The following is a 143,534-nucleotide window of genomic DNA, read 5'->3' on the forward strand; positions in this document are numbered from 1 at the left end:
ATAAGCTTTATTTACAGTTCTTGTTTCAGTTTTTGGGTAATATTATTAAATTCTCATAATTCAAATAAACTTAGGCTAGCTTGATGTAACTCAGTCTAGTTTTTAATCACTTAGATTTGTTTTTTTTTATTTTCTTAAATTATCAAAATTCATAAGTTACATTTTTTTCTTATATTGTAAACATTATAATGTAACATTTCCTGTAAATTTGAAGAAGATTGCTTGAAAAATAAAGAAGGAGATAGATTTTTAGTAATTTTTAAAATTTCCAAGAAAGTTGACCCTGAAAAGTTTGCAATCCATACATTTGTATCGGAAACTTTTTACAAAAATTAAAATATCTCAAAAGTTAAATGATATTTTGAATTCTATAAAAACTGGCTTATAGTTTTTAATTAAAGCTTTCATATAAAAGCCAAAGTTAATTTTTGTAAAAAAAGTGTTTTACCCCCCCCCTATGGCCTTAACTTTGATATATACTTAATTTTGTAAAATTTTTGTATATTAGATTATTGAACAACAAAAAAAGTGCTCATAATAATTAGTTCTAGGACCAGGTGTACAAAAAGACCTTCTGGTTATGAGTTGTACACTTTATGGATACAGTTTAACCTCCTATCCAGGACATTTTATGGTTACAAACTTTTGGACTTTTTTACCCTTCATAGAAACAGACTGACTTATCATCATTTAATCCCTTATATTTTAAAATTGTTTTGGTTTCTGAATAATAAATAATAAACTGATAATTAATTCTAATTATCTGTGAATAATTCTGTGAATAAAATAATAAAAATTTCTTATGATAGATAAGAAATAATTTACAAAATAAAACCAAGTTGAAAAAAAATTAAGGTTGATTTTTATAAATATTTTAATAAATTTTAAACAAATCAAATATTATTTTGAAATATTTCATATTGGTTAGCTTAAAAGTCCTAATTGTAATAGGTTTGGAATTGGTTTTAAAATTTTAACAAAGTTGAATATGAAAACATTTTTTGTAATAAGAATAGTATTATAAAATGACAATGTCTTGAAAACTGATAAAAGTTTTTTTAGTTTGAGTGTAAAATAAGATTTAGTTTGTATCTGAAGCATTTTATTTTTCTAATAGCATATAAATCCTTCTATTGTCTTAGTTTTATTTATATTTCAATTTGTGAATAAAGAGTAGTTTTTTTACGGCAAATGTAATGAGTACAACCATGTATAAATTTAGACTACCTTACATTTTGATAGTTTTTTAATATTAATAAGCTAATTATATTTGTTTTTGATAAGCTTATTCTCTGTATTTTTTAACACTAATGTATTTTAAAATTGATATCAGGTATTTAAATATCTAAGCTTAATTAACAGTTTTGTTTTCAGTTTTAATCTTAAAAAGCTTTTTCTATTTTCTTATAAGTTGATGCTATTTTGATGTAATTCAAGCTTCACAAAGTCTTAGCATTAAAGTATTTAGGCGTTTTAGTTTCAAAAAGTGGTAAGCCTGTTTAGAGGTAGAGTTTTACAAAGCTGTTACATACTACTTTTATTTAGAATTAATTCACATTCTTTATGCGCGTTTAAGTTAAGGTATTTTGTCAACTCTTTGTAATTAAACCCTTTAACTAAGTTATTACTTAAAACTTTTTAAATATGTATGCTGTCAAGTCATTTCAACTTGATAAAAATTTATGCTTTGAAGTATGTTTTATAAAGTCACAGGTACATAAAATTGAATTTATACTTTATTTCTTTAAAAGCTTTTCCTAGTCTGCAAAACATAAAGTTGCACATGCATATCTACAGATAGAGAATAAAATTAATTATACATATAAAGTACATATTGACTAAACAAACTACAAAAATTGGCCTGGTTTATTTCATGTAATAAAACATAATCATATTGGTTGTATTATAAGTTAACAAACTTTCACTTGTAAAATCTTATAAACAGCTATAGTAGTAAACTTAAATAAGGAAATATATTGTTGTAGCTTAACAGAAAACCAAAATTAATCAATTCATACAATTTTTCAGAAAAATATTTTATTTTGTTTTTGTGAAAATGTATCAATTTACTTTTTGAAAATTTGTGCTCAAATACTAAGCTAAGCATATGCTTTTATCTTCCAATAGCATAAAATTTTTTTTACTAAAAATTATAATATTTTACATTAACTGTATTTGTTTTAGAGTTTACTTGTCTTATACGTGTTTTAAATATACTCAATCCTCATTTTCAGACTAGTTAATTTTTTTATATTAAATAGCAACCATGGCAGCAATGTACAAGGCACCCCAAATTAACAATTTGAACGCAAATGAAGTAGTTTTGTGCAAAAACATGTACAAAATGCCAAATGTAATGAGTTTTGAAACTTCAAAGGTAAATACTTTGTTTAATATTTATATCAAATTTTAAAATTAAATACTATATAAAAGTTTAGTCATGGACTTAATTTTTGTTTTAAAGTTGACGTTTGTTTCTTAAGGTAAACTAAAAAATTACAAAATCTCAGTTTTTAACAAAGTTAAAATAAAATTCAAAACTAACAACGTAATTTGTACTATCTGTAAAAAGAAGGAAAAAATTCCACCAATGTACAAAGTAGCTCCTGTAAATTTGCTCAACCCAAATGATGTTGTTTTGTGCAAAAATATGTACAAAATGCCAAATATCATGACTTCAGAGTTACCTAGTTTTGATGATTCAGAGGTAAAAAATAATAAGTTGTACCAAACTAAAAATATAAGTTTAAAGGTTCATTTTAACTATGTTTGAAACTGAAAACAAGATAAACAAAAAAATCCTCACAAAGAGTTGAAATGTGGACAAGTGTTAAATTTTTAAAATATGTATATTTGTTTGTACAAAAGTATATTTAACCTTATTACTACATTCTTTTGTTGAACAAAATATAATTATGACCTCCTAGTTAACTAAATAATATAACTCTGTATACTTCAGTATACAACTCTTAATATATTTATATTTAAAATGTTTTGTAATATGTTCAATATTTAATTGCAATGCTTACTAAAAAATTCAGTAAAATTCAAGTTTCAAATCTTTAATTAATGAGCTTAATAATAGTTCTTGATTTAACAAATTAATATTTATTTATTGCTAACCTAATTTTAATGCTCAACAAAAGGCTACAAAATCTAAAAAATATCTATTTTTTTAGTTTATAATAAAAAGAAATAAACAATTTTTAAAAATTAAAACTAACAACATATTTTGTACTATCTGTAAAAAAGAAGGAAAAAGTTGCACCAATGTACAAAGTAGCTCCTGTAAATTTGCTCAACCCAAATGATTCGGTTTTGTGCAAAAATATGTACAACATTCCAAAAATCAAGATTTCAGAGTTACCCAATAAGAATGCTTTAGAGGTAAAAAAAATAACTTACTTTTGTAAGACATCAAACTGAAAAAAAGTTTTTAGTTCGTATTTAAAGTTGCATTTTAACTATTAAACAAAACCAAAAACAAATCCTTTCAAAATAATTGAGTGTTATAAATTAGTAACTTTGTTTATTTGTGCAAAGGTATAATTAACCTTATTGCTTAATTCTTGTGTTCAACAAAATAGAACTATGCTTCCTAGTTGGCTAAATAGTCATTAATATATTTTTAGTAAACCACATATTTTTTAGTATAAAACTCCAAGTATATCTATATTTAAAAAGTATTTTAATGTTGAAATTGAAATGACTACTTAAAATTTTCATAAATATTATAGTTAAAATATATCAATCAGTATTTAAAAAATAGAATTCATGGAGTTTTCATTTATTACTCACTTATTTTTAAAGCTGAACAAAAGGATACAAAAAATTACTTTGAGTATACACGTTATAAAAACCAATAAGCAATTTTTAAAATTTAAAACTAAAAACGTATTTTGTACTATCTGTAAAAAAGAAGGAAAAAGTTGCACCAATGTACAAAGTAGCTCCTGTAAATTTGCTCAACCCTGATGATGTGGTATTGTGCAAAAATATGTACAAAATGCCAAATATCATGACTTCAGAGCTACCTAGTTTTGATGCTTCACAGGTAAAAAGTAATAAGTTGTACCAAACTAAAAATATGAGTTTAAAGGTTTGTTTATACCATCTTCAAAAAGTAATTACGAGATTAAACAAAAAATCCTCTCAAAAAGTTAAAATGTGATTATATATTTAATTTTTAATATTTGTGTCTGTTTGTACAAAAGTATAGTTAACGTATTGCTACATTCTTTTGTTGACAGGGTTGCCACTTTACCTGGAAAAACCTGGAATTTGACAATTTAGGCAAAAAGAAACCTGGAAAAACTTGGAATTTTTTTCATAATCACTAATTAATCCTGCAATTTTAACAACTTTCACATTTTCAGTAGTAATGGCAAAAAATCTTGAAATGTTTAACAAAATCACTAAAAAAACCTGGAGTTTTAACAATTTTCACATGTTTATTAGTAAAATTTCAGTTTGCCTCAGTAAATTTATCATATAAATAAGAAAATTTTGTCATCATCAAATTTTTTTTTAATAAAATACATACTTCAAGTAGCTTTACAGTATCTTTTCAATGTTTTTTACTATTTTCCACATTTTCTTACCTTTAACTTAGCTTTAAACTAAAAATAGACCCAAAATTGTGTACTTTTAAAAACCTGGAAAAAATTTGGTTTAAACAAGCGGCAACCCTGTGTTGAACAAAATATAATTAAGACCTCCTAGTTACATAAATAATATAAGTAGTTCAGTTTACAACTCTAGATATATTTTTAATTAAAGTGTTTGTAATATATTTAATTGAAATACCTATTTGAAAAATTCTGTAAATTCTAGTTTTAAGTTTTAAATTAACAAATTAATAATAGTTCTTGGCAAACAATTTAACACTTATTCAGGGTTGCCACTTGGTCAGGAATAGTCAGGAAAAATTTTTTAAAATGACAAAAGTCAGGAAAAAATGGGGGGTTTTGAAAAAAAAGTCAGGAAATTTGATAAAGTTGAGAAAAAAGTCAGATTTTGTCAGTTTAAATTTACAAAATTCCTTGTTTTCCAAAGCCTTCAAATGGTAAAAATTAATTAAAAGTCCTTTAAAGGAAAAAAATTTCAAAATTTTCCAAGAAATTTACAAAAATATTTAATTTTATTTCCAATGCCTTCATCTGGTATAAATTAGTAAAATATCTTTTATAAAACTGCAAATTTTTCTATTAACATATTGAACAAGTACCCTACTTTAACAAGCAGATTTTGTAAGCTTTTTAGTATTGATGATCTGTAGCAACGACACTTTCATAGTGAAACTGTGAAATATACACAAAAGTTTTATCTTGCATAATTTTAGAAACAAAGTGTTTTTTGTTTAAGTAAATAATTGAGTTCTTTATAACTAAGCAGTTAGTTTAGTATTTTATGTAACAATTTAATGTGTATTCTTTACCTCTTTATATTTTTTTCAAGTTTGTTTAAATTTATAAAGAGAGGTATATGCCAAGATTAAGTTTACTTATTATTTGTATTTTTCGTTGAGTAACTTAAGTTTTAAAAGTAAATAATAGTATACTTATTTGTTAAAAATTTTATACTAAATGATAAGAGGAAATATTTTATACAACATATACATAGTTTACTTTATGTCTTTTTTTTACAGTTACTTAACTATATTCTTTTTTAATTAATTTTTAATTTAAGGATTTTAAATTAAATAGTTTGGGTAGTATTTTATTAAACTAAGTGAACAATTTATATAAGTAAAACATGATTTTAGTAAATACTTTTCATTATTAAATGTTTTAACTTCTAGGTTGTTTTACAACTTATATGCTAAGTCTGACTAAAGTTTATTTTTTAGTTAGATAAATGGCTTATTACTGGTAGAGAGTAAATTTACTTTTTGTATTAAGGTGTTAAGTTAGAATTATTTGTACAGAAAACTATTACTTAATGTATTGGGTTTTCAAACTTAGACTATCCATTGTAATTTTTTTCAGATCAGTATTTAATTGTTTTTTTATGTTTTATTTATGCTAAAGTTTACATATTTCAAGAATTCTTGGTTTTCTGAAAAAGATTTTTTTGAATAATATTTTGTTTGTTTATCTAGATACATTTATGCTAGGAAATGCTAAAAAGTTGTGTCTTTTTTCAGGCAAGCTATGTTTATAAGGTAATAATACAAGTATTTTACTGATAGAGCTGTTTATTACAAACATCAATCATACACAGATGGTTGAAGTGATGTACTGGAAGTTTGATGATAGAATTCAGCAAAAAACTGTTGTTCTTAACCTGTATTAAAATTAGATTGAAAGCTTTATATAGTTTCAAGTGTTAGATTATGTATTTTAGAATAAGTTTAATTTAAGAGTTTGTTTTAGAAAAGTCAGGAAAATTTTAATAAAAAGTCAGGAAAAGTCAAGAAATTTTTCTCAGCTTGAGCAGTGGCAACCATGTTTATTGCTAATTTGATTTAATGTTAAACATACTACAAAATAAATTGATTGATTTTTCCTAAAGAAATCATAAACATTATTAATAGTTTGTTAAATTTAAAACTAATCATGTATTTTGTACATTCTGTAAAAAAGAAGGAAAAAATTCCACCAATGTACAAAGTAGCTCCTGTAAATTTGCTCAACCCAAATGATTCGGTTTTGTGCAAAAATATGTACAACATTCCAAAAATCAAGATTTCAGAGTTACCCAATAATAATGCTTTAGAGGTAAAAAAAATAACTTAGTTTTGTGAGACATCAAACTTAAAAAAAGTTTTTAGTTCGTATTTAAAGTTGCATTTTAAGTATTAAACAAAACCAAAAACAGATCCTTTCAAAATAATTTAGTATTATAAATTAGTAACTTTGTTTATTTGTGCTAAGGTATAATTAACCTATTGCTAAATTGTTGTGTTCAACAAAATAGAACTATGCTTCCTAGTTGGCCAAAGAGTCATTATTATAGTTTTAGTAAACCACATATTTTTTAGTATAAAACTCTTTAAGTATATATACATTTAAAAAGTATTATAATGTTAAAAATACTTAAAATTTTCATAAATATTGTAGTCAAAATACATCAATCAGTATTTAAAAAATAAAATTCATCGAGTTTTCATATATAACTCACTTATTTTTAAAGCTAAATAAAGGATACAAAAAGTTACTTTGCCTAAATACATTATAAAAACTAATAAACAATTTTTGAAATTTAAAACTAACAACATAATTTGTACTATCTGTAAAAAAGAAGGAAACAATTGCACCAATGTACAAAGTAGCTCCTGTAAATTTGCTCAACCCAAATGATGTGGTTTTGTGCAAAAATATGTACAAAATGCCAAATATCATGACTTCAAAGTTACCTAGTTTTGATGATTCAGAGGTAAAAAATGATAAGTTAATGTTGTAATCTATCAAACTGATAAAAAAGATAAAAAAAGCATTTTTACCATTATTGAAAAATAAGGTAAATAAATGTTACTCCTAAAAAATTCACTGTAAAAAACTATTTAACTTTCTTAAACATATTTTAGTAATGAAGTACCTTATACTAAAATTTCATTTCCTTTTGTTTTTTCTTTTCATTTTGTGTAATTTGCCAAATGTAATTATTATCTAATTTAAAATTCTAAGATTGCATTTTTTGTATAAGCACCCTATCTGTCCACAGAAACGTTTTTTTATGGACTGGTAGTTTTTGTTTTACCATTTCACAGCATATTTTAAAGTGTTGTGCTGAATTTGTATAGTTTTTGTCCATCTCATCAAAAAGTTTTTTATTTTTACTCAGCCCCAGTCGAAAGAGGAAGAATTGATGTGCAAGCAAGAAAAACTGATGAACACGCTAGACCAGTTCTTGGCGGAAAACTCTCCAAAGCAATCAGAGGCAACTGATTGAAATCATTAAAAAAAAAAACATAAAATCAATAAGTGCCTTCAAAACTTTTTTAAATTGGCTTAAATTCTGCATTATTTGGTCATGAGATAACTGCCACATAAATGTATTTCAACCTAAAAACTCTAAGGAAGCAATTTTTTTGGTACTGCACAGTTTACAAAAAAAAAAATCAAAACTGTCTTTTTGAAATTCAGCTAAAATTTTGCAACATGTGTTTTTAAGATATTTTCCAAATGTAAAACTTTTCTACCTTAAAACTCAAAGGTTTAAATTTTGCATAAGCACCCTATCTGTACACAGACGCATTCTTTTATCATGTGGAATATTTTTTACCATTTAAGGGCATGGGGGGGTCCAACATTATTTTTAACTAAAAATAACATTGTATCTTATATGAAAGTTTAAAGTACAAACTACAAGCCAGTTTTTACAGAATTTAAAAATCTTATTTAACTTTTTTGATATTGTAATTTTTATAAAAAGTTTCTGATACAAACGTATTGACTGCAAATTTTTCAACGTCAAATTTCTCAGAAAGTTAAAAAATCACTAAAAATCTATCTTCTTCATTTTTTGAGCTAAAGACCTCAAACTTTCAGGAAACAATCCTTTTGTAATTTAGAAGACTTTGAATGTTGGAATTTTGAAAATATTAAAAATATAAATTTTAGATAAAAAAACCAAAAAAAGTAGGTGGTTTTTTTTTATAAAAATTTATTTTTCAAAAATAAAAAAATTAATCCATTCAATCTTTTAAAAATTTTATAATACACTTTCTGTAAAAATTTGAAGAAAATTGCTTAAAAAATGGAAGAGGAGATAGTTTTTTAGTGAAATGGTCTTTTTTTGCATTTTTAGTTTTTGCCTTCCGTTAGGAACCTATTGAGGTCACCGACTTTGATCGCTTATATCTCAAAAAATATTTTGATTTTTTCAAGCGGTTAAAATGTCTTATAGCTCAGACAAAGCTCTTAAAACAAGATCAATTTGTAAAAATCGATGTGGACCCCCTATAGCCTTAACAGCCTGTTTTAAAGCTTTGTGCTAAATTCGTATGTTTTTTGTGCATCTCATCATAAAACATTTATTTTTACACAGCCCCAGTCAGAAGAGGAACAACTGATGTGCAGGCAAGAAAAGTTGATGAACACGCTAGACCAGTTCTTGGCGGAAAATTCTCCAAAGCAATCAGAGGCAACAAAGCCCACAAAGACAGAAAAGGTCAGCTTCATAAACTGCTGTTGATATATAAGTTTATACACATTACTATTAAAAGCTAGGAGTTTCAAATATAAAAACATATATTGATAACAAAATTTCTGTAAACAAGTAACAAAAAAAAAGCTTTAAATACAGAGAAACATTTAAATAAACTGTAAATAACACATTTCGAAATAAAAAAATAAATCTATACTATCTTATTTTTACTAGTTTTCATTTGTTTAAATTTCTTAATTAAATAAAGAGTTTTATTAAGAACAAGCTGAATCTAAAGAACTTAAATAAAACTGTCAAGTTAAGTTATTGCTACTAAATTAAATATATTATTATCCTCAAAATACCAATGTTTCAGTAGAATTTTTCTACTATAGAGAAAAATAAGAAGCTCTAGAAGCCAATAAAAACAGTTGGGGTTATATGATTTTTTTTCAGTCAACAAAACGTATACAGATTTTAAAAGTTTAATATATTTTTTTGTAATGGTGAATAATATCAATTTTCACAGAAAGAAGTTAAAAGCAGCCCACCCGTTGCTACCAATTCAGACTTCTTGAAGCAGTTTGAAACTTACAGACCTACCATGCCAGCTAAAGTTAGTTTTATCATAAAACAACAAATAAATAATAAACACAAACTATTTTTTGAAATAGTATTAAAATTTGTTAACTTCAAATTATTAATGTAATAAAATTTTGTAAAATCATATTCTTAAAATAAATATTTGTATTCTTAAACTTAGTTTATGTAATTCATTTTATTCTATTTGGTGTACACTTTTTCAAAGACTTTTTTGTATTTGTCTAGTATCTCACATTGCAAAAAATATATATTTTACCAATAAATTGAATTTATAAGGTTTTTAAAAATAAACATGTACAATTGAAATTACCATCTACAAGTGTTTAATATATACAAGTTGTATTACCATTAGATGCACATTTATTTTGATTTAATAAAGAATTAGATATCTTCTGATGGTTAATTCACTTATTTTATCTTAAAGTTTTCAAAAATTATTTAATTAATGCATTTGATAACTTTACAGCTAAATACTTGTCATTTTCTACTTATTTAATATTTCAATCTATTTAAATAAGTTTATATTACTGAAAAACTAACCAGTGTAATTAAAGTTACCATCTACAAGAGTTCTAAAAATACTTATGTTCTATGATTTTTTTTCCTTCGTTATAGGTTAAAAAAATGTTTTAAACCTTCTACCAATGAATGTATTCTTTTTTTTTTGGATTTTCAATTCTATTTGCATCCATTACTTAATTTTAGAGCTAAAACAGATTTATTTTTAGTTATCCATTCTGTTAAAATGTTTGTATATTTCAATAATTATAAATTTATTTTTTCCATTGAAACTTTAGCTTTGGCTTAAATAAACACATGCATTGTGGCTAATTTTAGAGATGAAAACTAATTTAAGTATCAGCTCTTTTGTTTCTACTTATTTATTATTTATTCTATTTATAATTTTTTTTTACTTCTACAGCTCACAGACGTAGTTATCTGGGTAGACACTTTATATATATTTCAACAGATCAGACTAATGAACTTCTATTTTCTCATTTTAAATTCTGTTTGTATATATTACTTAATTTAAACTAAATTTTTTTAAACTTATTTAAGTACTAGCTTTTTTGTTTATTAAACTTGTATATCCTATTAAATATATATATATCTTTACAGCTCACAGACGTAGTTATCTGGGCGGACACTGCCGACCCCCCTCTGTCTCTCAACTTCATCAAGACACTTCTTGATACCCACGTTAGTTATTGTTATTAAAATTATTAATAACTAAATTAAATATATTATTAAAATATTAAATTGTTAATAAAATATTTATCACGTTAGTAATTGTTAAATAAATTACTAATAGACTAAAATTAATTAATTAATATTATTAATGAAATAAATGTTCATAATGTTAAAATTATTAAAAAAATATTTATCACGTTATTTATTGTTGAACTATTAATGAGGAACATCAAAATACTTGAATATATCACTAGAAGTTCATGAAAGTAGGAAAATATTAGTATATTTATTGATAAGCAACATACACTTAAAAGTACTGGTTGATGTTTACTTAATTAAAAAGTAATATGAGCAACAAATTGTACTTAAATGTACTATTAGTTCTCAACTTTTATTATAAAGCTGTATATTTTCGTTTTGTCCAAAGTACTACATATATATATATATATAAGATGTAACGTTATAAGGCGTTAAATCCTGGAGATCCTGATAAGCTAAGCTTATCGGAATGTATAACCACAGATGTTCTTGTGCTAAAACTTTATTTTAACTAACGGCGTTTCACTGCTCTCAAATAAATTTAAGAACAGATCTACGGAGTCTATAAAATGTTAACACACATTAGAAAAAAAGCAGAAAAAAGCATGTATAATTATGTATAGTATTTATCTAGGTAGTAACTATAAATGGACTTTATGGTTTAAAAACAAAGTTTGGGATAAAAGCATAAAATTATAAAATTGTCTACAAAAAAAAAAAAAATTAATAAAAGTAAGCACTAACCTCAAAAAGCTCTAAGAATAGGCAAATTTTAAAAATGAAAATTAAATTGAGTTGTGCAGAAATGTTACGTCATAATAATTATAACAAATTGTTCAATAATTTATACAGCTTAAAAACATGAAGTATTAAACTTGCAAGTATATGTGAGTTTTGTGAAATAAATTAGTACATAAATAGACATTAAGTACATAATTCTACTTTAAATAACTCTGTCTATTTATGTACTAATTTATTTCACAAAACTCACATATACTTGCAAGTTTAATACTTCATGTTTTTAAGCTGTATAAATTATTGAACAATTTGTTATAATTATTATGACGTAACATTTCTGCACAACTCAATTTAATTTTCATTTTTAAAATTTGCCTATTCTTAGAGCTTTTTGAGGTTAGTGCTTACTTTTATTAAATTTTTTTTTTGTAGACAATTTTATAATTTTATGCTTTTATCCCAAACTTTGTTTTTAAACCATAAAGTCCATTTATAGTTACTACCTAGATAAATACTATACATAATTATACATGCTTTTTTCTGCTTTTTTTCTAATGTGTGTTAACATTTTATAGACTCCGTAGATCTGTCCTTAAATTTATTTGAGAGCAGTGAAACGCCGTTAGTTGAAATAAAGTTTTAGCACAAGAACATCTGTGGTTATATATATATATATAATTTATTCAAATGGCGATTTTAAAAATTCTGGAACATATGTTTCACAAAGCTTTAATTTTTCATAAAACTTTGATCATCAGCCAGTTAAATTCAAAATACAAAGATACAATGTTCCAGAATTTTTAAAATCGCCATTTGAATAAATTACTTAAAAGCCCTTCAAGTGGGCTCAGTTGAAAGTGTTTACGTTTAAACATTAACCTTATTTTATATATATATATATATATTAAGATCTAAATTAAGTTAACTTGACTTAAAATATGTTCCTGTATAATATTGATGCAGTGCCTTTTTTAAATTTTATCTAGAATATTGACAAGCTTAAGTTTTATTCCACCCTTTGTTTATAAAATAAAAAAATAATCAAAATGTAATTTTTAATCTGTTTAAAGTTAGTCAGAATCAAAACCTTCAGTACGTAAAAAATACTCTAGTGAAAATCGTCTTTTTTTTTAATTAATAAACTTAGCTTACTTTGTATCAAGTATATACGAAAGTTTTTGTATACCTTCCAATAAGTAAATGGATATATTTTATTTAAAAAATGAATTATACAATAACCAGGGTTCGTGCGCGTCAGGCTAAATCAGTTTTTTTGAAAAAAGTTGAAAAACGTCACGCTAAATCAGTTTTTTTATTTAAAAATTTGAGAGTCTCAGTTTTTCTCATTTCAAATGCTTGCAAAACTTTTGATGAAAAAAAATTGAGAAATCTTTTTAAGACCAAATTGAGATGTGAGTTTATTTCTAAATAAAACTTAGTTATTAAAGACAATCAGTCAGTATTTGTTAAAATAAATGCTTAAAACCTTTTGTTAAATGTTAAAAAAAAATTTAAGAATCTTAATTATTTTGTTTTGAGTAGATTATATATGTTATGATTATGAAAATTCATAAAAAAATACAGTTTAAACATTACAGTTTAGTTCAACAACTTAGCTGTTTGTCTGAATTTGTTTACATCAGCTATGTTTTCCAGAGCTTAGTTGGTTGAACTGTTTTAATATCTAATTTAAAGGCTTTATACCAAATAGTTTTTAGATTAAAATTCATAGCAGTTAATTCATATATTTTACTGTTTGTTTAAAGTTATTAGTGATATTCACTACACTAAAACTTAGCTTTAAGATATAAAACTATGTTTTGTGGGAGTACAAATTTTAGGTACAATACATTTTTCTTTACAAAAACAAAATATAAAGGTTTTTTTTTAAATTTAAGTGTAAGCTTTTTAAATCTGATATGACAACAACAATCACTGTATTTATTTAGATTTTAGGATTTAAAATTATGTATCAATTTTAAGTATTAGTCAAAATACTACAACAAACATTTTTACTTATTTTAATACTCGTGTAAGCGTTTCATTTAAATTTTAATAAAACAAGACAATGCATGCACGTCGTTTTGTTATAAGTCTCCTGTTTAAAATGTTTTTACTTAATGCTTATTTAAATTGAACTATTGTGTTTAGTAATTTATACTAAATCTATACTTTAGTAATAGATTAGATATAATACTTATTTTAAAGTTTATCACTGAATTTGTTATGTTAAGGGCATAGGGGGGTCAATCACCTTTTTGACAATTTAGTATTATTTTATTGAGTTGTAACTCAACTATGAGTTGCTTTTTGCAGATTCAAAGCTCAAAATATTTTTGAGATAAAGCTGGTTGAAGTCGGAGACTACAAAAGTACTAAACAAGAACCCCAACACCTAAAATGACTTCTAAAGGGGATTTTCTGTACTTTGAAAAAATGTCAGGCTAAATTCGTCTCAGTCAGGCTAAATGGAAAAAAAAATTGCGCACAAACCCTGAATAACTTATGTTTATAAAAGTTGTACAATCTCCAGCAGCTGTTTGTAAGCATAAGTATATGAAATTTAGTAATTAGTTAACATATTTCATGACTAGTGCTAAGTGGGCGTCTAATTTTAGTTGTTTGTAAATATAAAAACAAAACAGAATTATTTTGGTTTGAATAAGGCTGTTGTGAAATTTAAATGTATGTATTTGTTATTATTAAATTTAAAAAAGATTCCAAAAATAAAAAGTAAGTATTAAGATTTCAAATCTTTCTGGCCTATGAGCTGAATAAATAAAGTTTATTGTTCGCGATGTAGTCAAGTTTAAGTAATTCTATACAGCTTGTATTTAGTTTCCCATAGCTCGGTATAATTTCACAAAGCCAGTATTTTAAACTTAAAGTAGATTATTAAGTTTTTTAATTTGTTTCAACATTAAACTGAAAATTTGTAACACTTAAAAAAAACGTTCTAAGTTGATTTCAAATAATTTAAAGTATTTGATTTTCTTTCCAGTAAAATATTGGCTTTAAAAAAGATCGCTTTAATAAACTGTAAGCAATGAGAACTAAACCGAGCTCACTCTTAAAAGAAAAATTAATTGATTGTTACAAATGAGTTGGAAAGTAAATAGTTTCCAAACTAATTTAAAACACTCTGCAAAACAGAATTCAGGGTTGCCACATGGTCAGGAAATCAGGAAAAGTCAGGAAAATTTTTTAAAAATGACAAAAGTTAGGAAAAAATGGGGGGTTTTGAAAAAGTCAGGAAATTTGTTTAAAAAAAAGTCAGATTTGTCAGTTTAAGTTTACAAATTTCCTTATTTTTTAAAGCCTTCAAATGATAAAAATCAATTAAAAGTCCTTTAAAGTCAGAAAAAATTCCAAAATTTTCCTAGAAATTTACAAAATTATTCAATTTCCAATGCCTTCATCTGGTATAAATTAGTAAAATATTCTTTATAAAACTGCAAAATTTTTCTATTAACATATTGAACAAGTACCCTACTTGATCAAGCAGTTTTTGTAAGCTTTTTAGTATTGATGATCTGTAGCAAAGGACATTTCCATAGTGAAACTGTGATTTATACACAAAAGTTTAAATGCAAGTTTTGTTTATGTACTCTGTAGCTGTCAAATATGGGAAGAAAAGCACTCACTATACATATGAATGGAGCTGGACATAGAAATAAAAGGCCAGGATTTTAACAAATGCAATAATTTTTCTATAGTGCTAGATCAAGCTCCAGTGGGGTAAGTGGTGAGAGCAGCGGCAGAGTAGCAAGTTGTGAGAGCAGTGGTGTAGGCCCATCAATAGGTTTGGTAAGTAAGTCACAAACCACAAACGCTGAAATTTTATGGGCATCGCACACTGTCAAGCACAATTACTCAGCTAGTTCGTGTTACAAACTGGCGGAGCTGAACAAAAAAATGTTTTCTGACAGTGCAATAGCACAGTCATGTCAGATGGCCCAAACAAAATTATCATACATGATAAATTTTGGCCTTGTACCACAATTCAAAACCATCTTGCTGGAATAATGATGAACAAGCTGTGTTTATAAGGTAATAATAAAAGTATTTTGCTGATAGAGCTGTTTATTGCAAATACATTAATTATACACAGATGGTTCAAGTGATGTAATGGAAGTTTGATTATTGAATTCAGCAAAAAAACTGTTGTTTTAAACTAACAAAATTAGACTGAAAGCTTTATATAATTTCAAGTGTTAGATTATGTTTTTTAGAATAAGTTTAAATAAGAGTTTGACTTAGAAAAGTCGGGAAATTTTTCTCAGCTTAATCTGTGGCAACCATGAGTATTGTACATTGACGCAGAGTTGTTAAATAAAAAAAATACAATTATTTATTTATAATTTAAATACATATAAGTTACAAATTTGAAGATTACAAATAATGTCCGAATTAATACTAAAAATAAAATAAAAACAGTTCAACGTGTTGTGGAAAATCCACAAGCATTCCTCGCTAGATTTGAATGGCAGGAAAAACGCGGACCAGAAAAACTTGGTTTGGAAAAACAACCCTTCTTCTGACAGGAACGACTACGACTTCGTTGTGACACTCGTGTGGAAATCAAGTTCGTTTGATTTTTGTTTTGCATGTTCACTTACAAAATGTTATGTGTAATAAAAAATCAAGTTTGTATTTGTTTATTGAATAAGATACTTTAGTGTTTGTTTTGATTGTTTATTTCTTAATTCGTCAATAAAAATGTCTTACTTTAAATTTATAACCAATGTAAAACCAACTTTTTTTATTTGAAATATTTAGCCATATTCGCAAGTAAGTTACTTAATTCATTTTAGGATCGTCAAATGAGCAAAAATACAAAAAATGCTTTTAAAATTTTATAGTTAACTTAAATTAGTTTTGCCAATAAACGCCTTCTTTTAGTGTTTTTAAAACACTGATTAATATGCTGAAATAGGAACAGCTAAACCTGTTCACATAAAAACTCGTTTTTTTTTATGTTTTAAGTATTACCCCCAGTGTCCATTAAAAATAAATGTGTATCTTAATGTTATATATTTTTAATAAATTAATTTTATTGCATTTAATTTTTTAGTTTATTCTTTCAGAATGGAATTCTCAATACAGTGCTCATTTACTTATCTTGACATGTTGGGCAAGATTTTTCTGTTAACATGTCCGGATAAGAGTTTTTCAAGATAATTACAAAAAATGTAATGTTTGTATCACACAAAAATGTTTGTGTAAAACATTGAAATTTTTTATAAAATTTTTTCTCGACTTAAACTGTCCGGATAGGCGAGCGTTCGGATTAGTAAATGACCACTGTATTTTGTTTATTTTAAAAACGTTCATAAACGCGTACATAGCGGCCGCTAAACTAATCACCTAGTATCCATATTTTCAGTATTCAAAAAGTATATACAATTAATTTCCGAAATACAATAAATTCATATATTTTAATAACTTATGTATACTCGGTTTAAAAGCTTATTCCTAAACACTTATAATGTTATACAAAAGATCTTTGTGTCTGTTTTTTGTTTTTTAAAACAGTTGAGACAGTTTTTTATACGGTTTTTTAAATCAATACTGTCACATGTGATTGATTTCCAAAACTGTCCGGATAAGTGAATAAACACTGTATTTTGTTTACTTTAAAAACGTTCACAAATGCGTTCATAGCGGCCGCTAAACTAATTATCTAAAATATGTATTTTTCAGTTTTCTCAACTTTAAAAGTTAATGCATAATGAACTTTTGAATTAATATCAATTAATTATAAACAATTTATTAATTTTCTTCAAAATATATTATGTGTTATGTACAGAAATACAATTTCAATGAGAAGCCAAGTTTCAAGAAATTATTTCATTAATTAAACTTTAAGCAACTCATTTGAGTAATTTTTTTTTTAATTTTTAACTCATAATTTTTAGAAAATATTAGTTAAATTTTCCTAACAAATAATAATAATTATTATTAATTAATTATTAATTTTTCTTCAGTGCCCGAACCCGAGCTGTGGCTGTCCCCCTCCTGCCCCCCGGTAACCGGCGAGGCCGACATCCTGCGCTACTTCGGCCGCCTCCTCGGCGCCTATGACGTCACACTGGACGCCACCACGCGGATCGACTCGGTGCTGTCGCAGCTGGAGAGCAACAAGGTCAGCAGGGCCTCCTCCCACAACTCCGAGTCGACGGCGAGTTGCAGGGAACTGGAGAAGTTCATCAACGGTCTGGTGAGCGGTGATGCAGGTGAGTGTTACTAAATTTAAGTTTTTTTTAAATAAAATGAAAAAAGTAATTTATTGTTTAAGTAGGAAGATTAAGGTAAATGTATTTTATTACTCCTTTTTTTTTGGTTAATTAAACCGGTTGATGTTACTTTTTTTTTAATCAAAGTTGAACTAACTAAGTTGGATGATTAAGATAAGTGGCGGTGAGTGTTTTGGATTTAGTTAAAAAATTTTTTTTTAAGTAAATGTTACTTTTTTTGAATTTAAAGTGAAAATTATAAGTAGGATGATTAAGAAAAATAGATTTAATTACTCTTTTTTTTAGGAGTATTTTGTTTTTTTGGTTAATTAAACCGGTTAATGTTACTTTTTTAAATTTAGTTACAGTAGAATAATTAATAGATTTTATTACATTTTATTCTTTTGGAGTACTTTAATATTTTCATCTTGTGGCTGGTTAATGTTACTTTTATTTTGTTTAAATGAGAAAATATTAAAGTAGGAAGATTAATAGTTGGATATTAATTTTTTTATTTAAAATTGAACTAATTAAATAGGATGATTAATTGTTTGTGAGCGGCGATGCAGGTGAGTGATTTTTAAATTAAAATAAAAGTAATTTGATGTTTAAGTAGGGAGATTAAGGTGATGTATTTGATTACTCTCCTTTTTTTTTGGTAAATTAAACCGGTTAATGTTACTTGTTTTAAATTTAGTTACAGTAGAATAATTAATAGATTTTATTACATTTTATTCTTTTGGAGTACTTTAATATTTTCATGCCGGTGAGTGTTTACAATTTTTTTTCTTTTTTTCAAAGTCTTTTTTAAGTTTGAGTGAAAATAATAAAGTATAAAGTTAATAAACTAAATAGATTTAATTACATTTCATTCTTTTGGAGTACTTTGATATTTTCATCTTGTGACTGGTAAATGTTACTTTTATTTTATCTAAATGAGAAAATATTTAAGTAAGAAGATTAACAGTTGAATATTACTTGTTTTATTTAAAATTGAACTAATTAAATAGGATGATTGAGATAATTAAATAAATCCTTTTTTTTGGTTAATTAACGTTGAACTAATTAAGTAGGATAATTAATAGTTTGTGAGCGGGCTGGTGAGCGGTGATGCAGGTGAGTGTTACTTTAAATAATTTAAAAAAAGTAATTTAATGTTTAAGTAGGAAGATTAAGGTAAATATATTTAAACGCTCCTTTTTTTTTTGGTTAATTAAACCGGTTAATGTTACTTTTTTTTGTTTAAAGTTGAACTAACTAAGTTGGGTGATTAAGATAAGTGCCGGTGAGTGTTTTAAATTTAATTTAATTTTTTTTTTAAGTAAATGTTTTTTTTTTTTGAATTTAAAGTGAAAATTATAAGTAGGATGATTAAGAAAAATGGATTTAATTACTCCTTTTTTTGGAGTATTATTATTTTTTTGGTTGATTAAACCGGTTAATGTTACTTGTTTTAAATTTAGTTATAGTAGAATAATTGATAGATTTAATTACATTTCATTCTTTTGGAGTACTTCAATATTTTCATCTTGTGACTGGTGAATGTTACTTTTTTTTTGTTTAAATTTGGATAATTAATAGTTTAATTTTATTTAAACTACTTTTTATTCTTAATGTCGGTTTGTTTTTAATTAATTTATTTTATTATTTAATTATATTTATTTAATTAATTAAATTATTTAACACAAAATTGGTATATCTGGTAGTTAACTGGTGATAACTGGTAGTTTTATATGGTATAAATAAAGTTTACGAAGAAATGATATTAAAAACTCTATAAAAAATTATGTTTTGATATTGATCAAGTATTTATTTTATCTGGAAAGAAATTAATTAAATACAATTTTTAATATTTTTCATATAACTTACGAACTAGAAATTCTTGTAGGTTAAAACGGTTAGAATATTACAAATAAATAATTAATAAGTTACCATAATAGATTAACTTTACCATTTATTTCGTCGTTGTTCACTTGCTTGATACAAAATTTTACAATTAATTTCTCAACAACTTCGTCTCCTCACAACTCTGTTTAATCCGGATCAAAACTTATTTATGTTTTAGGTTGGAAATGCGGAGACAAATGCACGATCGCCGACGCATACGCGATTTCGATGGCCGCGAAGAGCTCCATGATCTTCCAAAAACCCAAGCTCTTCAAGTGGTTCGCTTCCAGGGGATTCCTCGCCAACTAATTTGCATGTTAGGGGCTTCCCCGGCAAGTAACTTGCGTATTGCTAGGGTGAACTGTTGCGGAAAATTTTATACAAATTAAATTTTGAATCTATAATGCACTTGTACAAAAATAGTTAAATGGTATATTTATATGAATTTTTTATAAAACTTATTTATTAAATGACTTCACAACTATATTTTTATGTTTTTTTTTTGATTGTAAGCGCTTCCTCCTTTAGACTAATGTACTTTTATATAATAACAATTTTAGACTAATATGTTTCCTTTTATTTCGCTCTTTAGTTATAAGTAGCGTTTGCAAAATTAATAAACAATTATAGCAATATATATATAGTGTAAAATATTTATATAAATTCAATAGTCCTGTACTTATTAGTATAAGGTATGAAAATGACTTTTTAAGTTTTCATACTTTTACAGGTGTAAGTCCCTTTAGCTAGTTAATAGTTTCAGAGAAACTCCAGCTAATTTGGATTTTTTTGCTAAACCTCCGGCTACTAGTTTTAATGACTTGAATTTAATTTATAATTCGAAGTCAATTTGTTCTTAGACTTTAAGTCTTTCTGTGTTATTTTAGATTTAGTTGAACTTGATCAACTGTTAGTTTTCCAACTTTTTAGTTGTACCACTTATGCTAACTTGATTCAGTTTTTAGTAGCTCAGGCTGGCTGTTTTGATTCAAATAGTGGCAACCCTGTTTTTTGGTATAGTTTGTTCCTTAATCGGGTTTGTTCAAAACAAAAATATTTTATTTGTAATGTAACAGAGTTTATACTTGACAGGTTACCAGTTTATCGGCAAAACGTCCATTTAAATCAGGGTTTCCCAATGATGAAGAAAAAATTTTTAAATGCTACTCTTGTTGGAGGGAGCAATAGCCTTTTTAATTTTTTTAAATGGGGCGATTTGAAAACAAAATTTGGGAAGCCCTCATTTAAATGCTTGAAAGTTTTGTGAATTTATAACTTATTTTAATTACCAGTCTTTTTGAATAGATAATTGATTTAGAAATTTAATTTATTAATAAATTGTTTTTTTAGTTGGATCAAGTTTGTTTAAATTTAAGGAATTCTTGGCAAAATGTCAGGATTTATAAATACAAAGGCGTGAACATTTCTGAGATAATAAAATAATTAGACTTATAAAAAAAATAACTATTTTTCAAAAACTTTTATCTTATTCCATAAATGCTGAATTTATCAAAACTGATTTTATTTTACGCAATATAAATATGTGTATTATAAGAAATTAAATTAATTTATTATAAACTTTAGTATTAAGCCGTACATAAATATTTCAAAGATTTTCTCCTCTTTAATTGTTACAAAAACATCAATATATTTACATCGATAAAAATGAAAAGACGCATTTCATACTTTTTATAAAAACAAGAACATTTTAAATAACGACTACTATTTATAAACGATGCATACTTAAGTTTCGCTGCCTTTTGAAGCTTAATCAATATAAAAATTAATATATTTTGCTTTGGAAAAGATGCAAAAAGCATTGAAAATAATTATTTTCGTTTAAAATAGTAATTTAGCTTTCTAAGGTTTTAGTTGCAAAGAAGTATTTTGAAAATTTTCTCTCTAAAAATCTATACAAAAAGTTGTGAATCTATACAAAATTAAAGCCATATCTAGTACTTCTATTGTCTCCAAGAATCTTAGACCAACACTTCTTGATTCAAAAATAGTTTGTTGCCATTTTAAGGTTTTAGTTCGAATGACATGCTAGACAAACAAACTTATTATATACTCAAAAATTGGAATGTATTGTTTAATTTCTACCTTAAATAACTTGAACACTTTAATAACTTGTCTAAAGTGTGATGTGATCCTAATTTTTTTTTTACTTATTTTTTTGTTAACTTATGTGTCTCGTTTTAACATAAGTTAGCTTTGTTACCAACAGAAACTTTGATAAAAAATTTCTACCAAAAAATCACCACTAATAGCTATGTTATTTGGGAACGGGTCAAAAATGCACGAAAACAATTTTGCACCAAGGGTCATTTTTGCACGAGAGTGAAAAAAAAACAGAAAAAAATATATAAAAAAAAACAAAGAGTTAAAAAAAGTTACTGACCAAGGGTTAGGGGTAACAGTGATAACAAAAAAAAGTTATAAAAACTGGGAACGGGTCTAAACTGCATGAAGACGAACTTGCAGGAAGGGACTAAATTGCACGAGAACAAAACTGCACGAGTGCACAAAGCCAAAGTTGCACGAAGACGATTTTGGACGAGAGTAAAAAATATTAAAGAAAAAATAAATAAGTTACTGACCGAGGGTATGGGTTAGGGGTGATAGTAAAAATAACTTATAAAAATTACTATTATAAAATTATTTAAAAAAAAAGCTACCGACCGAGTTTAAGGGGTAACAGTGATAGTAAAAATAACTAATAAAAATTAAGATAAAAAAAAAGCTACCGACCGAGGGTAAGGGTTAGGGGTAACAGTGATAGTAAAAAACTTAAAAAAATAACAAACTACCGACCAATGTTTAGGGGTAACAGTGATACAAAATTCAAATTTATACACAAATTGAAAAAAAATAACTTGTGCAAAATTGTCTGCTCGTGAAAAAGTGACCCTTCGGCCAAAAGTATCTTAGTGAAATTTTATCCTCGTGCAAAAGTATCTTCGTGCAATTTTGTCCCCTCGTAGAATTTTGTACGCTTGTGCAAATTAGACAGCTACATGAAAACTATTATTAAAAAAAAAAACAAACATAAAAAAAAACTACCACCCGAGGGTTAGGGGTAACAGGCATAGTAAAAAAGATTAGTATAATTCAACCCGTGTTAATTTGTCCCCTCGTGCAGAAGTTTCTTCGTGCAATTTTTTTCCTCAAAAGCTCATGCAAATTTGACAGCTACTCATTTTACTTACAGCGAGTTTACTATTACTAGCGTTTCCTAGAATATATTCATTCATTTCAGAGTTTAAATGCAACCTCATATTTTACGGCTAAAAAAGTTTGATAAAATGCAATTTTCATGAGTTGCTAAACTAAATGTATAGATATTAATTTTGGATAGCTGCAGTTGGTTTGAAGAAGAAAATAGTATACTAAACTACGTGGTTTTACATTAAGTCAGGATATTATTTATGACCATCTTTAAATAAAGATTCAGACCTTTTCCTAGGAATTAATTTGAATTAGTTGAGCTTTAAAAGATAAAGTCATTTTTAGTTTGTGCATCTTTTTATTTAACATCTTTTCAACTGTTCCGTTTTCTAAAAAAAAATTGGCTACTTTATTTTAAAGTAAGCTTACAAAAGTTTTAAAAAGATTCGATCTTAGCTCATAGGTAGCAAAACTGCGGCCCTCGAACATGTATGTTTTATAAGTTCTTGAATCTTGCACTAGATATTCTCCGATTTTAATGAAGAGTAAAAAATAAGTCTTAGGCACAATTCACGGAAGATTTAAAACTTACACTTAATATTCTAGGGTTTGCTACAACCGCGGCACTCGAAGATTTTTTCTTTGAAATTTGGCCCACGATTACAAAATGCCTGCCTTAGTTGTTGCCCAAAATGTTTATGGTCATAACTGGGTAAGATATAAAAGCTGTTATAAATGTTTAAAGCTCCTTCAAATAAACAAATTAATCTATTTGAGGAATAAACAAAAGAATACATTTGAAGACATCTACTAGTCAATTCAAAAGCTTTAATTAAAAGAAACATGAACCAAGATTAAAAATATTTAAAACTTACTACTTTCTGCTATAAATATAATTATCAATTGTTTTTAAAAACACTATTTTTGTACTTAATGAACCTAGCTAGTTTGTGCTACTTGGAGGTTGCCAGATTATATTTAGTACTTTTAATGAAATTATTTGTAGGTTAATATGATGCTATAAGAGTGTTAATTCATTCTGCTTATGATGTGTACAGATAAAATGTTGCAAATTTATAAAAAAAAAAGAATTAAATATTTACTTCGTTAACTTATTTTATATTATTTTTTTCATTAACTGATGCTTTTTTAAAGTTAACTTTTAAAATTTAGAACTAATTACCTTATGTGTTAAGTACTTTCATGAAGAAAATGCTTTATATTGTTTTAAACATCAATTTTTTTGGTAATTTTATGTTCAATTTCAAGACTTTATAAATGTGTTTGATTTAAAATAGAATTAAAATAAAATTACATATTTAATTTAATAAAATTTAATTAGCCCAACGATTCTTAATATTAATAAAAAAATAAAGTAAGCCAAATTTAGGAATAAAAATATTTTTTCAAAAGTTATCGAATTAAACTAAAGTTAAAAACTTATTTTTTATACAAGCTATACTTTTTACAATGGTTAGTTTAGTTAATAACTTCTCGAAAAAAGGTAAAATATTTTTTAACTTAAACTATATAAATCCTACAAAAAATATTTAACTTAGACATGAGAATGTAGACATGACATAAATAAGGTGCAAAAATTAGTTCATATCGAAAAAACTAAATAAACTTTATTTTATCTAATTCCTTTTTTTTTTATATATAAATGCAAAGACGACCTGTAACAAAATAAAAGTATTGTGAAACTTACAATCTAGAAATAATAATTTGAGCCTTTGAGTAGTATACTTAAAATTAAAGTTTAACAATAAAATAAATACATACATGTAAAACTATAAAGTACATGCTAGTTTTTGAATTAAATACATACACACATACTTTAAATATAAACCTTAGAATATTATTTAGAAGTTAGTTTTCAATAAAAACATTTTTTTGATTTTTAAAATTAATTTCTATAACTAAATGTTATAAATCCTCGCGGACCGTATATTTAGGCCTCTGGTCTAAACAATAAGACTATGGTTATAAAAATATAAAAATAAAAGAATACTGAAAGATATAAACAAAAACAAATAAGAACAACGTAAAAAAAAGACGTATTTTTGTTAGTCGCACTTTTTTTAATAAACAAAAAGGCTTGTAGATTGTCAATATAAAAGCTATAACATTTTAGAACTTTTTACAATACAATAAAGTTTTTTTAGTTTGTATTGGTTGTTTTTAACAAAAGCATCACTGTTATAGATATCTATAGGTAAATTTACCTAAGTGCTGAGAAGAATAAGGAATTTGTTACAACAGTGTCCATTTGTTTTATTTTTAAGTGTGCAAAACTATAGGTGAATAAAAATAGCAGTATATTTTTTATTTACTAGACAAGACGTTAAAAGGTATCCATATACAGCAATAAAGGCAAATCGAAAACCAAAAGGTTCCTTCGTACACCAAGTCCCAGGACCAAATATATTGAGCGTTTTTTTTTGTTTGACAACTTTAGCAAAGGCATAGAGAGGAGTACTTAACTTTTCTTCAACAAAGTATTTGTAAGTATTGTTTTGCGAAAACTGGAAAGCATTTTTCAAGCACTACTTTATTTTAATAACTGTATTGTCAGATTTTACACTTGTTTTTTTGAAATCTCTTCGTTTTGTTGTAAATGAAAATTATTAGATTGTTAATTTAAATATTTAGTTTTTTGCGCAGATTAAATTAAAACCAATCTTTTAAACTACCATTAAAAAAAAACTTACAAAACAAAACGTGTCTTATATAAATATAAATGTAATAAAATATCTGTTATTAATTTGACCTTAAAAAGATTTAATTTCTTTTACTAAAGTTTTTTTTTTCAATATACAAAAAAAATATATGCTTGCAAAAAATGTAAGTTTAAATTCAGTTGTTTATGTTTTTATATTTTTTAACGAAAGCTCTTTTAATAATCATACTTTTTTAATATTTATCAGTAGCATAGGCAACATTTTGATTTTTTTATGCAGAATACATTGTATACGTTTCGACACAATCAGTGATTTGCCCATTTAAAAAAGTTTTTACAATAAAGTACTGTGTTTAGCGTTGTTTAAAAAAAATTCAAATATTATATACTTTTAGCTAGTAGGTTGGTTTCTTAAATTTTAAGCTTGTGTAGGTTTTTTAGTCTAAACAACTCTTATTATAATGATACAGTATAATTTCAATGGGTAGGGGTCTAATATGCACCAAGGGACACTTTTGCACGAAGACACTTTGGAACCAAAGGTCATTTTTTCACTGAGACACTTTTGCACGGGTTGTAAAAAAGTTATTATTTTTAGTTTCATTTACTTTAGTTTTTACTATTTTTTTTACTATCACTATTATCCCTAACACTATTATTCTCTGTCATGCAAAAATTTCCCTTCGTGCAAAAAAGTCTTCATGAAAAAGTGTCCCTTCGTGCATATTTGACCCGTTCTTGTCTTTTATACCCAGCTTTACTGTAACAATTGATTGATTTTTAAACTTTTTTTACGTGGTACACATTTACTAATTGTTTCTTTATCTAAATTATAAGGACTGGTGGCGTAAGGGTCCTAATAACGGCGTTGAAAATTTTTTAAGATCAAAACTCAGTTGCCTAAATTCGTATATAACGTTTTACTAACTTTTAAGTTGATAACTTTTTGCAGAATAAAGTTATAAATATATTTTTTAAGCAGTTCATATGCTCCTAATCTCTGATTCAATTTCAAATAAGTATCATTCTGCTTTTCAAAAGTGTAAGGTTTTTGTTTGTAAGCTGGTTATTTTTTTGAACTTAAACAGCTGTTTTGTTTGTAGAATCATTTAAAACGCTTATAAATTTCCATGATTCTATTTTAATTAGTCTATCTAAAGCTAGTTTATTTTTTATTTACTTACAACACATTCACATATTGTTTAGTTTTAATATAAGTGCAGATTTTTTAACAATCGGTTACATCAATTTTAGATGAAAAGTAAGTTTAAATGACGTTCTAGTTTATTATTCTATAAAATTTAATACTGGTACAAGATTAAAAATTAACTTTTATATGGGTTTGAATTAAGCTTTGGTAGACTAAATTATATTTTTAAATCATTTTATAATATTAGGTGTCGTATGTTATCATCAGACTACTTATTAATAATAGTCTTTAAAAGGAATAATAATAAAAAATAAATAATCTCTAAACTTCATAAATAAATAAATAAACTTCAAAACACTCGTTTCAGTATGAAATTTTATTTATACATGCACGCACACTTAAATATATTTTCAAAAAACTTTTCAAAGAGCATCAAGTGCTCTTTTAAAAAACTGATTTTTATAATCTACTATATTATATAGTTTAAAATTGCAGTAAAGTATTTTTGTAATTGAGTATATCAATACCATTTATTACCACGTAAATCAGCCAAATAACCGAAATGATATATAACAAATCGACCTTACATTTTGAAAATATCAACAACTGTTTAAACTTTATTTCAGTCGTCTTGGTCAATGGATAAGAAAGTTGATGAAGCAATCAGAGCCGAGCTTGAATTCGTCAGTTGTCACCCAAAAACAACAATTTCGTATCACGAGCTGCCCAGAAAAATTTTTTGCTGATAACAAACTCAGCTCTGACGTTGCTAATGGAGACGATTGTTTTTGAAGCGAGAAGGTTTGTTTGTGAAAAGGTCAGTTGTGAAGAAACAGGAATAAAAACCTGGAGTCATTGTGGCGTCCTTGTGCGATATGGTTGGTTGATGAAAATTAAAATACAATAATTCTAACAGGAGAACCACGTGACGATTATTAGCACTGAAGCTGTTGTCATTTAAACTTTGTTAGTGTAGCTATTGCAGCGGGCCCCGACAATATGGTCAAAATTCGTTTAAATGAGAACTGCTTCGAATAATTAAACCCTGAATACCTTTAATGATATATTTGAAATAAAAACTAGCGATGTTAGTTGTTTTGTAAAAAATTAACTTTTTCTTTGTTTTTAATTGAACTTGTAGTGTTTAATTTTAGATTTTGTTTTTCGGAAAGTTATTTTGCATTTGTCTGAGTTGTTGTTTAAATATTTAGATTTGGTTTACTTATATACGAATGTTCTTTGTAATTTGTATAAAAATAATATTTGCTCAAGAGAAACTTAAAAACAACTAGCGATAAATTTTACAGTTCTCTTTTTTTTTATTAAAATTTAAAGAAGCTTGTAGATGGAGCATTTATTTAGTTTTATAAAAAACATCCAAAACCCTATAATGTTAAGTGTTGAATATACCTTTCAAAAAAGAAGTAAAATGTTAACTATTGAGTTGTGCAATACTATTTAGAACCTAGAATATTTTTTGTCAGAAATTAATTTAGTTTAGTGTTACTACTTAATTATAAACTTTGTTTGAAATGCAAGGCTTGAACTTATGTTTAAAAAGTATGAATTTCTAACGCACTAAAACAGGGTTGGCAGCCTTTTATAAATCGAAAGCCAATTTTCACAAAAAAATGTCAAGAAACGTTCTAAATTTAAGGTTTGACTTCTAAATTTTCCTTATAAGTTATAGTTTGATCAGCAATTTTTGATTGTATACACCAACCATGTGTATATTTACTGCTGGAAAATAGAGGTTATGTCATATTTTTATAAACTTATAAAAGCAATAAATATCGACAAACCTTAAAAGCTAAAATTAATAACAATTTTTAATCTTCAACTGTTTTGTTATTAGCACTCAAGGACCTTGAAATGTTTTTTAAATACTTTTTTATTAAATACTCACCATATTTTATTTGCATGATGCTTTTTTTAGTACTCCTATTTAAATAAGTGAGTTTAAACTAGTTGATTTTTAAATGTATAATATATGTGCTTTATATTCGAAATAGTAGGTAGATTTAATAAGACATAGTTTGATTAATAAAATATTAATGAATAAACATTAACAATAGCACTTATGTAACATAAAAATAACGAAGACTGGCTGACAAAAATATCAAGAGCTAAAAATTTATATTTATTTGAAATAGAATGACTAGTAAATCGTTTAAAATTTTTATGTATTAAAACAAAATATTTAAGGAATTTCAAATACAATTATTTAAATAAGATGTTGTACAAAACAAAATCTTTATTTCAAAAGATTCGAATGAAATAAAAAATGGTCAAACAGCTTGTTCAAGATTCAATGCATAATTTACAAAAGTTACATAAGATAAAATAATGCAAAATTACAGGCTTCTAATAAAGTAATGATACTTGCTTAAATTAAAATTAACATCATTACACAACTATCATAATTAATTAGTATTGTTAGACTCAATTTTAAGGTTAATGTTATTTTTTAAATAACTGCTTTAGCAAACCTTAGAATGATACAGAAACGTAAATAATTTGAAATAAATTTACTAGTGAACTTACAAATTACATCTTCTGAATAATAGTTTATTATTTGTAATAAACCTCAATCGGCATCAAAATTTTAATGAACACTAAGAAGTTATAGTTTAAAATCAACACCAAGTGTAAAACTACTTAATTATTCAAAGGGTCAAGAAACAAAAAGTAGTAAAATAAATTAAGAAGCCACAAAAATTATAAAAAGACAGTTATAAAATTAATAAATACTAAAATTATTACACTATTGGTATATTTATAACTAATTAACATTTAAAAAAAAAGTTTTATAAGACAATAAAAACAACTGTGATTCAGATTTTATTAACAAAGTAAAAAAAAAAAACTTTCTCGAAAACGTTCTACAATCAAACGTTTGGTCATAGTTTAAAATGATAGTCAACAAAACTAAATTTTGTTTTCAAAGCTATAAAGATTGTCGTAGTTAATATTTCTGTTGCCAAACCGAAGCCAACTTCAGTCTTAGAACATGTTTTTGTCTGTTGTAGACCCAATTATTTCTCGTTTAAATATAAAAAAAATTTTCAACGTCCGAAAACGTCAAAATTAGAAAAATTCAAGAAATGGGTATTGATATAACGACTGAGAGCAATATTAGTATAACAACTTGTATACTTCATGAGATTTCTAATAGGATTAGGTTTAATGATTTAAAAACTTAATATAACAAACTTTATTAAACTATTTCGTTGTCATCGCTCAAAAATATATGTATATACAACTTTTTATTTAAATATACTCACAAACTAAAAATACACATGTAATATAAAAACCTAAAATAAAAAGCGTGAACTTGATTCTGTTGTATTAAGTAAATAAGAAGTAGTTGAAAAAATTGTTTGATGATCTACAAATTTTTTTGTTGTTTGTAAAATTCATTCTGGCTTTTCGGTCGGCATATTTTAGTCTCAGGCTTATTTTCCTAAAAATATTTGCTCGCGGGTCGCACTGTATAGAAAAAATCTTCAGCGGGCCGCAGTTATTTAAAACATATATAGTAATGAATAAAACATACTAGTTTAAACCATGTGATATGAGCAAAAAACACTGTTAATTACTCGAGATTTTATACCACGGAAACATTCGTATTAAAACAAAGTATGTTTTATATGAAAAATAACATCGCGGGCCGCAGTTTTCTGACTATTGTTAGGGGTGGACAAGGTACGTCATGGTTTACATAACTTAAGTGGAATCCGGTCTGCAAGCATGTAAGTCACTTAACTAAATTTGAAACTCGCACTGGATATTCTTGCTGATACTTTTACGGCTATTCTTAAAGTATTGTATATATTTTTGTAGTTGTAAGTCGAACAAAGTCATTTTAATACTAACAATTTAAGATTTGATTAAATAGATAAAAATTTATATTTTTTGTAATTATAATATTAGTGCTCATCAAGTGTATTAATATTTGTACAACGTTCTGAGACGTCTAAATTGTCAGATTAATTTATAGATTCAAAATAACAACAAAGTTAGAGAGATTGTATGAAGAAAACTTTTGATAAAATTTAACAGATAGCTAATTTCTAATTATTTAGTTAGATTTTTGTTGGCGAGCCGGATCCGATGTTTATGAAAAACATACTGTTAATTGTAGTTTTAAATAGTGCTCTATTAATGTATTAATATTTGTACTAACTCTTGAGACGTCCAAATTATAAAAGCTGTCATTCACATATGCAACGATTGGAGTGTAAATTACAGCTATATATGTAACAACTTGTACATTTCAACTCTTGAAATATAGATTTTACGTCAGGATTTTAGAGATTCGAAATAACAATAGAACTTGAAAGATTGTTAGTCGGAACTTTATAACAAACAGATTTTTTTCAACTGTTTAGCTGTTATTTCTTAACATCTTTTATTTTTATTTTCTTAAAAGCTTTTACCAATCGTTAAATGTTATAAAACAGTGTTTGGCAGCTTTTAGGGGCTATATAAACTAAGAATTTTAATTGCGGGAAAATGTGTTTTAGTTTTAAATAATATTTAGAGTAAAAAACATACAAGACTAATGTGAAGTTAAATCTACATATAACAGGCTGCAGTTTACTCCTAAACAAAAAGTCCTCATTTAAACTTTACTATAAAAAAAAACTATCTTTAACTAAGTTAGCTTAAAACTTACGGCCAAAAATTGTTGCTTGGCGAGTCGAAGTTTTGATACACTTTGACGTACAAAAATTTGTTTCTTTCTCACAGGCCAGAGTTATATAAAACATTTGTGGCAATCAACAGAAATATACTGTTCAATACCAGAAATGTGAAAAAACTACCAATAATAAAACACTGTAAGTGCCTAAAGTTTTTATCGCATTTGTTTTAAAAAGCACGTGTTTAGCTGAAAATTATTTCGCGGGTCACAGCGGGTTAACTTATTGAAATTTAATATGGCTTTTATACGTCCGGACACGTTTAAAGTGGTGTTTTATTTATCAAGGTAAGCTTTAATGCAACTTTAAAGTTATAAATATTACAACATGTGTATTTCAGTTGTTGGAAAACAAATGCTACGTCATAGTTTTTAGATTGTTAACATGAAAATATTTGAGAAATTTTAAATACACAACTTTTTACATTACTTCATAGCTAATACTCAAAGACCTTATAATTACTCAAGTATCTTTTTACCAAAATCAAGTCAACTACTACAAGTTTTAACATTTACAATAAGTGTTGATCGTGGTTATTAAGTAAATTTAGGATAGAAGTAACATTAGATAAAAATAAATAACAAGTAGTAAAAAATAAAACTAAACATTTTTCATAAATTTTGTAAGTGAAAAATTAAAAAGTAGCTTTTTATTTTCAAATTTTGTAACAAAAATACCTAAATAATATGATCAAATGTCATAAAATGGCAGATGATTTAAATTATTACTTGTAAATTTTATTATTGGTAAATTGCAAATTTTATTGTGTTGCTGTTTATAGAAGATGTTCTATATTTTTGTATTTGATGGTTCAATCAACTAATTAAACATAATTCAATAAATTAAGATGTGACTAAATAAACAGAAACTTTTTTTGTAACAATGTGAAGGTTTTGTATAAACATGGACAATTATTGAACGAAGTCAAAAATATAAATAAGTTATTGTTATACGTTTATTGTTACTTTATTATCACCTAAATAAGCAAATATTTTTTCCCAAAAATTTTGGGTCTTAGAGAGGATAAATTGAGTGGTAAAATTATAAACTTTTTTGTGGTAAAATCTAAAATTAGTACGATTAGAGTAAAGAAAAGGCCTAAATTGAGCTAAAATAATTTAGAAATAACTTGAATTTATTTGTAGAGATTTTGTTTAAAAATATAAAATCTAAGTTTACCTAACAAACGAGTATTTATAGATATACTGTTTATTTACACAAAAATCATTTTATCAAAAGAAAATCACTTCCAAATTAATTAAGTAATTTCAAAATGTAATATGCACATGAAAATAAAATTACATTTGAGCATTTGTTTTACTACTTTTTTTTTTACAAAATGTATTGTACAACTTTAATATTTAAAGATATACACCTAAATTAAAAAATTTAACCTTCGAATATTAACAAAACATTTCTTTTATATGTACAACTATGTTAGTACAAATGCGAAAAACTTAATTACACAAACAAAAAATAATCATGTGTATAATATTTAGTATGCTTTTTTTCAAGTTATTAATCAAGTTAGCTTCTATATTATTAAATTGATATGTTTCTAGAAAAACGTAGAGCATAAATAATTTAGACATTTCTTATAGAACTTTAAGCTGTAACATGTTAGCAATATACATGGATTTTTTTTTCTTGATAGCGTTTCAACTTAAAATGTTTAACCATATGAACTATCAACTCTTAAAGGTGGAATTAATTTAACAAAACGCGAAATTCACTCGTATAAAAACAACAATACTTCAATGTAAAGAAAAAAAAGAAATTATGCAAAGTAATCATAGTCGGAAAGTAAAAACTGAATAAAATCGAACATATAAAGTATTGTAAATAAACATCATATTAAAACGGATTATACTATCAGAGAAAACTGTTCATTCTAAAGATTTAATTGTAAATTTTATTCTAAGAATTTCTATTAAACAAATAAATTTATTCGTATATAGACAAACAATAAATTCCGATTTTTCAAAACACGCGGCCACCTATTGCGAAAAATCAACAAGTAACAAAACCTACCTTCTAATCTGTACAACTCAGCGCTGATCGGAAAACTTTCAAATTTTCTTCTCTCGAGCGCCAGCTAGCGGTGACAAATTTTACGCGACCTGGTTTCCGCACACGAGGTCGAACTTGGGCCCCTTCTTGATGTAGACGTCGCCGAAGACGTCCGACTGGGAGAGGTGGGTGGCTTCCTGCTTGGCCAGCACCAACAAGGAGTAGAACTTTGAAACCGCCTGCTTGCGCTTGATGCCGTCGGATAATCGGAAGAAGGAAACCTCGCTTTCCGACTTGAACTTTTTCTGGATAATTTATGTTACTTTTAATAAAAAACTAAGCTACTTCCTTTAGTTTAATGAAGCTTTTTTTGTATTAATTTTTTATAGATAGTATTTGCGTTGAAATAATGAATAAACATTTAAACATTTTAATAAAAAAATATCTTTTTTAATTCTTAACTGAGAAAAACGAAATAAATCGAGATTAAAAGTATAAAATATGTAACTGATTAATTTATATTTTCCACTTGAAATTTTTCTGGATAATATTTGTGTGTTATTTAATCAAGTACATTATAAATAAAGATTAGGGTTTTTATATTTTTTTGTACAAGCTTTTTATTAATTAACTATTCATTGCTCAAGATGTTAAGGAAGAAAACTTATAGAAGAAAAACAAAACTTGCTTTCCGACTTTAATCTTTTTTAAATAATATATATGAAAATTTTAGGTTTCTTTTTTTTTGAATTATGATTCTTATTGACATGTGTTTACAAACATGCAGAACTTTAAAATTTAGTGAAACTTATTTTCAATGAACTAAGAGTTTACTTTAAGAGAAGTAACTTAACGAACTATTGTTTTTTAATTGTGCATTTTTCTGGGTAAAACAAATAAAGTTTTTGAGTCATACCAATTTTATTCTCATTTTTGTGACATTCTGAAGATAATAACATGTAATTATCAAATTGTTGTTTTTTACTTTAAATTATTTTAATTATGTTTATCTGTTAAACTTATAGACTTTAAAAAACTTCAATTAAGTTCTTCTAAAAATAAGAGTATCAACTGAGTAGCTGGTTCAAATCAAAACTAACGTCGAGATCTTTGATCAAGTATTGAGTTCTTTTGTTGTGCTTCAAATCTTCCAAATCATCTGCGTAAGCAACTCCTTCTAAATAATGATAAAGTTTAAAAATAATAATCAAGTTTAATTTCAAAAAAATCAAAACATATAAGAATAGCTAAACCCTTCATTATCTTACTGTTTTCTCTAACTCTCAATTTAAACCGCTTAGAAGCCGTAAACTAACCTTTAATATCCTTTTTATCTGCTAGTTAATCCTATTGTCTAACTATATAAACTAAAACCAAGTAGTAGTGATTTTAAATATACATGCCTTAAATTATATTTCAAATGCACAAATCTAATATTTTGAGTGAAAAACTAGAACTTGTTATTTTCATTAACTCCCTTTAGCTAATGGGGCAACTTAAGCATCTCAAACAGCCTAAATGTTTCAAACTTACACTTTCTTATGCTGTACTGCATTATTAAAGTAAACAAGATTGTAAACGTTTCAACGATTTTAAACATTCATTTCATCACTAAAAATGCGTTTTGCACATAAATAACAAACAAGATTCAACTACTCTAATTATTTATATGTATAAAACAAATTTAGCACTGAAACATTTTCTAAAAATATTTTTACCAAACCTTCTTGTTCCTGTTCAACGTTCTGCTGATTGTCGTCGCCCCCGAACCTGCCCATTGTGACGTCATCGTTGTTGTTGTGTGACGTCACAACCGGGTCGACGTTGATGTCGAACAGCTGGCTGTTGTCCGTGGGAGGGATCATCATGGGGGAGTTCCCTCCACCAAAAGAACTGGCGCCCACCGAGGGGGGACCCCCCATGCTGTTGGCATCGTAATCGTCGTCACTGACAACCTGTATAAAAACCAATAGTATAAAAACATGAAAAGATACTGTAAAGCTATACTTCATGTTTAAAAAAAACTGCTGATGACAAAAATGTTTATCCATATGGTATATTTTTTGTGTCAAATCAAAATTATTCTACTTAACATGTAAAAACTGTTAAAAATTCAAGGTTTTCTCAGGTTTTCTAGTGTTTTTGTTCGAAATTCTAGGTTTTTTTATTAAAAATTTCTCGAATTCCAGATTTTTGGCAGCCCTACTATTACAAATATGAATTAACTTAAAGAAAAAATAGCTACAAAACTAGAAGATTGAAAATATGAAGACTTTAAATTAAAGACAGATACTTGACAAATAACTGGCAAATTATTTGATAGAGTCTGATCATTTTAATCTTATAAAATTTAAGTACTCCTTCGAAAACTTTTGTACACTAATTTAAAATTTCTGCTTGTTTTATAAGAAATATTGCTTAAATTTATTTTAATTAACATTGAAATGTGTATTTTTGCATTAATCTATACAAAATTGAAATTTTCATTATTGTAAAAATAATGAATTTTATATTTAAAATATGTGCTTTTCAATTTGTTTAGTACAATTCCTAAAATTATTAACAACTCAATAAAGCTTTTATTACTTCTGTAATAAGACAATTAGTTTGTTAAGGTAAAATAAACATCAAAAACCTAAATAGGTCTTTATTCATATTGCTTTTTATTATAACACATAAACAACCTATAGAAGCTTGCGTGGGTTTTTATAATGAAAAGTTTGATTTATTTCATAAACAAAACAAATTTATAATTGTTAACAAAAACTTTGTTGCAAGAGTAAGTTTAATATTGTTGTTAAAAAATACAAAATTTTAATAACGAAAAATATACCATTAATTTTTTTTACAACTATAGTTAATATTTAACTTCTAAATTTAATTATAAAACCTCAAGTTTTTTCTTAGTCTACTAATTAAAATAAAAAATAAAACTTTGTGTATTTAACAGTAGAAAAAGTGAACAACTTTGTTCGGATCAACTTGTATATAACAGTTCCTATATTTTTCTACTTTTTACAAACTGACAAAAACAAAGTGTATTGAAATTAATCGTTGGACGAGAACAACTTAAGTCAAATTTATAACAGTTTTATTTATATTCAAAGTTAACACACATGTAAAAAGTATTACATGTTTGTTTTTTTCGAATCTACAACTTTATAGTATTTGTATAAGATATGTACATTATCTTAAATTAATTAAGTTAAATAAAGATAAAAACTTGTGGAAACAAAAACTAACAACGTTTATGGTGTTCATCTAACAATCAATAAAAATCTGAAAGCCCTTTACATGTTGTACAAATACTTTCGTATTTCCTTTCATTGATAAGACTTTAAAACTAAATTAAAAACTAAACTAAAATTAAACTATAATAAAAAACAAATATTAACAGCGTTAATTGTGTTAGTGTGATATTACCCTATTTCTATAAAATTAATTCAATACAGCAAAAACTTGTAAGGAAAAACTCGATAAAAGAAAATTAAAAAATAAAAACTAAACATTTAAAAAAATATTATTTAATACAAAACAAAATACTAACAGCGTTTATGGTGTTCATGCACGGACCGCTGTCCTGCTGGCTGCTGAAAACCGAGCTCCTTCCGAACTCGTCCGGGGGATTTCCCACGATCGAAGACGTTTCCAGCTTCTGCTGACCGGGTCCTCCCCCGACAATGGAGGACTGGTCGAGCAGCCTCTGGTGCGACCTCTCGGCGTCCAACGCGTTCTGGATGGTCGAGTCCATGCCCATGGTAGAGTTCTTGCCCTGGTAACAAAATTTATCATTATTTATAAAAAATTACTAACGTTACTCATTATCTTATGCAAATTCTTACATAGTGTTTTAGTTTTTTTCTTGTAAAACATTAAAAATGCAAGAGAAAATGTTAGTTGATAATTAATAAATTTTGGTTTTAAAGCTATTATATTTTCTAGTAGTAATAACAAGTTGATAATGTTTAAAATTTAGTAAAACAGTTTATGAGCTAAATTTTTGAAAGTTAATTTGTTAGAATTTAGTGAAATTGTTTTAATGATTAAAAAATTATACTCAAAAAGCTAATCGTACAGTTTCAAAGTAATAATTAAAATTAAAAAAAAGTAAGCTTTTTTATCAAGAGCTTCAATTGTTTTCTTTTTAAATTCGTCTGAGATATAAAAAAATTCCAAAACAAGTAACATATCTGTTAAAAAATTTTAATTTAGCAATACTGATTTAACAATTAAAATTTCAACTCCATTAGCTAATCATTCAATTTTTTATTTTAGTTTCTTTTACAGAAACAAAAAACAAACCTGCTGAATGGACGAATCTTGCGGGATGACCTCGTCTTCCTGCGCCGTCCCGTAGATTCTGTCCAGTTGTTCGCTCGACACGTTCCTGAACTCGTCAGGTACCCGGTTGTGCAGGTTGTACTTGAAGTTCTGTTGTGACGTCATAATTACAAAACTCTACAACTTGTGTTCTGTTGTCGTAGTTTAAAATATTAACTACAAAAATTTAATTATAAATATAATGTAAAGTATGCGAATGATGAGATATGTAAAAAAGTGCCTCTGTGTTTTACTCAGACAAATACGATAAGTAAAAAAAGTAATTTATTCTGAAAAATCTTTTAACGATGTGTTTTTCAAACAGATCTCAGCAAGACCAAAATTGTGATTGGTCGAACGTTTATGTTTATATTAAAGTATTAACAAAGGTTTAGTTATTTATAGTACAAAAATATTCAGAGAAGTAGTGGATTTTTTACATTCAAACTTAGAATTCTTTTTCTAACTGTAGTATGCCTATGGAAGCTCTTATTTAAATTGTTAGATATTTTTCAACATTCAAACAAAATATGCAAAAGTGCATACGCATAAAAAAAACCGCTAACTCAAAGTTTTCAACATTCACAAACCTTTTTTTAACTAAATACATCCTAATTATGATCTTATCTTAATCTTAAATATTCGTAAAACATTCCAAACAAACATTGGTTTGTACAAAATCTTTTAGTTTTTAAACATTTCAATCTCTTTTTTTTTTTCAACTAAACAATGCCTAATATTAGCTCTTGTTTTAAAGGTTCAACTTTAAACCTCTTCAACTAAAATGTAACTGTGTCATCACAGTTATTTTCTAACTCTAGTTATTTTTAAAAATAACAACCAACAAACCTCGGTGAGTACGGAATCGGAGGTCCTGCTAGCCAGGCAACTCCTCTTTTCTATGCCAATGCAAGTATTTTATTTATTCTTAAACAATTCTCATCGTTTATAGACTATTTTAACTAAAAAACCTCATTTCTTCGATAAAACTTAAGTACTCACATATATTTTTACTGAATTTTTTTTAATCGAGTTTTCAACAAACTAGTGTGAGGACAGAGTCGAACCTAACAAATAAACTCATACAAAACCTTTAAGTTTTTCACATTCACAAAACTTTTTCAACTAAGCATAAACTTAAATATGATCTTGTTTTAATGTTTAATATTTGTGAAACATTCCCAACAAACCTCGGTGAGTACGGAATCGGAGGTCCTGGCGGGCAGCGAGAACAACTTCTCGCTCGTTCCCATCTCCTTCCACTGCATCAGCCTCTTGGTGGGCGGGGCCATGTCCAGCTGGGTGACGATGTCGTCCACCGACCTCAGCTGGTCCCGCATCGTCTGACCGTCCAGCTCGATCAGCTGGTCCACGACCAGCTTGCGCTTGCGCCTGATCCGCACGTCACGGACGTCTGAGAGGGGGAAAATAACTTGTAAACGAAATTACAATATACTAATAAAGTTACACGTAAAAATTTTAACGAAAACCTTAGTTCAGCGTCACGGACGTCTGAGGGAGAAAATTGTTTGGTAATTTAAATGTTACGACATTGGAGAAAGTTATTGGTGGCTTTACTAAAAATAAATAATAATAGTTAATTATTTTCAGGTATTCGAGTTTCAACAATTAAAAAAACAGGCATTTCCTAAAACTGACAAAACTTTAATTGATTAATGTTTTTCGACTAAAAAATATCAATAGTTTTTATTACAAAAAAAAAAGCATCGTAACTGATAAAATAAGAAGTAGAAAATTATAGAGGTTTAACATAAGAATAGCAAAGGGTTGCCTTCGAGAAACGTAATAGTTCTTTAAGACTGGAAAATGCAACCTAGTCAATTTTTTTAAGCAAACAGAAATAAAACAAATAGTTGTAAAAGTCAATAGCCTTCTGTCAATGGAAATAACAATTTTCTCAAATACTTCTTAGAACCTGTTAAGCTTTTACCCATTAAAGCAGGGGTCGGCAGGTCAAAAAAGGAGCGGTTTTTTTTGTTCTTTAGAAAACGTAGTCAAGGATAATTTTTTTGAACAAAAAAAAAATAGCGATAGGTTATTCTTTAAAGATAACACTAAAACTTCATTTTTGTTTATGAGAATACTAATATATCAAACTAATTGAAAAATAAAATTAATGCAACCCGCGGGCCGCAGTTTGCCGACCCCTTCATTAGAGCAAGGTAGGGCTGATCATGTTCTTTTTTTTATGAAAAACTGACCTGACTGAATAACAGGCCCGAGGGCGAAAGTGGTTTCCTGTTGCTGTGGCGGTTGTTGGGGCGACAGCTGCGGTGGCTGAGGGGTCGCTGTGGAGGGGTTTACCCTTACGGGAGACTTGATGGGTTTCGAAACTGGGGGCAGGTTCTCCTTGGATGTGGAAGGTTGCTGGTTGGATTCCTGCTGATCGACAGAAGTTGCCTGCTCGTCAATTTCCATTTGTTCCTGGGTGAAGATCATTTTTATTGTTTATTTTTAATTATTTTCCGGTTTAAATAACTATCAAGTAATTCTCGTCTACTCCCATTTGTTCCTGTTTATTTTATTATTTGTTATGCTATCAAATCTTCTACAAGTATGAGATATATTTTTTAAATTTGTTATTTTATATTTGATTTAAGATTTACTTAAATAAATTTATTATTTTATTTTTATAGAGCATTGTGCTATAATTTTGTTTTGATTAAAAACTTTTTATTTTAATGTTAATAATTTCTTGAGAAAAATGTTCAGTACTGATTATTGAATCATTAACGTTTTCTAATTTAAATAAATGTTAAATTTCATATCTTAATTTATTTCTCTTGGATGAAAAAATATATATGATTTTTTTAATTTCTATGTTTTTATAGTATATGATATATCTTTGATGATAGAAGCTGATGATTAACAAGGTATATACAAATTAATTTAAAAAATTTAATGTTTCTTACTAAAACTGTAAGTTTCTTCGACAACTATTTCAAACTAAAATTTGTAAGGTTAAAAATAAAATACAACTAATAACTGAAGAAACTACTTTATCGCTTTAATTTACTTGACCACGAATATTTCTGAAAATCCTCACAGTGGGTAATCTACACATGATTAAAATTATTAAATAATAAAAATAATCTCACAGTTGGTTGTTCAGTTTGTTGGGGTTGGGGTGAACTTTGCTGCTGGTTTTCCGCGGGTCCGTCGTCTTGAATAACTGCGAAAATAATATTCAATCAACTTCACAAAACTTTAATTTATCATGGTTTTCAAACTCAAGAATGTTGTTAATAGATAACTTATTATTAAAGTTAAGTTCAGATCTATTGAAAAATATAAATTTGAAAGCATACTGAGTTCGGATAAAACAGAAAAAGTTAGTTGTTAACTATTGTTTTTTTGAAGTATAATAATTTTTTTAATTGTAAAAAAAAGATAAACTGGATTAATGTGCAACATATTAATAATTCTTCTTAAATATATGAATTAGTTATCAATAAAAACAAACTGTTATCTTCTCCTTGCTGAGGTGTTTCCTTGTTGAAATCATCACCAAATAATCCAGTGTTTTCTCCAAACAGTCCACCATCGCCTACAAATAAAAAATCTAACTTACATTGAGTGTATGACAACTTATTGGTGTTCTTTTATTGATTTCTTTTTTATTTAAATCTTTATTATGTTTTTTAAATAATCAATCATAGTTTTAAGATTTGACAATTTTGAACAAAAAATTACTTTCCACAACTAAAAACTATACTTAATACTTGTATAATTTATTATTTACATATTTAAGCACATATTTTAAACTAACCTTTTGAGAAAATTTTTTATACAAATACTTCTTATAATAAGTTAGCCTTTTTATATTTTCAAAATTTTAATATTTAACAACCTTCGAAAGCTTCAGTTTATTAAATCAAAACCTATGAATAAAAATCAATTGTTTGAATTTAAAAATACTAACCAATCAAACCAGAATCTTCAATTCCAAAACCACTGATGCCTTGATCTGTTACAAAATTTAAAAAGAATAAAAAACTTAGTTGTAGACTTTTTATTTGAAGTGAATTTTATCAATTTTCAGGTATGCCTAATTTTAACCAACAATTCACTTTAACTGTAATAATAAACGTTTATAAAAATTGAAATTAATAATAAATAGAAAACTGTTTGTTACGGACTGTTTTTAAGAACAAAGTAAACTTAACAGACAATTTAGGACTTTATTTGTTACACGTGAATTATAAATAGTTTTTGGAAAAATTTAATAAATAGTTCATATAACCTCCTTCTTTATTGAAAAATCCAAACTGAGCTTCCATATCATCGTCCATACCCACTATAAAAAATAATATAAATTTAAAAAAAATTAATTATAAATTAATTACTTATGTAAAAAGTAATTAAATTAGTTAGTTAAAACTATGTAACATAAATATCTAAAAAAAATCACCTCATATCAAGAAGGTTCGTATATTAAAATAGTAAAAAAAAATTGATCTTATTTAAATGAACCATAAAGTGTATTTAATTCCTTGTATAAAATAATACTCACAATTTAATTACTCAAATCTTATTTTACTTAAACCTGACATCAAAAGTATTTATTTTCTTATATCATTTAAACTTAGCATTATAGGTCCTACATATATTTTATAAAATTTATTCAATTTGACATTTTAGGTATCATCATTTTTAAATATGTATTTATTTAAACTTGAGAAAGTAGAAACGTTTTATACTTTTAATATTACTCTATTCAAACCTGACATAGTATGTACTTCTTATATTTTAATTTTATTCAAACCTGACATAGTTGGAACTTCTTCTGGAATAGTGATTTCTTCCAAGCGAGATTGATGAATGGTCAGGTTTTGATCCACATCAAAATTACTGCAACATTAATAAATATAAACAACAAAACAAAACTTTTAATAAAATCAAAACCTTTAAAATAAAGGTATACAACAAAAAATCATAAAAAAAAACTCTTATTAATTTTGTGCTTTTTTTACTGTTTTAAAAATCTATTACAACAACTATTTTTGAATAAATTGGTGTTATCAAAGAAAATTTAGGCAAGCAAAATGTTCACAATAATTAAAAAAAATATACTAAATTTAGTGGTCTTTGTATTATAATGTAACAAATAATATTATATTAGTAAATCGTAACCCACCCAATCTCAGGCAATGGAGTGTCAAAACTTGGGTATTCTTCAACTGCGATGTAAATTTCCTTGTGTTTCGCCTCACGGCTCTCCATGGGCAAGTCAACTACCCCAGATCTGAATTTTTATGAAGTTCAAATGTTAATTAAACTACTACTTTAGATCTGTAGTCATTGAATACTTATTGGTTGATTAAAAAATAGTTAAAAGTTTTTTTTAAATCGATTAATAGTTCATTAATAATAACTTTTTATGTTATAAAATATTTAAAATTTATGTGATTTTGATCTATCTAGTTTTTAAAAAATTGTCTAATATACAAAAAAGTATTGAAAAATTGATATAACAGTTTTTCTGTAGAGATAATTGATAAAATTAAACAAAATATGTAAAGTACCTAAAAGCACTTTTAATTTTGATGAAAGCCTCATTACAGTCGGCGAGCAAATATTTAGATTTTCTGTTGTAAATGCGAACGACTCCCAGCAACAAGTGACCTGAAGTTCTCAATGCCATTTTAACCTAGATAATAATAGAAAATAATCAATTAAACAAGTATTTTAATTCAAACTTAACACCAATAGTACTATGGAAAAAGTTTCAAAAAATTGGCATGCATGCATTAGTAAGATAGTATTTTGCTGCTTAAATCATCTATTATGAATAAATGTTTTTGCTTTGGTAGTTATTCAAAACTATTAATCATATGACACTAGCATAGATATTTTATACATCAAGACAGTAGTAAATAAAAAATAAGAATTAGTATTTATATGTAGTTTAATTAAGTTTAAAATGCACATTAACTTAATTAATTACAAACTTTAGTTATAAAACACTATTAAAAGTTGTTATTCTATAATATATATTTCCAACATGTGGACTGATAATAGAGTCAAAACTGTCCTCACAAATATATTTTTATTAGGTTTTAATGCACAGCAATTCAAAGAATTGAAAGTGTTTATGTGACAACATTATTGAAAACTAGTTTTACAACTAAATATTAAGTCAAATTAATAACAATTTTAAACAAAAACATAAGTTTTATATAACCAACCTGTGGACTGATAAAAGAGTAATTCAAAAAATTTGTAAAAATTTCAAACTTTGTTTAACTACAAAATATATTAATAAAAATATTATATAAAATAAGGTATACTTTTTATAACCGACCTGCGGACTGATGATGGAATCAACGCTGTCTTCCAGGTTGACTTCGAACACGTGGGTCTTGGTTATCTTCTTGTCCCAGTGGGCGGCAAGCCAGATCCTGGCCAGAGGACCTCGCTTGGACAGCACGTAATGCGCGTAAAACATCTGGTTGCCTTGTGCTTTTCAATTTCAGTTTTACAAAAATCTGACGAGTATAATGTGTCTTGAATGTCTGAATATATTGTTGTTTGAAAACAACAGTCATGCATTTAAGATAATTTAACATTAAGTGAAGTTTTGATTTTTTTTTACTGTTAAATAGTTTTATTAAATACAGTTGTATTTAAATCTTGAACAATATGTTAAATTTAAAGATGTCAATAAAATTCAAGTAAAAGTCAGAAACATAAAGTTGCATTAGAAGTTTGTATAAAATGTATCTAAAGTTAATTAACTACAGCAGAAATACTTGCACTTATTAATAAATTCTGCTTAAAATCTATGCATCAGTTAAATAAACATAAGTTTAAATAAACAAGTTTCACAATGCTACACTCTTATGATTAAAATAAAAGAAAATTGTTTCAGAAAAATCTATAACTAGAAGTTGTACAAAAACTAGGGTGTTATCTTTCTTATTCAAATTGAATAAATCAAATCTAAAAATAAGATTCAGTGTAATTTGTACTCTACAAAAGACTAATTAAATAGAGTAAAACAAAAGGTTTAATAAACAAATATAAATAGATTTTTTAAACAAAACATAAACCTATTGATATTAATCATAGTTTCCTAACAATTTTATAATGTTATAAACATTAAAGAATTTACAAAACTACTGCAGCAAAAATAGTTATACAATATATTTATCTTAAATTCATTTAAAAAACAAGCATGTGTCAGATTTTTTTATTTATTGTAGTAGCTAAGAAAAAATATTTGTTTTCATAAATAATTAAAAGAATTATAAGTAGAACTATATGGCAAGTAAATTATAAAAACTATAGAAAACATATATTATTTATAAAAAAAAACTAGTATTAATATTTAAAACTTATAAAACGACTAAGTTGTCAAAACAAAAAACTCAACAAAAATTAGTTTGCAAGCTCTTATCAATGTAATAATTTCTCTAAATATAACTGTTTGCTTTAATTTAAATATTACTTTGTTTTTAGTTTTGTTCAGTTTGACTAAACTCTTAATGTTCATAAAAAACCTGACCTCAAAAACTGATATTTCAAATATTATAAAACTAACTAGTAAATTACACATAATTTGAGTTATAAGTGTTTTACTTTATTAAAAATCTTTAATATCAAATCTTAATACTTTTACATCAATATATTTTTGCAACTTTTCTTTCCTTGAAATTCACAACGCAGTTCAACACCGACCCTGCACAAAACCCGAGCAGTGAACCGAATACCAACGGGACGGGCCACTGCTGCCAGGGTCTGTCCCAGTCCAGCGGTATGGTGAAGCATGAAGCCCATGCCCCGATGGCCAGCCCGTAAGTCTGGAAGAACACCAGCCTCTGGCAGGGCTGGTCCTTGTGCAGTCCGCACAGCATCACTCTCAGCCAGGTGTCCGTGTCCGGCTCTAAAAGGCACAAGATTGACGGGGAGATGAGAGAAGAGACTAAAGCGCTCCACACAAAAGTCTCAAAGATCTGCTCTGTCAACGGGGCTCCCATCAAAACCGCCAAGACGTGGCTGAACACGGAAACAAACGCCACAAGAAGAAGCTTCATGACAATGGAGCTTTTTTCCAAGGGGAGCTTTTTGGACTGGGCAAACTGGTTGTAGGCTAGGGTGTAGGCGAACATCTGCCATGTGAACATGAGAGCAGAGAATATTGGTATGACGAGCATTGTTTGGGTGACAATCAAGTCTCCAAATAGTTGTGATGCGATGATGAATGTTAGAATGGGGCAGACAACAAGAGTCAGCTCTGCAAACTTGACCATTTTGATATTAAATTAACATAAATATCTGTAAATGTATGGTATGCTTACTATCAAAATTTTTAAGTTTTTCATCTTTTTCCATCTAAGTAAAATTATGTATTTATATGTATGTATACACAACTTAACAGTGACAACTTTTTGATTTTAATTTAATTTTACAATCTTCAGTTTTAACAAATTCTTACTAAACCTAGGTTTGTTCATTATTGCAACAACAATCATCTATCTATACATGCTTTTTAGTTATAATAAATCACTTATACAACTTTCTAACATACTTATAAATTAAATAATTTATTAATTTTATTCTATTATGCTAAACTATTTGTTATCAAAAATAAACTTGTATAAATAAACAAAAATAAAGACTAGTGAGACTTTGTTAATAATAACTAATTTCATTAAAGTATTTTTTTATTTCTTTATTTATACAGTAAATTTTCTAACTATTAAGTCAATACTTTTAAAATTTACATTTTAAAAACGATTTAAATTTATTTTCTATTGGTCATTTTTGTTTTATATTAAATTATATTTTTTAGTTTTAAAATACTTTTATTATTATACTTTTTTATAAATATGTTTTCTCAAATTACCTAATGTATACTTATTTATGATAGTCTTCCATAAAAAAGCATAATTAAAGTAACTGACAATTGTTTTAATAAAGACAACTTGTTTGTAATAGGTTTCCAATATATAGAAATATATGTGTTACTAGCTTTATTAACACAATTAAGTTTTTATTTTTAAATAATTTGAGGCCACAAGGAGGTAAGCACCTTTTTTACATGTTGATCTTATTTCAAAAATCTTTAAAACTTAGCTAGAAGTTGCTTTTTACTGTTTTGTAAAATTCAAATTAGTTTTAGAGATATGACAGTACAAAGATAACAAGCTCAATTGGTTTTATATTGAAGGTCCAAATTAAATAGGAAAACTTTATTAAAAATCCATCTTCTACTACAACAATTTTTAAGCAATAATTATGAGACTTTCTCAGTTTAACCTTAACTAAAAAATAAACATTGTTATTGAAGGAATTTATTTTATTTCATGATTGCCAAATGTTTTTGGTTATTTTTTTCTAGGTTTTTAAAAGTGCACACTTTTAGGTCTATTTTTAGTTTAAAGTTAAGTTTAAGGTGAAAAACTGTGTTAAATAGTACAAAAACATTGAATGTATACTGTAAGCTTCTTTAAATGTGTTTTTTAATAAATAAATATCTTTAATTTTAATAATCTATAACCATATCTATATGATAAACTTTTGTGTCAAATCAAAATTCTACCCTTTAACCTGTAATAATTGTTTAAAATTCCAATTTTTTTTAATTAATCAAACTCCAGATTTTTCTAGGTCTTTTAGTCTAAATTGTCAAATTCCAGGTTTTTTCGTAACCCTTTTATTTCAAGTTACTTAATAAATATATATATATATATATTGACATTTTTCTATTTGGGTTATAATTTTTTTAATTTTTATGAATTTGAAAATGTTACAACTTGATTTTTTTTATAAATTCAAGAAATTTATATCAAAAATTTAAACTAATTGACAAAAAATGCTAGACTTTTAGTATATTTATTTTTAATTCAGATAAAATCAGTAATGATAAATTTTTAATTCATATGTTTGTATGGGAAATTTTTAAGCAACTGACGATACCTGAAATTTAATAAATAACTTTTTCCTCAATGACATGTATAATGTTAAATAAATGAGAGTATAATGTTATATATAACTATAGCTTTTAAATAAGGTCTAATTTTAATTGTTGTAATAAAAAAACGATAAACCCCCTATAGCCTTAATCTTAAAAGATTCAATTTATTGGTGAGAATTGTTAGTTTTATTTTCAAAATACAGCCTTTAGATTGCGTTATTACAAAACAAAAAAATCTATATTTTAAATATTAAAATTTTACTTGAAGCTAATACATTAAAGGTTGGGGGTAAAATCATTTGTTATTAATTTAACTATCACTCATAAAACTAAGATACCAGTTATTTTCAATAAGAATTTTTAGTTACACTTTTTTTCACTTTTTATATTTTTAAAATATAAGTAATCAATTTTTGATAAACTTGGCTGCAGTTGTAAGTTTTTGAAAGTGTTTTCATTCATAACATTATGCAAACTTATTCAAATGAGGTTATAAAGTTTAATTAATTTAATAAGCAAATTGATAATACAGCAGGTATTGAGAACATTTAGGTTTTCCATACCCAAATATATTAAAAAAAACTAAAAAAAAGTTATATGACTTAAAATAAAAATAACTAAAGCATTTGTCAATCAGAAGCAACGTTAAAACTGCAGCCAACACGTAATTGAAGGTGAAAACAACTTAAAATCTTTATTTGGTATACTATCAAAATCCACCCTTGTTCAAAATCCACCCGACTTGTTTTTATATTTTCTTTATTTATTTATTTTATATTTTTTTTGCATTTTATCTATTTATTTTTTATTTATTTTTCACTATCACTGTTACCCCTAACCCTTAATTGGTAAGCGGTTCTCGAATTTGATCAGGTGGATTTTGAACATGTCCCTCTTGTTCTCATATATTTATTAAGTGGTCTATTTAAAACTTCCGCAGTTTAATCTTAATATAATTTCTTTTAACTGTTCAAAATATAGATTTAATCGTTTGCTAACAAAAGATCCTAGTGAAACAAGTTCACTGGAATATAAATAAAAACAAATTATACAGTAATCTTCCATTAAAAACCCAGTTGAAGTGTGTTGATTTGTTAAGACACAGAAACATATGTAGGTATAATAAAGGAAGATTACTGTATAACTTGTTTTATATAATTTCCTTTATCTATTTGAAGGAATTTTTGAATTCCAAAAATAATTTTTTTAATAATTTAAACCAAAAAATAACTTTTTTTTTTGGTTATAAACTTCAACTTTTACATTTCTTTTAATTTTTTTTTTGGAAAATAATTGTCTAGATAATGCAAGAAAGAATAGATCTATAGCTCACAAAAAAGAAAAGGTGATAGATTTTGATTGAAAGCTTCTAAGAAGATTCAATGAAAAAGTTTCAGTCCATAAGTAGGGGTAGGGAGTACTTGGGTGATGTTTGCTAGACACATGAGGAGTCTTGATTTGGATGTGGTTTGGTCTAATTAAGAAAAATTTTTTTAAAAAATTGAAAAAATTCCTAAAAAACAAAATTGCACCCCAAAAAACTGATCTGGACCCCAAAAATCACATAATTTTTGATTTTTCGACTTAAATAGTAATAAAGTCACTCATACATGTCCTAGACTTATATATTATATCTTAAATGAAAGCTAATAATTATAGGCATACCTTTAATGACATTTCAACTGCTTTTGATATATTATGACGTCATAATTGCACAAAATATGCAAATTTTGTCTGGTTTAACTGTTTCTTCCCAAGAATCAGTTAAACCTGTTCAGCTTTGACAAAATACAACTTCGATCATGACAGATTCTGTTAGCAAAAACTTAACCATTGGGGAGGAAGTTTCTAAAGTTTTTAAATCAACTGTTCCACCACCAACTCATTTGTTGTGCAAATCCCATCCAGTGGAGGCCTTTGATGGTTCTAACTTGACAGTATTGGCTGAAATAGAATCAAAGTTAGATTTTCGAAAAAAAGCTTCAAGCTTTAAATCCATCGGTTAAACCATTTTTGCGAGGAAAAAAAAGTATAACTGAGTGTGCAATTTCATCAATATTAAGTTTGGTCAGTCATGAAAAGTCAGCGCACAGTACAAATCAAGCAGATCTCTTTGACTACATTTTAAACAGAGAAAACCAAGTTAATCGCCTTGCAATCTATCACGAACGCAGGTTTACCAAACTTGGGTATTCTGCCTCATCTATTTTGCAAAGCCTTCCGTTTATTCGCATGCTTATAAATGAAACGCACCTAAGCAACCAGCATGTGGAAATCGTCAAACGACTGCTTGACTCTGAATTTCTAATGACTGAAATTGAGGCACTTTCTTACTTTACTCACAAGGTAACACTACCATTTTTACACTTTGTTGAGGTTAGCTCTTAAGAAGACCTTCTCAAAGTATTTCCTAAACTATACGAAGATCTCAGCAATGGAATAATGAATACTTTGGATGCCTATGTTGTACATTATCCACATATTAAAGTGTTAAACCCAACTTCTGAGATATGTTGTAAAATTCTTAAGAAGATGTGTCTCCATGCCGCTCAAGTTTTTGATCGCCAAACAGGTAGAGAATATGGTTTTGGAAACTTTTGTTTGTCAAATCCACCACGCGCTACTGAGCTCAACCTATTAAGTAATGAAGAACTGGTTGGACACCCAACAAACAACTTGGAATCTGAAAGACACCTTGCTGGTTTTGGAAGGCGAGCAGCAGTGGCAAAGTTTAGAAACCAACAATTCACAGCAAAAGGGATAAGAAATGACTGTACATAACTTATATCCGATTCTTTTCAAACTTTAAATGAAAAAAAAATTAATAAAGTTGTTAGATTTCTGAATGAGATGGAGCAAAGGTGGGTAGCAGATCAAAAAAATTTAAAGCTCAAACAGATAAATGAAAAAATTGAAAAAGGGAAAAAAAGGGATCAATATGTGCAGAAACGTCTCAAACTGTGTAAAAGTTGGGGTGGGCCTGTAGTGAGCGTGGAAGAGCTGCGTTCTATTTTAAAATCTCATCCTGATCGAAATGAAGTTATTGTTCGTAATGAGTTAATTTACTTTAGAGAGTCTCACAAATCTGAAGTGTTATACAATCCTGAACTTTTTAAAGTTAATGGTAATACTCACGAAGAAAGACTTCTAAACTTATGTGCTCTTGTTGCAGAAATGATGAGTGCTCTCTATGTTCTTTACCAACAAACACTGATGCATTATTAAATGTAGGGGGTTCTTCCCCCAATATACAGAAATAAAAAAATGAAGATATTATGGGAGGGAATTTTTATGTCACATTAATTAGTGAAGGGTCATCAGACACATGGTATATTGCTATGTGTGAAGGTAAAAATGATGATGGGACTTATAAGATGGACCACCTCATGAGAGTTCAAGACAGAAGAAATTCGAAGTGGAAACACCCACCTAAACGTGATTTGCTAAACTTGCATTTAGATTCTATTCTTGATTATAAAGTTGATGGGAAATGTGATGTTTCTAATGAAAGATCTATTACTTTTTCACTGAGAAACCATGTCCAAATAGATTTAATAGTAGAACAGATGTCTTTTACATAAAGTTAAAAAGTAGTTTTTTGTATTTTTATGAGTATTATGTACATATAGTCAGTTAGATTTTTATCAATCATTTGACAGTTATTTTATACTAGTATTTTTAAAAGTATCAGTCATTTTGCAGTAATCTTAAGTGTTAATACTAAATGATACAGTGCAATGTTCATTTTATTATGCAATGTTCTTTATTTCTTTATTATACTAGTCTCTATTTGTTTTGCAATCATTAACTTAATGTTTAATGCCATACAACATTATGTTGCCTATAATAAATTATAACTTTTTTGTAATTTGTTATGTTGTTGTAATGCAAATTGAATAACATTCTTAGGTTATTTTTAAATACTTATAGCTAAATGAATTATGACATCAATATCCCATTAATATACATACAACATCACCTAAATTTTAAACGTAAGTAAGTATATCTACAAAGTTTTATTTTAAAATATTTTATTTTAATTAGATTAGACAACCAGCTATGCTTCTTAATTTTTCAAAACGCACCATTTTACAGATAAAATTTACATATTTTGTGTGATTATGACGTCATAATATTCCAAAAGCAGTTAAAATGTCATTAAGTGTATGCCTATAATTATTAGCTTTCGTTTAAGATATAAAATATAAGTCTAGGACGTGTATGAGTGACTTTATTACTATTAAAGTCAAAAAATCAAAAATTATGTGATTTTTGGGGTCCAGATCAGTTTTTTGGGGTGCAATTTTGTTTTTTAGAAATTTTTTCAATTTTTTTTTTTAATTCTTCTTAATGATACCAAAACACATCCAAATCAAGACTCCTCATATAGATTTTACAACATGACCAAAAAAATGTGCTGTACTCCCTACCCCTACCATAAGTTTCGATAATAATTTGTATTTTATAATTAAAGAGATTTTTTGTATATCGCTTATGTTAAGAGATCCATATTGAATTATCCATTGTATCTTCAAAACTGCAAGTGGAATTTAAAATGTTATAAAAATAATTAGTGCATCATTAAAAATAAGCTCATTTAAGTTTTATATAGCCTAAAATTATTGTTAACTTTTTCTCAGGCATTATAATGTTTATAGTTTTAGTTCTAGATTAAATATATTAAACATTTTTGTTAAGTACTATGTACTGTTTGTTTTTTATGACAACAACTTCAAATTTGGCTGAAGTATGGTAAAAGTTAATGATTTCCAAAAAATTAAACTATTTTCAAAACTGTTTGGCACATTCTAGTAGCTTTAATTAGATAGGTTTATAATTCCAAAAACCTAAATCTGTAGTAATATTAAATTTTTTATGTAAACTTAGAGAATTATGTGGAGTATTGGTTTTTACTAAAAGACACAACTTTGTGAAACTTAGGCCACTAGAATATTGCAAAATTACTATACTATGTTTTAAGTGTCAGATTGATAAAAAATTTAGTTTTAAAACTGTTTATTTTAGAGTTGTGTTTTAGTTTTCTCTTTACATAGGGAACCTGTTGTACTCTCTGAATTTGACCGGCTATATCTCAAAAGTTGTTTTGAATTTTACAAATTTGTAAAAATAAACTTGTACCTTAGTTAAAACTCAACATAATTAGATTTAAAAAAATAATTAACCCCTCCCATGTTCTTAAATTAAACTTTAGCACAGAACTTTTGTTTTGAAAATTGGTTCAAGTATCATGATACTTAGAATAAACTTGTCAGGGCCTGACAGTTATGTATTTACATATAAGTCAATAATTAAAGTAAGTTTAAAATTCTAGAAATCAAATATATTTATTTCAAATTTTAATGAAATTTATATCAATTTAACGTATACTAATGACATAGGGGTCTTAAAGATGGCTTTAAAAAATCTTTGGCATTAACGTTGCAAGTATTACTCATGGCCAAAAATCATACAAATATAATTAAATTTAAAAAAAACTTAAATTTGATTCAAAAACAATTATTATTATTAATTAAATATATTTTTCATTCATAATATGGAATTATTTAGTAATTTCATTTGAGTTTAATAATGTGTTTTTTTTAATTAAAAACAATCCTTTTTTTATTAAGTACTTAGCCTATTTATTTCTTGGATACAGAAATGATGTTTTGTTGTTCTACCGCCCAGTCTGAACTAGTAAGGTTCAAAATTTAAAAATTCGCTTAAAAACAAAAGTTAATCAAATCATTTCTACAATACAATTTGGTAGTAAAGTTGATTAATCGACATTAATTGAAAAAATTGGTTGACTGTAAAAGTTAATTTTAATTGCTAATTAAGTTAAAACATCTAAATATTTTTTTTATTAAAGTGTTTTTTTACCATGCTTAAAAAAATCTTCTCTATAAGTGAAAAAATCGAATTTTTGAAAACTTTGTACTCATTTTTTATGTACTCATTTCTTTGTATAAAAATAAACTTTTTATTTCTTGAATTTATAATTAACTGTTACTTTATTATTATCTTAAATTAAATCATTTGTGTAGTTTATATAATAATTACAAAATAACAATGGAAATATCAGCTCAAATAACAAATAAAGATTCAAATTAAAACATTAAATATTTACACTTATTTAAAAGTTTATTAAGACAAATGATGCTATTAGTATTTTTTACAATTAAATTAATTTTATTAAAATATACCATACTTTAGTTTAGCTATCTATAGCAACTAGTAGTAAAACATAACTTTATATCACTAACATTTAACAAAGATAAACAAAGCTAATAGTTGCTTTTTAAAGTTTATTTCTTTTTAGCTTTATCTAAATGTTTAATTGAATACACTTTTTTTCTTTAGTGTTTATTAATTTTACTTAAAAACAAAAAATATTGTTTAACACAAGATGTATCTCTAATTTATTACGTACTATAACTTTAGATAAAAATATTTGTGTTTAAATTAGATTATTATACATCGCACGTTAGATTTTTTCAAGAAAAAATATAATTTAGTTAGCATTTTATTACAAAGTATGTTTATTGCTTTTTAGCAAACTTAAATTTCACGGAGCATCGTTTCGTTACTTTGTCTGCCTAATTCGTCAAGACGTTAAAAGGTATCTTTGGTGTGCGAATCGATAATCGAAACTTTCTTCGTACACCAGGTCCTAGGATTAAACGTTTTGAGCATCATTTTTTTCGTTCAATAAACTAGAATATCAATTAGTCTTTATTAGGAAAAAGCAGGTCCGAGAATGTCACATTCACCGTTGTTAGTGGTTGTGTAGTGGATTCTATGGTAGCAGTGTAAAGTGTCTCAAACTTTTCAAATAATTTTTTCTAACTGTTATGTATTTTTAATCAGTAGTATTGTTTTTTGAACGACAAAAAATATGCTCAAAAAGTTTAGTCCAAGGAGCTGGTGTACAAAAAAACCTTTTACAGGTTTTTACAATAATTTAAAACTGTTTAATTTTAATTTAAAGGAATGTTTTTTTTTTAATTATCAATTATTATAAAAAAGCTGATAAACTAATTAAATATTTTTAAGACTTCGGAACAAAAATAAAGCGCTAGTTATTTTAGAGTTTGTTGAAAGCATTTTTTTTAAACATTTCTTTGAATATAAATAGCTAATTACAAATTTATGCCGAAGTTTATGGAGATGGTTAATTTTGAAAGCTAGTAGGCTTTAAAATTTATTAATAAATAAAACAATAAAATTTTACTTCTAAACAACAAATAAAATATAATGTTATACATTCAGCCACATTTTAGATTACAAAAAATAAATAAAATAAGAGTAGGAATAAAAAACATCTTGTAAGAACACTTTTTTTTCTGTATCATAATTTTCAATTTATGTGGTCTTTATATTCATTTTTCATCTGTATATTTCTAAAAAGCTTTCCAAAACGTAATTAAACTTATCAACAAAAAAAATTCTTGATTTTATTTGGAAAAGTACCTGACAAGTAAGGTTAAGAAATTTAAATGCAGTTCTAATAATTTTGTAAACTGATATGTAGGAAATGTTAGTAGTAATATAATCCAAGGGCCTGTTTTGACTGGTTTCCTGTTTCCTGTGCAACCCCGAAAAAACTGGAATAAACGTTAAAAACATTGAATGTGGTTTATCTCAAAATACTTGCTAGAATTTTATATCTCTTCTATGTTAGTTTTTTGATATTAAGCAAAGTTTAGTTCATGTTTTTGTCGTTCGATAAACATAATTTTTATAGAAGTATGTCGAGAATGACATCGTTTTATAATTTTATTTTGTAGAAAAAAAAAGTTAATTTCATTCAAGTTTAGACAGTCAAAAATGTTCTAAAAAACTATTCTTAAACGATGTAATAACTCGAAGGGTTTTATTTTTAACTTTAAAGACTTTTGACCAAATCACATATTTTTTTTTTCTACAACATTAAAAAAAATGTAGTTTTACAGTTTATTTTTTTATCAAATTGTGAAATAACTGTTAATGTCTGCTAATAGTTTGTTTTCCAAATTTAAATTTTTGCTTAATACTCTTAATTAGATTCGTTAGACTAAGTAGTTTCTTTACATATTATTGAATGTGTTTTTGTATTTAAGAAAAAATTAAAATATAATGTAGATTTTTACATACTTTTTAGGTTCTAATGTATAATATATTTATTTTTAATGTTAGCTTAACAATAATAGGAAAAATTTTTACATAGTCAATAAAAAACAAACTTAGATTTTATTTTAATTATTTTACTGAAAGTAAAAAAAACTTGATTACTTATAAAGAATTTGCATTCTGCTTTACTGACATTACCAAATTGTTTAAAAAGTGAACATTTTTATGTACCTGAGAAGTTTTAAAAAGCTAAGTAACAGGCAGATGTGTAATTATTACCAAGATATACTGCACAAAATACTCTACCGTTGAAAAAAATTGTGCAACCCCACTAAACAAAGTCTAGTCACGCCCCTGATATGAATTAACCTTTATGCACAAGTTCTATGTAATTTTATTTTTTTTTAAATATTTATTTACACAATAAAAAAAAAACTCTATCACCGAAGTGAAGATAAATTAGAAAAATGATGCTTCCGCTATATATCAAAACGGATGACTTCATTTTACTAAAACTAAACTATTTTTAAATAATATTTTCGATACAAAACTAATTTCAATGACTTTTAACATTTCTTAGATTTTTTTCGTTTTACTTAGACATTTGGTTTACTTAGAAGTTGAAAATGTTTTAAAAGCTAATTTCAGACCTTTTAAACTTGAAAAAAAGCTAATGTTTCAAGAGAAAACTACTTATTCTTGAACAGACTAAAGCAACTACAGTTTTAGATAAGTAACTTTATAATGAACTTTGAAAAATTCAGACTCACCGCTATTTCAAAGCATGATTATTCAAATATAAAGCATGATGTTTTCTAGTCTGTTCGCTGAGCAAATTAAGCTAAAAATGCAGTTTTTTAGCTTAAAATTTAGATTCTTTTTTAGCATTGTTATTAAAAAACTTTTGAAACGCTTTAAAACTTGTTTGTTATAGTTTTCTTTACACTTTCTTAAAATCATTTTTAGTTTTTAAAAACTTCTGAGTTTAAGAAATGAAGTTAAATATAACCTACAGTAAGAAATACAAATAAACCAATTTTAGTAAAAGTTCTTGTAAGCAGTATTACTCATAAAAAACTTTGTGTTATACACCCGGGTACAAAATTTTTCAAAAAGTAAAACTTCCCTGTAAGATGTTTTTCAAACGATAATATGCTTCATATCAATGAACACTAAGTAAACACAAATATTTTGTACTTAAACGAACTTACGTAAGTAAAAAACACGCCACGTCTGAGAAAATATACACGTGTTTTGTTAAGTAAAACTTCTGACACTTTATTAAAGGCTTTGTAAGTTCAAAGTTTTAAGAAACTAACTAGTTCACCAATGGTTAGAATAGCTAAAAAGTGTCAAGTAAAGAAGATCATTTTTTAAACAAACTTTCACTAACAACGTTCATGACTTAGTTCTGTTGTTTTTGTTAAATTATTCTGTTATTAAGCTTCAGTTCATGAGCTAAAACTATTTTTTAAACTAAAATTTGTATTTGAGCTAAAGTTTACGTACCCAACTACAAAAAAAATATTTTCTTAAACTAGAATTTTGTCTGAAATATAAAAAATAAAAGAACACCAATTGATTTTTTAGTGTTAAGTTTAAAGAAGCTTTTTTTTGTACAAATTTTTACTAATAACGTTTATTAAATGCTATGTTTTTTTTTGTTAACTTATTTTGTAATCATGTTTCATTGTAAGCTTAAAATATTTTTTGTTTGTGTTTAAATTAAAGTTTACGTACCAAACTACGAAAAGAAAACAAGCTTCTTTAAAACTTACTATGGCTCAAATTTTGTTCAAATTAAAAAAACACCAATTGAGTGAACTTTTTTATTGTTTGAGTTTCTATGGAAGAGCTTTCAATTATTAGAAAAAGAAGTTAAAAATCACTTAGTTCTAATCTTCTATTTTTTAAATAGAAAGTTCTTTTTTTTTGGTTAATTAAAGTGTATATTGAAATGTTATTCTTTTTCCTCAATTTTTCGATAGTTTTGATATATGTATTATTTGTTCACAATTACCAAATTTAGAAACATTTAAAAATATGAACAATTTAGTTATTTTCCTGCTTACTACCACCCTCGCGTGGTCATGCAACGGCCAAATCGTGTACAAGAACTGCAAGAACGCGTCACCAGTCGGCGCCATAAACTCGATCAGTGTGAGCGAGTGCACCAAGATACCCTGTCAGGTGCGCAAAGGCAACAACTACACCGTGACCGTCAACTTCACAACTTCGCAAAGCGCCGATAACGCGGTTGCTGACGTCCACGGAATTGTAGCGGGTAATTTGAACTTTGCTTGCTTTTTATAACTTTTCAGTACAAAAATAACTAGTTTTGTTTTAGATTTTTTTTAATGAATAAATTTTTGCAAGTTTTAAGCTTTTTTTTAAAAGCTTGATGTGAACATTCTTTGTAGTTGTTTGAAAATAGCTTCCTTAAGTGTGCAGCTTTGTATTAATTTGTTTTACTGTACATACATATAGTATAAATAATATAATATAAAGTTTCTAGTTAAGTTGCTAAAGTATAAGTACAAGATCTAACACTTCGTTTATTTCTAATGAGTTTAAACGTATTTGTCATAGAAATTGATTTTTAAAGTTAATAACAATGTCGTAATCTAGTGTTTTCTTGAAATGTCTACTGTTTATGATTTTTAAAAATTTAAGAACAAATGAAAATCGACTCAAAAATACATATGAAGAATTTTTCTTAAATTTAAGAATTTGAATTATTATATTTTTTGAATTGAAATTTATTTTTTAATGTAACTAGAGAGCATTGGTTTAAAAAACAACTTACAAAATCCAACAATCTTTTTGCTCATAAAATTCAACTTTACTAACAAAAGTTTCAGGGATCAACTTTTAAAAAACTGACAAAGTAAATATTTTGTCATAATCATTTAACTTCAAGTGATCTTTAAACTTTTAAAGTAAATAAAAAATTTTTCAGGGGTCCCCGTAGAGTTTCCGCTCCCCGAAAGAAACGCGTGTGAGAGCGGTCTCACTTGCCCCCTGAAACCCAACCAGGTCTACTTGTACGAGGCGACCCTTCCAATATTAGGGGCTTACCCTGATATAGAAGTGATAGTCGAGTGGGCTTTGAACGATGCTCCATCTGGCGGAAACAATATTTTCTGTTTCGAAATTCCAATAAAGGTCGTCGACTAAATTTTTTGTTTAATAAAATATTTGAAACTGAAAAAACTTCTTTAGTATGATTTATCCTCGAAAATAAATAGTATGTTTGTCTCAATAAAAGACTCTTTTAACTTTTCATAAATACGCTTTTTAACATAACTATTACTGCTAATTTACATTATTTTTGACGATTTAAAGTATTTGACACAGTCTATCACATTAAGATCAAAGTTTAATCTACAACTTTATCTTTTTGATTGAGTGGTTAATGAATTTAATTTTAATGAGGTAACCTATTACTTAAAATTTTAGTTTCATAAAAATACTTTTAATTTTAACTCATTTAAAAACGTGCAATCATTTTCAAACGAATATAACAAATTTCAGAAAACAAAAAACTTAAAAAAAAAAGCTTAATGACTTAATACGAAATTTATACGCTTTAATATCATTTTTCAACTAGTTATTACAGAAGAAGTATATTTAGCAATGCTATATATTTTTTTAATTATTTTGAATTACCTTAAATATTTCAAAAAAGCTACTTAAAATTAAGATACCCTATTTTTTAACTATAAAAAGGTTAACCTATATGTTAGTTTTGATAAACATAAACGAATAAAAAATCTATCAACTTGTGAGTATATAACACCTTTTAAATATATTTGTACAAAAGTTTTGATATTTTGAAAGCAAGAAGTAAACTTTAAAAATGTATTTATAATGTCAGCTAGATACGAAACTCTATAATCTTAACTATAAATAGAAAAATTAAAAGAGTATTTATGTGTAAAAATTAAAGTTAAGAGAAAGTTTGTTTTAGGTTTGATAGAATTAATTCTATTATAGATATCTATTTTTAATATCTATTGATTATAGAATAAACAAAAACAATAAAAACTAAAATAAATTTTGCTTAAAGTATTTCATAATGTTTGAGCAATTGTTATTATTTTAATGGTAAGTACACTACATTTAGTTAAACAGTTGTTTTATTAAGATGAAATTTTATAAATATATTTTTAAGCCAGCGTATCTTATTCAGTAATTTTAGTTGCTTTAGTTTTTTTATTTCATATTACAAACGTATGAGTAACATAAAAGTAATTAGTAATTAGTTTTAATAGAAATACGTAGATTTAAAGTTTGTATTAGTTCTAACACGTAATAAGCTGTGCTCCTATATGAAATTTAATATACTCTTTTCTTTAAGTGTATATATTATAACTTTATTTTTTTTAAATAAAGTTAAGAGTCTTATTTGCTGAGTAACAATTAGTAGTTTGTTTTGAAGAAGTTGAGATTGTTTTTGTTAGATTATATAAACAAATGGTCATATAGTTATTGAACAAAAACGTTATGTTCTTCCTATACTTTAGTTTAGACAACTTTTAAGTATGGCCGTATGTTTTGTCGTAAGCTTAAGTACTTTTTTTATTTTTTGTAAACAAACAATGTGTTTACTACTTTTTGAGAGAGACTTTTTTATACGTTCAAAGACTCAATTTTTACTAACTGTTAGTAGTCTTCAATTCAATTAAATTTTTTGAATGAGCATTGAAATTTAATACTGTAAAACCAAGATGTTTTATAAATCTATGAGAAAAACAGTTACTAAAATAATGAAATTAAAAAGCATATTGATTTTCCAAACTTTGCGTTCTTTAGCTAATTAATTAGTTTTTTACATGCTTTCAAAGATATAACAATAAAAAATGTTTTCAAGCTGTAATAAAATCTATAAACTAGTCAAATTTATCTTAAAGTATTGTGAACTTTTAAAAAAATAAAAAAAAATATAATGAAAAGGTTATAAAAATAAGTTGATTACTGATTGTTATTGTTTTAGAAAAGCTTTACAAGTAATTAATAAACTAATCAAAAAAAAATGCAGATAGTTTTTGTTTAACAGTCACTCGAGTTGTTTTCCAATTAATTCAGTTTTTGGTTTTATTTAATATGCTTTTAAAGCAAAATAACTTAGTGACTATAAATAAATCAAAATAAATAAACTATTAAACACTAATTTAAAAATTTGATTTTAGCTAAACAAGTTTTCAATAGTTTGGAAACGTTGTACATACATACTATTTTTTTATTTTATTTTGGAACTTTGTTTTACTTGTATCGTTTTAAAACCAACTTAAACTGTATAAAATATTTATAAAAAAAGATTTTTGCTTCTATTAGCTAGCATAGAGTACTTCCCAAGTGAAAACTTTATAGCTATTTTTAAACATGTTACTGTTTTTTAGTCAATGAAATTAAAAAAAAACAAAAATACCCTCTTTTAATACTTTCACTACATAAACACTTATGCTAATAAAAAGACCATCTAAGCTCTCACTAACACCTCGTTTGTACAAGTCTAACCAGTATGACACGAAACAGCTGTAGTTAAAAGTTAAAATGTCAGTTAATGATCACGATGCTGTTGTCGACATCGTGAGCTCCACGTCCGTAGTGCAAAGGAGAAAGTCCTCCTCCTCCAGCAGGAGACCCTCCAGGGACGCAAACTTTGCCAAGCAAGTTTTTGTAAAAAGCTACAGCCTTTTGATTGCTTTACCGGCAAGGTTAATTTTCGGTGAACTTTTCGTCTCTCAACAACTTGTGAGCATGCAATAAAAATCGTAGCGGCTTTATAAAAAGGCTTTTGTAAAGTTATCGTTTTTATGTTTGTGCATGAACAGAAAAATCATAACTTTACGAAAGCTTTTTGCACTCGAAAAGCTGTTATGATTTTTTTAGCGTGTGGATTTTCAAAATGATTATTTTTTGTATCATTTTTGAAAATGCAAAGTTTGTTGAGGTTTGAGTTCTTTTCGAAAATTAACTTGTTTTAAATCAAAAGTTTAATTTTATCTTTTTTATATTAAGTTTTACTAAAAATGTACGTAAATTGATTTGTTGTAACAAATAATTTTAGGTTATTTTACTGTTTACAAAATAATCTTATCTATTATTGTACAGAAAATAACAAGATTTTTATTTGCAACGATATTTAAACTTTGATACTAAAAAAATTTTTGTCCTTACGACTAAACAAAACTTAAATAAAGTATTTTAACTTTTATTCATTGCTCTTAACAACTTAAATAAGAATTAAAAAACAAACGTACTAGCTATTTAAAAGCATATTTAATCAAAAAATTTAAAGTTCTGATATTAAGAACAAAGTGTTTTTTGAAAATTAAATATTCCGTCATTTGAATAGTTTAGTCAAAAATTAATTAATAAACTGCTAACTAGAAAATCCTTTTACTCAGAACTTTCAAGTTCTTACTATAGTTTTTTTTTCATGAAAAATTAAATGCTTTCTAAAGTGTAGAAATCTCAAAACTTTAAAATTTTATCACCAAAAACAAAGTGTTTCATGGAAAATTTATTGCTCCATCTTTCCAAAGGGAGAGGACGCGTAGGAAGAGCGAAACTGAACAGATGAGGGCGCTAAACAACGACCTGGCCGACTACGTTACGAACGTTCACGAACTGGAGCACACGGTGGAGTCGCTGAGGACGGAGAACGCCGTACTGTGGAAGAAATACAAGCAGTCGGAACCGAAAGTTGACGTCAAAGCCATCTTCGAAAGCCACATGAAGGTTAGAAGACTTTTTTTGCTGATTTTAATTGTTTTTCAGTAACATATAATTTATGGTTTGTTTAATACTTATAAATTTTCAAGTTTAAAAATACAAAATTTTAAATGAACTTAATTGTCTATGAAGACCATCGATGAAAGCCGCATGAAGTTTTGGATTTGTTAAATATTTTTTTATAAAATTAAGGTATTTCAGATCAAACTGAAACAACCACTAAAGTAAAGTTTAAGTACAAAGTTTACAGTCTTTTCACCCTAATAAATAGAAAACTTAAAACAAACTAACTTTGATAACTAAATATTTTTTAATTCAGAAACTAGCTTCCGAGGTTGACAAAAGGGTAGTTCTCAACAAGCAGCTAGCGATAGAGCACTTGAACATAAAACAAGATCTTGGAAACACATTAACAAAGTTACTATTTTAACTTATTGTAAGCTTTTTGTTAGTTTTTTAAGGTTGTAAACACATTGGGCTATGGAAAAATTATTTCAATATTTTTATGTGAAGTTTGTCTTTTTTAATTTATATTCTACGTAAAAAAAAAAAAATAACTATATTATTACATTTTAAAGAATTGGAAACGTCACGGATAAAAAAGATGTCCTTTCCAATGACATAAAAATATTAAGAAAGGTAATCAATTTTATTTCTTAAACATATTTTTGCTGTTATTTCCAAGTATGCTAAAACTAAGTTAGACGTATTGGCTAATGTTATGACGTGTTTAAATACGTCATCAACAACTATCGATTAGTAATAACGAACAAAACAACTAATAGCTTTGAAAAGCTACGCAGTAAACGTTTAAGATGAAACATAGCAAAATGTTTTACATTGCTCATTATATTTTCAATACTTTTCTTTTATGTTGGAAGTAAGTTTATTTAAAGTCTTACTACCATTGTTAGCGTTTTATGTATTTCACTTACAATTAAGCCGTTCTGCATAAATACTTTATTTTTTTAGGAAATTGACAATTTATCAGTAGACAATGAGGAGCTCAAGGCTAAAGTTTACGTTCTGGAAAAACAACTTGTTCTCGAAAACACTGTTCACAAAGCTGTAAGTTTTAAAACAAGTTGATAAAGTTTTAAAAGCAGAAGCTTTTATGCGCGATTAAAACATTTTATATTAACTATAATTGTTATATTTGTTTTACTAAAATTCTTAATTTTAAATTTTATTAACGATACAATGTTTTACTAATTTGAACTAAACCAAACGAGATCATCAGTTGAATAAAATCTTTGCAAATATTTATTTGTTTTACTGTAAACTAACTTTGTACCTTTTAAATAAAGTTGTAAATTCATTTGACAGAGTAAAATAATGTTCATACGCGTTTGACGATTAAAAAAATTTAAACTTACTACAAAAAAGCTTTAGAAGGATTGCGAAAATCAAACTCGCACTAATTTACATTTTAGAACATCGAAAACCTGTCGAAAGTCGTCAGCGCCGGCCGGAACGACCTGTATGATGTCATAAAGGTGGGTTCGATCGCAAACCCTGACGTCAGCGGTCTTGTCGCTGAATCGAGGAGCCAGTTTGTGGAGCTGAGCACGAAATCCACCGGCGAACTAGTTGGATATTACAAAGGAAAGGTACGTTTTTTTTTAATAAATTTGTATATTAATTGTTATTGGTGATTGTAAACCTTTAAAACTATAAATAATCAGATACTTTATATGTTTCAGTATAAATAAACATTAAAAAAAAAGTATATAATTTTACATTTAAAAACTCTTCGATTTAACGATTTATTCGCAAAAGAATGCTTCACTCCATAATTTTTTGTGTTTTACAAAGTATTCAAGTGACTAACTTGACTAAATTGAGATTTTTTATTAATTCAAACAACTAACAACAGATATTTAATACTTACATTAGTACTTTGCACACAGCTCGACGCACTCAACACCCAGATAGCGTTCGCCCAGAAAAACATGCTGGAAGCGAAGAAGGAAAAGGTTGAGAACATCCGCCACTTGGACGGCATCAGTTACCAAGTCAACCCGCTGAAGAGACAGGTGAAAAATTGTTTAGAAAATAATCAAAAAAAAAAAAAGAAGTTTTTCAAGCTAGACTTGGTCATTTCAAATTCTTTAATGTAATTACCGGTAAGATTTTCTCGTAAAAGTTTTAAAATTTTAAGTTTATAACATAATTCAGTAACTTTTGTGCATTTTAAGTGTTTTTTTTGTAGTTACTTTTGGAACATTTTCATTTAACTATTAAGCATTAAACTTACATGTTTGACTTTATAAAAAAAAAATATTTTTGTTTAAATAGCCAAACTTAAGCAAATATAAAAACATTTCTCGATTGTCAGTAGATTAAACCTTTTTTTTATAAAAAGTAAAACCCACGGTTAAACATTTCTTTTGTTTTGTTTTTGTTTCGTAGACTTAATGTTTTTTTTTCATAACTACTTATAAACATTGACTGCTAAATTTTTGGTTCTTTCTAAAATTCATTATTTTTAAAATTTATGACACTTATATCCTTAATCCGGAAACAAAGTAAATTTTCATCAAACTTGAAACTAAAAACAAAAATCGAAAACAGACAGCGTATTTGGAAGAGATCAGAGCGGAGCTAGAATATAAGTTGGCGGCGGCGTCTGAAGAAATCGAGGGCGAAATAGAAGACTTGAGGAGGAAACTGAGGGACACCAAACAGGACGTGGGCGGGTACCTGAAGCAGTACCAGGACCTGATGGTGGTCAAGTTGGGGCTGGACCAGGAAATAGAAATTTACAGCAAATTGGTTGCTTCGAAGCAAGTAAACTTAACTGTTGATACGAAAATTGTTGGCGGCTAGTTTGATGTTAGTTTTTAACATGGTTTTCAAAAAAAATATTTTATTTTTTATATATTTGATTGAGCCTGAAGTTCTTTATATATAAAAAGCTTTTTGTTACACATTCAAATTGTAAATCATGTAATTATACTTTAATTTCAAGTAACAAAAATATTTCTTGTAACTAGTATTATTGAATAACTTTTTATCTATTATGCTGTTTGTTTTGTAATGTTATAAACTTTCTTTATTGTTTTTTGAATAAACGCTGTTATGTCAAACTTGGTATTAATTCTGTTCAACAAATCGTAATTTTTTTTTGCAACAGTGTATAAATAAATTAATAAGTATAACTTTTTTTTAATTAAAGCAAGTTTTATAAAATTTAAATATCAACAAGATTAAAATATATTAATATTATTTGACTTTAGTTTTAGTCGATACAAATATGGAGATTAGTCTATTTTGCACGAAGCTTCACTTTTGCACGGGGTCACTTTTGCACGAGTGACAGTTTTGCACGGGGTCACTTTTGCACAAGTGACAGTTTTGCACGGAGTCACTTTTGCACCAGTGACATTTTTGCACGAAAAGCTATTTTTGTGTAACTACATAAAATTAAGTTAATGAAAATAACTATCAAAAAGTACAACTAAACAGAAACTTTCATATAAACAAAAAACCTAATTGACGTATAAACGTGTGTTAAAGTAAATCTTAGCTCAGGTTAAAATTAAAAATGTAAAAAAACTAAGAATCTTCAGTATAAAACTAAAGTAAGTTTAAAATATAACAAAATTGTATCAAATATTTTTAAAAATTCAAGAAAGCAAAATTTACGCCGTGCAAAAGTGATCCCCCGTACATTTCTGACCAGTTTGTACTTACACTTTTTTATCTTTAATTTGTTCATTTTTTATTACATAATTTGTTTTGAACCTTATTTAAAACAAAACTAATTGGAACTCCCACGTTACCTTAATTAATATTTACTTTGAACCATCAACTATTAAACCTTAAAAAATATTAACCAAATAGCTTTAAAATCATAAATTTCAGAATTCTGGTAACAAATAAAAATTTTAGGGTTTGTTTGATTGAAACATAAAACAAGGTATAAAGTTGCCATTACATGATAAACTTCAAGTAAAAAGTAGTTTTTTAAATTAAATTAGCAAAAAATAACTAAGCAAATACTACAAATGAAATTATTTTCGAACCAATAACTTGACCGTTTAACAAATTTCTATAAAACAGTACATCAAAAAAATCTTTTAAAAAAGAATATAAAAATTAAATCTTTATTCACGTTTCTCTTTTTAAAACTTAAAAAAGGTTTAATAGTTACAATGTATTTTTGGACTTAAACAACTTTCATGTTGATTCAATGTTGAGTTAAACAACTACAGCAGATTTTTTGTTAAAAATACCCATTTAGTGGCCTGTTTGTTAATAATTTCTATTAGCAAACAGACTAATAAATGTATAATTAAAACAAATAGTTTATAATGTTATTTCCTCAAAAATTTGACATAAAATACTTTAATTGTTTTATTTAATTTTCATATAGTTCATTAAACGATTAAAAAATACGATCAAAATATTTGGTCCAAGGACCTGGTGCAAGTAAACTTTCGGTTATCGAGTCGCATACTTCACGGATACCTTTTAAAGTCTTGTCCAGGGCAGATACACCTTTGAATAATTTCTTAGTTTCTTTTTAATTGAACAACTTCAGCAGATTTTTTGTTAAAAATACCCATTTCATGGCCTGTTTGTTAAATTATTTTATTAGCAAACATACCAATAAATGCGTAATTGAAACAAAGTAGTTATGAAAACAGTTTATTCATCAAATGGTGAATATTTTTCTTTTGTTTGTTTTTTTTTGAAGAGGGTTACTTATTAAAATAACCTAAATAAAAAACAAAGGTGTACATTTAAAGGAATATTTGTATCAATATCATACTTGAGGGTCTGTTTGATAATTTATACAAAACAGAAAATCAAATAAATTATTAATACATATTAATTAAATAATATTAGACAATTTTACTAAATACTAATTAAAAAATATATCAGATGAAGTTTTGTTAAAATTACACATTTATTGGCCTGTTTGTTAATAATAGTTCATAGCAAACAGACTGATAAATGTATAATTAAAAAAAAGTTTTTAAGCTGGTTTCTTGTTTGATTTGACTTAAAATAAAAAACTTAAAGATCAACAAAACTTACACTAACACGTTTTCTTTTTACTCAAATTTCTTGTTACCCTGACAAATAAAAAACATTTATTTAGCATCTTGTGTTCTAGATAGTTGACAAAATTATTAAGTAAACAAAATTTACTGCAATATATTCATTTCTTGTTATACGTTTCCGCAACAAAAAATCGACTAATTTGCAACAAAATCATTGTAAATTTGTTTTCTTTCTTGTACTTAAAATTTACACTTTCTTCACATAGTTAAGCAAGTTAATACATACATAAAGTAGAGTACAAGTTTAAAATAAAATGTGCCTAAGATTTTTAAACATTTCACTTTTATAAATAACAGACATTTTAAAGCTGACCTAAGAAAAGTATTTTTAAAAGAAAGTACTCTTTTTCATGGCAGTATACACTTCATTATTAAAACAAAACGTTAAGGTTTAAACCTATAATGTATCAAAGTGTTAGTACAGTCAAAAAAAATTACGTTTGGAAAAAATAAAAATAATCATACTCACTTTAAAAAAAAAAACAAAAAAAAACAGAATATTTAGAAGAATATTTGTACTAACAACATACTTAAGGGCCTGTTTGATAATTTTTATATAAAACAGAACGTCAAGTAAATTGTTAATACATAGATTACTTAAATATAGCTAATAAATTAAGAAAATTTTACTAAATACTAATTAAACAATTTATCAGCTGAAGTTTTGTTGAAAATTACACATTTACTGGCCTGTTTGTTAATAATAGTTAATAGCAAACAGACCAATAAATGTATAATTCAAACAACTATTTTTTACATAATTTCTCAACCAATTAATATAAAAATAAACTTTTTTTTGTTTATTGAAGCTGATATATGTTAACTTAATCAAAACAAACAAGCAATCAACTAGAGAAGAATATTTGTACTAACAATATACTTAAGGGCCTGTTTGATAAATTTCATATAAAACAGAACATCAAGTAAATTATTATTACATAGATTAATAAAATTTTCACCATTGCTCTTACTTCTAACAACTCAAAAAGCTTTTGAAAGTAAAGCTTTGGACTAGTGCTTTTAAACTGAAACAAAAATAATCGAGTAACTTCTATTGTTAGCACTAATTCAACTAAAATGAAGATTAAAAATGAAGAAATTAGCTTCAAACACATTTTAATTAGCTTTAACTGTTTAAAAAATAACTTCTTATCATTACTAAATTTAGTTTTAACTATTGGTGTAATTAGCTAATTCAAATTTGTATTTGAGTACTTGTTACTATATAATGAAAGATAAAATCTTTTCTTCAAGTGAGTATCACTAATTAAAAATGATCATGAAATTATTGTTTTAACAGTATAAACCATACTTTAAATAAACTTTTAAGCACTAATTAAAACTTTTTTAACCTTCTTTTTTCTGAATATTTTGTGTTCTACCCAAAATTTATTTAAAGCTACTCTGAATAAAACAAAATGAAAAGTACATTACTAACTTATGGTTCATAAAGCTTAAATTGATTTTTGAACAAGTTTGTTTTTAAAGTTACCAAAACTTTTATATTCAATTTCAACTGACTCAATTTTCACTAATAATACTGTACTTATAGCACAAGAAAACAAAAGCTTTTTCTCTACAAGATTAATTTTAAAACAACAATTCACAATTAACTTTCTCTTTTGCTGATAAAGCTTTATTTCAGCAGTCGCATTATTTTAAAACAAAAACAAAATGTCTCGTTTCCTTATATTTATTTCCCGGTTTGCTTTTTACACAAAGTTCAATTCAGCTTTTGTGTGTAGTTTTTCATGGGTAATTTACAAAACTGTTTTTATACAGTTTTTAAGGATAATAAAGTTGACATTTCTCTTTTTTAACTGAGTAACATAAAGAGCGTCATATAAGTATCAAGTTTTTTACAACAAATTTGGACTATACATTTCTATAAATTTTAAGCGATTTTCTTTTAAGTACAAACAACTTATCTGTCAAAATTCGTAAACTTTTAAAATTTAACCAAAATCAAATATAAATTTGAATAAAAAACTTACAAGAGAGTATATGAAGTAGAATAATTGTACTAATAGTATACTTAAGGGCCTGTTTGATAATTTTCATATAAAACAGAACATCAAGTAAATTATTAATACATAGATTACTTAAATATACGAAAAAAAATTCACATAACTAAAAAGCTTTAAGCTATTTAGAAAATTTTTGGTTATAAACTGAAAATAATTATGGGAGTGATTTTATAAATCACCTTATTTTGCAGTTAGAACTATTTCATTAAATTAAAGCTTAAACATAATTTCAGCAGATTTTTTGTTAAAAAAACGCATTTAATGGCCTGTTTGTTAGTAATTAAATGTATAGCAAACAGATCACTAAATGTGTAATTAAAACAAACAAAATATGAAAATATTTATCTAAATGTTTAAAATAATAAAAACAATTTTTAACTAATACATTTAAAGTGAATAAAAAACACTAATGCATATTTTTTGATAAAATTTTCTGCTGTATTGTACAAATTGTAAATAAATTTAAGCCTGTGCGAGAAAATATTATAATAATTTTTTGTGAGGTTCTACCCAAGTCAAAAACATTTGATTGGAAAAAGTTTAAACTTTTAGCAACAAAATAATTGAAAATTTATAATAAGTATTTTTTTACTACAAATTTGTTATAAAGAAAATGTTCAGAAAGCTGTTGTAAACACTTTCAATTGAAAGGAATCTTTGTACGTTTTATATTAATATATAAGAAACTGTTAATAGTTTACTGAAACAAATTTTGTAAACAAAAAACTACTTTTTGTTACTAAAGCAACCTACCTTAAAATTTTAAAATTTTATACCAAAACTTAACTTATGGTTGAATATATTTAACACTCACACAAACCTAATAAAAATAATCAAAGTTTTTATTTATTACTACACCACAAGCTAAACATGCCATCATATTTAGAAGGATGTTTGTACTAATAATATACTTGAGGATCTGTTTAATAATTTTTATGTAAAACAGAACGTCAAGTAAGTTATTAATACATAGATCAAATTAACCCAATACTTTTCTACCAAAGCTCTTACTTCGAGTCAACTCAAACGTTTTTGAAAGTAAAGCATTGGACCAGCGCTTTTAAGCTGAAACAAAAATGTTCTAGTAAGATCTATTTTCACTAATTTTGCTAAGATAAAGCTTATACAGTGCCATAGTTATCTAATTATTGTTAAGTTTAACAAACAAGCACTTAAAATGGAGATTTTAATTAGTTTTGAGAGCTGTTAATTAAGTAGTTTTACTTTAAAAAGTACTAATTGTTATCAAAAAGTGGTTTGCTAATTTAGTTTCTAATAAAGTGATTATTTTCTAATCTTGAAGCTTATGTTATTAACCAAAAAAGTATCACAAATTAATAATAATTAAAAAACCAGGATTGTCATAATCCATAACAATGTTGTTGAAAATCAAGAATTTTAACAACTTTTTATTAAAATCATTACAAATACTTGAAGGTATAAAACTATTTAAATACTTTTTAAACCAAAAGTTTTAAATTAATTGTTAAAAAAATACTTAAAAACAAGTTTACTTATGGAGCAATAACTTTATACATTATAAGCATGCAATTTTTTTAGTTATTCACTAACCGACATTAAAAACATTAGAGTTGTTTTATATTTCACTTTTCATTTTTACCGTTAGAAAACTTCTCAAGTGTGTTATCATAAACCAAAAAGTTAAAATTAGAACAACAAAAGTTGTTCAGCTATGTTTAAAATAAACATAATTTTATTATAAAACTAGTTACTTTCCTTTTAACTTATTTACTTTTTAACCTTTTAATCTTTTGTAAAAAGTTTTTATTCTTACTGAAAAGATTTTAAACACCCAAACATTTGTACTTAACTTTAATAATTATAATTTTTCTTTTACTAAAATGAACTAATATTTTTACTCTATTGCGTTCTATGGTACTATTCTAGATTAAAAGAAAATTTTTCTAGTATACTAAAATACTATTTTTATAAATAGATCACAAAATTAATTATAATGTCATAATTATATTTGTTCAAAACAAAAGACGTACTTATCTACTAAATGTTTTTTTTTTAATTTAAAAACTATATACACTCTTCTAATATCAATATATAGATATAAAGTTGCTTTATTCCAAAACTATTTGTTGCTCCTCATTTTTAATTTATATTATGAAAAGAAGATAAAAGTAATTAACAAGAAGATAAAAGTAAGTAACATAAAGTTTATACCGGATATGGTTAAATTTAAACACTTTATTGCTTGTATATGTATATTAAGTTGGCTTAAAATGATACCAATACAAATGTAGTAATACAGATTATATAACTAAATACAACAAATTTTTATGTTTAAAGTTGATTTTTTATCCAGTCACTTGTTCATTGTAACTAGTTTAGGATTTTTTTTGTCAGCAGAACAGATCTATCGAAAAAAAGTTTTTGCGGGCTGCAAAATTTTTAAAAATTATAACATAACTTTCTAATGCAAAACTGTAATAAAACAACAAACTGATATTCAGTGCTGCTTTCTTAGGATACAGTTTAGAACACACACATAAAAAAAGTTTTTTAAAGTTTAGTTTTTTTTTCTTTGCGCTGACTACAATCTATAAAAGACGTTAAGGCTAAGCGGTTTAGGCTTTATGTAGCCCAACCAAACTTAAAAAATATGTAAAAAATTAATATTTGGTCTGCAAGCTGTCATATTAATTATTTCGTGACATTTTTAACGCGAAGTGAGATCAGAAAAGTAGTCTTAGTCAGTGCAAACTTTAATTTTGCATAAAATCCAGCTGTATTTTGCCCTTACGTTTTTTAAAAAATGTTCGGAAAATTTTCGGCCTTTCAGCTAGATGTAACAAATATGGAGTCAGTTATGTACACTCTGATAAAACCTTTTTAAATGTTTGGACAACTGTTGTATTGTTTTAAATAAGTATTTGATCGTGTATCTTAAATCATATGTTCTGTACCCACTGTGCAGTAGAATGGCCATAACTTGAGTTTTCGCTGACCTAGAAGTAACATGGCGTTCCAAACTTAAGTTTTTATGCGTCTAGAGTTGATCAATTTAACGAAAAAACATGCAAAACTTAGTAGCATTAGATTTAATGAAGCCTAGTTTGTATTGGCTCAGCATTAAAACCAAGTTTTATTTAAACCGGAGAGTTAAAGTAAAAGTTAAAACTGTGCTCTGCGGTAAGACCAAACTACGCCCTCTAACGAGCAAACCAACATGAAAGTGGGTCACTTAAATACAAACTTACAAGGTTACTTGCATGGTTATAGTATATAATACAACTACACAAATAAACATAATTAATTTTAAACTTCACTTATATTTAAATAATACTGAATAAATACTGTATAAGAAACTATTTTGCAAGTTAGGCACAACAAATGATTGGTTTGGTTGTTGTTACAAAACATGAAATTATACTCCACTGACGATATAAAGAACCATGACAAGATATTAGTATAAAATACTTTATTTAAGCATGTATTTGTAAGTCAAACTTTTAAACACAATTAAGTATAACAGAATATAATTTAAGAAGGTATAAATTAAACTGAGAACTAACTATATTAAATTCAAATAAAAAATCACTTATATAGGAAATAAACAGTATTTAAATAATATTGTTACTTAAACAATAAAAATGCTAATAATTAAGTTCAGTTCTAAACTACTTATGAGACTGGCACTGACTTTAAGGTGGTCGTTGCTAGTCTACCTCTCAAGTTATTACATTTCCTTGTTGAGAAAATATTACCGCTCGATGTCGCTACTGCTAATCTATTAATGATATAGATTATTCAAAGACAAAAAATGCGCTCAAAATGTTTGGTCCTGGGACCTGATGCAAGAAAAAACCTTTCGGTCCCACACCACATACACCTTTTAACGTCTTGTCCAGCACAGTATTATAAACTGATTTAAATGTATTAAAGGATTATAAATTGGTTTCGTTCGTGTGAATACTGCAAACAGCGCTTTAATTTGCTTGTTTTCACTAAAGCTCAAATAAACTCTACTAATTTATCGTCAAATAAAAATGGGTTAAATCTAATTCTGTAACCACATTGACAAAAGTGAAAGTTTGAACTTTCGTGTGCCGTAAGAGAACCTCAAGTTAACATAAAGTTTACCTTTAAACAAACTTGTTCTAATCAAAAAACTTCAAAAATTAAAACCGCTTTTTTTTTTTATGCAAATGCATTATTCGACTTACTAATTTTCACTGAAAAATGTTAATGACCAAGTTTAAAGTGCTTTCTAATCGATATTTATATAAAAAGTTAGTATTTTATAGTCAGCGAAACGTCGTAAATAGAATATAGCTCTTTGATTTTTCAGACCGGATTTAAGATTTTTGTCTTGTTTTTACGACATTACGAATTAAAAATATATTTTGTTTCACTTTATAAAAGTTTTTAAGATACTTGAAATTTAACATCACAATGTTACGGTTTTTTAGTTTGTTAAGTATTGACTTAACGCTTAAATTAAAAAAACTTTTATAAAATAAAACAAATAGTTTGTGTAATTTACAGGTTTCTTTAGTTTTAAACAACTAGAATTAAAGTAGTACTTTTTAAATCAAAATATTAAGTGTAATGCACAATATTTGTGACTTTTGTTTTCGAGAGTGTTTAATACAATTTATTAGAAATTTATTGAATTGTTAGAATATCTAAAATTTGCAATGAATTAATTATCGATTAAAACAATAACAACTAGCTAGCAACGCCTAGATAACAAATGCGTTTACGTGGCATGAAACTTACCAAAAGTTAATCATTAAATTTCAGCGGATATAAATCGTCAAATTTTGTTTGCTAAGTGAATGACCTTCATTTGTATGTGAGCACCTTCATATTAACTTCAGTATTTGATTATCTTGATTTAAAGCTTGCAGTTTTATTTCTAACTTTAAGTAATTGTTTTTCTAGAAAATAATACAAGTTTAGTTTTATTGTATAACTAAAAATCACTAATTATTGAACTTAAAAGGTGTTTTAGTTTATCCTTGATAGTTTATAAAGTTAAAACTTCTTTTTTAACTCACTTTTCAGTTCACGTTAATCTTTTTAATTTAAACTAACTTTGTGTATAAGTTTAGACGTTACAAATAAGTTTAGTAATTTCAAATAAAAAAAAGATTAAAAATGGCTACAAGTACAAACGACGTCACTCTCGGCTGGTTAGTTTACAAAAAAAAATTATTTTTTATTACTTTTTATTAAAAGAAAATGTTAACATTAAATCAAATAGCATTTAATTTAAAGCTGTTAAATATTTTTTTGTGAAAGTGTTTAAAAACTCGGTAAATTATAGTTAGCAGTTAGTGTATTCGGAAAATATTTCAAAAAAATGTTGGTTTCTTTCTAACAGCTTATTTAAATTAAGCAATGAAAATAGTGTACGTTGGTTTTTATAAACAACCGGTCGAAATTGAAACGAAAACAAAACATTTTACGCGAAACACATTTCTCCACTTTTGGCGCGCGAGAGCGACCGTCGCAACACGATTTCGGCGAAAACGGTCGGACCGCGTCGAAACAGCGGCAAGTGAGGCCGATGACAGGCACGTGGGAAAGATCAAAAAGAGGTGTGGATACGCGGGCGCTTCGGACGAGCTTCAGACGATCGTTCGGTGAGGGGAAATCCCCTAACGTGAACTAAAGTGAAGCCGCGAAATTGGAAGTCACGCGGTTTATCGGATGTTCGCGTTACGTTGGAGCCAAAAGGATACCCGAACGGATCGCGACAAATTTAAATATGTGTAAATAATCAATATTCGATCTTCAAGTTGTCATATTAACTATACGTCACAATTTACATGCGGAATGAGTTTTGTAAAACGTGATTTCTTTTAAAAGTAATCATAGTCAGTGTAAACCTTAGTTTTGCATAAACTCCAGCTGTATTTTCCCTTGCATTTTTTTATAATATTTGGCAATTACCGGCCTTTCAGCTGGATGTAAAAGAATTTTATTCAGCTAAACACACTGACAAAACCTTTTGAAATGTAGGGACAACTTTTGTATTGTTTTGAAAAATGCTTGATTTCAGGAAACTATGTGTTCTGTACCCTCTATGCAGTAGAGTGGGCGTAACTTGAGTTTTCGTTGATTGAGAACAAACTTAAGTATTTTGCGTCTAGTATTGATCAATTAAACGTAAACACATGAAAAAATTTGGTAGCTCTCTATATTTAATCAAACCTCATTTGTATTGGCTTAGCACGAAAATTAAATCTTATTTAACCTCAAAATTTAAAGTAAAAGTTAAAACTGTGCTCTGCGGTAAGACCAAACTACGCCCTCTGGTGAGCAAACCAACATGAAAGTGGGTTACTTAAATACAAACTTACAAGGTTACTTGCATGGTTATAGTATATAATACAACTACACAAACAACTATAAATTACTTTAAACTTGATTTATATTTAAATAATATTAAATAAATACTGTATAAGCAACTACTTTACAAGTTAGGCACAACAAATGAGTGGTTTGGTTGTTGTTAAAAACATGAAAGTTCAGTTCTGAACTACATACGAGACTGGCACTGACTTTAAGGTGGTTGTTGCTAGTCTGACTCTCAAGTAATTACATTTCCTTGTTGAGAAAGTATTACCGCTCGATGTCGCTACTGATAATCTATTACTTTTATATTTTATTCATAGACAAAAAATGCGCTCAAAATGTTTGGTCCTGGGACCTGCTGCACGAAAAAACTTTTCGATCCCACACAAGGGACTTTTTTTTTCAGGGGGTTCCTAGGAAACAGGAAACCAGTCAAAACACGCCCCTGTCTCACACCACATACACCTTTTAACGTCTTGCCCGGGACAGAATTATAAACTGATTAAAATATAATAAAGGATTATAAACTGATTTTGTTCGAGTAAAATCTGCAAACAGCGCTTTAATTTTGCTTGTTTTCACTAAAGCTCAAGTGAACTCTACCTCTACTAATTTTTCATCAAATTAAACTGGGTTAAATTTAGTTCTGTAACCACATCGACAAAATTCAAAGTTTGAACTTTCATGTTATGTGAAAGAACCTCAAGTTAACATAAAGTTTACCTTTAAACAAACTTGTTCTAATCAAAGAACTTCGAAAATTAAAACCGCTGTTTTTTCTATGCAAATGCATTATTCGACTTACTAATTTCCACTGAAAAATGTTAATGACCAAATTTAAAGTGTTATTTCATCGATATTTATATAAAAAGTTTGTATTTTATTTTCAGCGAAACGTCGTAAGTAGAATATAGCTCTTTGATTTTCTAGACCGGATTTGGGAATCTTGTTTTTTTAATGTTTTTATTTATATTGCTGATGGTTTAAAACTTTTTTTTTTCATTTTATATTTTTCTTAAGATACTTGAATATTAAGATTACAATTTTAGGTCGTTTTAGTTTGTTAAGTAATGATTAAACGCTTGATTCAAAACGCTGTTATAAAATAAAACAAACAGTTTGTGTAATTTACAGGTTTCTTTAGTTTTAAACAACTAGAATTAAAGTAGTACTTTTTAAATCACAATATTAAGTATAATTCACAATATTTGTGACTTTTGTTTTTGAGAGTGTTTAATAAAATTTATTAGAAATTTAATGAACTTTTAGAATATCTAAAGTTTGCAATGAATTAATTATCGATTAAAACAATAACAAGTAGATAACAACGCCTAGATAACAAATGCGCTTACGTGGCATAAAATTTACCAAAAGTTAATCATTAAATTTCAGCAGATATAAATCGTCAAATTTTGTTTGCTAAGTGAATGACTTTCATTTGAATGTGAACATCTTTGTATTAACTTCAGTATTTATATATTTTGTTTCAAAGCTTTCAGTTGTTTCTAACTTTAAGTATTTTTTCTAGAAAATAATAAAAGTTTAGTTTTATTGTATAGCTAAAAATTAACTATTTACTTAACCCAAAATGTGTTTTAGTTTATCCTTGATAAATTATTAACTTAAAACTTCTTTTATAATAAATTTTTGAATTCACAAAAAAATTAATTTAAACTAACTATGTGTATAAGTTTAGACGTTACAAATAAGTTTAGTAATTTCAAATAAATAAAAAAAAATTAAAAATGGCTACAAGTACAAACGACGTCACTCTCGCCTGGTTAGTTTACAAAAAAATATTTTTTATTACTTTTCATTAAAAAAAATGTTAAGATTAAAATCAAATAGCATTTAATTTAAAGCTGTTAAATATTTTTTGTGAAAGTGTTTAAGAACTCGGTAAATTATAGTTAAAAGTTAGTCTATTTGATAAAAATTTCAAAAAATGTTGGTTTCTTTAGAACAGCTTGTTAAAATTATGCAATGAAAATAATGCAACAAAATTAATGCATCAAATTTTATCATAAATTGCATCAAAACAAGATAAAATATTAACTTAATTTGTTTTTACACTACAAAACACTTTAAAAACTTTTAAAGCATAATTAGTTTGTTTCAGCAATTATACCAAAGTGTAAAACTTTATCAAAACATTTTCAAAGGTCCAATGCTGAACATGATGATATATTCATCTTCAAGATCACGTCTTCGCAAGATCTCAACAATAAATTCTGCGAAGACTATTTCTTGTTCGAGCACAATGTGCCAATAGGAATGCCTCAGGATGTCTATGTGAGTTTATGTGTTCGTTTATTTAATTTTTACTGTTTAGTTTTTTGTTATTTAGGATTTTTTTAATACCTACATTTTTTGAACATACGACTAGTAATTAAAATATTTAACAATAACTTTTTTTTCAAAACAGTATTGTACTGAATGTACAAGTATGCTGATACTTAAAACAAATAATAACTATATACAATAAAGTTAATTTAAAAGAAAATTTTCTCAAGTTAAATCCTTAAATTTAAGCTTTATATAAATCACATTATTTTTTTTAATGCTTATCTTAAATGTATGTGACGTCACATAACTGTTTTATTACGTCACAAAGGTGGAGCTTTACACCAAGTACGAGGGAGAGTCGACGATGCGCGCCAATCAGGACTTTTTGTGGAAAGCAATGGCGGGAAGTTTGGACGAAGGGTGGTCCAAAATGGTTTTGGCGGCTATGGCTTCAAACAACCAGGGACACCTTTACGACCTTCTCAAGCCAAGTTAGAATGTTATTTCTAATTACTGAATCTAATACCTTTTTAAAATGTTCATACTAAATTAATGGATTATGTAAGCTTGTTTTAAAGAATCAAGTACGCGAAATATAAAAAGTTATTTTTTAATGAAGTCAAATAGAATCTTATGTTGAAGTTATTAAAGTTAAAAACTTAACAACCAAAAGATTGATCTTTCATGTTCTATTTGTCGTCTCAGCTTACTAAAATAAATTTATTTAGTTTTATTTAGTTCTCTATACTCAAAAGATAAGAATGAAACGTTCGAGTCTTTAAAATACTATTCAAGGTTTCAAAAGAAATAATCTTAAGATGTTTACAGATTAAAACTTTGACTTTAAACTTAGTAAAAAAAATAAAGTAAGGTAGGTCTTCACATGATCGATAATTAAGGTTTAAATTAAATAATCTTGGTATAAAAATCTCCTTTTATAACATAAATATTTTTAATAAAAAAAATAAATAATCTTCAAATTTGTCGTAGAATTATAAGTTACAGTACTTAATTTCCTTATTTCAAACTTAATTGATTATTTATAAAAAATTGCAACTTAATTGGTAGCAAAAAATATAAAAACGATTTTCAAACTATGTCATTAGTTTTTCGTAGCTCATATCTTAGCTGGTTTATAGGATTATTATTGTTTGAAAACTTAAAAAAAAATTCCCTCCGATAAAGCCCTTCACTTTAGAACTTAAATTCATAAAAAAAAATTTCTGGTTTTAGACTTTCTGTTATGTTCTTTTTATCTTATCTGTCTTACAAATAGACAAATAAACCATTTTTTGTAACTGTTACATCTGTAAGCCTTTTTATTGTTATATGCACTTGACATTGAGAGTTTTATTAGGTTAAATTATAAAAACTTTTGTAAGTTTTAAACTTATCCTAAATGCCCCCACATTCAAACTTACTGTTTTTATTAACAAAATGATTTTAATAAATTGTATTCAAAGCGTTTTTTTATAGTTTGTAATGAGATACTTTTTTGCTTAAGTAATGAAATACAAGTAGGAAAAATATGATGCTTTGTTTATATTATGGTAGCTTATCACTTGAATTACAAAGTAAACTATAAAGTAAAAGTTTAAAAAATAAATTGGTTTTTAATAGCTGAGGAAGACCGTAAAAATTTTCTGGAAAAAAGAAAGAAGCAAGACGAAGCAGAAAAACGAAGAAAAAACAAAATGGCAAAGAAAAAGTTAGTTAGAATAATATTATTGAAATATTTATGTTGCTTGTAGATGTATTACATTTTTAAAGATAACGCAATAAAAGGTTAATGCTTATTTCCACTACTTTTTCACTCAATGTAAAATCACGTAAACAGTCTTAAGCTTAACATATTCCGAAAGTTTTTATCTAAACTCTGCTTTGCTAACACAAAGTTTTATATTAAAGAAAAATTTAAGTTGTTCTAGTTTTCTATTAACTAACAAATATAACTAGATCAAAAACAAGTGATAATTATGATTCACAGAAATATGTAACCATTAAATTTCTTAGTGGCAGATACAATAAAATTACTTAGAAGTCTACTTTATAAGTTCTAAACCGTCGATAAATTTCAAAAAGATTTCTTAATTTTGTTTATTAGTTTATTAACTAACTAAGGTAGTAAACTTTTTTTTGATAGTTTGTTAGAAGTTGCTAAAAAATTTTTTTTTATTCTAAACGACCAAATTATTAAATAAATCTAGATACTAAGCGCTATCTTTTTATGATGCTTAAAAAAGTAATAAAAGCTTCAAGTGTAAACATTACGTGGCATATTTTTATTTATTTTTTACTACCACTTTACTTCTTTGTCAGACTTTGAATTAAAAATCGTAAAATGTTTACCAATGTGTAAATTTTGAAATAATCAAACAAAGAAAATAAACAAATTCAAGGCTGATTAACTTCTGTTTTGTTTACTGTCAATATTTGTAGCATTATAATTAGTTTTATATTAACTTTACAAATAAATGTTTTGTATACAGTTTTGAATATTTTTTTACAGTGTTGACGAAAATAAAAAAGGGGAACAAGTGTCAAATATCGAGGTTTGTTTTTTATTTTAAAACAAAAATTTGAAAACTTAAAGCAGTGTATTTTTTATTAAACCATTATAAATACAGCTTTAATTTCGTCAAAAGCTAAATGTAAAACTAAAATCTAAATTAAACTTGCTTACTTTTCGTTATCAAGATTAAAAAATTAGTAATAATAATAATTAAGACTTTATACGAAACTTTATTGTTGTTATATTATTTACTACAATTTATATACACATTAGAAATGTGTCGATAAATAACTTTTCCAGAATTACTAACACAAATTCTCAATACTGTCTGTAACTCAAAGCCTCGTTTTTGTTCTGAAAAAGTATTTTTTCAATCAGCTAAATATAAGAACTGTTCTAAATAAAAACGTAGAAAAAAAAAATTGCATTAAATATAAAAGTAATTTTATAAAAACATACACAACTTTTAAAGTAATCGTTATAGTTTAAAAGTGTAAAAAAAAACTTAATTGGAATAATTAAAAACCATGCTTGTTTTTAAGTTTTAAACAAAATAAATAGAGTAATATGTAGCCCAATTCGCTTTCGCACAGTTTCACTGACTGCATGTTTTTGCAACTTAAAAAAAAATTTCGATTCAAAAATTATTTCTTTTAGCTATTTTTCAATAAATTTATCGTTTAAAAACTTAGTGAAAAACAATAATCAATCCTTTAATTTAAAGCATTAATCAATTTACTTAATTTAACAAAAATACAAAATGAAAAATATTCTTTTATTTTAATTATTATATAAATTATTGTACTACATATTAAGCTTAAAAAGTTTTTGAAGTTTTTAAAACGCCCCCTTGGACTAATTAATATACTAAATATACAAAGCTATACATTTTGATAGTATTGCTATATTTTTAAATTTTACATATGTTTTAAAGTATAATTTGTAAGATGTTTTACAACAAATTGCTTTAATCCATTAGAACTTTTCATTAAACATAAATATCAATAAATCTGAACATACAACTAATGCAAATTATGCAAATAAAATATCAGTTTATATGCTTATGTTAAAACCTGTAACTATTTTTGCACCTTCGGTCAAAATACAAAGTTTTGCTGTTGATCAATTTTATAGGTAACTTATTCTACTTATACAAAAGTATTTACTTTCAGAAAGTGAAAGGCAACATTGTCCAGAATTTTGTCAAAGTACAAGATGGTGCAACTGTTCATTTCGGAGGACAAAGTTCCAGTGAAGTTGCAAGAAGCTCAAGTAGAAGTGAAGAAACTGTCGAAACTGAAAGTGAAGTTAGTTTTTATTTAATTGTTTTTATTTTTACAAAAGATATAATGGTACGTTTTTGTCGTAAGTATGTTCTATCTCAATTACACCAGTGTTTAGGTTTTTATTTTTAAAGCCTTACTTATGGTAAAGTTCTAATGTAACTTTGGCGCTAAAAAATCAGAAAAATTTAAAACAAAAGAAACAATTTTAATTTTTTGTGCTTTGCGTCAACTTTCATAACACTGTTTCTCTAAGTTAAAGTTATATTATTAATGAGATTTAATTCATGTCTTGGTCTTTAAATGTTATTAAATTAGTAGTTTCAAAATTCTTATTTCTGTTATTGTGTTATGCAATATGGTCAAAAAATAATAACAGTTAATTTAAATATAACAAACCCGTTTAAAAAATAAGAAATTTTTCATTGAAGATTTAAAAGATTTTTTTTTAAACTCTAAACATATAGCTATTAGCTATTAATTAAATACATAACAAGTGTAAAACACTCTAAATATTTTTGTGACAGTTTAATATGTATTTCTCTACTTTTCATCTGAAACTTACAGTATAAAAGAGCATAAAATTATAAAAAGATTTTCTCTAAAAACAAAATACGTTAAAACTAACAAAGTAATTAGCGCAATAAATAATCAGCGTAAAGTAATCATCAATTAAACTAAAATACTATTAACGCAAACAAAACGGATAATTTAAATAAATAGAGAAACTTTGTAATCAATTTATACTTCCATGTCTTGCAAGATTATGTATCTTTAAAAATAGAGAGATAGCCTCTAACTTAACGAGATCAGTAACACTATTACAATGATGAATTGTTTTATGTTTATGATAACAATGATATCTGGATTTAAAATAATTCATCATTTTAATAGTGTTTTTGATCTATAGTTTTAAATATTTCTAGTAGGACATGAATTTATTGGTGTACTTTTAGAAAGGTGTTAGCTATCATAACTATTTTGAAAAAAAAAATGTACAAAACTTACATTGAAAAAAAAAAAAAATAAAGAAACGAAACTATTTCTACATTTTTACTACTTTTTTAACTAAGGTTATGCTATAAAATTTAAATGGTCTAGGAAAAAGTTGTCATTTAAAATTTAGACACAGGAAATAATTTAAAAACATTTATTTGTAAACTATTATAACTTACAACACCAAAAAAACCATAGACAAATTTTTTTCAGTAAAATAGTTAGAACTACATATCTACAGTAGCAATAAACTTAAAACAAACTATAGTTTTAAAATCCTATAATTTAATCGTTTTTTTTTTGTTTATCGAGTATTAAAAAAGTATTTTTTGCAGATAAACTCATAACAAATCTTTTTAAACATCTTTGCATTAAAACATTAACTGTATTTTTTAATTCTAAAAATAAAATAACATCTTTATAAAATGTTTTCGACTCTTTTTAGGATGTAGTATCTGCTATCCGAAACTTGCTGCGAAATTATGAAAATAAGCAGAGAAGATCATCTAGTTCCGTTGAAGAACTCGCAATTACACTTAAAAATCTAATTTTTGAAAGTAGGTTAAAAAAACAGTTTGTTTGTTTTTAGTAAAAATATACTTTTTTTTTTCAAATATCTCAATGAACCACATTAAATAATTTTTTTTATTTTGTTCTAGCTATGAATATAATTATTTCATACATATTCTTAAATAAATAAACACACTTTTTTGTAATACAGATCGCGATAAACACTTAATATTTATGCTTTAAAACCATATTAACTTCGATTTAAAAAAAATTTCATATTTATTCTTTAGTTTTCATAACAACTGTCTCATTTTGTAGCTGTACATATTTTAGTTAAACTTTAATAATTATTTGATTATTTTTGGATTATTAATAAATCATTAAAAACTTTTAATATAACCTACCTAAACATATAGAGAAAATTTAGTCCCATTTAAATTATAACTTTTACTTTATTTTATTTTATATATGTTTTAAAAACAAAACTGTTATTAGTGCTTACTTTAAACTTCAAAACAAAAAAAAAACTTTTTTTGTAAAAAGTTTTACTACATTAAAAAAAAAGTCTACAGTTATATACGTGCACAAAAATATTAACTATTGAAACAATTCAGGTTCAACAAGAAACCACCAAGAAAGCAATACAGTAATGCAATTATTGAAGAATAACAACAATTTAGTTACTGAAAACACCAACTTAAAAATACAGTTGAACATACTTCAGGAAAATCTTAATAAAGGTATTGATAAAAGAATTATAGTTAATATTTTTGTAATAAATAATATATAAGTTTATAACTACATAAACGAGTCATTTTACTTGTTGTTAATCTACTTATAAATGCATTTTATTTTAATTTTTTTTTTTTTCAAATTTTAGTTTAGTTTTTTAATATATTTATAGTAAGTAAACGAAATTAAAATCGTTACTACAAAGTTTTGTAGCGGTTTTTTACACTTAAAAATGTTCAAGATCAATTTATTGGAGTAGTTCTAACTAACAACAACTATTTCTTATACAAAGTTAACTTTTACATGTGATTAGCTACTGTTAGTACATTCTTATTTGATCAAAACTTTTAAACTAGAGTATTAAAATTTTTTTTTGACTAGTTAATATAAAGTTTTTTTACTAAATTGAAAAAGATATATTTATTTGAAAGCAATAATTTAGAATATTTTTTTTGAATTTTATGTATTTTTTTATAGCTATATTTTTCATACTAAATAAAAATGTTAATTTCTTTACGCAACAAATTAGGAAAATTTTTTTTGATAACTGATATAATTAAAAAGTTATGAATTTTAGAAAAATATTTCAACTATCTTTAGTAAAGTAATTTTTTGAGAAAAAATTAAACGTTAATTAAGTTTAATTTTGTTTAAGTAACTTAAATCTAAAAGTAAACGTTTATTGCAAGCAAAGTTATAAGTTCATAAATTTACTTTTTGATTGTGTTCACTAAATATTGACATTTTTGAAAAGTGAAATTTAGTAGTAAAACTCCAAAAAAACTTTAGTTTAGTTTAGTTGACATAGTTTTATACAAATTAGTGTAAGAAATAAATACTTTCATTTTAAACTTAAAACTATCAGATTTAAACGTTTAAAATATAAAAGTTTTTCTTTGTTTAACCGAATCAGATTGACATCTAGTCTATTGAAACAACTGCTGTTTATTGAAATTAAAATTGCACCTACTTTGTTTTAAAATACATAATAGAGTAAGAAAATATTCATAATTTTTAAGATGCTGTGAAGAATCTAGAAGTAACAGAATCATTAAAAAAGCAAAATGTCGAACTTTCTGAGAAAACAAAACTTTTGACTTCAAAATTAAATGAATGTAAACTGGACTACAGTAGAGGTTAGGGAAACTCGTTTTTATTAAGTTTCATTGTTTTAGCTGGTTTGAAGTTAAAGAAAAATTAATCAGCAAGCTTTGAATTATATGTTTAAAAAGACAGTTATCTAAATTTTCTAACAACATACAAATAGTATGGTCAGAACTTTTCTTAATAAGTTTTGGTCATTATATCGAAACTCAAGTTTGTTAAGTAACATACAGAAACGAAACAAGAATTTGAAAATATTTGAAATATTTTATAGATGCTGAGAAAAACGTAGAAAAGGCAGAATCATTACAAAAGAAAATAGATGAGCTTTGTAAAGAAAATAAACTTCTAACTTCAAAATTGAAAGAAAGTAAACTGGCTTGCAGTAAAGGTTAGAAAACTTATTTTTCAAGTATCTACACAAAAGAAAAAAAATATATAAATATCCATTATTTTAGCTTGTCTTAGTAACAAAAACAGCCTGGTAGATATAGTTTTGTAATGCTAGAAAGTTGTATAAAAAACCTAAAAGTTTATTTGTCAGTTTAAATACTGTAAAACATACAATTTTAACTGCTACGATTATCATATTGTTAAAAAGATTTTAGCTTGAAAATGCTTTTAAAGTATTTAAAAAAAATACATGCTAAAAAAATAAACTGTTAGCAACCATTTAAAAACTATACGAACTGCCCGAATGTAATACATTAGACTTTATAACTTACAAAAATAACTCTAAGATACAATTTTATATGTTTTGTGATTTGTTTACGTTTAAAAAAATTTAAAAACGCTACATGCTTAAAGCTAATTATAACTTAGAAAAATTCAACCATATCATGAAAACATTTTGTGAAACCATTTATGCAGTGTTGAAATATAAAATCACACATATTACTATAAAAGTTTCAAACAAATTCAAAAATAACACAGATACAGAAAATTTGAAGAAAGTCATTGATGATCTAACGAAAGAAAACAAAACATTGAAAAATAATTTTGATGAGCTTAAAAATGGTAATTATTAAATGAATAATTTATTATATAACTTATTACTTGTAAATTATGTTCTAAACTGTTTCTTTATTAATTCATACACATTTAGTTTTAAATTATCACTATTTAATGTGTGTTTTTATGTTTAGATATGTTTTTAAGTTATACTTCGCTATATAAAAGAATAAGTAGCAAAAAAAAGTGCAAAATTTGTTGACCAAAATGCTTTTTAAAACAAAACTTCTAAAAAAGTTCTTTTTATTCTTTATCTTACTTTTTTAATTCATTTCAAATAAAATTCTAAGCAAAAAAAATTTCTAGCTTTGAAAATTAACAAATTTAGTACTTTTATCGGTTTCGTTAATTAAAAGCAATGAGTTTGCAATAAAGATTTTTTAATTTTTAATACCTTTTTATTTAAAAAAAGTCTAGCAAATTAGAGCGTTAGCAAAAAGTTTTATAAAAAAATGATTTCTTTTTATTCGTTTATTTTTCTATTAGAAAGTTTATAAATACATACTTGATAACTTTTAAATTAAATACATTGCTACAAGTACAATGTAAAATTTATTGAAACATACAAGTGAGTATTCCAAAAAAAGTAATGAGTTCTTAAAATAATTTAGGTACAACAAGAAGTATCCAAGAAAACAATGAATTTATGCAGATTTTAAAAAACAGCAACAAGTTGTTAACAGCCGAAAACACTAGTTTGAAATTAAATTTGAACACACTTCAAGAAAAAATCAATAAAGGTATTACAAATTCTAACTTTAATTTAGTTTCAATCTTGTAATACCATTTATATTTGAAACAATAGTTTTGTTTTATTAATTTAAAAGACATTGTTTGTTATAAAATCACGAAATCAATATTCAAAATTGTTCTTAAATTTACTAGAAGATGAAAGCATATATAAAACCTTGCATTTTTTTTTTAATTTTCTGATTCTTTATAATCTCTTTAATTTTATAATATTTTTCTGTGTGAAACTTTATTGATCATTCATTACAAAAATATTCCAAGACATACTCAATTTTAAAAGTATACATTTTGATTCGAGTTAAGTTTTATTATAACTACAGGACAGAAATATTTAAACAAGGTTTTTAGTTGTTAATGGATTTTTTATTATTACGAAAAAAAACAATCAAAAAAATATCATATGTATTTTTATGATTCCAATTTCAGCATATCCTTATCTGTTAATAAACAACTTATTTTCGTTTTATCGAGCAAAAAATTAAAATAAGTTTTATACAAGTTTGAATACATTGCAATGTTTTAAAGACTTTAACACAATGTATTTAACATAAAGTTTATAAATTTCAATGGATCTCATTTTAAACTATACAAGCTATTTTAGAAAGAGCATTTGAAACTAATTAAAATATCTAATAGATGATCAAAAGAACCTAGCTACCGCAGAATTATTACAAAAGAAAATAGCCGAGTTATCTGAAGAAAATAAACTTCTAACTTCACAACTAAATGAAACTAAATTGGCTTACAGTGAAGGTTGGAAAACTTGATTTGTTAAAATATATTGTTTTAAATTGTTTAGAAGTAAGGTAGCTAAGTTACTGAATATATTAAAATTTCATATAAAAACTTAAAGAGTTTATGATAGTTAAAAGCTATAAAATGTTATTTTAGTTGTAACAATTATCAAATTGTAAAATAGTGTTGTATAGTAGTAGTGATTATAAGCTTTTTAACAAATATGATAAAATTATAAAATTATTTTCATAATAAAGCAACAATTTAAATACTATAGGAAGTGTTCGAAACGTAATTTTAATTTTTTTTTTTAGTAACTAAATCTTTAAAGTTACAGTTTAGTATGTTTTATAAATTGTTTACTTTTCAAAAGATAATAAATGCTACAAATTTTCAAATAGTTATAAATTAGAAATAGTCTACTAAAGTATAAAACTTTTTGTTTAACCATTTATTTACGTTAGAATGTAAATTATTTTAAAGAAAGTAAGTACTTTAGTTTTTAACACAAATACTAAATTTTAAAAGTTTTAAACAAACTCAAAAACAACACAGATACAGAAAAGTTCAAACAAATCATCGATGATCTACGGGAAGAAAACAAAGCATTGAAAAATAATGTTGATGAGCTCGATAAAGGTAATAATTAAATATTTCATTAGCTTTATAATTTATTACTTGTAAAGTGAGTTTTAATTTGTTTTTTATTTGTACTAAATATTTAATCTATTATATTTCAAAATAATCGACAAAGTTGTCACTTTATACCCATCATATTGTTTAAAAACTTTCAGATTTGTAACAGTTAGCTTAGACATTGTATACTTGGGTTTTTTATACTTTGTTGAGTCATAAATTTTGTTTAAATTTATTACAAATTTCAAATAACTATATTTCAAAATATTATTGTTGTTTTTGGGTGACGCTGAGTAAAATAAACATTTATATTGTTTAAAATTAAAGTTTATCTCATTTTAAATAACTTAAATATATATTGCAATAGAAACAATTTTATAGAAAACAGAAAATTGGTTGCTGAAAACAAACAGTTAACAGATGATTTAGAAAAAGTGGAAGAAGATCCAAAAGCAGGTTAATTTTAAATAAAAATACTTTTTTACATATAACGCGCACTAAAAATTCTATATAAAAGTTCCTGTTAGTTTTGTTAACAATAGAAACTTGGTAAACAAAAAATAAAAAATGAACAGTAAAATTTATTTCATTGTAAAATTATCACCGCAAAAAATAAACGTAATGTCTATCAAAATGTTTGAAATCTGTTTAACAATTTTAATATTTTTAAAGTAAGAAATATGCTACTTAATAACTCAAACATGCTGATTATTTTTAACCGTTTTTAAAATGATTAAGTATTAGGTCTTTTAGAATTAAAGTATTTTAGAAACATAATTTTTCGTAGACGAGTGTAGCTTAGTTTTACTAAAAACTTTAAAATTTAAGTTCCTTTGAAATTGTTGCGGGTATTTTTTACCTATTAACTTTAACTTTTAATTTTTTAAAGAAATTTTCTGCTTATGGTATTAAATAGAAGGCTTTTTTCTTACTAATTTCTAAAACAAAAGAAAATTTCTAGTTAGTTTAGTTAATAAAATAAACAATAAAAATTAAATTTCAAAAATATCAACGCAAATTTAAATTTAATGTAAGTCAAACATTTTAAATTCTATTTGATGAGTTTTTATTGTTTTAATATAAGTATAAAACTTTATAATAATTCAACCGGGTAAATAATTTTCGACTTATTTTTCTAAAAACAATAACTTGTTTTTGAAACTTGAAATTAGTTTACAAACATTATTCGTTTCCATAAAAAACAAGCTCAGCTATATTAATAACTTAGAAATTTTAGATTGTTTCATCTTCATCTTGTTTTACTCGTAAAATTTAGTTTTTAGTTTGTATTAAGAATTAAAAACTTATTTTAATAATATAGTTAACTTAATTATTATCATTGACTTAAAACATATCATAAATGCAGCTTTATCAATTGGTTTCGTTTCAAACATATCAGTTCTATCTTTAACGTACTATAAAGTTATCAAGTATTTAAAGCTTTATATGTTTAAAATAAAAGTTACTGCAACATACAATTACAAACTTAATAAATTTATAAAAAGTTAATTTTGTTTAGCTTTAAGCATTTCAAAAACGACATCAAACTTTAAAAATTATAAAGTAAAATAGAACAACTATTTACAGAATTGTTGTTGTTCGGAGGTTTTTATAACCCAACATCGTGCTACTCATTCAACCTTTCTAGTCAGCAGTGGACAAAATTGCCAGATCTTCCGAGCAGGAGGTGTTATCACGGGTCGTTAGTCGTCAACAACTCTATTTTCATAGTTGGAGGTTATGATAACAAGACTATAGATGAATTTGATAATTCTACAAAGTCCTTCAAAACAGTCGCCACAATGAAGAAATCTCGATATTTTTTTGCTTCTTGTCTGTACAAAAGCGATTCGTTGTTAGTTGCAGGAGGCCGTGATGAGAAATTACAGGAAACTAATAATTGCTTTCTGTTTAACACAAGTACTAAAACCTTCAAGGAATTCGCAAGTTTGAATGTTAAGAGACTCGGGCACGTTCTAGTGAATTTCAACGGGGCGGTGTACTCGATCGGTGGCGCGAACGAAAAATATGAAGTTTTAGGTTCCATCGAGACGTATGACGAAGTAAGTAAGCGGTGGAAGATGTGTGACTTTAAACTCAACATTGCAAGGACTTACCATCAAGCTGTAGTTCACAAAAAACACATCTACATTGTAAGTGGTGAGTATGCAGAATACAAATACACCAACACGATTGAAAGAATTAATGTAAGTAATGGCAAAGTCGACCTACTTGACGTGAAACTTCATGTGGCTAGAAGAAACTTTTCCGCGTGCAAATTCAAATCTAATCTGTACATCTTCGGAGGTCGAACTGAAAATGGAAGGACCAACAGTGTTGAAATTTTGAACCTAGACACGATGAAAGTACAAGAAGGAGTAGATGTGCCGATTTCAGATGCAATGTATACCGTTTGTGCTGTGTGAAACTGCTTACCACGTGATGACAGAAGTACACTAGTTGGCTTTAGTTTGAGTTACCACAATATTAATTAATGGTAGATGGAGAACAAAAAAGCAAAGTTGATGTAAAGTAAACACAAATATAAATTAAAAGTTGACAATTTTATTTTTTACTCTTCTTATTAATAATTATATATAAGAATTAAAATATTAATTCTTTGTTTCCTCATGTTCTGTGCTTTTATGAAACTCTTTTCTCTGACTGACGCGGTCATCAGAACTCTGCACTCGTCAGTTGTCGACGTTTAACTTCTTCACGTCACGCTTCAAATACTTTTATGACGTAATGTTGTTCGACTTTCATGACGTAATGTTGTTGGAATTTTATGACGTAATATTGTTGGAATTTTATGACGCAATATTAATCGAACAACTGCCAACAATAAATTTAATCCAAAGCAGAAAGTTTGAAATTAAGTTTAGTGATTGCCCTCACAACGGGACATCAAGCCGAAATGTTCTCCCAAGCCAGCGAAGCGTATAAAGTGGTGAAGTCACCAAGTACGATTTTACTTTGTCACCTGATTCTGTGAACACGAATGCGCTACTTTGGGTTGATGCCTCCTGAATGTTTTGCAAGGTATCGTCGACAGGCTATTTGGAATCAACCAACTAACAACTTTGTACCGACTTTGAGGCTTTACTAAACTAGTTTAGACGTTCAAGATAAAGTGCTTGAAGCTCTAATGATGCGATTGATGGTAGTTGATTGATCTCACTGTCTATTGATGCGTTTGACGCAACGCTTAAAACAATGTGAAGTTATATCCTTAGTGTCTTAGATTTAAATTGCTTTTGTGAACACTCGTTTCCTGGCAACAAATATTTTTTTAAAGAGGATAATGAGACAACACTCTTAGTATGCTGATATATAAGTTCTGCTAAAAATATGTTTCTGAAAATTTCTAACATTGTGAACTAAAATTGCAGCGCATTAATAAAAAAAAGACTTTATTGCAAATATAAAGCTTTTACTTTTCGCTATCCATTCAAACACTAAAGGCTTTGTTTACTTACGGCTAGGCCATATACGCTGACCAAGTTACATAGTTTCACGATGTCATTAATACATAGATAGCAGAAAATATTTAATATTACCGCAAAGTTTCGTAACTTGATTACTAGGTCGAAAGCGTGAGAAAAGTCGATGAAAGACGTTGTGTTACTTGCACTTGTCTGCAGTTGTCACTCAGAAATCATTCGGGTGAAACAAAGACGCCTGGATCGGAGTCTTGAGTCTTTTGAGAAGTTCTATTGGCGAGAAAAGATCTGGTTTGCTTCTGAAGGGTAGGAATGAAGGTTTTTCGCCGGGAAGCAAGTAGGGAAATTCCCTATGTTGTTAATGAGGTTATTCATCCTTGGTATTACAAAAGATGATATTCTTAGTATCACGCATGTCTCGCAGCAACTTTTATTTCAACTTTTGACTGAAATGTTAGCTAATATACACCAATTATTTTTTTATTTTAAAAAGTTGATATGTTTGTCCGTTTCGAAAATATATTACTCAGTTGTTCGTTGCGTGATATTTTATATTTAAAAACTAATATTATCTATTTGCTTTCAATCAATTTGTTTTTTGTTTCATTCATCAAATCACTTTTTTAATGCATTGTTTTAATTTTAAACACTGTTATGTCTGTGTTAAAAATTTTTGTTTTATAAAATTGTTAGATGTTTAATGCATAAAAAGCATAGTTTTTTTTGTATATTAGTTATTTAACAACTAGATTTTAGCTACTTTTATTAAACTTTTTTTCTTCTTAGCAATCAAATACTTTACTAAACTTTTTTTAAGATAAGTCTTAATGTATTTCATTTGATAAATTTGTACAACGCCGATATTTTTATTAAAACAGAATAATTTATATAATCGATTTCTGCTTAAATGTCAACTATTTTCTAAAGTTTATTGTCTTTATGTGATACTTTTATTTTTAAACTTAACTTAAGATATATCACAACTTCAAATATAAGTTCATCTACCTGATAATTTAAAAATTAATTTATAGAAAAAAAATCTAAAACTATTAATCATTATTTAGTTAATTTAGTTTTTTCTACTAATATGAATTTTATACATCAAGTATGTATCAGAAATAATAAACTTACTGTTGACTAACCCTAGCGGATATACTTAAAAAATATAAATGAATATCAAAGTTTTCACGAGCTAACTTACGTTCACTTTCAAAGTTACTCTTAACAACATTTATTGTTTGTAAGGTTACTTATTCATTATTAAATATTGAGTAAAGTAAATCTAAGAAAAAGTTACGATAAACGAAAAAAGTTTGTTCTTTGCAAACTTAGGGTATAAAAATATTTAAAGTTATATAGAACTGTAAAATAGTTATACGAAAATTCCAAACTTAGTTATGAAATTAAGCTAACTTATCGAAAACATTAAACTATAGTTAAATACCAAACTAAAGCAAAAACATTGTAAAGGATCAAAATATTTTTCTACCAAAACTTATTATCTACCATAGACAATTTTTGCATAATGTTTTATCACATAACATTTGCATTTAGAAGGAATAAAATTTAAGTTGAACGAAAATCATTTACCGAACTGTTTTATCAATTTGAGAAGAGTACAAGTGCTTGAGTTGTTTTGAATTCATTAATATAAGACAAACAAAAAACAACCACTAAAGTAATTAAAATTATTTTTTTTAGAAAAAAAAATCTAAAGATATTTTTCCGCCATTGTCAAAAGCAGTTGAAGTTTTATGTATTTTTTGTAAATAATTGGCCAAAGATAAAGTGTTAAAACACCGGGCTGACAGGATTATATCTGTAGAGGCGCTACAAAAAACATTGGCGAAAGTCAGCAGAGCATAAGTCCGGACTTTCGTTTGCCGTGAGACCAGCTCAAGTTTAACAAAAGGGTTGATCATGCCAATTCGATCATCAGACCACAAGTTTCGGTAGACTGAGACCGGTTTCGTCCTTGTTAAAACTCATCAGTCCCAAAAAAGGTTCAACCCTTTTGTAGAGGCTCTAAAAAATAAAATTTTAAGGTCCGATCTCGTTGGATCAAATGTCTAACTAACCACCGTATTTGCACACATAAAGTAAACATTTAAAGCTAACTAAAATAAAAAGTGACCAAAATAAAAAACTTTGCCGTTGCCATGAGTTTCAATTCAGGTGAATTCCGTTTAAAAAATCAAGCTACAGAACGAATTAGTTCAACTCGAACGCTTGGTTGCTCTGCTTGCACTCTTGCACGCTTTTTATATATAAACACAAAATAAACTTACTAAATAATCATTGAAAATTGTTATTTTTAACTTGTATAGTTATTATTTTTTGGTTCTAACTAGTGTAGCTCGATCTAACTACTTTACTAGCTTAATAGACGTTTTTTTAATTTCTGAATTCATTAACTCATAATGCAAACATTTAAACTGAAATAGAAATATTTTTAAATTAAGTTGGCATTTTAAGAAGATTAAACAACATACTTTGTTGAAATTTTTTTTTAATCCTATTCCTTTTCATTCGTTTAAAAAATATTTAGATTGTTTAGCTAAATAGGATAAGCATTAAATAATGTATTGAAGTTTATGTATATTCATAAATTTTCTTATCAATTTCAGGATGTTTAGATATTTAGCTTTTAACATTTGCAATAACTTAAGATGCAAAATATAATATACGTAGAAGTTTTAGTACGTTTGTTATTTGTTAAAAAACCGTTCTGTAAATAGCTATAACAGTATTAAAATCACTAAAACTTTAGCAAACATGCCTACAGTTATTGACGAGATCAGTTACAACATTGGGTTGTAACCAATCACCATCAAAAAAACTTACATTATTTTGCATTTTCGAAAAATACTTGTGGAGAAGAAAAAGTTTTGAGCTAACATTAAATTATTGTAATGAAAGTTAACACAGAAACAAAAAAGGCATCAGATTGGCTTATGCGAAACAAACTTAAACTAAACCTTAAAGAAGCATGATTCTACATCAATCAAAAAACTGTTTTTGGAAAAATGTAGAACTTAATGTTGAAATAGGTAAAACAGTTATTACAAACACAGGTAGCTATAAGTATTTGGGAATAATTTTAGACAAAAAATTTAAAATGGACAAAACACATAGAGGCTACTAAAACAATATTACAAAAAAGATTCGGAGTTATATATAAAACCAGACACTTCTTAAATAAAAAGCATTATATATAATCTTTAATTCTTTCTTTATGAGCAATGTTAGATATGGCTTGTAGGGCTTGGGAAGAGCAAATGAAAAAATGTATAAATTACATCAATGTTCTCATAAACAGAGCACTTAGATGCATACATTATAAGAAACATGATGATAGTGTAAGCGAATTAAAAACCTAGAAAAATATTAGATACTAAAAGTCTGTATCAATATGAAATAAGACTGTTTATGTTTAAGTTTAACAATAATTGTTACCAGATAACTTAAAAAAATACTATAAAAGTGTAAAAATTATCCATAATTATCATACGAGGTCTTCAGAAACAAATTTTTTCCTACCTAAATTCAACAGCAAAATAGGTCATAAATCGTTATCCTACCAGGGAAGTTTGGATTAAGCTACCATTGCGTTTATAAAATATAACTCATTTCGGAAAGTTCCAGGATGAACTTAAAAGTTATCTTTTAAGTAGTGATTCTCGAGGTCATTAGTGATCATTCCTACTCGTTTATTTACTTTTGTTTAAGTAGTAAATAGTATTTGTCATTTAGTATCCCAATTTTTGTTTATTTTGTTTTTGTTCAAAAGTTGATTTGTTTGGTTACTAAACATTGGTTTAGTCTAGGTTTTAGCATTTTCTATTTAGTTATTTTTTAGGATTATTATTTTAATAATGACTATTTTGAAATAAGTTCAGAATACTTACAAACTTTGTTTTTCTTACGCTTACAAATATTTTTTTTAGCATGCAAATGTAAAAAATAGTTGTAGATCTTTTTATTTTAGCAGAAAATAAAGTATTTAAATAGTAAGCTAAGATAACTGTTTCAAGCAAACTTAAGTTAAAAAAACTCTTTTTTTTGGGGATGAAATCAAAGAAAAAAATCTTATTTTTTATGTTTGCAAAAGTTGCTTGCTTTCTATTATTACAGTTTTAGACTAGACTTGGACAAGTATTCAAAAAAAGTTTATTTCATAATAGAAGGAAATTTGTTGTTGTTAATATCATTATTACTAAAATTGTTATTGTTTTTTTTCTTATTTAAAGCGTAAATTTTACAGTACTTATCTTCATATTTTCATTTATAAAAGTTAAGTTCAATTTTTGTAAAAATCACTTCTTTAAAATTCATTAAAAAATTTTTAAAAAGTTTTTTTAACTATTCAAGTGCAAATTTTTTTTTTCAAGTTAAATTATTAAATAAAAAAAATTACCTTTTTAGCACAAAATACTTATAAAAATAAATTCGTAAAAATATTTCAGCGCATTACATGTTAATTTCTTTAAAGAAGTTGTAACCTATAATTCAAGTATTCACACGTTTGTTAATAGTGTTTTTTATCTTCTTTTAAAAGTTAATTTAAAGTTATATATTTTTTTTAGTTCTAATGTTACTAAACAAGATTCATAGTACATTATTAAACACAAAATTCAGTTAATTTTCGTTTAGTTTTATTTTCTTTCATTTTTTTTCGTTTAACTGATTGTTTTATTGCTAAATTATTAAATGATAAAAACAACTATGTGTAATAGCTATTACGAAACTTTATAAGCATGTGGTGTACGACTCGATAACCTAAAGGTTCCTTTGTACACCAGGTCCTTAGACCAAACTTTTTGAGCGCTTTTTTTATCGTTCAATAAACTGAATAAGTAAAATCTAAACATCTAAATCCATTTTTTAAAACACTTCGACCATTTTTTGTTTAAAAACTTATTTATCTACTTGACCATTGATTAAAAAAAATTAAGTAAATCAAAAGTTACCTTAATTAAAGTTACACTCACTATAAATTTTAAAGAAGTTTTAGAGCTTTGAAGTAATTTTCAGGTCTTTTAAATCTTAAATATATATCTATAAAAAATGAACCCTTTAACTGTTAACTAAGTTTTTAAACTTTATCACTAACGGCTAAAAACTTGATTAAAAATTCATAAAGTTTATTTAAGGTTTCTTATTGGCTTTAGTACTTGAGTCTAGTATTATTTTCGAGAAAATTTACTAACAGCGAAGCTTATTAGGTAATTTTTTCCGTTTTTTAGGATATTTCACAAGTTTATTAGAATAATTTTAGGAACTTTTTCTTCTCAAAAAACTAGCAAAATTATAAAAATTCTTATAAAAAACAAGAATCTACCTTATCCTTCTACACTGAACAAAACAATTACAGTTAGTTATAGAAATCGTTTTGCTATAAGTTATAACTAGAAACGTTTAAGTAAAACAAGCTGTTATTTTCTAATATAATATAGTATAGCAAAAGCTAAAAAAACATAAAACAAATAAACTATTTGTAGAAAATCAAAATCAATTTTTCGCAGTTCATATTTGGTAAAGTATTTTGTGATTCTTTAGGAAAAAAAAACTGAGTACAAAAAAATTACACAGTAATAAGTATTGTTCTCTTTATAAAAGAACAGTAATAGACTACAGTAATAAGTAAAAACAGTGAATGGATAAATTTGAAAAATTTTAAACTTTTTATTAAACTTTGAAAAATATAAAAATTAATACATAAAAGTTTACACATCCATAAATAAAAGTAGTGAGTGTATAAAATATAAAAGTGTTTATTTTTATATTTTTATTCAACAACTTTACGCAGTTCTTACTTGAAAAAGTTTTTTTTCCGCATAAAAAAATAAACATAAAAGTTTACACGCTAAAACAGCGAATAGAAAAAACACTATTTCTTTCCCTTCCCCTTTTTCTTCTTGCCTTTGCCCTTATTTTTGTTTTTCTTCGCGGCCTTCTTGGTCGCCTCCGCTTTGAACACCTTCTTCAGTTTGAAAGCTCGGAAGTGTGCTTGTATGAGTGTTGCAGCCTGGTATAAATATTTAACCAAAATAGTATTAGCGTAAATTTGCATTGAGTATAATTAAAAATAATATAAGATCTATACCTGAAAGAAATACTTAAAATCTTATATTAAGTATATGTATGGGCTTGTATTATAAGTTAAAGCCTGGTATTAATATTTGTTGAATAAATAGTAAACTAATGTTTGTTTTACTTTATTTACAATAAGTGGTTCTCAGAAGTTATAATTTAGTAGCTTATAGATTTTTTAATACACAAGTTAATATATATCTGTATCTTTAAAATAGTTATACTGCTTTACAAATAACAGCATACTCATAGGAAAATAGTATATTAATACTTAAAGTGCTAGATTGAAAATTGTGGAATTGTTTTTAAGTTATGAACCATAAATTTATGAAAATACTTATATGTTTTTGTTTTTGCTGTAAATTAAGCAGTTATTTTAATTTCAAAATAAAGTCTATCAAACTCATATTTATTACTAGATGTATCTTTGCAAATATTGTATATAGTAGTTTTCAAACTTTACAAGATAAAGTTTCAAATCATGTTTGTAGGTTTATGTTATTCTAAAAAATTCACTTCTATTTAAACATTTTACAAATGTGAGAAATAATAAACTCATATGTAGACAGCATTAAAATAAAAGCAAGCGATTCTTAGAATTTTAAAGAGCTGTTGATAACAAAAAAAAAGTGCACACTTGAAAATGATTATCTTTGTATTAGCAATTTATTTGTTTTTTAAGTTTACTCTTAAAAGGTACAATAAAGCTAGGTAGAAGTTAAAAAAAATAGAGTTTAAAAAATTGATAGACTAATTTTTTTTCTATTTTATAAAAAAAATTGCCACAGTAAAAGTTGATGTGCACTCTTCGTACAGTAGTTGTGTGTTTAGGTCAGAAAACCAGTTTAAAATTATATTTATCAACATTTTTCACACCAAGTTTATTAACAAAGTAATTCAACTAGGGGTAACAAAGGAGAAAATTACATATTGATTGAAAACTATTCATTTATCGTTTAGAGCTAAAAATAAAACCAAAACTTTTAAACTTGTTTTTTTAGAGTTATTTTGTATTAATGATAAAATACACTATTTGGTAACTATAAAAACTAAATTAAATTAGAAATAAAAACAAAAAGAGTTGCATATTATAAACAACTAATCAGATCATAGGTTTTAAATAATTCTTTTATTACGATAAATTTTTTAATTAAAAAAATATTGTAGTTTTTTTTTAAGCTTGCTTTTGCAGCGGATATATTAAAACTAAGCTTTTAAAAATTGTTAATACAAGAAAATTAAAGGCAATTTTCAAACGATTTTTTTTGTATATTAAAATAGTTATGCTTTCTAATATTCAAATTAGTATAACAAAAAACTTTATAAACAAAGCAACTTTGAATAATTAAACTCCAATCTAACTCTTCAAAGTTATAAGCTTTTATTATTCAAACAGCTCTTAGATTAATCAAGTTGTTCTTAACTTTATTGGTTAAAATATACTTACTAGTTTATGACCAATCACCAATATAAATTATATTAAAATTTAAAAAGAAATTACACTTATCTGCAACTATAAGAAGCAACCTCAATTTTACGGTTATCAGGATTTTACTAACAGTGGTTTTCTTAACTACTGATTATTTTTATGATTTATTCAATATAATATAAACAAATACTAACCTCAATTTTAGCCCTCTTATCCGTTTCCTGCTTATCTTTTTCTTCTTTCTTCAATCTTCTTTCCTCTAATATCTTGTCGTGCTCTTCGCTCAACACTTTGAACTTTTCCTCCAACTCACTTGTAATTAAATTTGTTTAATTATTTTAAAGAATATATTTTAATATCAAACAAAAAACTTTTTCAGAATTTTTAAACTTGAGTAACTGAGTAATTTTATATAAACTTTTGAATTTTTCCTCCAACTCACTTTTAATTAAATTTGTTTAATTATTTTAAAGAACATATTTAAATATGAAACAAAAAAACTTTTTCAGAATTTTTATGCTTGAGTAACTGAGTAATTTTGTATAAACTTTTGAACTTTTCCTCCAACTCACTTTTAATTAAATTTGTTTAGTTATTTTAAAGAATAAATTTGAATATCAAACAAAAAAACTTTTTCAGAATTTTTATACTTGAGTAACTGGGGAATTTTGTATAAACTTTTGAATTTTTCCTCCAACTCACTTTTAATTAAATTTGTTTAGTTATTTTTCGAAAATTTAAAGTAAATACATCTTTGCATAGCTCCTGTTTCAATTGTTGTACTTTTTGTTAATTTAAGACTCGAGTGTTTTAAGCAATACTCATAATTTTAAAAAAAATTCAGTTCACTCATTTTATTTTATAGTTTTTTAAATAACAAGATTTTTGTTTATTAAAGTATTGCTTTAAATAAGCATAAAAATGCTTAGCTAAATATAACTGGTTTTTTTAAAGGGGTGAAAAAGTAAATGGGTGATAATTTAGTGATGAGGCAGTATTTGATAAACTGGGGTAATTATTTATATAAATCTGCTAAGTAGGCGTTTGTGAAGATGAGTTTGGGAAACCTTTAAGTAAACAACAAAAACTTCTTTAAAAAGTTATACTTTATATTTCTAGAATAAGCATTTTAATATGAAATTCTTAGGTACTTTGTATAAAAATATACTTTTTTTAACACCAACTTTCTATTCAGTACAGATATTAAGACTATTTTTATTTGGTATTTAAAATAAACATGTTATTACAATACATACTTTTATTTTCTTTATTATGCACAATATTAACATATTCATATCTAAACTACCATAATATGCAATTAAAATATAAAATTGATATTATATTTCCCTCAGTATACACAATGTGTATGTCTTCACATTACATTAAATGAAATAAACAAAACACAAGCTTTAGTCTATTTTTCCTTTAGTATAAATAATATCAATGTCCTTATATTAAATTAATATAACAAACAACTTAGAAACGAACTTTAATTTATTCTTTTCTTAAGTATAAACAATATCAATGTCCTTATACTAAATTAATATAACAAACAACTTAAATACGAACTTTAATTTTTTCTTTTCTTCAGCATAAACAATATCAATGTCCTTATATTAAATTGATATAATAAACAACTTAAATACGAACTTTAATTTTTTCTTTTCTTCAGTATGAACAATATCAATATCCTTATATTAAATTAATATAGTAAACAACTTAAATACGAACTTTAATTTTTTCTTTTCTTCAGTATAAACAATATCAATGTCCTTATATTAAATTAATATAACAAACAACTTAAATACGAACTTTAATTTTTTCTTTTCTTCAGTATAAACGACGTCAATATCCTTATATTAAATTAATATAGTAAACAACTTAAATACGAACTTTAATTTTTTCTTTTCTTCAGTATAAACAATATCAATATCCTTATATTAAATTAATATAGTAAACAACTTAAATACGAACTTTAATTTTTTCTTTTCTTCAGTATAAACGACGTCAATATCCTTATATTAAATTAATATAGTAAACAACTTAAATACGAACTTTAATTTTTTCTTTTCTTCAGTATAAACAATATCAATATCCTTATATTAAATAAATATAGTAAACAACTTAAATACGAACTTTAATTTTTTCTTTTCTTCAGTATAAACAATATCAATGTCCCTATATTAAATTAATATAACAAACAACTTAAAAACGAACTTTAATTTTTTCTTTTCTTCAGTATAAACAATATCAATGTCCTTATATTAAATTGTTATAACAAACAACTTAATTACAAACTTTAATTTTTTCTTTTCTTCAGTATAAAAAACATCAATGTCCTTATATTAAATTAATATAGCAAACAACTTTATTACAAACTTTAATTTTTTCTTTTCTTCAGTATAAAAAAATATCAATGTCCTTATATTAAATTAATATAGCAAACAACTTAACTACAAACTTTAATTTTCTTTTCTTCAGTATAAACAATATCAATGTCCTTATATTAAATTAATATAACAAACAACTTAAATACAAACTTTAATTTTTTCTTTTCTTCAGTATAAACAATATCAATGTCCTTATATTAAATTGTTATAACAAACAACTTAAATACAAACTTTAATTTTTTCTTTTCTTCAGTATAAACAATATCAATGTCCTTATATTAAATTAATATAACAAACAACTTAATTACAAACTTTAATTTTTTCTTTTCTTCAGTATGAAAAAATATCAGTGTCCTTATATTAAATTAATATAACAAACAACTTAATTACAAACTTTAATTTTTTCTTTTCTTCAGTATAAACAATATCAATGTCCTTATATTAAATTAATATAACAAACAACTTAAATACAAACTTTAATTTTTTCTTTTCTTCAGTATAAACAATATCAATGTCCTTATATTAAATTAGTATAACAAACAACTTAAATACGAACTTTAATTTTTTTTTTTCTTCAGTATAAAAAACATCAATGTCCTTATATTAAATTAATATAGCAAACAACTTAATTACAAACTTTAATTTTTTCTTTTCTTCAGTATAAACAATATCAATGTCCTTATATTAAATTAATATAACAAACAACTTAAATACGAACTTTAATTTTTTTTTCTTCAGTATAAACAATATCAATGTCCTTATATTAAATTAATATAACAAACAACTTAAATACAAACTTTAATTTTTTCTTTTCTTCAGTAAAAACAATATCAATGTCCTTATATTAAATTAGTATAACAAACAACTTAAATACGAACTTTAATTTTTTTTTTCTTCAGTATAAAAAACATCAATGTCCTTATATTAAATTAATATAGCAAACAACTTAATTACAAACTTTAATTTTTTCTTTTCTTCAGTATAAACAATATCAATGTCCTTATATTAAATTAATATAACAAACAACTTAAATACGAACTTTAATTTTTTCTTTTCTTCAGTATAAACGACGTCAATATCTTCGTACTCATCTTGTTTTTCGTTCATTTCCAAATCGTACTTTGCAATCCAGTTCTCGACTTCTGTTTCTATTTTGTACTTTTTCTGCAAAAAATTTTTAAAACTTAACCTAAACGAGCAACTACAGACTTTGTTGTCTTTTTTCAAGTTTGATAAACTTCAAGATTTTTGAGCTAAAAGTTATACTGATAATTTGAATTTGTTATAAACTATATAAAATTAAACATTTTCAGAAAAAAAGTTGCACTAATTTTAGATATGTATGTTTTCAAATAGAAATGGGTGTTGGTTGGAAAATGAAAATTATTCTATGTTTATCCATAAACCATTTATCCATTATGTATATAATATTTTACTTTTTTTTATTTGACTTTAGTTTTCATACAGATACTACTATAAACTGTCAAAGCTTATGTTCAAAAGATAAGTTTAAATACTTTTATAATTGTTGTTTCTTTTTGTTTTATTTATTACTTATTGACCTAGCGTAGTCTGAAAACTATAAAACTTTTTATTTTTAATGTTACAACTTTTATTCGTGCACTTATTTCAACTATCATTTATATAGACACTATTTATTTAAATGAGCCAGACTTTTTTCAAAGTCCCTTTTTGTTGAACTATTTTTGTTGTATACCATTATACTTATTTTCTTATGATATATTTTTATATAAATGTTACTTTTTACTTGAACATGTTTCTTCAGAGTCTCTATATTTATAATAAATTTTAATTTATATTTTTATTTCAGTTATAATACCATTATATAAACAACACTTATTAAAAAAAATTCAAATGTATACTTATTTCAGTTAAAATATGTTTACTTAAAAAACACATATTAAAACTTTTTCAAACTACACTCATTTCAGTCAAAATATTCTTATATAAACAACACTTATTTAATTTTTTTCAAATATGTCCTTAATTCAGTTATCTTTTTACTTTATTTAGATACCACTAATTAACCTGATGTAGTCTTTAAACTATAATGTTTTATTTATTGTTAGACTTTTTCAAATGTATAGTAATTTCAGCTATAATAATTTTATATAGCGACAGTTATTAAACTTTTTTCAAATATGTCGTTAATTCAGTTATAATATTCTTATATGGACAACATTGATTAGACTTTTTTCAAATGTGTACTTAATTCACTTATAATATTTTTATATAAACAACACTTTTTAGACTTTTTTAAAATGTGTACTTAATTCATTCATAATATTCTCATATTAACAACACTTTTTAGACTTTTTTCAAATGTGTACTTATATCAGTTATAACATTTTATATAAACAACACTTTTTAGACTTTTTTCAAATGTGTACTTATTTCAGTTATAATATTTTTATATAAACAACACGTTTTAGACTTTTTTCAAATGTGTACTTATTTCAGTTATAATATTTTTATATAAACAACACTTTTTAGACTTTTTTCAAATGTGTACTTATATCAGTTATAACATTTTATATAAACAACACTTTTTAGACTTTTTTCAAATGTGTACTTATTTCATTTATAATATTTTTGTATAACAACACTACTCAGAATTTTTTTAAATGTATACTTATTTCATTTATAATATCTTTATATAAACAACACTTTTAACAATTTTTTTCAAATGTGTACTTAATTCAGTTATATATAATATTCTTATACAAACAACACTTTTTATACTTTTTTCAAATGTGTACTTAATTCACTTATAATATTTTAATATAAACAACACTTTTTAGACTTTTTTCAAATGTCTACTTACTTCAGTTATAACATTTTTATATAAACAACACTTTTTAAAACTTTTTCAAATATGTACTTAATTCAGTTATAATATTCTTATACAAACAACACTTTTTAGACTTTTTTAAAATGTGTACTTAATTCAGTTATAATATTCTTATATAAAAAACACTTTTTTTAATTTTTTCAAATGAAATATTTTATTTTTCTACCTAGATACTACTGACTGACCTGACGCAGTTTCTTCTCAGACTCTCTGTGCTGGGCGAGCATCTTCTCGTAGACGCTAGATGCCAACTGGAGGTCGTGCTTCAACCCTTCCACCTTGACTCCTGAGTCTTTCAGGTCCGATTCCTGAACAAATGTTTGAAAAATAATAAAATCTAGTTGATAATGTACTATATGTTATAGGGACACGTTCAAAATCCACCCGGTCAAATTCGAGAACCGCTTACCGATCGAGGGTAAGGGTTAGGGGTAACACTGATAATGAAAAAATAAATAAATAAATAAAAATATAAAATAAAGTGTTAAATAAAGAAAATGTAAAAAAAAATCGGGTGGATTTTGATCGGGTGAATTTTGAACGCGGGTGGATTTGATAGTATACCATATTATATACTACATATTATATATACTAAATATTATAATAGTTTTAACAACTCCACCTTAACTTATTTAAGTCTTTTAAATATGACTCCTGTATAAATACAGTACAATAAAAACTTTGGTACAAATAAATTTAATACTTATAACAATTATAACAGTTTCGATTCATCAACTTTTACACTTGAATCTTTCAAAACTAATTCCTTAGTTAGAATTTTTTTAAATGATTATTAATAAAACTAATACTTTCAATACTTTAAATATTCAATCCCCGACCATATCACCTGGAGTTATGTAATGTAACATAATTGTTCATTATTATATCTTATTAGTTATTACTGGTGGGTTCGACTTGATTTTTTTATTATTTGGTAGTTTTTTTATCTATTAAATACTTAAACCAAACTTTTCATTTTTACCTTTCCTCTTAGAACAAGTGTAACTTGAAAAATAAAATTATTGTTTGCTGTTTAAACAAACTTTTAGTATTCCGCTCAGACTCTTAGCATAGCTTATTTTAACAAAACCATTTTTTTTTTTTAAATATTCACTTTTATTTTTCCTTCTCAATTAAATTTAACAAATAACTTTTTTTATTCTAGCATCATGGCTTAATTTTTAAAATCTACCTTTTTATTTTTACTTTCTCTTCTTATTTTATACTGTAATATCACTACTTATCATTAAAACTACTTACAAATAAACTAAATTGTTTGTTTTAATTAACTTTATATTTTTCGCTCTTCTTCTTACTATTTCTCTTTCCTTATACTACAACATTATCATGTATTATTATTACCTTATTTACTTTACTTTTTTCGCTTTACCTGTAAGAAAGTTCAATTTAAAGTTTTTGATTTAACAATTTTTTCCCCTCTGGGTATCAGTTAAATTTAATAAAAATTAAATCAAATATTTGACAAAAACAACTTTTTTTGCCTTTCCTATTAATGTTCTTCTTATTCTATAGTTTAACCTTAACGCAATAATTTTTTATTTTAGGTATTTATTTAAAAAGTCAAACTTTTATTTTTCTATTTCTTTATCAACATTAGCCAACTTTAATATTTAATTTTCTTTTTTCGCTTTCTCTCTTAGTTTTCTTCATACTTTTTAATGTAGCATTATTACTAATTATCATCACTATTTATTAATTTAACAAACTTTTCTTTTTTCGCTTTCCCTCTTAGTATTTTTCATATTTTTTAATGTAGCATTATTAATAGCTGTTATTATTATTTATTAATTTAACAAACTTTTCTTTTTTCGCTATTCGTCTTAGTGTTCTTCATACTTTTTTAATGTAGCATTATAATTATTTTCATTAATATTTATCATAATTGTTTATCATTTTAACAAACTTTTCTTTTTTCGCTTTCCCTCTTAGCATTTTTCATATTTTTTAATGTAGCATTATTATTAGCTGTTATTATTATTTATTAATTTAACAAACTTTTCTTTTTTGCTTTCTCTCTTAGCATTTTTCATATTTTTTAATGTAGCATTATTACTTATTATTTTAACAAACTTTTCTTTTTTCGCTTTCCCTCTTAGTAACCTTCATACTTTTTTAATGTAGCATTATAATTATTTTCATTATTATTTATTATTATTATTTATCATTTTAACAAACCTTTCTTTTCTCGCTTTCTCTCTTAGTGTTCTTCATACTTTTTTAATGTAGCATTATTATTATTTTCATTATTATTTATTATAATTGTTTATTATTTTAACAAACTTTTTTTTTCGCTTACCTCTTAGCATTTTTCACATTTTTTAATGTAGCATTATTATTAGTTGTTATTATTATTTATCATTCTAACAAACTTTTCTTTTTTCGCTTTCCCTCTTAGTATTATTATTAGTTATTGTTTATTAATTTAACAAACCTTTCTTTTTTCGCTTTCTCTCTTAGTGTTCTTCATGCTCTCCGTGGTGAATTGCTCAATCTGGTGAAGATCGTTCTTCAACTTCCTGATGCTCTCCTGTTTCTTGCTCAACTCTTCATCTTTCGTCTGTTGAACGAACTTGATAAAAAAAATTGTTAAATATGAACAAGTTGATTACTACTAAATAAGTAAATGATTTATGATAAGTTAATGAATAAAAATCGATTTCTCTTGAAGCTCCTCATTTTTTGGACGTGAAAACAAAAAGAAAATAGCAGTTTTAATGTATTTATTTATATATATTTTCCTGCTTCTGGTTAACTTCCTTACCTTTAGACTGTAAAATAAATCAACCAGTGGCGTCGCGTGGTATTTTTTTTAGGTGGTGCAGAATTAAAAAAAATATCAATTATTTTAATAAAAATATGTTTTTACTGTCAAGTTTGAAAACAACTGAACTTTTGTTACACCTGAAGATAAGCTTTGCTTTTAAGGGCATAGGGGGGATGAAACAATTTGATCTTATTTTATGTAGTTTTTACTAAGCTACAAGATCCTTTTCACAGATTTTAAAAATTCAGTATATGTTTTAAGATATAGCCGGTCAAAGTCAAAGGCAACAAAAGGTTCATAATGGGAGGCACAAACTAAAACAGTGTTTAAAAAAATGTTTTACCCCCCCCCCCTTTATGCCCTTAACATCTACTTTAGAATTCTTTTACTGAAATTACTTTATACAGTTTTAGTTTAACTACAAGTCATCTTTTATCAATATAAAAAATTCTTAAAATTTCTGAGATATGGTATTTCACAGTCAGAGGTACAAATGAATTCTTATTTTTATAATATAAACTCTAACAACAAATAAATCAAATCACTAAAATCATATCTTTTTTTTATAAGTTGGCCTCAAAATCTTTAGATGTTTCTTTGATAAAACAAAAAAAATTGCTAAATTAGATATTTAAAACACCAAAAAAAAAAAAGTTATAACAAAAGTTTTTTTTTTGTACATATAAAAATATATATTGATACTTAAAAATTGAAAACTTCTCTTCAACAAAAGTATAAAGTTTTAAAAAATTGGGTGAAAAAGTTTAATTAAAAATTGTTTTAAAAATGATGGAGAATATAAGTTTTCAGTAAAATTGTATTTTTTGCTGTTTTGGTTTGCTCCTTGTATAATAAACCATTGTACTCTCTGGCTTTGACTGGTTGTAACTAAAAGTTTAATTGGAAATTTCAAGTTAATTAAAGAGTAACTATTAGCTTTCTGAAAAAGTTAAAATAAGAACAACATGTAAAAAAGTGCCTATACACCCTCCCCCCTTACTCCTCACTAATTTGCACATTTTTTTTTACAAACATTAACATTTTTATTAACTTTTTTTCTAATTTTAATCTTTTTTGTTGGAGGTTTAAAATTCAATAGTTTTTTAAGGGTATCTTTTCTTTATTTAATATTTATTTGTTTTTCATTTTGATGACAGTATTTTTCTCAGGAGCTCAACTTTTTTAAGTTTAGTTTTGAGGCTGTTGAACTTTTCAAGAATTTTAAAGATAATTTATAAATATGTAACCATTATATAAGTAAAAGTTTGGTTAGTTAGTTTTCATGTGGCCATAGGGGTAAAACACTTATTTTTTAATTTTAAATAATCTGTTATTTTCAGAGTAAAAATTAAAACTGCTTTAGTCAGCCTGAATATTTTTATAATTTGGTCTGTTTTAATTTATCTTGGGTCATCTTGAGTTTTTAACATTTCTAAGTTATCCTGATTATGAGGCAAGGCAACCATGTTTCAACAATTTTATCTAAAATTTTTGCTTTGTTTATGAAAAATTTAAACCAAAAGTTATATAAAGTAGAGGTAGACTAAATTTTCCTAAGATGTTAAACTACTTTAAGTAATCAAAGTTTCTAAATTAAGGCTATTTACTTTATTTAAATATGTGATTGTTTCTATAATACTATTTTTTATTTAAAATAAATCTAAAATATTTTTCTGTAAGAGTGAACTAGAAGTTTATAATAAACTTCTTAATTCTTTTTTTCAGAACTTGAATTTCATTATTTATTTTATTAACTTTATGATAACAATAATCAGTTATAGTTAAGTTTATGTATGCAGATTATAATAAAAAATCAAATTTCTAAGACTTTGGTGATTTAGGGTTTTTATCTTTTTTTTCAAAATATGCAATTTATGACAAATCTTTTAATAGAAGTGATCTGTTAAATTTAAAAAAATCATGTGGGTACATAAACTCAAGTTTAATCCTTTGCAGTAGCTTGCTTTGTTTTTATTTTATGTTTACAATAGCTTGTAGATGATACTTAAGCAAGTCCTGTTTTAGGGAATTTTCAACTTAGCTTACTTACCGCAAGATATTGATTTTGCGGTAATTCTTGAAGAAATTTTGCTATTTTGAGTTCATTTGCGGCAGTTAGCTAAGAGTTTGCGGCAGTGAAGTGGGCAAAATGGTCGTTTTCAAAATTGAAGTTTTAAAAGAGATTTCGTTCAAAAAAATAACGAAAACGTTATAGATACTTATTTTATTTCTTAGAAAATTCCAAGGTGGTGCAGTTGCGGCAGTGCAACACCCCACGCGACGCCCCTGAAATCAACTATAAAAATGTATATGAGTATTCATTGTTTTGTTTTTCATATAAAAAAAATTAGTTGGAAAGATGTGAAAAACAAATCATGAGTAAAAAAAAAATCTATCTACTTTGCAAATCCTAATCTTTAGATAGAAATAAAACTAACAACTTAAAGCAATGTTTTGTAACAAAGCTACATATACAAAGTACATAAGAATTTTTGGAATTTAAGTTGTTGAAAATCTAAAAAGGTTAAACATGTCAATGATAAAAGATCTGAACGAAACAAATCCATTGGAGTTTTGTAGGTTTATTTAAAAAACTCTTTACATTTAGTACGAAAAGATAAAAGTACAAAACTTTCTGTGAGATAAAATAGTGAAAAGTTAGCCAAAACTAAATGATAAAACTTATAAATACATTTGTTTTCCAGAAAAAATCTATCAATGACATTAAAATAAAAATCAGAAACTTGTAAGTTACAAGAATCTTTTTCTTCTGAATTAAAATTAAGAGCTACATGAATCTATAGTCTGATTTTTTCTAACATTCAATTTAAGTAATGTCACTTTTTTATACTAAAGTTAATTAGTGCAAGCAAAACCATTTACCGTTAAATTCCATAACATCACACATGAAATTTTTGATAACTTTTTATTTAACAACAGCTTTGCTCAGCATTAACACTTAATATTCAGCCAATGTGTGCAAGTTTTACACGTTAGATAGCTAACAACTGCACAGGATTATAGTTGGTAATTTATCATTTCTTTCGATTTAGCCAAAAAAAAAGCAGCAATGAACAAAAACTTGAAACAACCTTAACAGCCTCGGCCAGTTGAAGTTCGAGTTTTTTGATTGTGACGTTGTTCGCGGCGTCACTGTCTTCCACTCGTTTCAAATACCTGGGTGTAATTAATTGCTAAGAACAAACATTTTCTATAAATTTCAATTTACTGAGATACTTAAGGAGGTTGTTAATGGAAATAAATGTTTACTACTTTAGGCTATTTTTGATTTTTTTAGATACATAATTGAAAAAGTTGTTTAAAAACTAACAATTTATTAGTTAACTAAATAACTTCAACTTTTTTTGATAATTTATCTTTTAAGTTTTTTCAAGTACCTGACTACATAACTTATACAAAAGTTAAAAGCCATATACTAAAAAAAAACATCTTCATTTTTATCTCAAATAACTAAATGTATATGTCGTTTACGAACTTTAAATACAAAAAACTAAAATAAATACTATTTAAAAATTTATTACCTGATTCTTTCCTTAACTTCGATGGGAGTTGTAAGTAGTCTGTCTAAAAACATCTGGCGCAACTCTGTTATTAAATAAGTAATTAATTGTGGAAAAAAAAAACAAATTTGAACTTGCTCTATTAAACTATGCAAAAAAAAGTTGTGATATTAATCGAATAAATATTAGAATCGTTTTAAAGTTTACTGTTAACTTTGTGCTATGGCTGAAACATCGAAGTAGCAAAATTAATACTAATAAAATTTATCTTTTCAAGTTGTTACAAGTCATAGAAACAGCATCGATTTAAGAAACTGTTTATTTAAAGTAGTGATCTGAATTATTGAGAAAATACTGAACTTAAATTCTACCAAGCTTGATAATGAACGTTGAATAAATAAAGTAAAAGAAGGCTGCTAAATTTTATATCTTTTGTATACGTTTAAAACAATGCAGAATAAATTTTAAAAAACTTTTAAGTTATTTATCAACTTTTTTTGGGCAATGTAACAACCAACCCTAACTTAAAACTATTAAAAAACAATTATTATTATATATATTCCAAAAATACCCAAACAAACCTTTAAAATTTTTGATCATCTTCTTGGGCTGGTGGAACTTCCTGCCGCCCACAATGGCGATGTTGGCCGGAATGAGGGAAATGGCCTGGTTCATGGCCGCCTCGTGACACCGGAACATCCTCAGCAGGTCCTGGCACTTCTCACACATTTGCGCCTCTAGCGACTCGAGCAAAACGTCGTCCTTGCGTCCGTAAGCCTTCTCCAGTGACGCGTTGAGTGTTCTGGTGTGAAATATTTATATTTATATTGTTGTATTTATATTTATTTTTTATTATATTGCGAACGTACGCCTTCTCCAGTGACGCGTTGAGCGTTCTGGTGTGAAATATTTATATTTATATTGTTGTATTTATATTTATTTTTTATTATATTGCGATCGTACGCCTTCTCCAGTGACGCGTTGAGTGTTCTGGTGCGAAATATTTATATTTATATTGTTGTATTTACATTTATTTTTTATTATATTGCGATCGAACGCCTTCTCCAGTGACGCGTTGAGCGTTCTGATGTGAAATATTTATATTTATATTGTTGTATTTATATTTATTTTTTATTATATTGCGAACGTACGCCTTCTCCAGTGACGCGTTGAGCGTTCTGGTGTGAAATATTTATATTTATATTGTTGTATTTATATTTATTTTTTATTATATTGCGATCGTACGCCTTCTCCAGTGACGCGTTGAGTGTTCTGGTGCGAAATATTTATATTTATATTGTTGTATTTACATTTATTTTTTATTATATTGCGATCGAACGCCTTCTCCAGTGACGCGTTGAGCGTTCTGATGTGAAATATTTATATTTATATTGTTGTATTTATATTTATTTTTATTATATTGCGATCGTACGCCTTCTCCAGTGACGCGTTGAGCGTTCTGGTGTGAAATATTTATATTTATATTGTTGTATTTATATTTATTTTTTATTATATTGCGATCGTACGCCTTCTCCAGTGACGAGTTGAGCGTTCTGGTGTAAAATATTTATATTTATATTGTTGTATTTATATTTATTTTTTATTATATTGCGATCGTACGCCTTCTCCAGTGACGCGTTGATCGTTCTGGTGTGAAATATTTATATTTATATTGTTGTATTTATATTTATTTTTTATTATATTGCGTCCGTACGCCTTCTCCAGTGACGCGTTGATCGTTCTGGTGTGAAATATTTATATTTATATTGTTGTATTTATATTTATTTTTATTATATTGCGATCGTACGCCTTCTCCAGTGACGCGTTGATCGTTCTGGTGTGAAATATTTATATTTATATTGTTGTATTTATATTTATTTTTTATTATATTGCGATCGTACGCCTTCTCCAGTGACGCGTTGATCGTTCTGGTGTGAAATATTTATATTGTTGTATTTATATTTGTTTTTTATTATATTGCGATTGTACGCCTTCTGCAGTGACGCGTTGAGCGTTCTGGTGTGAAATATTTATATTTATATTGTTGTATTTATATTTATTTTTTATCATATTGCGATCGTACGCCTTCTCCAGTGACGCGTTGAACGTTCTGGTGTGAAATATTTATATTTATATTGTTGCATTTATATTTATTTTTTATTATATTGCGATCGTACGCCTTCTCCAGTGGCGCGTTGATCGTTCTGGTGTGAAATATTTATATTTATATTGTTGTATTTATATTTATTTTTTATTATATTGCGATCGTACGCCTTCTCCAGTGGCGCGTTGAACGTTCTGGTGTGAAATATTTATATTTATATTGTTGCATTTATATTTATTTTTTGTTATATTGCGACCGTACGCCTTCTCCAGTGACGCGTTGAGCGTTCTGGTGTGAAATATTTATATTTATATTGTTGTATTTATATTTATTTTTTATTATATTGCGATCGTACGCCTTCTCCAGTGACGCGTTGAGCGTTCTGGTATGAAATATTTATATTTATATTGTTGTATTTATATTTATTTTTTATTATATTGCGATCGTACGCCTTCTCCAGTGACGCATTGATCGTTCTGGTGTGAAATATTTATATTGTTGTATTTATATTTATTTTTTATTATATTGCGATCGTACGCCTTCTCCAGTGACGCGTTGAGCGTTCTGGTGTGAAATATTTATATTTATATTGTTGTATTTATATTTATTTTTTATCATATTGCGACCGTACGCCTTCTCCAGTGACGCGTTGATCGTTCTGATGTGAAATATTTATATTTATATTGTTGTATTTATATTTATTTTTATTATATTGCGATCGTACGCCTTCTCCAGTGTCGCGTTGAGCGTTCTGGTGTGAAATATTTATATTTATATTGTTGTATTTATATTTATTTTTATTATATTGCGATCGTACGCCTTCTCCAGCGACGCGTTGGGCGTTCTGGTGTGAAATATTTATATTTATATTGTTGTATTTATATTGATTTTTTTATTATATTGCGATCGTACGCCTTCTCCAGTGGCGCGTTGAGCGTTCTGGTGTGAAATATTTATATTTATATTGTTGTATTTATATTTATTTTTTATCATATTGCGACCGTACGCCTTCTCCAGTGACGCGTTGTGCGTTCTGGTGTGAAATATTTATATTTATATTGTTGTATTTATATTTATTTTTTATTATACTGCGATCGTACGCCTTCTCCAGTGGCGCGTTGAACGTTCTGGTGTGAAATATTTCTATTTATATTGTTGCATTTATATTTATTTTTTATTATATTGCGATCGTACGCCTTCTCCAGTGACGCGTTGAACGTTCTGGTGTGAAATATTTATATTTATACTGTTGTATTTATATTTATTTTTTATTATATTGCGATCGTACGCCTTCTCCAGTGACGCGTTAAGCGTTCTGATGCGAAATATTTATATTTATATTGTTGTATTTATATTTATTTTTTATTATATTGCGATCGTACGCCTTCTCCAGTGGCGCGTTGAGCGTTCTGGTGTGAAATATTTATATTTATATTGTTGTATTTATATTTATTTTTTATTATATTGCGATCGTACGCCTTCTCCAGTGACGCATTGATCGTTCTGGTGTGAAATATTTATATTGTTGTATTTATATTTATTTTTTATTATATTGCGATCGTACGCCTTCTCCAGTGACGCGTTGAGCGTTCTGGTGTGAAATATTTATATTTATATTGTTGTATTTTTATTTATTTTTTATCATATTGCGACCGTACGCCTTCTCCAGTGACGCGTTGATCGTTCTGATGTGAAATATTTATATTTATATTGTTGTATTTATATTTATTTTTTATTATATTGCGATCGTACGCCTTCTCCAGTGACGCATTGATCGTTCTGGTGTGAAATATTTATATTGTTGTATTTATATTTATTTTTTATTATATTGCGATCGTACGCCTTCTCCAGTGACGCGTTGAGCGTTCTGGTGTGAAATATTTATATTTATATTGTTGTATTTATATTTATTTTTATTATATTGCGATCGTACGCCTTCTCCAGTGTCGCGTTGAGCGTTCTGGTGTGAAATATTTATATTTATATTGTTGTATTTATATTTATTTTTATTATATTGCGATCGTACGCCTTCTCCAGCGACGCGTTGGGCGTTCTGGTGTGAAATATTTATATTTATATTGTTGTATTTATATTGATTTTTTTATTATATTGCGATCGTACGCCTTCTCCAGTGGCGCGTTGAGCGTTCTGGTGTGAAATATTTATATTTATATTGTTGTATTTATATTTATTTTTTATCATATTGCGACCGTACGCCTTCTCCAGTGACGCGTTGTGCGTTCTGGTGTGAAATATTTATATTTATATTGTTGTATTTATATTTATTTTTTATTATACTGCGATCGTACGCCTTCTCCAGTGGCGCGTTGAACGTTCTGGTGTGAAATATTTCTATTTATATTGTTGCATTTATATTTATTTTTTATTATATTGCGATCGTACGCCTTCTCCAGTGGCGCGTTGAGCGTTCTGGTGTGAAATATTTATATTTATATTGTTGTATTTATATTTATTTTTTATTATATTGCGATCGTACGCCTTCTCCAGTGACGCATTGATCGTTCTGGTGTGAAATATTTATATTGTTGTATTTATATTTATTTTTTATTATATTGCGATCGTACGCCTTCTCCAGTGACGCGTTGTGCGTTCTGGTGTGAAATATTTCTATTTATATTGTTGCATTTATATTTATTTTTTATTATATTGCGATCGTACGCCTTCTCCAGTGGCGCGTTGAGCGTTCTGGTGTGAAATATTTATATTTATATTGTTGTATTTATATTTATTTTTTATTATATTGCGATCGTACGCCTTCTCCAGTGACGCATTGATCGTTCTGGTGTGAAATATTTATATTGTTGTATTTATATTTATTTTTTATCATATTGCGACCGTACGCCTTCTCCAGTGACGCGTTGTGCGTTCTGGTGTGAAATATTTATATTTATATTGTTGTATTTATATTTATTTTTTATTATACTGCGATCGTACGCCTTCTCCAGTGGCGCGTTGAACGTTCTGGTGTGAAATATTTCTATTTATATTGTTGCATTTATATTTATTTTTTATTATATTGCGATCGTACGCCTTCTCCAGTGGCGCGTTGAGCGTTCTGGTGTGAAATATTTATATTTATATTGTTGTATTTATATTTATTTTTTATTATATTGCGATCGTACGCCTTCTCCAGTGACGCATTGATCGTTCTGGTGTGAAATATTTATATTGTTGTATTTATATTTATTTTTTATCATATTGCGACCGTACGCCTTCTCCAGTGACGCGTTGTGCGTTCTGGTGTGAAATATTTATATTTATATTGTTGTATTTATATTTATTTTTTATTATACTGCGATCGTACGCCTTCTCCAGTGGCGCGTTGAACGTTCTGGTGTGAAATATTTCTATTTATATTGTTGCATTTATATTTATTTTTTATTATATTGCGATCGTACGCCTTCTCCAGTGGCGCGTTGAGCGTTCTGGTGTGAAATATTTATATTTATATTGTTGTATTTATATTTATTTTTTATTATACTGCGATCGTACGCCTTCTCCAGTGGCGCGTTGAACGTTCTGGTGTGAAATATTTCTATTTATATTGTTGCATTTATATTTATTTTTTATTATATTGCGATCGTACGCCTTCTCCAGTGGCGCGTTGAGCGTTCTGGTGTGAAATATTTATATTTATATTGTTGTATTTATATTTATTTTTTATTATATTGCGATCGAACGCCTTCTCCAGTGACGCGTTGAGCGTTCTGATGTGAAATATTTATATTTATATTGTTATATTTAAATTTATTTTTTATTATATTGCGTCCGTACGCCTTCTCCAGTGACGCGTTGAGTGTTCTGGTGTGAAATATTTATATTTATATTGTTGCATTTATATTTATTTTTTATTATATTGCGATCGTACGCCTTCTCCAGCGACGCGTTGATCGTTCTGGTGTGAAATATTTATATTTATACTGTTGTATTTATATTTATTTTTTATCATATTGCGATCGTACGCCTTCTCCAGTGACGCGTTGAACGTTCTGGTGTGAAATATTTATATTTATATTGTTGTATTTATATTTATTTTTTATTATATTGCGTCCGTACGCCTTCTCCAGTGACGCGTTGAGTGTTCTGGTGTGAAATATTTATATTTATATTGTTGCATTTATATTTATTTTTTATTATATTGCGATCGTACGCCTTCTCCAGTGACGCGTTGATCGTTCTGGTGTGAAATATTTATATTTATATTGTTGTATTTATATTTATATTGTTGTATTTATATTTATTTTTTATTATATTGCGTCCGTACGCCTTCTCCAGTGACGCGTTGAGCGTTCTGGTGTGAAATATTTATATTTATATTGTTGTGTTTATATTTATTTTTTATTATATTGCGATCGTACGCCTTCTCCAGTGACGCGTTGAGCGTTCTGGTGTGAAATATTTATATTTATATTGTTGTATTTATATTTATTTTTTATTATATTGCGATCGTACGCCTTCTCCAGTGGCGCGTTGAGCGTTCTGGTGTGAAATATTTATATTTATATTGTTGTATTTATATTTATTTTTTATTATATTGCGTCCGTACGCCTTCTCCAGTGACGCGTTGAGTGTTCTGGTGTGAAATATTTATATTTATATTGTTGTATTTATATTTATTTTTTATTATATTGCGATCGTACGCCTTCTCCAGTGACGCATTGATCGTTCTGGTGTGAAATATTTATATTGTTGTATTTATATTTATTTTTTATTATATTGCGATCGTACGCCTTCTCCAGTGACGCGTTGAGCGTTCTGGTGTGAAATATTTATATTTATATTGTTGTATTTATATTTATTTTTTATTATATTGCGATCGTACGCCTTCTCCAGTGACGCGTTGAGCGTTCTGGTGTGAAATATTTATATTTATATTGTTGTATTTATATTTATTTTTTATTATATTGCGATCGTACGCCTTCTCCAGTGACGCGTTGAGCGTTCTGGTGTGAAATATTTATATTTATATTGTTGTATTTATATTTATTTTTTATTATATTGCGATCGTACGCCTTCTCCAGTGACGCGTTGAGCGTTCTGATGTGAAATATTTATATTGTTGTGTTTATATTTATTTTTTATTATATTGCGATCGTACGCCTTCTCCAGTGGCGCGTTGAGCGTTCTGGTGTGAAATATTTATATTAATATTGTTGTATTTATATTTATTTTTTATTATATTGCGTCCGTACGCCTTCTCCAGTGACGCGTTGAGTGTTCTGGTGTGAAATATTTATATTTATATTGTTGTATTTATATTTATTTTTTATTATATTGCGATCGTACGCCTTCTCCAGTGACGCATTGATCGTTCTGGTGTGAAATATTTATATTGTTGTATTTATATTTATTTTTTATTATATTGCGATCGTACGCCTTCTCCAGTGGCGCGTTGAGCGTTCTGGTGTGAAATATTTATATTGTTGTATTTATATTTATTTTTTATTATATTGCGATCGTACGCCTTCTCCAGTGACGCGTTGAGCGTTCTGGTGTGAAATATTTATATTTATATTGTTGTATTTATATTTATTTTTTATTATATTGCGATCGTACGCCTTCTCCAGTGACGCGTTGAGCGTTCTGGTGTGAAATATTTATATTTATATTCTTGTATTTATATTTATTTTTTATTATATTGCGATCGTACGCCTTCTCCAGTGACGCGTTGATCGTTCTGGTGTGAAATATTTATATTTATATTGTTGTATTTTATTTATTTTTTATTATATTGCGACCGTACGCCTTCTCCAGTGACGCGTTGAGTTTTCTGGTGTGAAATATTTATATTTATATTGTTGTATTTATATTTATTTTTTATTATATTGCGATCGTACGCCTTCTCCAGTGACGCGTTGATGGTTTGGTGTGAAATATTTATATTTATATTGTTGCATTTATATTTATTTTTTATTATATTGCGATCGTACGCCTTCTCCAGTGACGCGTTGAACGTTCTGGTGTGAAATATTTATATTTATACTGTTGTATTTATATTTATTTTTTATTATATTGCGATCGTACGCCTTCTCCAGTGGCGCGTTGATCGTTCTGGTGTGAAATATTTATATTTATATTGTTGTATTTATATTTATTTTTTATTATATTGCGATCGTACGCCTTCTCCAGTGACGCGTTGAGCGTTCTGGTGCGAAATATTTATATTTATATTGTTGTATTTATATTTATTTTTTATTATATTGCGTTCGTACGCCTTCTCCAGTGACGCGTTGAGCGTTCTGGTGTGAAATATTTATATTTATATTGTTGTATTTATATTTATTTTTTATTATATTGCGATCTTACGCCTTCTCCAGTGACGCGTTGAGCGTTCTGGTGCGAAATATTTATATTTATATTGTTGTATTTATATTTATTTTTTATTATATTGCGATCGTACGCCTTCTCCAGTGACGCGTTGATGGTTTGGTGTGAAATATTTATATTTATATTGTTGCATTTATATTTATTTTTTATTATATTGCGATCGTACGCCTTCTCCAGTGACGCGTTGAGCGTTCTGGTGTGAAATATTTATATTTATACTGTTGTATTTATATTTATTTTTTATTATATTGCGATCGTACGCCTTCTCCAGTGGCGCGTTGATCGTTCTGGTGTGAAATATTTATATTTATATTGTTGTATTTATATTTATTTTTTATTATATTGCGATCGTACGCCTTCTCCAGTGACGCGTTGAGCGTTCTGGTGCGAAATATTTATATTTATATTGTTGTATTTATATTTATTTTTTATTATATTGCGTTCGTACGCCTTCTCCAGTGACGCGTTGAGCGTTCTGGTGTGAAATATTTATATTTATATTGTTGTATTTATATTTATTTTTTATTATATTGCGATCTTACGCCTTCTCCAGTGGCGCGTTGAGTGTTCTGGTGCGAATTTTTTATATTTATATTTTTGTATTTATATTTATTTTTTATTATATTGCGATCGTACGCCTTCTCCAGTGACGCGTTGAGTGTTCTTGTGTGAAATATTTATATTTATACTGTTGTATTTATATTTATTTTTTATTATATTGCGATCGTACGCCTTCTCCAGTGACGCGTTAAGCGTTCTGATGCGAAATATTTATATTTATATTGTTGTATTTATATTTATTTTTTATTATATTGCGATCGTACGCCTTCTCCAGTGACGCGTTAATCGTTCTGGTGTGAAATATTTATATTTATAATGTTGTATTTATATTTATTTTTTATTATATTGCGATCGTACGCCTTCTCCAGTGACGCGTTGTGCGTTCTGATGTGAAATATTTATATTTATATTGTTGTATTTATATTTATTTTTCATTATATTGCGTCCGTACGCCTTCTCCAGTGACGCGTTGGGCGTTCTGATGTGAAATATTTATATTTATATTGTTGTATTTATATTTATTTTTTATTATATTGCGATCGTACGCCTTCTCCAGTGACGCGTTGAGCGTTCTGGTGTAAAATATTTATATTTATATTGTTGTATTTATATTTATTTTTTATTATATTGCGATCGTACGCCTTCTCCAGTGACGCGTTGAGCGTTCTGGTGTGAAATATTTATATTTATATTGTTGTATTTATATTTATTTTTCATTATATTGCGATCGTACGCCTTCTCCAGTGACGCGTTGAGCGTTCTGGTGTGAAATATTTATATTTATATTGTTGTATTTATATTTATTTTTTATTATATTGCGTCCGTACGCCTTCTCCAGTGACGCGTTGGGCGTTCTGATGTGAAATATTTATATTTATATTGTTGTATTTATATTTATTTTTATTATATTGCGATCGTACGCCTTCTCCAGTGTCGCGTTGAGCGTTCTGGTGTGAAATATTTATATTTATATTGTTGTATTTATATTTATTTTTATTATATTGCGATCGTACGCCTTCTCCAGCGACGCGTTGGGCGTTCTGGTGTGAAATATTTATATTTATATTGTTGTATTTATATTGATTTTTTTATTATATTGCGATCGTACGCCTTCTCCAGTGACGCGTTGAGCGTTCTGGTGTGAAATATTTATATTTATATTGTTGTATTTATATTTATTTTTTATTATATTGCGATCGTACGCCTTCTCCAGTAACGCGTTGAGCGTTCTGGTGTGAAATATTTATATTTATATTGTTGTATTTATATTTATTTTTTATTATATTACGGTCGTACGCCTTCTCCAGTAACGTTGAGTTTTCTAGTGAAATTTTTTTTGTGGTTTCCCTATATTTAGCTGCTTGTAACATCGGGACCATAATCATTTTCAAAGTTTGTGTTTAGTGTTGTAGCTTAAATGCTAATTGTTATACTTTTATATAAATTTAATTTTGTAAAATTGCAACCATATGAATTCTTTAGTGTTGTGTTGAGTGTTCTGGTGGAAAATAAGATTGTTTAACTTGTTGAGTGTTCTTGTAAATAGTGTTTTTACTTGTATGGTTTGATCTATATTTGTTTTGTATCATACTCTATAACATTGCGACCAAATATAGTTTTACTATTTATTTGTTTTTTTTTATACTGTTTCATAATAATAGCCTTCTTCAAGTCCGTGTTAATTGTTTTGGTAGCATAATTGCACAACTATCTTAAATATCAACTATAAACAAGTTCTTAATTTTATAACTTATTACGTTGGATGAAAATAAAACAGTGACTTTTCAAGTTGGTGTTGAGTGTTCTAGAAAAAGTTGAAAAACACTTACTACTATTTAAATTGCTAATTTTTTTTTGCTGAAAAAACTTTAGTTTGTGTTCAGAATTCTGGTGAGGAATTTGAATTTTTATTTATCACTATTTAAATCACTAAAACTTTGATTTCAACAGTTATCTTTGATGCATAGAGAAAGCAGTAATTTTTCAACTAAAAACCCCCTCACTTGAAATCATTCAAAGCATCAAAGCTAGGTGAAACACACAAAACTATTGTAAACTGTGCCTATGCTTTGGCAAATTTTGAATAATTAAAACATACTCAAATTTTTCATAATTTAAAGGAGATCCTCGGCAGAATAAAATTATTTTATCAAAATAGAATTGTTCAAAATATTCAAATAGAATAAGATTTCATTATTCAACTAAGGATCTCGTTTGAGTTATTTCAAACGAGTGAAGCATTGTTTTGACAGCAAAATTTAAAAATTGAGCTGATTATTTTCCTCATCATTTAGTTGAGAACTTTTATTGTGAAGTAAAAACTACACAAATCAAATTGTAATTACAAATTGCATATCTGAAAAAACCCCCTCACTTGAAATCATTCAGCTCGTTGGCCAGTTGGAAGCCGACGCTCTTCTTGAAGTTGTCGTAAGTTTTTTCGTTCTTCCTTTGGAACAAGACCAAGAACAAGGACGTCACCACCTTGATTGAAATTATTTTGGTTTACTTGATTGAAAAATAAATATCAACTGCTAATAAAGTCCTTTTAAAATTAAATAACTAATTTTCAAATATATATAATTAATATAAATTAACTTAAAAATAATTGTTATTAATTACTATAAAGTTCTTAGCTCATAAGCTTTTAATTTATACTAAAAATATAATATTCTGGTATTAAGTTTTTCTGATATAAATGAAAAAATGTGAAAAAATTTATAAAAATAGGTTGTAAGTTTACTCAGATCTAAATAATAACTGATCTGTAAGATAATAATAGATAATAAAAAGCACTAAGATTTTCTACATCCACCTACTCATTGAAAAAACAAAAATTGTATTTAATAATAAAACTCTCCACTTTTATTACTAAGAACTATTTATGTTTATCAAATAAAAAAGTTAAAAACTATTAATAATAAAAACCTCTGATTAGACCACCTAGAGTTTATCATTGTAATAAATTAAAAAAAAAATTGTTATGATTAAGTTTTTAAGTTAAATAATTAAGTTAATGATAAAAACTTTCATCTTGATCAATTATAACTATTTCTTTATAAATAACTAAAAAATAAATAAATAAAAATAAAAACCACTTTAAGTTAATCATTGTTATAAATTGAAATGTTGTTGTTACAATTTAGTTTATTGTTTAATATAACCAACAACAATTAACAAAAACATCCAGCTTATTTAACAAGGACTATTTCTGTTCATCTAAGTAAAAAATAACAAAAAGCATTCAGCTTATTTAACAAGAACTATTTCTGTTCATCTAAGTAAAAAATAATAATTAATTAAAAACATCCAGTTTATTTAACAACAACTATTTCTGTTAATCTAAGTAAAAAAATAACATATAACAAAAAACACCCAGCTTATTTAACAAGAACTATTTTCTGTCCATCCAAGTAAAAAAATAACAAACAATAAAACCTCTATGCTCCTCACAGCTTCGTCCATGGCCCACATGAGCCTCTGCGAGTCGATGGTGACCAGCTTGGTGCGAGCCGGCTCCAGTATACGCAGTGCTGGGTAGTCTTTCTGTGAAAATAAATATTTGTTTTGACAAACAAACGACAAATATATGTCCTCTTACGGTTCCAATATGATGGCAATCTTTCTGTTAGTTTAATAGCTAAATAAAAAGACCAATTAATAAATGAAATAATATAGCTGGATTCACAACGCTGGGTAATCTTTCTGTGAAAATAAATATTTGTTTTGACAAATAAACGACAAATATATGTCCTCTAAGGTTCCAATATGCTGGCAATCTTTCTGTTAGTTTAATAGCTAAATAAAAAGACCAATTAATAAATGAAATATTATAGCTGGCTTAAATATTCACAACGCTGGGTAATCTTTCTGTGAAAATAAATATTTGTTTTGACAAATAAACGACAAATATATGTCCTCTAAGGTTCCAATATGCTGGTAATCTTTCTGTTAGTTTAATAGTTAAATAAAAAGACTAATTAATAAATGAAATATTATAGCTGGCTTTAATATTCACAACGCCGGGTAATCTTTCTGTGTAATTTATTTGTTTAGGATTTCTTAAACTCATTTTCATAAAAGCACTTTGGTAAAAAATTTAAAAACAATAGTCCTCCTTATTAAATATTTTCCTTTTAGTTTATTACCCATTTACTTGTTTGTAAATTATTACTTATTTTCTCCTGCTAATTAAAATTGCCCTACTTTGGTAAAGCCTGATAAAGTTGTTAGTACAAAACATGTGTTGCCTCGTATATGATGCGTTTTACTTGTTGAAAACATACAAAGTGTACATTTTAATAGTTTAAAACTCAATTAGCAGCCAAAAATTAAAAATAAATATATATTAGCCTTCAGAAATCATTATTTATTTATACCAACCAAAAGCTCTTAACTTTTAAGTGCTTTGAAATGTTTCAAATTGTATTTAAAGCAGTCTTTATTGTATTTTGTATCAAATAATATCTTATATTTGTCTAAATTAAAACTCTGGAAAAAAAGAACTATTCAGAAACAAACTAGCCTTTGAAAAACTAAAGTCCATTCTATTTTAATAATCATTATACATTACTTAAATATTTCTATTAAAAACTAACAAACTTACTACAGAAAAACCTTGTTCTTCTTTAGTAGCTTCATGCTGCAATGGGGGTTTCTTTTGTGGTTTGGCTATTTCTTTTAAAGAGTATACAGGTGAGCAACATAAAAAAGTTACAAAAATATGTAAAAAAAAGTTAATAAACACTTTATACAAAAATAGTTATATAATTTATGAAAACCAAAAAACAAAATAAAGTTGAAATAAAGAACCCAGTTCTTGAAACAAATGTATAACTTCAATAGTGAAGGATATAAGTATAGCTGTACCAAGTTTAATTAAATTTTAAAAAAATTTCAACAGTGGATTTCAATGTTGCTAAAATATGTTTTTATTGCAAAAATAAGTTTATGTGAAAAAATATAGTTTAATAATTACTGAATATAATACACATAGACTTAATACTGTGTGTATATAGAATAAACTTCTTGCATTCTAGCTAGCTTTTAAAAGTTCTGATCTTTTTTTTTAACCTATATAAAAACAAAAAATGCTTAATCTATGCTACTAGTATGTCAAAAACAAGCGTTGCTATACTAATATCTAATTTTTTAACAAAAAAAATAAACTCTAACTTTCATTGTTAACTGAAAACTTGGACAGTGATCCTTTCTTCAACTGACTCAGTTTAGAACCCTTGTAATCGCTACCTGCTGTAGAATAAATCAATATATTTTGTTAAATAATTAGCAAGTACCAAGTCTACAGTAAAAAAAAATAATTTAATTTTTGATTTATATATAGAAATCATGTGATATACATTGTAAGCTTACTAGTATAGAAAATTTCTCTTTTTTGCCAAGCACTTACATTAAATAATCTAAAAACTTCACAAAATTTATAAACAACTAATACTGAGTTTAAACAAAAAAACTGAAAGGTATTAAAACTAAATCATAAAGTTATATATCTTGCATATCAAAATTAAAATACTTACTTTTATTTATTTAATTATTAATTAACAAAGGTTTTTAATTCCTTCTATATAAAACAAACTATAAAAAGTTATATAACCAATCACAGAATCAAAAACTTTGTTCTGTTATCATAAAAGTTAAAACAAACTCACAGCATGGAAATTTATTAAAATATTTTCTTTTTATGAAATAAAAACTGTGACATAAATTAAACTTAAATCGTTTTTGAGAAAAATAGTGGCTGACAGCTTTTCAAACTGTTTGAAATAAACTGAAACTGATACTCAAAATCATTTTCAATTCAAACACACGTTGCTGACAGTTTAAAAAAAAACTTTCTTTATAAATAGTTTTAATTTGCTGCTCACCAAAATGTTTCAAATTATTTCAAGTAACTTGAATTCAAAAAATTTTTACAAAGGACGGAGCTTGATACAAAGCTCTTAAATTTTCTTAAATAACACTTATAATTAATATTTCAGTAAAAGAAGTTTTGCTGTTAGTTATAGAATACTAAAACTACTTTGATAATTTTTAAAAATAAAGGTATACTCTTTTGAGGAAATTGAAGTGCAGCATATTTGCATCAAGCTTGATGCCAAAGCCTCTTGTGATTATTACAAGCTTTCTAAATTCAGAAAAAAAAAACATGTATAGTTTTCATTTTGCAAAAAAAAAAGTGTAACTAACTCCGTTATGGTTACTAACTTCAGCTTTAAAATTGTTTGAAATTATCATAAGTTACTTTGATTCAAAACTTTTATCATTTAAAAAAATAATACCCACCTTCCTTGTGGTGAATGCTCGAAGGAACCCTACTTTTAATTGTGCTGTTGGAATGGATGCTGTGGGCAGCCATGTTTGGTCTCGATGCTACTTCTGTCATCTTATTTGTATCAATATATATATACAGTCAAACAAGTGTTCTGAAATACATTTTACACACAACTAAAAAAGCTTTGTTTTATTTAAGGTTTGATAAAATTACAACACACTAAATATAAAATAAACAAACAAATTAAATAAAATCAAATACAATTTTTTATATACTTAAAAAGAGCTTTTTGCAATGTTTCTTAAAAAATTAAAAAATATTTAACTTTTTTTAACTGTTAAAACCTTAAAATAAAACAAAAAGAGCAAGTTTTTACATTAAAGTTTTTTATTCTAATACTTCTTTATTATATTAAGGCCATAGGGTGGTGGACCATGTTTTTTACAAGTTGATCTTATTCTAAAGAGTTTTTATTAAGGTCCAAGTTGCTTTTTATTGTTTTAAAAAACTCAAATTATTTTTTGAGATATGACCTATGGGAAGGGAAAACTAAAACAGAAAAAAAAGACTATTTTATTTAAAATCTATCTCTTCCTACAATTTTCAAGCAACCTTCTTCAAATTCTTACAGTTCAATCTTTATACATTACTAATAAACGTTACTTTAGACTTTCAAAAATTTTAAGTAAATATACCTTTTTATTAGTTTTTTAATTTTAAATTTTTGTCATAAAATTCTTGGTTTTTTGAAATTAATAAAATTTATTAGTAACATTTTTCTCTAATAATGTAAGGAACATTTACTGAAAATTTGAAGAACATTGCTTGAAAAATGAAGGATGAGATAGACTTTTAGCGATTTTTTAATTTTCTGAGAAAATTGACCCCAAAAAATTTGCGGTCTGTAAGTTTGTACCAGAAACTTTTTACAAAAAATAAGATATCTCAAAACTTAAATAATATTTTTGAATTCTATAAAAACTGGCTTGTAGTTTGTATTTGAAGCTTTCATATAAAAAGCAAAATTATTAAAAAAAAATCTGCAATAGCAGAACACCTTGTGAAGTATCCAAGTTTTGGAAAAAAGTTTGCATTATCTAATTTCAGTGTAATGCAATAATATTCAAATACATTGGAATTAATTAGACTTGAAGCCATTTTAATACATTTAAATAAACCAAATTTATGTAAAAAGAAAGAATTTGACTACACTTTAGCCTTTTTTAGTTAAAACCATTTTGTGTTGATTTTTAAAGTTTTAGTTGATTAAATGTTGTTGATTACATTTAAATTTACTTAATCGATTAGTTATTTAATTTGTAAAATTTTTGTATATATACTTGTTGTGTTTATTGTATTGTTTCAATTGTAATTTCCCTGAAGAGAATTTGACAAAATATATTGGAAAGAAAAAATTTGAGTGTTCATTTATTCATTAAAAATTATTAAAAAAAGTCTGATGTTTAAACTACTAAAAATTATTTTTCGTGAAAAAAAAGTGTTAGACCCCCTCCCCCTATGGCCTTAAGGCCATGTTTTTTACAAGTTGATCTTATTTTATAGAGTTTTTACTAAGCTTCAAGTTGCTTTTTACCGTTTTTAAAAATTGGAATTAGTTTTTGAGATATGACCGGCCAAAGTCAAGCCGCATAACAGGTTCCTTATGGGGAAGGAAAAACTAAAACGGCGAAAAAAGACTAATGCATTCAAAATCTATCTCCTCCTTCATTTTTTAAGCAATCTTCTTCAAATTTTCAGGAAATGTTTCTTACATTATAAGAAAAAAACGTTATTTGTAAATTTTAATAAATTTAGAAAATAAAAATTTTATGACATAAAAAGTGATTTTTTATCAATTTTTTTTTTTTTTTTTCAAAAAAAAGGTATTTTTACTTGAAATTTTTTAAAGTCACAAATAACGTTTTTTTTTTATTGTATAAAGAATAGACTGTGAAAGTTTGAAGAAGATTGCTTGATTGAAGATTGATTGAAGGAGAAGATAGATTTTAAAGCCCGTTTTTAAAAACTTGAGAAAAACGGCTTTAAAGTTACCCTTTATATACCCTTTATAAAGACAACCCTTTATATAACCGGTCATAAAAAAAAAGTTACTTAATATTTTTAAAGTCTAAAAAAAGCATCTGAAAGATTATGAAATTTACTATAATATAAGTATATATGCTATTTTTGGTCAAAAAATGGCTTCTACCCCCCCCCCTATGGCCCCCTTCTACCCCCTTGTTACTTTATTTTACCATCTAAATATTTACAACTGTAATAGAATTTTTACCAAAAAAAGTTATATATTTAGATTCATAAAATTAAACATAAACTGAAATTACTTTTGTCTGAACTATAAAACTTTATTTACAGTACACATTTAAAAAATCATAAACATGTTTTCAAAACAAATCAAAGAGAATATTTAAAATAAGGTTAAATATTAAATTCTGTTAGGGTTTTTATTAATAAGAATTGAAAAAAAATATTTTTTTAAAATATCACAGCTCTAATTAAATTAAAGACATTGGGAGGTAAGAAAGTTTTTACAAGCTGGTCTTTATTTTGAGATCTCAATCAGGCTATCAGTTACATTTTCTTGGTTAAAAAAATGAAAATGGCTTTTTAGATGTACTTGATCAAAGTTAAAGAACTCAAAGTACACCATTAAAAAATCAATTAAAGGCATAGGGGAGTTAATCACTTTTTTCCAACTTGATTTCATTTTAATGAACTTTCATTAAATTACAAGTTGATTTTTATAGATTTTTAAAAATAAAAATAATTTTTGAGATGTAGCCAGTTAAGGTCAGAGAGTATTATAGATCCATTATGTGAGAAGAAATCTAACACAGCAAATAAAAAAAAATCATTAAAATCTACGCTTTTTGAGATAAACATCTCAAAATGTTCCTTGTAAAATTAAGAAAAGTCTGTTGAAACAGATTATTAAAAATAAAAAAAACTTATAACAAAGTAAAATAGAAACCATTTGTTTTGTTTTGTTTTTTTTTCACAGTTATTTCAATCTTTAATAGCATTAATTTTTAGCTGCTTATGTGGATTAGCTACTGTTACTTAAAACAAATTGTATGAATGCAAATTAAACTCAAAAATATTTTGTGTATATTTGCTGTGATCTTAGCTTATTTATATTTTATTCTAAATATATATATTTATATTAAACTTAACTAAGCTTTTCAAAGAATCTAAAAAGTTAAAATTTTCTAAGATCTTTTAAAATTACAAACTGTCGTTCAATTACAAACTATTTATAAAACACTTTAAAACCTTGTTTTTATAATATTTTATGAACTCAAAATAAATAAATTATACTTATATTTTCTTAATGGTAAAAAAAACTAGTCTCAAATTTTGCCCTTTGCAACACAAACTTATTCTGGGAAAAAGCAAGTGTGTTACATCATGTGTAATTTTATTTAACTTGGCACTTCTAACATAATTATTTATTATTTTAATATTTTTAAATATTTTCAAACAACCTAACTCTTTTGAAATGATATTTTTAATGTTTTTAAAACTTAAAACTACACTGATAGATATGCAGAAATCTGGTTGAATACAAGTAATTTTTATTTTTAGATAAACAAGTAAAAAATGAATATTTCTCAATGCTTTAGATGTTTTGTTAGTATTAAAACAAAAAAGTATATATTTCAAAACAAATGAAATACTAGTTTACTACACTATTTTCTTAACCATTTAACTTTTTCCAAAAATTTGAAAAAGTACATTAAAGACAAAGTTTGTAAAATAGTTAAATACTTTAAATTATATATTATTTTTAAATATGTACATACTTTTTAAATTTTACCTTATGTTTTTAAAATCTCTATAGAAACTTTTTTAGCCTCAAGCGGATATTTTGTAACTTGCGCGTTTTTCCTCAAGTTCAGGAAGTTTTGCATTTTTAGTTTTAAAAACGTAGGCTAAAGTTAAAATAAAAAGCTTTTAGTACAGTTCTCTAAAAAATTATTCAAAAAAATTCACAAAACCAAACGTAATATATTTCTATAATTTTAAGCAATTTCCATTATTAACTTGTATTTTTAGTTTTTATTTACTAGGCGTCAATTTGAGACTAAGAGTGATTGCTCTGCAAAAAACTAAACAAAGTTATTTATAATAAAATTAGTAGCTCATAAAATCTTTCTAACAAGTTAATTTCAACTCCATTTGTCTGAAACTTTAAAACTTAAAATAAAATTAAAGTTATATTATCTTTACTATATTGCTTTATTTTACTATATTGTGATCAACGAAATTTTCAAAACTTCATGTTTGTCATAAAAATATTACACCATTTGCGTCAAAAGATACATGTCGTAAAATTTCAATAACCTAATGAAATATTTTGAGTACAATAACAGTTTTACAATTGGTTAACGACAATTAAGCATTCATAAAGTTTGGTCTGAAAACTTGGTGTATGAAACAACCTTTCATTATCTTTTAAAGTATTATTTCAAAATGCAATATATTTTTAAGTACAACAAAACAATACTTAAACAATTCTATAAATTTTGATTACTTTACAAAAACATAACAAAAAGGTGTTTAAAATCATGTCTCATAGTAGGGTTAAATAACTTGCTTTTTTTTTTGTAACTAATGACTTTTCTCTTTTTATCTAGATTTTTTTAACTTTGTCATTTTCAAGATAAGACAAGGGTCGGCTCGCTCGGCACATCAGCCAATTATAATTCGCATTATATTTAGAAAAATTCACGAACCGCAGTTACATAAAGTAAACTGTACAAGTCCATCTAAAAGTACTTTTTTGAACAAAACTATATTAAGCAGTACTAGACCAGGAGTAATAAGTAAATATAAAATTTTGTAGGTAGTTGTAAGTTTTAGATAGAAAAACTTTTTTTCTGTTTTATTTGTGTTCACTTTTTTTTTGGGTGAAAAGCGCCTAGATGTAGAACGTTTCTATATGTTGTTAACTGAACGACAAAAAAGAAAAGCGCTTAAAAAGTTTGGTCTAAGGAGTCGTACACCACATACTTATAAAGTTTTGTACGAGCTATTACACATATTTTTTTTTATCATTTAAATGTTTCAATTATTTCAATAATACATCTATAAATTTTAGTTTGTAGCAAAACGATTGTAAACAAATGGTAACCGAAAAGTTTTTTTGTGCACTCTTTCTTTAGAAAAAATGTTTGTTGATTTTTTGTCGTTCAATAAACATTAGTCCAACTTTTACTCTATTTTAGAAATAATTTTAAAAAAATTTCTGTTTGTTTCATGTAAGGAAACGACTAATATTTTTTAAAACAAAATTTGTGTGTAAGGACTTGAGGGGCATTCAATATGCACTGACATTTTTAACAACCTGTAATAATTGCACATTTACATGTATTTTAATGTTCGTCTCGAACATAAGTGTCGCTTGGCTGTATTTTGTAGCTAGTTGTAAATTAGTTTGAAATTGGAGTTTCATGCTTCTTTAAATCTAGCATATCTAAAAATTTTTTACTTTTTCACTTAACTTGTCAAGACTAGAAACATAAAATTTTATTTTAAGAAAATATCCTGACTACAGCCTATAGACTGAAAAAGGAATTAACCGTGTGATTGAATACAATTGATTTTTGTTTACTCTTTATGGTTCACAGCAGAATATTCACAAGTTAATTAAACAAGTTTTCAAAATGTCTTTTGAAAAGCTTTTACACTCTTAAGCAATCATTGCAACAACTTTTTAATTATCAAAATTAACAATATTCTAACAAAGCTGCTTTTTTTAATAAATAACTTTTTGTATTTCATTTAAAAAGTTTAAAATAGTGTTCTTTAATGAAGTCTACCAGTAAGAAAAAGAGCAACTTTTTAATGTTTAAATCATAACTATTGTACTTATAGTCAACAGTTAAGTTGGTCAATATTCTTCTTTTTTTTTGTTTTATAAAGCTCGCGTTAAAGAATCTTTTGCTGTTTTTATTTTGTTTAACTTGTTATCATTTTAATCGGAATTGATAAGGCAAACGATAATAACAAAAATATAGTACAATACTTTAAAACAATGCTGTTTATGACATTTACAGTTTGTTGTCGTTATATACTGTGTGAAAAGAACTACAAAAAAATTATAAAGCACAAACTATATGAAGTAAAGTTTTGTAGTAACAGTACTATAATTTTGGTTATTGCAGTTTTTTTTTTTTTTGGTTTTATTTTTCAACTTTTTATTACTTTCTTTTCAAGTTTCACAACATTTTTTGAAGTAAAATTAAAAAATTTATAAAATTATAAAAACTTATACCTGTTGCAAGTTAAAACTTGGAAGTAGAAGGGAATACTAAATTGATATTCTTTCAAAATACTTATTTTTTAAACATTAAAGTTGACTCTTTTATCATTCTAACATAAAACGTTTGACAAAAAATAGTTTCCTTTATGTTTATTTTTTATTTACAGATAGCCTTCTAATTTTTATTTACAAAATACCACTAACATTACTTAATAGTTTTGAGTTATAGAATGAAAACCATTTGTAACAAAAACATAGTTTATTTATAGTCAATACAAGGTAAGTTTCTTTAAACTTACATAAATATAAAATTAATAGTTTTTTTACATTAAACAAAAAGTAGAAAACACCTTACAGATTTTATTTTTGTAGATGTATTTAAACTTTATTTATCAAGTACTTTATTAATAAAAATTCATTAAGTATAAAAAATCCAAAAAAGTATTTAACACTATAAACTTTAATCGTAAATTAAATGCTATGTAAAAAAATCGAAACTATTGATAAAGGGGTATTTTAGGTATGAAAAATAAAAAAAGCTTACTTGTTTTACAAAACCTCATATTTTAAGGTCTAACTTTGATCTAATAACCAAACATTTCTACTCGAGGTGTAATAACATAACAAGAAAACTGACCCAAAAATTTAGAATTTAATTTTCAAATTCTAAATTACTCAGATCGTTTGTCTTGTTGCGTTTGATTCAAGTAATTTTTTTAAATATTTAAATGTTATACATCATTTACTTTAAATTTAGTTTAGCTGAGTTTCTTAAGTGTTTTTTTTTTAATTCGAATATGCAGAATAAAATAGTTGGTATAAAAGTTTTTATGCTATTTAAATTACCATTTGCATAAGCTTGTAAAGTTTTGATAAGTTATTCTCTTTGTTAATACTATAACCAATAAGTATTTATCAATCTTATTGTTGACATTTTGTAAAACTGAATAACTAAAAAAAAACTATTAAATGTAAAAAGAATAAAAATTTATACTTCGGACTTTTTTATTTTTACAACCGCTTGTAAATCAAATAAAATTATTTAAATTTTGAAAAACAAATTAAAACTATGAAGGTTTGGTAGTAACTATTGTGAATTTTAAGGATACAATTACAGTTTTTTTTCTTGAGTACACTCTTCTTTGTAACGCACTCAAAAGTGTTTAGCTTCACCTATTACAACTATGCTGACTTAACAAAAATAACAATTTTCAAAGTTGTACCCTCTGTATATTATTAAAACTTATCGTTAAATGAAGCTTGTGGATTTAAAAACTTTAAAATTGTTTGTTGCTGCCAAAAGACTCCAGATCTTTGATTAACTTTTATTAATAGCATAAGTAACAGAGTTTCTGTTTTTGAATTTAAACATTAAAACCAAGTAAATTAGTTTTTAATACATAACTTTTAATAATATACATTAAGTTATGTTCATAGACATCTAAAAGTTTCATCACCTCAACTTAAAACCTTTTATTACATGAGTTTTTTACATAAGTTAATTACAAAAATAAATGCTGTTTTTTTTTTTGAAACACAAAAAATTGTTACAACGTTACGGAACATATTTTTAGAAGTAAAATAAGAAGCCGTATTTTTAAATTACAAAGTAACTCAAATAAAATTTAAGATATCTTTATTTTTATGTATTATTTTAAGAAATTCAAATTAATCTATAATAACATATTTTTTTAAATCCTAAAGCTTACTATATACTACTATAGATATCATAAGGTTTCCCAAAATTGTCAATTCCCTCTTAGGGGCAACTTTTTCTCTGTTAAGGGGAATTAATTTGTTAGGTGGTAAAAATTACATGAATAATTAACTATTAAAGGGGTGATTTCTAAGAAACGGAAGAGATTGGTTTATAATATTCTTCAAAGGGGGCTTATGAAAATAAGCTTAGTAAACCCTAAAGTAAAATGTTAAATTTACAACTAGCATAATATATTTATTTTTATAACTTAATAGTTTTTTTTTACTTAAATTATTTACTTAAAAGAAACTTGATTTTATCTTAATAAACTTATAGCTAGAAGTTTAAGTTTTAATTTTTTTAATAAAACACTTTAACAAAAAAATCCAAAATTTGGCATATTTTAAATTGTTTTACATGTTTTATGTGTAAAAAATTTGGTGCTATATATTTGAAAAAAGTATTTAAACTAGATTACATTAGTAAGTATTACACGGTCTAAATTTGTTTTTAATATTTAGATAAGAATAATTAGTTAATTATCAGCTTCAGCAAATTTATTTTACCTTATAGCTAACCAATATTATTTTATTTTATCTAACTAATAAGTCAACTAAAGATGCTGAAAATAATTACCATTTTTATGTTTACCATTTTATACTTAAGAATTAAATTGATTTTTTTTCTACAGTGGTTAAAATCAATTACATAATTTAAGCGCACTCTTCGCTTGGGATATAAAGTTTAATATCAATTCATATATTTTGAAGACATAGAAAGAAAATTGAGCGTTATAAGCTAGTATTTGAGTAAAACAAAGAATACAAGAAAAGTAATACAATCCTAATAAACTATTTTCTAAACTGAAAAAATAGTAAGCTGTTATTTTATTTTTTTTTTATAAGCTTCTTTAAACATTGAAGAAAAACTCTATCTGTTTGCATATTTATTTTTTTTAAGAAGTATGATAATAATCAAATACAGTAAAAATCTAAAACAGTATTTTACTTTAAACAGTAATAAAAATCTTAACTTGGAACTCTACAAATATATATTTAAATCAAAAATTTGCTGTATCGTAGAACTAAAAAACTATTTAACAAGTTTCTGAATAAAAAGCAAAAAGCTAAAAAGTAAATATGGAAAAAGATGCTATAATTTTCTGCATAAAATCTTCTATTGTCCTATTCTCTAAAATACATATTATTATATTATTATTATTAATAAATATTAAAGTACAGAATATTTAGGTTAAGGCAACATATCTTACACAAAATAAATTACGTACATAGTTACTTATGGTAATAGAAATAAATGCATTCTTTAAAAACACGAAATAAATCAATAGCATAAAATGAACGAACCCGAGTAAAATTAAATCGAACAATATTTTTCATTTAAAACTAATCTATGAGGTTACTGTTATACACACTGAATATTGAATGTAAAACAGTAAAATTTAACTTGTAGTAAATGGAATTATAACAGCAGCTAAAAATAAAGTTTGAAAGAAAATAATCTTAAATATGTAAGAAATTTCGCAGTATCGTTTTTTATCTAAATTTTCAAGTAAAATTTAAACTTTAAATGCATTAACTTAAAAATAATCTTCAAAATAATATTCTTAACATCAACTTTTGCTCGATTTAATTCAACTGAGACATAAAATATTAAGTTTAACTTTTAAACGAATCACTTAATTTTTTCTTATTAAGTTTATGTAATTTCTTAGAGTAAACAGTAGTCGTTAGTTATTTAATTCCATTTAAACTTCAAGGACTGTGTATGAAATTTGAGCCGAAAATAATCAAGTTTTGACAATAGTTATACAGGCATACAAAAACTTTGAAACTTTCTATGCTTTCAATTAGAAAAAATATACAGCTAAACTCCGGGTTGAAAATGATTATAGATTTGTTTTGAATCAAATTCTAGAAATAACTTATTTAAATTTCAACTGGTATTAGCTGAATATGCTGTTCAAGACTTTGGGTGGAAAATGTGTAGAAGTTATTGTAAAAAAAAGTCGTTTTTTATGATATGATAATCTCAAAATTCTGCAAGGAATGCGTTGTACAAGAGAAAAGAGAAAGCAAATTTCTTTCTTAAACTTATGCTTTTAACTTGTTTTAAAAAGAAAATGAAGAAATTACTGAACTTTTAACAGCATATGAAACTCGTTGAGGCAAAAGAAAATGTTGATATATTTAAGTCGGCTACACATACAATTCAAACAGAACAGTTAAAATCATCAAACTACTTTTTTATTATTACTCTTTCATCTCAAACTCGTCCGTTGCCTACTGGTTGATTTCCACGTAGGATAGAGTGCACTCCGCGGTCGGGTTGCTGTTTTTGTCGTAGATCCCCGGATACTTGAGAAGGTGCTCTTGGAAGCTCATCAGTTTGTCAGCGTTTTCGTACAAAAGCGCGTTGCCATCTTTGAACAAGTCCATAAAGTCCGCATTCGGCCTTTCCCGCGCTTCTTTTCTAGTTTTACCCGCGCTTTCTCCGCTGCTGTCCTCGGACAAGTCCATGTTCAGCTTTTCGTTTTCTCGCGGTTCGTCGCAATTTCTTCCCGCGCTTTCTCCGTTCTGCTTCAGTTTGTTTTCGAACTCCTTGCACAGTCTCTCGTTGTCCTCTTTGAGCACAAACTCGCTTCGAGTCTTCTCGCTCACCCGCGGTTCGTCTCCTCTTTTTCCCGCGCTTTCCCAGTTCATAAAATTTTCAACTTCCTCAGCGACTTGGTTCCCTCTTGAACGGTCAGTCATTTCGGACAAGCGCTTCGAGTCTCGCAAGGAGCTTTCCGAAAACGATTTCTCCATGGTCTTTCTATGTTGTGATTCAAACGAACTGTTGAAGTTTACGTCTTTAGTAGAACATCCTTCTACTCCGATGTTGTTTGAAACCGCGCTGTCTTTCAAACTCTCACAACTGCTCGCATCTTTTTCTTCCGAACTGTTCAGCCACTGTTTCACCGCCGAACACTTTCGCAGGCCGTAGATCTCGTTCAAAGCATTATCCTGTTGCTCCGGTGGTGGCGACAACCTCATGGACTTGCCGGTTTGGTTCGCGTCTTTGTTGATCTTCCTTTTGTTTGCGAGGTACACGGTGTTGGGATTTGAAGAAGCTTGTTCGCTGACAAGCGGGCTCATCTTCTTGAAGCAAGCTCGAACATCCGTAGAGTCTGCATCTGGAATGCAACCTGATTCTTTAGGTTGAACGCTACAACTTTCCTCACTTGGAGAAGCGCCGAGCTGTAAATTATTTGAGTTTTTCTTAGATATAAAATTAGCCTAGAATAGTTTTTTTTTTCAAACAAAACTGGAAAAAACTGATTCGTAAAGTGTTTTGTTCAATTAAAAATAGATATTAAAAAATTACATTCAAGTTTTCTATTAAAATTCATGTGAATAAGATTACAAAAAGCTACATTGTATAACTTATCCAAAATATTTTCAATTTTTTACATATACTCAAATTTATAATTATCACAAAACAATTCTGGTAAGCAAGAAGAACTTCTTTTTTTTTAATTTGTTCATTGATTTCCAATCAAATCAATATTTTTAACTTTTGTTATCCCATGTACTAAAAGTTTATACTTTCAAAGCAGTTTATTTACGAACAAGTTTTTTTATCAAGCAAGATTATTGACCAGCAAGAATAAATAGCAATATCAGAAGCAAGAAAAGGTTTTAGTAGAAAAAATTGACTACTAGAAACATAACAAAGTAAGACCAAAGAACTTATTATAGTTAATAACTTAGTTTATGCTAAAGATATTACTATTATAGAATTTTTTCTTAAGATCATTTTAAACTTTATTTAAATGGGATATCTTTTTTTATCAAAGTTGCAAAAACATGTTTTTTTAAAATAATAAACTTTGAAACTTAATTTGCTGTTAAAACATCAGAATATTGGTTCTTTTACTTCTGCTTTATTTACTTGATTTATTTAATTTAGTTTCATCGAACGAAATGAAAACCGGTAAGTCGGCTAACAATTTTATGGCGTAAGTGAAAAGAGTAAAAGCTAATCCTAAATCATAAATGTACAACTTACACACCTAATTAAAAACAGTCAGTTGTGAAGTTTACGTTTACTTGTAACAAACAGTTGACGGTATTCCCTAATTTCAATTTTTCTTTTGAATGTACATTAACTTAATTTTTTGAAAGTATTTTTTTGTGTAAAAACTATTTCTGTTTTAATACTTCATTGTTTAAAACATCAGCCACATTAAATTAGTACATTATGCCTTTGCGGAAAGTACTAATCTAATAAGAAAAAAAGTTATCTAAATGTAATTTACTCAGAAAATTACTTTCTAGTTTTACTACCAATCATCAGCTTAATATGTTGGTAACAATCACTAGTTTTCAACGAGATTGTATTACATAAAAACTTGTTTTACATTATTTTCAATGTGTTTTTTTTTTGCTTTGCAATTCTTATACTTGTTGGTTCTTATTGTAAGCAAGTTAAAAAAAAAGTTAGCTCTTGTAAATATAGCAAGTAAAAAAAATTGATATTTTGGCGACTTTAAAAAACTTAATTTTAAAAACGTATGTTTATGTTTACACATAGACGCTTTTTTTTAAAGTATTAAACTACATACTTTTCTGGTTCACAATTACAAATAAAGTTTAATTTTCGTGGTTAGACTTGTAAAAAAAAATCAATTCCAACTCCAGGTTTATTTGCATTAACTTTCAAATTCCATGATTTTCCGTTGTTTGAGTTTTAAAAAAAGACAATACTATCTACTTTTAAATATAAAATATACTAAAGATTAAAAGGTTGTCACTCATATGCTGAAAAAAAACTTATATTTTTTATTTTCTCATCAATTTACTATTTTTAGACTTGTATGGCTTCTTTATAAAAACTTTATGTTTAATTATAACTTTTTTTCATAAAAATACCAGTAGTTTTTTGTTCTTTAATTTTAAATAAAGAACAAATTAAAAAAATAACAGGTCATAAATACAAATCATATACTTAGTTTAAATATAAAAAAAACTTTGCTTGTTAAGTTAAAATTTTAAATATGACAGATCCTAAAATATATTAGTATAATTATTTACTAAAAAAATAATAGTTTTGTGTATTTTTTACGTAAACTTGGTGAAACCCAAATTTTTTTGGGCAAATTTTCTCCAGGTTTTCAAAATTTCTTCCAGGTTTTTTAAATTACAAACTTTAGGGTCTACTTTTAGTTAAAAACTAAGTTTAAGGTGAAACACTGTGTTAAATAGTATAAAAACATTAGAAACGTATTTTAAAGCTACTTTAGCTGTGATTTTTAAATAAATAAAAAAATTGATCATGACAATAAATTTTATATATACGATATATTTTTGGTGTCAAATTTAAATCTTATTACTAAACATGTAAAGTTTGCTGAAAATTCCAGGTTTTAAGTATTATTTATCAAAATTCCAGGTTTTTCAGCAGTTATAGTTCAGAATTCCAGGTTTTTTCAAAATTTCTCAAACTCCAGGTTCTTCCAGGATTGCAGGTTTTTTGGTAACCCTGTTAAACTCCTGACATTTCGAACTTTTCTTAATAATTTTCATCTCAATAAAGTTTTTGGAATTTTATTTAACTGTAAAAAATTAAAAAACAAACAAGATGTTTTTTATTTTACTTGTTAAAACTCTTTAAAATGTGATTCTAAAAACAACTTTAAATGTATCTTTTAAAACTTTATGTTATTAAAATGGAAACAGTAAAATTCACAATAGATGCATATAGTGATTAAACAAATTAAATTAGGAAATCAAACTAGAGTTTCAAGATGATTTCATTAAATTAAAGCATTGAGAAAACATATGCTTTTGTCACAATTAAAAACGGAAACATCTATTGTGTTCTTTAGACCGTGGGTGTCGCTTTAAAATAAATTATTTTATAATAAACAATAAAAAGCATTTAAATTGCCTTATAAATTGAAAAGTACTGTAGGTCCAAAAAGTTTTTGTTGTCATTATTACGTAGATGTTAACTTAATAGCACAGAGGCAAATTTATATTCAATTTACTTTAGCACTTAAGTTATAGCAATACCTGTCAAGGAAATAATTGTAGTTATGTAATTTAACATGTTTCAAAAACATTTTGTACACTCACCTTTGGTTATTACTACTTGCAAAAAGAGTTTAAATATTTATAAATTCCTCGAAAAAAAAGCTTATTTCTCAAAATAACCCTTTTCTAGCACCCTTTGAAAAACACTAAAATTTTGTACGAAGTATAAGCACTAAGGGTGCCCTAAATTAATGGTGTACTAAATTAATGGCGTACTAAATTAATGTTGCACTAAAATAAGGGTGCACTAAACTAATGGTAACTAAATTAAGGATGCACAAAATAACGGTGCACTAAAATAACGGTCACTAATTGCTTCTTTTTATAAAGAAATAATAAACCTTATTGTGTAGTAATTAATTTCATACTTGTCTAAATGCTTCCCAACAAAAGTTTATACACAGTTTAAAAACCATTAAAAAATTATTTTGCTTGTTTCAATTACTGATAGTACCATTCTGGGAAAACTTTAAATAATATAACTATTAAAAGGTACTTTTAAATATTAGTAATATCACAAAACTTAATAATAAAAAACGACATGCGAGCTTTTAAAAATTTATTTTCAGTTTGGTTATGATTTTTAAAATAAAAACATGTAAAATTATTAGTATATCAAACAATTAGTTTCAAACAATTTTCTATTTTGGCAAAATGAACTAAACTAATTTCTTAACATTCAAAAGAATTTAAAAGAAACGAGTTTCATACAACAAATTATTTAACCTTTGTAAACTAGTTGAAAAACATTAAAAATAATATAATTTAAAACTAGCAATAGTTGAAGCCCAAGTTAAAATAAGTTTTAAAAAACAATTACTCACGAAATTACGATGCATTTTTATTATTCAGTTTGTTTATATTTACAAACTAAAAATAACTCATTGACAAAGGAGTGAAAAAAACTGTAAAACATTAAATTAATCAATTGAGATGGAGTATAGTTTTATTATTTTAATAACATTTTGCAAAAAAAAAATTCTTAACCTAAAAAACAAAGCGCCCTTAAAGTGTCTAGCCTAACACGTTTATTAGTCAAAGCACCAAAAATAAAAGAAACAAACAGTTAAATGAAACAGTTAATCCAAAAGCTATGGAAGTTAATTTCAAAAAGCGTTAAAACACTTTGAGAAGATAAATGCAAAAAAATAGATAACTGTCTACAAGCGGGCAGCTTAGATTCATGCCGATAGCAAATTAAAATCTAGTTTCTGTTTTTCTTTTAATTTTCACACTCTAACCTCTGGGTTGAAATAGCCGCATTTGGACGGCACGCTGGCTGTGGCGACAATTCTGCTGGAGGTAAAAACACTTCCGACCTGTGAAGATTAAATTTTTAAGTAAAACAATTTTTTTGACAATTGGAAAAATTTGAAACTAGTTTTTCATTCAAACAGTTATTCAAAAAGTTATTCATTTCAGTTATTTAAACAGAAGTTAGAGCATGCGAATATTTATTTTTAATATATTTTTGAAACAAGTTACCTTATTTGAGGCGAAATATCTTAAATTTAAAACAAACAAGCAAGCCTTGGCGATTTTAAAACACTTTACTAACTTTGTTATTTTCCGCAGTTTAATCACAATTTTTTCGAGCTACGGCGATTTTAAAATACTCATTGACAGTATTTATAAAAAATTTTTGAAGGTATTAAAGTTTTATAAAATCAAAAACTAATATAAGTAAACACTTTATTAAAACTAACTGCGATGAATTAATTGATTAAATAACTAAGTAATTTTTAAATGAAAACTCTTAAACAAGATCACAACGTGGGAATGGGAATATTTCATTAATATATATTTTGAGGCATAAAAATAATAATTTATTTCGAAACAAATATTTATTCGAAATTTTTACTCAAGAGTATTTAAACTTTAATAATTCAAACCGATAAAGATGCGAGCAAACAAATAAATATCAAATTTTACGTCATAGGACTTTAAATACCAGAACAGAAAATCCGTCAAAAAATCAAAACAAATGTTTTTTTTATTATATTAAAAACATTTTAGCTAAAGATTGATAATTTTTAATAATGATGTAAATAAATATTGTGTACGTGGCCACCTGGTTTTTGAGAAATCTCTTCCAGGTTTTTGAAAGTACATGTTTTTGGATCTATTTTAAGTTTCAAGTTAAGTTTAAGGTAAAACTGTGTTTAGGAGTATAACAACATTAAAAGATTCTGTAAGGCTACTTAAAATGTGTATTTTAATAAAAAAATTGATGATAACAAAAAATTTTCATTTATATGAAATATTTTTGGTGTTAAATTAAAATTAATGTTCAACATGTAAAAATTAAACATGTTTTTCCAGTTTTTTTCCTTCTATTTTCCCAAATTCCAGGTTTTTTTAGCCTAAATTTTCAAGTTCCAGGTTTTTCCAGGATTCAAGGTTTAGTGGCCACCATGGTACTTTAACAATTAATAACAAAACTCTGCTTTGTTTTTTTTTTTACTTTACGGGCAGCAAAAACGCTATCAGCAAACCAAGTTTATACTTATGATTGTTGTTTTTATAAATAATTACAAACCGTGCAAAGTTCAATACAAATATACTTATAATTAAAAAAATTATAATTAAGTTATTTTTAGGTCTCTTCTGCTTGAGACCAGCTTTATTTACAAAATTAACAAAGACAATATTCTACATGCTGAGACAGTAAACAAACAGAACTTACCGGGAAATTGCGCGTGTTTGTGCTGCTGGTAGTATTTTGATTGCTTTGGTGACAATTCCTGCTGTTTTTTTTTTGTTATTTTTATATTAAAAAAATAATTCTTGTTGAAAATTTCAATGTATGAATAAATTACAACCAAACGAAATAAGGGCAAAATTAAATAAAAGTAAATCTAAAATAAAAATAATTTGATCCGATCAGATAAACCTTGTAATATAAACTTTTGTGGAAAACATTTTAGTTTACCTTGAAACGGTAGAAGTGGCCAGAACCCTGGTCTTGAACAAGCTGTTGTTTTTCGCAATGGGGAGTTTTATTTGGTTCAAGTCGTCGAC

The 143,534-nt window shown here is 26.1% G+C and overlaps 5 protein-coding genes and 1 pseudogene across 7 annotated transcripts; 3 read left to right on the forward strand and 3 right to left on the reverse strand.

Annotated features, from left to right (window-relative positions):
- The first annotated feature begins 2,238 nt into the window (after window positions 1-2,238).
- LOC145836020 (aminoacyl tRNA synthase complex-interacting multifunctional protein 2-like) lies at window positions 2,239-20,415 on the forward strand. Of its 2 annotated transcripts, XM_082943806.1 has the most exons (8): window positions 2,239-2,377; window positions 7,786-7,881; window positions 8,992-9,114; window positions 9,620-9,706; window positions 10,813-10,893; window positions 16,099-16,246; window positions 17,649-17,897; window positions 19,963-20,415. In XM_082943806.1, the coding sequence occupies exons 1-8, from the start codon at window positions 2,267-2,269 to the stop codon at window positions 20,091-20,093; spliced, it is 1,026 nt and encodes a 341-aa protein (XP_082799932.1). In that variant the 5' UTR covers window positions 2,239-2,266; the 3' UTR covers window positions 20,094-20,415. The 2 variants fall into 2 exon arrangements, with proteins under 2 accessions (XP_082799932.1, XP_082799933.1); XM_082943807.1 differs by lacking the exon at window positions 7,786-7,881.
- A 12,560-nt stretch (window positions 20,416-32,975) lies between these two features.
- Window positions 32,976-44,320, reverse strand: LOC145835413 (double-strand-break repair protein rad21 homolog). 2 transcript variants are annotated; one of them, XM_082942988.1, is made up of 15 exons: window positions 44,141-44,320; window positions 43,362-43,486; window positions 42,974-43,081; window positions 42,602-42,687; window positions 42,080-42,133; window positions 41,759-41,803; window positions 41,300-41,383; window positions 40,935-41,008; window positions 40,038-40,260; window positions 39,006-39,229; window positions 37,798-37,926; window positions 37,043-37,267; window positions 35,219-35,450; window positions 34,596-34,669; window positions 32,976-33,800 (listed from the first exon to the last, which is right to left on the reverse strand). In XM_082942988.1, the coding sequence occupies exons 1-15, from the start codon at window positions 44,282-44,284 to the stop codon at window positions 33,597-33,599; spliced, it is 2,031 nt and encodes a 676-aa protein (XP_082799114.1). In that variant the 5' UTR covers window positions 44,285-44,320; the 3' UTR covers window positions 32,976-33,596. The 2 variants fall into 2 exon arrangements, with proteins under 2 accessions (XP_082799114.1, XP_082799113.1); XM_082942987.1 differs by having other exon boundaries at window positions 34,596-34,672.
- Window positions 44,321-45,121: 801 nt separating this feature from the next.
- On the reverse strand, window positions 45,122-46,109 carry LOC145836077 (GPI ethanolamine phosphate transferase, stabilizing subunit-like). Its single transcript, XM_082943875.1, has one exon. The coding sequence runs from the start codon at window positions 46,086-46,088 to the stop codon at window positions 45,459-45,461; it is 630 nt and encodes a 209-aa protein (XP_082800001.1). The 5' UTR covers window positions 46,089-46,109; the 3' UTR covers window positions 45,122-45,458.
- An 11,801-nt stretch (window positions 46,110-57,910) lies between these two features.
- LOC145836921 (NPC intracellular cholesterol transporter 2 pseudogene) lies at window positions 57,911-59,044 on the forward strand (annotated as a pseudogene).
- A 2,379-nt stretch (window positions 59,045-61,423) lies between these two features.
- On the forward strand, window positions 61,424-65,437 carry LOC145836922 (keratin, type II cytoskeletal 8-like). The gene is made up of 8 exons (XM_082944694.1): window positions 61,424-61,587; window positions 62,419-62,614; window positions 62,928-63,025; window positions 63,187-63,247; window positions 63,581-63,676; window positions 64,042-64,218; window positions 64,519-64,644; window positions 65,183-65,437. The coding sequence occupies exons 1-8, from the start codon at window positions 61,424-61,426 to the stop codon at window positions 65,435-65,437; spliced, it is 1,173 nt and encodes a 390-aa protein (XP_082800820.1).
- Window positions 65,438-97,880: 32,443 nt separating this feature from the next.
- On the reverse strand, window positions 97,881-126,584 carry LOC145836993 (dynein regulatory complex subunit 10-like). Its single transcript, XM_082944760.1, has 12 exons — window positions 126,448-126,584; window positions 124,751-124,821; window positions 123,583-123,690; window positions 122,519-122,628; window positions 111,713-111,933; window positions 111,153-111,216; window positions 110,703-110,787; window positions 107,278-107,403; window positions 105,011-105,133; window positions 102,993-103,117; window positions 99,758-99,875; window positions 97,881-98,069 (listed from the first exon to the last, which is right to left on the reverse strand). The coding sequence occupies exons 1-12, from the start codon at window positions 126,545-126,547 to the stop codon at window positions 97,932-97,934; spliced, it is 1,389 nt and encodes a 462-aa protein (XP_082800886.1). The 5' UTR covers window positions 126,548-126,584; the 3' UTR covers window positions 97,881-97,931.
- Between the last annotated feature and the right edge of the window lie 16,950 nt (window positions 126,585-143,534).

This window comes from Thalia democratica, chromosome 5 (genome assembly GCF_965202585.1).
Source record: "Thalia democratica chromosome 5, ktThaDemo2.hap1.1, whole genome shotgun sequence".
Taxonomy (NCBI): domain Eukaryota; kingdom Metazoa; phylum Chordata; class Thaliacea; order Salpida; family Salpidae; genus Thalia; species Thalia democratica.

Excerpts from the sequence above, each read along its gene's own strand:
- LOC145836922 (XM_082944694.1), top strand. The coding sequence starts at position 61,424 with ATGTCAGTTAATGATCACGATGCTGTTGTCGACATCGTGAGCTCCACG. Across the intron at positions 63,677-64,041 it reads AAAACACTGTTCACAAAGCT|AACATCGAAAACCTGTCGAA; the intron begins GTAAGTTTTAAA and ends TTTACATTTTAG. Across the intron at positions 64,219-64,518 it reads TTGGATATTACAAAGGAAAG|CTCGACGCACTCAACACCCA; the intron begins GTACGTTTTTTT and ends CTTTGCACACAG.
- LOC145836993 (XM_082944760.1), bottom strand. The coding sequence starts at position 126,547 with ATGACAGAAGTAGCATCGAGACCAAACATGGCTGCCCACAGCATCCAT. Across the intron at positions 111,217-111,712 it reads GATGATCAAAAATTTTAAAG|AGTTGCGCCAGATGTTTTTA; the intron begins GTTTGTTTGGGT and ends ATTTAATAACAG. Across the intron at positions 99,876-102,992 it reads GAAGAAAAGAAAAAATTAAA|TGAGTTGGAGGAAAAGTTCA; the intron begins GTTCGTATTTAA and ends TTTAATTACAAG.
- LOC145835413 (XM_082942987.1), bottom strand. The coding sequence starts at position 44,284 with ATGTTTTACGCGCATTACGTGCTGTCCAAGCGAGGTCCTCTGGCCAGG. Across the intron at positions 43,487-44,140 it reads ATTCCATCATCAGTCCGCAG|GTTAAAATGGCATTGAGAAC; the intron begins GTCGGTTATAAA and ends ATTATTATCTAG. Across the intron at positions 42,688-42,973 it reads ACTCCATTGCCTGAGATTGG|TAATTTTGATGTGGATCAAA; the intron begins GTGGGTTACGAT and ends TTAATGTTGCAG.
- LOC145836077 (XM_082943875.1), bottom strand. The coding sequence starts at position 46,088 with ATGGTCAAGTTTGCAGAGCTGACTCTTGTTGTCTGCCCCATTCTAACA.
- LOC145836020 (XM_082943806.1), top strand. The coding sequence starts at position 2,267 with ATGGCAGCAATGTACAAGGCACCCCAAATTAACAATTTGAACGCAAAT. Across the intron at positions 9,115-9,619 it reads AGCCCACAAAGACAGAAAAG|AAAGAAGTTAAAAGCAGCCC; the intron begins GTCAGCTTCATA and ends CAATTTTCACAG. Across the intron at positions 17,898-19,962 it reads TCTGGTGAGCGGTGATGCAG|GTTGGAAATGCGGAGACAAA; the intron begins GTGAGTGTTACT and ends TTTATGTTTTAG.